General features: G+C 46.3%; 5 protein-coding genes and 1 long non-coding RNA gene across 15 annotated transcripts in view; 3 read left to right on the top strand and 3 right to left on the bottom strand.

Moving 5' to 3' along the window:
* The first annotated feature begins 3,373 nt into the window (after positions 1–3,373).
* Positions 3,374–47,223, top strand: zswim5 (zinc finger, SWIM-type containing 5). The gene is made up of 16 exons (XM_030363541.1): positions 3,374–4,031; positions 34,224–34,411; positions 34,762–34,930; positions 36,673–36,821; positions 37,279–37,429; positions 38,182–38,358; positions 38,791–38,970; positions 40,163–40,309; positions 40,696–40,833; positions 42,179–42,330; positions 42,653–42,755; positions 43,213–43,348; positions 44,161–44,318; positions 44,773–44,936; positions 45,898–45,979; positions 46,336–47,223. The coding sequence occupies exons 1-16, from the start codon at positions 3,497–3,499 to the stop codon at positions 47,196–47,198; spliced, it is 3,492 nt and encodes a 1,163-aa protein (XP_030219401.1). The 5' UTR covers positions 3,374–3,496; the 3' UTR covers positions 47,199–47,223.
* Positions 8,991–12,804, top strand: LOC115548730 (uncharacterized). Its single transcript, XR_003977634.1, has 2 exons — positions 8,991–9,257; positions 11,022–12,804. It is a non-coding gene; the product is annotated as an uncharacterized LOC115548730 (long non-coding RNA).
* A 12,549-nt stretch (positions 47,224–59,772) lies between the features above and the next one.
* On the bottom strand, positions 59,773–65,214 carry urod (uroporphyrinogen decarboxylase). The gene is made up of 10 exons (XM_030363457.1): positions 65,040–65,214; positions 63,676–63,788; positions 63,252–63,331; positions 62,845–62,907; positions 62,307–62,504; positions 61,920–62,081; positions 61,473–61,607; positions 61,178–61,278; positions 60,675–60,741; positions 59,773–60,282 (listed from the first exon to the last, which is right to left on the bottom strand). Exons 1-10 carry the CDS (start codon positions 65,060–65,062, stop codon positions 60,118–60,120), a joined length of 1,107 nt encoding a protein of 368 aa, XP_030219317.1. The 5' UTR covers positions 65,063–65,214; the 3' UTR covers positions 59,773–60,117.
* Positions 65,215–65,576: 362 nt separating this feature from the next.
* lyn (LYN proto-oncogene, Src family tyrosine kinase) lies at positions 65,577–82,896 on the bottom strand. 2 transcript variants are annotated; one of them, XM_030363455.1, is made up of 14 exons: positions 82,709–82,892; positions 81,366–81,455; positions 79,740–79,878; positions 79,393–79,438; positions 78,940–79,045; positions 77,692–77,790; positions 74,130–74,230; positions 73,762–73,911; positions 72,660–72,812; positions 70,383–70,565; positions 69,826–69,902; positions 67,626–67,779; positions 66,873–67,004; positions 65,577–66,557 (listed from the first exon to the last, which is right to left on the bottom strand). In XM_030363455.1, exons 3-14 carry the CDS (start codon positions 79,863–79,865, stop codon positions 66,355–66,357), a joined length of 1,530 nt encoding a protein of 509 aa, XP_030219315.1. In that variant the 5' UTR covers positions 79,866–79,878; positions 81,366–81,455; positions 82,709–82,892; the 3' UTR covers positions 65,577–66,354. The 2 variants fall into 2 exon arrangements, with proteins under 2 accessions (XP_030219315.1, XP_030219314.1); XM_030363454.1 differs by lacking the exon at positions 81,366–81,455 and having other exon boundaries at positions 82,709–82,896.
* Positions 82,897–88,034: 5,138 nt separating this feature from the next.
* On the bottom strand, positions 88,035–91,098 carry LOC115549135 (cAMP-dependent protein kinase inhibitor alpha). Of its 2 annotated transcripts, none has more exons than XM_030364152.1 (3): positions 90,805–91,098; positions 88,732–88,933; positions 88,035–88,213 (listed from the first exon to the last, which is right to left on the bottom strand). In XM_030364152.1, exons 2-3 carry the CDS (start codon positions 88,892–88,894, stop codon positions 88,140–88,142), a joined length of 237 nt encoding a protein of 78 aa, XP_030220012.1. In that variant the 5' UTR covers positions 88,895–88,933; positions 90,805–91,098; the 3' UTR covers positions 88,035–88,139. The 2 variants fall into 2 exon arrangements, with proteins under 2 accessions (XP_030220012.1, XP_030220013.1); XM_030364153.1 differs by having other exon boundaries at positions 90,809–91,098.
* A 1,626-nt stretch (positions 91,099–92,724) lies between these two features.
* The window catches only part of ctnnd2b (catenin (cadherin-associated protein), delta 2b), a 104,806-nt gene continuing 77,530 nt past the window's right edge, over positions 92,725–120,000 (top strand). For 3 of the 8 annotated variants that reach the window (XM_030364215.1, XM_030364213.1, XM_030364210.1), the window contains exons 1-2: positions 92,727–93,181; positions 115,791–115,919. In XM_030364215.1, coding sequence (XP_030220075.1) covers positions 115,833–115,919 — 87 coding nt within the window. In that variant the 5' untranslated portion in view covers positions 92,727–93,181; positions 115,791–115,832. Of the gene's footprint in view, positions 93,182–115,790; positions 115,920–120,000 lie in introns of all 8 variants that reach the window. The other 5 variants (XM_030364206.1, XM_030364208.1, XM_030364211.1 and 2 more) reach the window with 3 other exon arrangements.

Below are 120,000 nucleotides of genomic sequence, written 5' to 3'. Positions count from 1 at the left end.
TACTACAAGAAGGAGGATTATTTGGCCCAGAAAAGGAAGGAAACAAATCAAATCCTAGGCAACTGGATTCCCTCGAAGCAATGAATGTCCTATTTTAAGGAACATAACGTCACACACTTTAAACACTTACATTTGGAAGGGGAATATTGTACATCCAAAGGCATTACTAAATAAAATACTCGTTCACACTACGCCGAGGAAAATCGGGTGAAACCGATGGGACGTGTATTTCCTTGTTTACACCTGCAGTCGACACACAACACACACAACACAACATGGTTCCTTCTAACCTGTGACAGATTGAGGGGATCAGAGGGAAAAACAGAAGACCACTTCCAGAATCCAAGCCCATTCAATTTAATTCTGCTTGATATTCCCCATTCTTGTGCACAATAAGCGGGCTATGCCTGGAATGAGAAATGGCTAATAAAAGGTGGGGAAATTGAATTGATTTTCCCCATTAGGAAACCAGAGCGAAGGGCAGGGAGGGAGGGGGAGGGGGGCGCTGAAAGAGCGGAACGGAATTCAATAAAGTGGAATGGAACAGAGTGGAGCGGAGTGCTTATTTGGAGGGCACGACGTTCCTCCAGTTGCAGGCAGACTCCCCCTGGGGTTACCAGGATACTGTGAGACCAATGCAGTGTGTGTGTGTGTGTGTGTGTGTGTGTGTGTGCGTGTGCGTGCGTGCGTGCGTGCGTGCGTGCGTGCGTGCGTGCGTGCGTGCGTGCGTGCGTGCGTGCGTGCGTGCGTGCGTGTGTGTGTGTGCGTGCGTGCGTGCGTGTGTGGGGGTACTAATGCACACCCCTTTTTGTCAGGCAGTGTGTCATCCTCGCCTCAATGTCCCGGGACAGAGTGGATTTCTGTATCGTTCAGTCCTGCGTGTGACCTCACAGTGAGTGTGTGTGTCTGTGTGTGTGTGTGTGTGTGTGTGTGAGCTCACAGTGCGTGTGTGTGTGTGTGTGTGTGTGTGTGTGTGTGTGTGTGTGTGTGTGTGTGTGTGTGTGACCTCACAGTGCGTGTGTGTGTGTGTGTGTGTGTGTGTGTGTGTGTGACCTCACAGTGCGTGCGTGTGTGTCTGTGTGTGCATCTGTGTGCGTGTTAGTTAACGTGCTTTGATTATTTGCGGGTGCACACAGATGACTATAAATAGCCCACGACTGGGAAGTCCCCCCTGCTGCGCAGTGATGCAACAGACCAACTGATGTACAGAGAAGCAGGGGCGAGAGACCCTGACTCAAAGCCAGAGTGTTGGAGAGAGAGGGAGAGGGAGAGAGAGAGAGAGAGGCGGGGTTGGAGATAATCAGTTATATAATAAACATTTACAAACATTAACTTTGAAACTAAACTTATTTGGGCTAGTTCTTACTCGCGTAATAAGAGACATATAGAGGGAAGGCTGAAGAGGGTAGGAGAAGAGATGAGCATCTGAACGAAAAGCCGGGATGCATCAACATGTCATTTTTAATCCCAGATACACAGCACATGCTGTGTTCCACTGTCTGCCATGAATTAATCTCTCCTCCCTGGATCTCTCTCTCTCTCTCCCTTTGTCTCCCTCTCTCTTGCGCCGTCATCCTATCAATCTTTTTCCAATTACCTGCCCTGTCTATCTGCAAATCCATCATAATCATTTCCATGGCAACCGCTTGCATCCTTCACAAGACCACGGCCCCATTGTTCAATATAATTATGCACCAAAAGGAATCTTTCTTTATAGCGGGGAACACAAAGGGAGGAAAAAGAGTGACTTAACAGCTTGGGCAAATTTACCCCCGAACATCGTTTTAACATCCATAGCTGGCTGCCCCTCCCTGGGGACGGTCTGCTAGAGGAATGTGAACTACAGTTAGACTGATTGAGTGAACGTATCCACGCTGTGTGTTTGCTCTGAATACTCCGGCTACGACCGGGCTGCCAACAGGCTTGTGAAGCGGCTTGGCTCTAGACGGTATGATGTTCTGAATCAACCCCGACCGGCAGTGTGCACGAGGCTTTTGTTTTAATTGTCTCTGAGAACAAACCCAAACCTTGAGACGTCTGTCTCTCTGTAGTGTCGGATGGATGAATTCACTGCATGTGTTTCTCTTCTGTGAAGGCTTGCACCAATGGAATTTGAGGTATTATCTGAAGCTTGGGCGAGGCCTACTTTTATTTTGAACATTGAGACTTTACTGTAGCCTAACACGCATTAGGCCTATGGGCTAAACAAATACAATTGGCCTCAATAAAATATACTTTATTGTAGTTATTTTACAAGTCTGCTCTACATTCAATTGAAAATGTAACTTCAAGTCCATGAGCTTCTTCAATTTCTTTATTTCAAGAAAAAACAACCAAATCCTGCGTCCAATACTTCAGCGACATGTTTAATGGAAGACGTCTCACCATTCACCAAAGGGGATTTTTTAATATACGACGGCCTACTTTTTCCACTAGTCACACAGAAACAGACACACACGCATTCATGTGGGAGTCCCGCAATCACAGACATGTAAACACAAGCAGTGTGTGTCTTTACTTGTTGTGGATGACACAAACTTTCCCCTCTGCTCAATTTCTTGGTTTCAATTATGATCGCGTGTACAGAGCGATACAAAGACAGAGAGAGTGAGACACACACACAGTCGCACACGCACACACACACACGCGCACACACACACACACACACACACACACACACACACACACACACACACACACACACACACACACACACACACACACACACACACACACACACACACACACACACACACACACACAAGCAGACAGAGCAGGCAATGGAAAGTCAGGGGGAAAGAGAAAAATAAAGAGAGATAGAGGAGTCTTGATCATTGATAATGACCATGTCAGACGTTTGGTCTACCCGATGAGGGAGGAGACCATGGACGTTACTTTAAAAGGATGTGTATTTGCTAGCTGGGCGTAATTGACATGTATCGGCCACGTTATAGTGTGAATCTAATTTGCAATACAGTGGCTTTGTTATGCGCAATGATCGCCACAACCGCGATCATTATCTGCAAAGAAACGCACACATAAAGGAGTAGGAAGAATGAGAAAGAATAGGGTTCAAGATATGGCGTGTTCAAAGGAGGAATGACGTGTGTTATTGATCACTGCGAGTCGAGATGTATCCTTTTCCCATTTGAGAAGTTATCTTTGGCCGGATAATAATCAGCTTTATGAAAACAAAAAAACAAAAAAATGAAAACCTGAAGTCAAACCTGTCTAGGAAGACCTATCGGCCGCGGCTGATTGGGGAGTGTTCTGTTATTGTATGGTTTAGTGACGTAGTAACCCCCCCACCGTACACACACACACACACACACACACACACACACACACACAGGACACCCGCCGCCGCCGCCTCCTCCTCCTTCCCCCTCTCCGTGTGTGTGTGTGTGTATGTGTGAGAGAGCGCGAGTTGTGTGTGTGTTTCCTGTGGCTGCTCGGTTGCCCGTGCTTCGACACACTCAGTGTTTATCGGCTCGCCATGGCGGACGGACGCAGAGAGCTGCCGCCTCACCTCTCCCTACCCCCGGCTAGCAAGCGACCCTGCTTCCGCCCAGCACCCCGTGGTCCCGGGCCGGGGCCCGGCCATGGTAGCGGATTTGCGAACTCTCGGTACCGCTCACCGGAATCCCTTTTGGATTGCGCCGCGAAGGCAGTGGCGGAGAAATGGGCCTTTGAGAGAGTGGAGGAGCGCTTCGAACGGATCCCGGAGCCCGTTCAACGTCGTATCGTGTACTGGTCTTTTCCTCGCAACGAAAAGGAAATATGTATGTACTCTTCGTTTCAATGTCGAGTCGCCGGCGAGGAGGGGCCGTCGGCGGCTACAGGAGCTGGGGCCGCTGGGTCTGGATCTTCTACCAGCGCTGGTGGTGGTGGTGGCGGCGGCGGCGGAGCCTCTGCCGCTGGCACCACGTCTAGCGCCGTAGCCGGAGTGGTGGGGACGGGGGACGGACTCCCCTTCCGCCGGGGTATCAGGCTACTGGAGACAGGCTGTGTCGAGAACGTTTTGCAAGTCGGTAAGTAAAAATAGTTTGTGCCAAATGGCCGGATGAAGCGAATTGAGTCACACTTTGGATCGCATTCAACTGTCGGTGTGTTGGGGTTAGGGGGGTGGGGGGTGTGATTGATTGGAAGTTTTGTGCACCCGCGTGGAAAGTCTGCTTACCACGGTTTTTCTCAGTCTGAACTAAATATCGACCCATACATAGAGTTTATCAGCGCTATAGGGACAACGAAACATAACATTTTGTTTTTATTTTTTTTTCAGTTTTAGCTCTCAATTTCGGAGGTTGCCAGATTGGTAAAAAGGGAAGCGAGGATAACGCGTAGCTTTTAGCAGCAGCTGTTTAAAAATTAAAGGGCAGCCAGTCGGCTTGTGTATTGTGGCTGATCATTACAGCGTAGCCCTGTCCCAGTTAGCATTTTACCGAGCCTTTCTTTTGGGGTTGAAGTGTCACTTTATGGTCATAAGACGCAGTATGGAGTCGCTTAACATTGGGTTGTTAACCCCGGAGAAGGTGTGTGTGGGTTGGCAACTATCAGCACTTTTCCTCTTTCCATCGGCTGCTCGTCGATGACTGGAGCGGCGCTGGGAAGGGGGGATGGAGGGGTTGACAGACGCGTATACAATAGACCAAGCGGAATAGCGTCCGTTTTTCCTCAATTCCTCGTCGCAGAAGTCTGTTTTAATGAATTTTCCATCGGTTTATGTGGGTATAGATTAAGAACAAAGACTGTTATTGGTCATCTTATTACGATTAATCCCGATGTTAATCCGTCTTGATCCAAAAACCCCGTAGCTTTTGTTTATTTGATGCACTCGGACAGGACAAAGAACCCGGAGCCACCAGCGTGGAAAATAATGACTGGCGTGTATAATAAACCGCGCATGTGACGCCAGTGTTTTTTATGTTCTGGTCCACTACCCCCCCCCCCCCCCCAAAAAAATGCTACTTGTGATATGTACAAAGTGGTCGTATTTGTGCTCGGAAACGAAGTGTTTTACAGCCTCTCTTGTCTTTCGCAGTACAATAGCCTTCCAGTTCAAATGATCGATACGCGTCTCGCGTTTCCACCGAGGCAATCATCGGTGAAAAGGCACCACTGTGGTCTATTTTCAAACAAAGGACCATTTCGCAAAAAGCCCCGCATCCGTTCAAATTCTCCATTTCATCTGTGTTCATTCTAATGAAAACGAACCAGCACAATTAGGAAGGGGCTTATCTTCCACAAAAACACTTTTTGTCCGACAGCGCGTTGTTGTTTTTTTCACCGGGGCCATATGGTGAGATCGGTGGAGCTTGTCTGTGGTTTCAAGTTGCTCCAAGACGCACGAGAAACTGCACGTGATAGCCTCGCAGTTTATACTTTAAGTTTGCTTTGTGATTGGGAGAATTGTAATGTTAGATGAACTGGGGGTTTGAGGGGATGGTTGGGTTTGTCATCTGATAACTTTTACCACGTCCTACCCTTTATGGTTTCTGCAAATGCATCGGTGGATTTTTGGATGTCAGTAGGCCTGTTTGACAGATGAAAGTTTTGGAATGTACTCCAAATGGGTATTTTAATCTATATGAAAGTAGGCGCTGCCTACTCTCGGTAAAGTAATATAAACGAGATCACCAGGTGATATGGTTGTTAAAGTTACTATGAATTTCCCTTTTTATGGGCATGGCACAACTGGCCAGGTTAAGCTGCTTTGGGTGATAACAATGAACATGTATTCGAAGGCAACTTCTTTATCCTTCATCTTGTTTGCCTAGTTCAAATTACATTGATGTGGAGTGACTTTAGCACAGGGATATATGGTGATAGTAAAAGTAGATTGACAGAAGTAGGCCTGCTTCAACTTAAAGGTTATGCCCCCATAGCAGTTGCACCTGCACCCCCAGTCATACCTGCCTTGCCTGTGAACCCCCCCCCCCAAGGTCAGTCCAACACACAGGTTTGTCTGTCTGCCAAGAGACTACCAAATAGCCCAGAGCCAGAAACAAGATAGGGTTTTTAGTGCACCCTTGTGTGTGCCACAGGGGTTTTCACTGCAGACAACCTGAAGAAACCGGTTACGGTGAAAGACTCTGCTCGATGACTCACCGGTCACCAATCTCCAGTCGTAATTAATAAATGAATGGCTCGAGAATCCTGCACCTGCTAGCATTTTCACAAGGGGGTTACCAACTGTGTGCACAAAAATAGTCATCTACGTACACTTTGCCACCGACACTGTAATTTCACCACTGTTGACATTACCATTTACATACAATTACATAATCATAATCAGCCCTAAGTACATAGCGCTGTTATTTTTGTTTTTGGCTCTGGCTTATTTTGGGAGGGGTGGTCATACAACAGTGGCAAGGTAGATTATGGTCGACTCCGGCTAGCTTGCACATGTGGCCGACCCCAAAAAGGCACTGGCGGCGGTGGATTAGTGTTATTAGCATAGCGTGCTCTGTGATGGTGCCCATTTCTGTATTTTATTTTTTTACTTGACCGCATCAGTCACATTTCAATAGGGTTCTGGGCTAATGGAGGCGCAGCCGTGATGTCCGCCGTAAGCAACGGTTTCTGGAAGTAGCGACAGGGCTAAAGGTAGCATGGAAAGGTTTAATTAAAAGCCAGAAATAATAACGATTAATTAATAAACACCAGCATGCACACTTTCATTTGTCAAACTTCCAAAACATCGGACACAGATGGTATAGCAAATCTAACGTTGACTGGGTAATATCTGGATTTTAATCTTTGAGTTTACTCATAAACATTGAAGTTCTTATCTTCAGACTGCGCTGGCACCAAAACATTAGCCATTAGTTGGCTCAGGTGACTTGCTAATGGGGGGGATTTTCTACACGGCTGCCTTTGGTGAATTTGGAGTCCGGGGGTCAAGCAGAGTTTATGTCTGTGTAGACTTAGGCCTAAAAAAAAAAAAAGTTTGGTTCCTGTTGGTTGTCAGTTGAGGTCATGGGTAGGTAGGGAAATTATTTTATTTTTTTATTTTAATTTTCCCAGCGGCAGCGAATGATAGGTAGGTTGTTTTCATTTAAAAACGAGAAAATTCGCTCATCCTTGTACAGAATGAAGAGGTGCTGTACCAAAACGTAATTATAGAGGTGCTGTACCAAAACGTAATTACATCAAAAAAAATTTTTTTTTATTTTTTTATTATAAAACTCATAAAATAATTTGGGTCGCACATAAATTGACAGGGTCGGTCGGAAACCGGAACCAAACAATTTTTTTTTTTAGGCCTTAGCATAGCTAGACTTAAGGTTGCTCCCCCTAACCCCCACCGAATTGGGCATCATGTATCCATTAACTGTATGGTTCCGGCCCAATGTGGTGAATTCCACCCTGTTAATTAGTCAGCAATCCAGCTCTGTTTTACGACAACGTCCCCTACTAGTACATTCCCAAAGATCTGTGTGCGATGGTGAACCGCAAACGTTGCAATGCTAAATATTCTTATCCTCTCTGAGATTTTACACCCACAGAATAGAAAGTTGCTTTGTTTGTTTTTATACGAACAAACAAGCCGAAACCGAAAGCAACAAACTAGCGGTCTGGAACAGAGTTTGTTATGGAATGGACACAAGTATTCCTGGAAGTAGTCATCACACACACCACCCCACACACACACACGGTCACACACGGTCACACACACTGTGTGTGTGTGTGTGTGTGTGTGTGTGTGTGTGTGTGTGTGTGTGTGTGTGTGTGTGTGTGTGTGTGTGTGTGTGTGTGTGTGTGTGTGTGTGTGTGTGTGTGTGTGTGTGTGTGTGTGTGTGTGTGAGACTGTCAGGCCTGGTTAGCGCTAACGCGGCAGGACCTTGGCGTGACAGGCGCTCATCAGCAGCTCATTGGTCCGTGCGTTTATTCCTAATCTAGCCGGCGCTCCCAGTCATAATTAGAATAATCAACGCTAAGTGTGTCCTGGGTTCGTTTGTGGAGCCCCCAGCACACCCCTCCGCCCGTTCCCAAAACACACACACATGCCCGCACACACCCCCACATATAGCCCCACCCTTCCCCTGCCAAAGCTGAATAAAGTCTTCAGAAACAGGGTGGGGGAGGAGGGATTGTGTTTTAGCCTTGAGTCAAGCGTTGGGATTATGGAGACATGCTTTGTTACTCAGCTGTAGAAAACCCCCTGTGTGTGTGTGTGTGTGTGTGTGTGTGTGTGTGTGTGTGTGTGTGTGTGTGTGTGTGTGTGTGTGTGTGTGTGTGTGTGTGTGTGTGTGTGTGTGTGTGTGTGTGTGTGTGTGTGTGTCCAATAATCTGCAGACACAAGTGTCGTCTTGATTTAGCGTTTGCTTGAGCTCGCCTCCTCCTTCCCTCCCTTCTCCCCAACCTGGTGTTGGATGAAGCAATAATGGGCCCCTGATGTGAGGCCATTTTGAATATGGCCACTTGAAATTAATACTATATTAGCTATTCAGGCATAGAGTTGAGAGACTGGATTTTCACCTCCCTCCCCACTTTCAAATGAAAGAAAAAATCTTTCATTTGATATTTTCAAAGTAAAGGGGCCTCTTATGCCGCTTTTCCACCGCACATGTAGCTCGACTCGACACGACACGACTCGACACGACTCGACACGGTAGCAGCGCGGGTCCTTTTCCACCGCAAATAGTACCTCCGGGACGTGGGCGGGGTCGGCTGCGCGAAAGGGCCGTGACGTATTTTTGTATGCGACGCAAACAACACCTACGTAACCCACACATGGACAGAACCCACATAACAACAATGGAGAACATCGATGCGATGGTATTCGTGTTCGTATTATTAGCTGGCATGTTGAAGAAGTGGAATATGTTGGCTGCGGCGCTGCTATGGCTGTTACCAGCATGGTTGCCATGTCGCTCTCGTGACTTCGTCACACTCTCTGGCCAATCAGTGGCCGGCCGTCTGCCGACGTCACCTTTTAGCATCGGCTCAGCCGCTTGGAATCTAGAGCGAGGCGGTACTAGAAAAAGCAGCCACTTCAGGTACCAGATACCATGTTTTCGCGGTGGAAACGCAAAAAAGGCGAGCTGAGTCGAGTCGTGTCGAGCTGGTACCATGCAGTGGAAAAGCGGCATTAGTTTATGGGGGCCATTTCTAAGGTGAATGAAGCCTGGGGGGGCATGAGGGTGGAATCAATTTTTTGATTCAGTTTGGTTGACTGCACCGTCAAACGTGAATGTTATCTCATCAAGTGTGTGTGTGTGTGTGTGTGTGTGTGTGTGTGTGTGTGTGTGTGTGTCATACGGTTTCCTGGTACAATGTGTGTGCACGCAATCGATTACCCGTTCACCCCCCTCCTCGAAAGACAGGCAGTGGCTCGATAGGGAATTAGAGAGGGTGTTTTGCGGTGAGGCTGGTATGATGTCACATCACCGAGCAAGGGCTGAGGTGGTCATGTGACATCGGCTCCCACTCCACCTGCGTGCCAAAGAAGTGTCCGGCCATTCGCTCAAGTCCCGCTCAAGTCGCTCCTCAAGTTGTTGTCGTCTCTTCTTCCCGCTCTTTTGTTGGTCCGTCCCTTCCAGCTGTCTTGTCTGTCTGTTCCACCCTGTCCTTCTCTTTCCTCACTCGCTCACTCACTCACTCACTCTCTTGCTCACTCTCCGTCTCTCTTTCAATATCTGTCGGTCTCTCTCTTTCAATGTATGTCTATCTCTCTCTCTCTCTTTCAAGGTCTCTCTCGCTCTCTCTCTCTTTCAAGGTCTCTCGCTCTCTCTCATTATCTGTCTCTCTATGTGTCTCTATCTCTGTCTCTTCCCCAGCCCATTACCAGTAGAAACATTTGTAAAAGGATCACTGTTCGATTTGATTCCTGCCCCTCCCACGCCATTTTAGACCAAAAAGGATTTCTGCTGCGTGGAATCCTCCTTCTTGAGTCTGTGATCATGCCGTCCACGAACACCCGCAGCACACACTGAACATTTTCACCCCTGTGTGTGAGGGGTATTGATTGGACCTCTTAGGGCTGACCAACTTCTGAGTTTACACCAATCAGCGTCCGGTAAGCTGGGGGCGGACACTTTTTTCTGAAGGCTCGGTGGGGCCATTCTGGCTCGGCTGGTGTTTGACTTTGAATTAGTCGGTCGGTTTGTAGCGCCGGGCCTCATTAAAGTCTGCCTAATGTTGTGAATGCGACGTGTCAAGAGTCTGAATAGTTTGCACATTCTTTAGTCTTTTATGAGTGCAGCCCATGGCTTCAAGTTAAGTGAAACACTGTGGGCCTTCTCCAACTCCAGCGGCCATCTTGGTTCCAAACTTTAGCTGTGGAGGGGGGGGGGGGGGGGGGCACAGACACAGACACTAAAGCCAAGACACACGGCTAATGTTTAGAACCAGGATGGCCACTCTTGAGTCCCATTTTGGTAAATAATGCACAATGCATTAGGGTATGATTCTTAAAACCTGTGTTAATCCCTCCGATGAGTAGTGTCTGTCGTCCGTCCGCCTTTTACTCCCGCTGTCCGTCTGTCACTCTTCTCTCCAGCTTTCAGGGGGGGGGGGGGCAACACGCAGTACATTTATTTTGCCACCAGAACACACAGAAACACATGCTCCGTCTGTCTTCCACTTCCTTTTCGTGGCGCATCCAGACGGACAATATTTAATCAAGGTAATTAATTTCATGGCGGCTCCTCCACTCCAAACGCGGGAAATCAGGGGAAAGGATCATCAAGTGAGTCTTATGAGCTCTGACAACAGACGGGAGGGCGTGCGCTTTGTTGTCACGTTCATCAAAGGAACAGGCACCTGTGTGTGTGTGTGTGTGTGTGTGTGTGTGTGAGCGGTTTGCACGAAGAATTATGAATCAGACATGATGGTGTTACCGCTTTTGTTTGCCGGGCAGAGCACTAGGAACCCCTTATCTTCCAGAATCTTGTCTCTCTGTTTAATGCAGGAGCAAAAGCATAGTCTTCAACCACTGTCGCACAAGCTAGAGGACTAGCTAAGCGGCTAGTCGCTAGGCTAACGGCTACCCGTACACCCAGTCTCTCCCAAATGAGGTGTGTGTGTGTGTGTGTGTGTGTGTGTGTGTGTGTGTGTGTGTGTGTGTGTGTGTGTGTGTGTGTGTGTGTGTGTGTGTGTGTGTGTGTGTGTGTGTGTGTGTGTGTGTGTGTGTGTGTGTGTGTTTCACACATTTGTCCATGTCTATCCCTTGTGTATGTGTCAGAGGGAGAAAGGGAGAGGGATAAAGGGAGGGAGGGAGGGAGAGCCGGCCCACTTAAAAGAGAGAGCTTGGGCAGACAGCCCTATTATGTCCTCGTTTGGTTGTAATTGCCTAACAAATGTTGGATGAGTGGATAGGGAAAGGAGAAAGACAGGAAAAGAGGGAGAAAAGGGATAGGATTGGGAGGCAGGGGGAACGGGAGGGGGTGTGGGGTTGACATGCAAAATGGAGACAAATCATGCCATTTGTGTAGGTCAGAGCCATTTTCTAGCCTCATCACATGAAATGGAAAAGGCTTTTTGTGCCGCAGCCAGGCGTCCAGACCGGCCGTGCAGGAGAGTAATGACACCAGACGGATCTCTGATGCCAGCAGAGTCCTGTTTCACTGCTGCACACGGGCTGCAAATGGACGTTTGCTCTTACACTAAAACAGCATACTACTCTTCCCCCCCCCCCCCCCCCCCCCCACTGCTATAACATTCATGATTCGAGGAAAACGCACACTTATTATTTTGTTGAAGGCTGAATAAAATAATGGTTGTTCATTCGCCAGACAGCGAATGAACAACCCAATGTGTATGATTCCATTATTATTATTTTGTGTTGCTGTTCTCATTACAGCAGACCTCTGCTCATCCAATGAAATGGGATTATGTGATGACATCATTGTCTGATGACACACCTCAATCAGAGACCAGATCTCCCCCCCCCAATGGCCATGGCTACGATGGGGCCCAGCGGGGGGGTTGGCCACAACAAACGTGGTTAGACTAACTCATTTACAAAGAGGGAGAAAGACACAAACAAAAAAAGATGTTTTCTTAGGAAGAGAAGCGACGGTTGCTACAGTTTCACATCGACTCGGCCATCTTGCTTTGGGTTTTACAGTCGGCTTAGGCTATATTGTCTACATATTGGCAGATATTACACATGATGAGATGGGCAAGCCTATAGAAATGGAAGGACGTGTACGGCCCGATAATGATATAAAATATATAAATAGGGTCCAACCTTATTATTTTACATTGGTGAACATTTTTGGAGCTGAACCTGAAACCAGCCAATCACCTTCCTTGCCCCGCCGCCGGCTTCCTCCTACAGTGGAGGATGACGGAGACTCCTACAGCCCTCCCCACCCACCACCACAAAGAGGGAAACTTTTCCTTTGAGCGGCCTCTGAGAATAGCATTCTTCAAACGACCTGGCCCTCTGCTTTTAAACACGGCTCCTCTCCACCGGCCCATCGATCGCTCGCTGGCTTGAATAGAACTCACTCAAGCGCAGGCCTCTAGGTGTGTGTGTGTGTGTGTGTGTGTGTGTGTGTGTGTGTGTGTGTGTGTGTGTGTGTGTGTGTGTGTGTGTGTGTGTGTGTGTGTGTGTGTGTGTGTGTGTGTGTGTGTGTGTGTGTGTGTGTGTGTGTGTGTGTGTGTGTGTATCATCTCTACGATTTTTCTCTTCCCCCATAGGCTTCCTGATCCTTTGCTAATTCAACTTCTAATTGTCCCCGCCCCCTCCACCGTGGCAGCCTAGCGCTTCACGTATGGATCAGCTCGCGCTCACGTCCCAGAGGCAATGGAGCCAATTAACCATGAGAGAGGGGGGGGGGGGGGGGGGGAGGGGCTAAGAATAAATCAATCAATCAAGGGAATTAGAGTCCTGTGATTGTCTATGTGAGCTTAGAGAGAGAGGGACAGAGAGAGAGGATGAGGAAGGGAGAGAAGGGAAGTAAAGGAAAGGAGGGGATGAGGAAGGAAGTAAGGGAAGACGGGGGTAGGGAGGGAGAGGTAGAGAGGGATGGGAAAGAAAGAAGGAAGGAAGAGGGGAGAGAGGAAATAAAAGGAACTGGAAATGGGGAGATAAAAGGGAATAATTGAGAGGGGAGGATAAATAGGGAAATAGGGGGGATGGGAAAGAGCCGAACTATGAATCAGTGAGTGTTTCTATTGAAATCTCCTTGGCTGTTAGATCAGATTTGACCTTTAAATATTTCTACGCCGTTGGAGCCCAGCCCTGCGTTCTCATAAGTAGCCTCAGATCCGTGCTAGTATAAGCTAATGGCTGACGCGCACGCTTTTATATATGGCACCAGCATGTTGTTCGTTTCATGCATGTAAGTGGAACATCTTTGTTTGTAGTAAATAAATACAAAAGATTAGCGAGTAGGCTGATCCATTTTATATGGATCATTCCTGTGGTCTTGCAACACCTATACAGTTCCCTCTCCTCCAAGAGACGAGCGAGGCCTGATGGTACCCGGTTCAATCGTCCTCACTATCAGCCGTGAACGGGTCCTTGTTCTCCGTACCTTTTTGGTCCCGGCCCTGTTGGTCAGAACCCTGAGGGGGAGCAGAACCTGACGTTTTCACCGCAGGTCATTTGGATTTAAATAGCTGCTGTGGCCCATCTCCTTGGAGACACGAGGGTGCGCGCTGGCCTCTTGAGGGGTCCACTTGCAGGTGGGGGGGTAGTCCATGTATTGGAGTGTGATTGGTCAATTGGTCGGGAAATAAGCAATCTTCTCCCTCTGTTTTGCTTTATTTTGCTGCCCTCTGTGTTGAGAACCCACTTCAGATCCCCACTGACCCACTTGTTAACCTATTGTGCCATGTCACTCGGACAACCCCAATTTATCCACCCGCGTTAACACACAAACACACAATCTGATATACACACTTGCACAGGTTATACACGCCTGTGTCAACATCAGTGTGGGTGTATCACAAATGTGAATTCTTGTTTATGCGTGAAAGTCACGGGATTTTTATCCTTAACTTTTCTATCTCACTCACTAACTCATATATTTGACCCCCTGTTCCCTGTTCACGTTTACCCTACGCTGTGTTTCTGCTTAACTAAAGCTTCAAGGCCTGGAGTAAAGTTACGACGGGATGCTCATGAGGGCACAAATAGAGGAATGCAATTCAATTGATTGTAGTCAGTGCAGCATGCATTGTCACACGCATGGGGCAAAAGAGGACACTCACTCACTAACTCCACAAGATTAATGTGGTCATCGCTCAGTAAGCCATGGTGCACACACACACACACACACACACACACACACACACACACACACACACACACACACACACACACACACACACACACACACACACACACACACACACACACACACACACACACACACACACACCCCCCCCCCCCTATTAACATCGTCTCACTGGGTAACTGAGGACAGTCAACACACAGACACGCACACACACACTGCAGTTTATTCACAAACACAGTGTTGTGTGTTTGGGAATAAGCTAGAACTCGCTGACATCACCTCCAGCGTCCTCTTCCTCTGGATTGACTAAAAGAAAGGGGTGGGACTTGGGCCAGGTTGTCGAGTGATGGGTTCTTACCTACAGCCTAAACCCATTCTGGAGATACGGTTGTCCTATGCCTTATGCTGCATAAAGTGTGTGTGTGTGTGTGTGTGTGTGTGTGTGTGTGTGTGTGTGTGTGTGTGTGTGTGTGTGTGTGTGTGTGTGTGTGTGTGTGTGTGTGTGTGTGTGTGTGTGTGTGTGTGTGTGTGTGTGTGAATAGCGGGTGTCTAGTAGGTGACACGCTGTAACAGGATTAGCTGCCCTGTGGTGGCGTGGTCAATCTAGGACTAGTGGGGTGTGTGTACTTAAGGCTCACGGCCCATTGATGGAGTTTGGGGTCCAAGGAAGCACCAGCAGGAAGGACTTACCCGCACGTACACACCCGCAGGAGAGGAAAATTCAAAGTATAAGGGAGATTTAAACATGCTATAGTCTGCATTCTGAGGTCTGTCTTCAGAAAGACCAGTGACTGAGTATAGCTTCTTCATTATAGTCCAATAGATACAGCGCACTGTTTAAAATGCAGGAGTCCTACGCGCAAACTTTAGTATCAACAGCATTATCAAAGGCATACTTAATTGGGAAATCACATTGAAAGTGCAGAGTTCCAACCCCCCTCACTGGAAAAATCTCGACTATCAGCAATCTGCATATTTCCCAATATCGAGTGAATTTTTCCAGAGTTAAATTTTGTGTGTGTGTGTGTGTGTGTGTGTGTGTGTGTGTGTGTGTGTGTGTGTGTGTGTGTGTGTGTGTGTGTGTGTGTGTGTGTGTGTGTGTGTGTGTGTGTGTGTGTGTGTGTCACGATAAGCACTATTTTCTGCTACAACAGCAAGAAAGGAAACGTGAGTGTGTACGTCTGCGTGAAATCAGTGTTCAAAGTGTTGCTGTGTTATCGTTTGAGGTGGGGAGGGGGTGGGGGGGGGTGGGGAGGGGGTGGGGGGGCCGCCAGGGTAACAAAAGGATTAAAAGCAGCCAGGATAAAAAGAGCAATTATAAAGCCTTATCTTATCACATCTCTCCGCTGGCATGAACAGTACTGTCACCTCTCACCAGGCCCGCCCTCTCCACGCGTCCTCTCTCCTCATTGGTGGGCTTGGTATTTTAGTCTCATTGACACTTCTTATCTGTTTGTTTCACTTTGTCTCTGCTCCCCTTTCTCCTCTGTTCTCCTCGACGGTCGGCTCTTATTTTTTCTCTTGTCTCTCGTTTTCTCTCTGTCTTCCTCCCGTCCTCGTTACCCTTGTTAAAGAAAGTAATTCAGACTAATAGTACCTGCGGCCATCACCGCCTCTATTCTCTACGGAGACGGGAAGAGAACAAAAGACCCCTGCCCCCACCCCCTACCTCAACTAACCAAACACAAGGGAGCACTCGTCGGCCCTCAACCAATAGGGAGAGTTGGACGGAGGACTGGCTGGGAGAGGGAAGGGGTTTGGGCGAGGGGGGCTGTAATTGGGAGGCGGCCCGTCTAGATCATTTTCTTTGATTGGACTCATTCTCTCTCTCCTCCTCTCTCTCCCTCTAATGCATTGAAGACTGTTAGACTAAATTTGTCCTTTATGTCCTCTGTGTCTCTCTCTCAAGACCTGAGGTTGATATTAAAGAGCTAGTGTGTGTGTGTGTGTGTGTGTGTGTGGCGTTGACAGTGATGACCGAGGACTCAACATTGCCGGGGTTGACGCTGGACACATTTCTGTTCACCAAAGAGATTTCTACATAAAGGTGGCTTCTCCAACCTTATTTAATATCATGCCCTTCATTTCGGTCCACCTGGGACCAGCAAGCGCATTCATAGCGCGCAGCGATAAACTCCTAAAACACGCCGACCGCGACCCACACAGGGGGAGAGTGAGTGAGTGTGGTAACCGACCCACGGTGGGACGGCTCCAGGGGGTTCCCAGGGTATTTAACCACCGCACGTCCTGCCTCTCGCTACGGCGGAGAATGGCACAGCTTTTTCTTTTTTTTAACACTCACAAAGAGCATATCTGTTGGAAGCCAGTGGTTAGCAAGACCCTAAGGCGTGCTCGCGTGCGTGTGTGCGTGCCTGTGTGTCACGGTGGGGGGATACCTAATGACTATGATCAGTCCTTCCCCCCAATTGTCCGTCCCTCTCCCTCTGTCTCTCTTCTTTTTCCCTCCCTCTCTCGCCCCTTACCTATCCCTCCCCCTCTCCCATCCACTCCTGCTTGTGAGCCATTGTTTTGCCCGCCTCTGTCCAACAGGGTGTCTTTCATGGGGAATAAGTAAGGCGGCAGCTAGAATTACAGATCAACAAAGCACATAGACTAAGAAGAAAAGCGCATACTTTGCGATCATATGCGCAAGTATAATCACGTTCCTAAGCAGAACACACATTGTACCTGTGTGTAATGGCCCAACCCCTCAAATACTGTTCTTTTTTTCACTGTGTACTTTATAAGCACTGGGATCGCAGAGAAGTAAACTCCCTTGAGTGTTGGAGTTTTGTTTCTTCAAGTCAACGACATGTGAAACACTTTCTCGGTGTGCTCTTTATTATGGTTCCCGGGGCTGATTATTACTGAGCTGTTTTGGAGTGTAGAGTGCAGTTATTAAACGGCAAAACACCAACACTAAACCCCCCAAAAAACTGTCCGATGTCTCTTCTCAGAGGCAAGCAAAGAGCAGAGATAGCGTGTTGCTATGCATGCCACTTTGTGCTGCACTCACCCTAAGTGCTGACTCACCGTGTGTGTGTGTGTGTGTGTGTGTGTGTGTGTGTGTGTGTGTGTGTGTGTGTGTGTGTGTGTGTGTGTGTGTGTGTGTGTGTGTGTGTGTGTGTGTGTGTGTGTGTGTGTGTGTGTGTGGACAGCTGAATAGACAGCGCTTCAGAGGTACAGGCCCAGCAGTGAGCAGAGGCCTAAAGAATGTGTTTGATACCCAATACCGCTGCTAGCAAGAGAGAGAGAGTCATCTCTCCGGCGGACGCACAGGGCTAGCGCCGCGGCAACATTAAGCTAACATGTGTTTTCTCGTCAGGAACCTAAAAACTAGCGATGTCTGCAGTGCGTTTGTGTGTGAAGAGTTTGTCTGTGTTTGTGACGGTTGGAGTCTGTAGTGGGACGACCAGGACTATTGTCTTAAGGACAAATGTAACACCCAGTATAGCTTTATGTAAGGCGTACTATCTTTGTGTGCTAACAGGCTTAGCAAAGTGCTGAGCGATGATTTGCTGATGAAACTGGAGCGACGTGCCGTTTCGTGTGCAGTTCCCTGTCTTCTGCGTTTTAACTTTTTCCCCATTTATTGTTGTATATCTCTCTTAATGTCTATCTCTGTTTCTGTTTCTGTATCTTATCCATTCCCTCTCACTTGATCTTTGTATGTCTTCGTGTCACCCTCTTTGTCTTTATCTCTTTGTGTCTCTATGTCAATCAGAATTCTCAGTAAGGTTATATCATGACGCTTCTGGAGATAGAAGGGGGACTTCCCCCATATTCTTTGTCTGTTATCCCTCAGGTCCTCAGACTGAGATAGCCGTCTCCCCATTATTGTGTGTGTGTGTGTGTGTGTGTGTGTGTGTGTGTGTGTGTGTGTGTGTGTGTGTGTGTGTGTGTGTGTGTGTGTGTGTGTGTGTGTGTGTGTGTGTGTGTGTGTGTGTGTGTGTGTGTGTGTGTCAGACCTCCCTGACACATCCAGTGAGTTCAAAGCAGTGCTAGGGAGTGTTTGTGAGACAAGAAAGTGGCAAACTGGATCTTGATGTCATCAACATGCACATGCGGGTGAACGCTGGTGTGTGTATCAACCAGAGAATCCCAGATACGGCCAGTTCGCCTGTGTTCTGGCATCACCACAATAAATGTCCCTCGGGCAACAGAACCCAATATCCAAGCTCTTATTGTTGTAAGACAGTCAATGGGCTTTGTAATTGACACGCACATTGACACGCATGTCCAAGATGCAAGAACAGGTTTTATTTTTAAACACACTCATACATACATACATACATACATACATACATACATACATACATACATACATACATACATACATACATACATACATACATACATACATACATACATCATGCATTTCAATGGCTGGGCTGTGATATCAGCTAAATGTCTTTTCTTTACAAATCAAGCTATTATGGAATTTAAGTTTTGGCACAGCAGAGAAGTTTTCTCAGTGTGTTCCCTGCCCAAATCATAGTGTTCTCCCATGTGGCTTCTAAAGTAGGCCTGTGTATGTGTGCGTGTTTTCTTTGGTGTCAAAGAAGAAAGGTATTTTTATTCAGACAGGGTGTGAGTGTTCTAGAACAACACACACACACACACACACACACAGACACACACACACACACACACACACTCTAACATCGAAATGGGTCCACCGACTGATATGCTGCAGTGCACTTTGGGACTGTGTGTGTGTGTGTGCTCTGCTTTGATGAAACAGTAAAACAAGAGTCATCCTCTGTCCCCTCCTACTTTGTTCCCCATATAACTGCAGTGTTCTCTTTCTCTCGCTCCCCTGCTCTCCTGTTTTTTTTTCTTTCTTTCATATATTAACGAGCTCCCCTCCCAATTAGGAGTTAGCAGTCTCCCCTGGAGGCTGTTTGCTCAGGTAACGTACCTCATTAGCATATCTGATGGATCAACCTGCTGTGTGTGTGTGTGGGTGTGGGTGTGTGTGCGCCCGCTTGTGAAATGGGTTATCTGCAGAGGAAGGTGTATGAGAAGATGTGTGTTGTGGAAGGTTGTGTCTGGGTTGTTTGTGTGTCGGCATTAGTCATTGATTACGATAAATCCCCACCCCCCTGTCGCTAGAAGAGCTAAAACCTCCTCCCCCCTACCCCATTGGGGCTCTGAGGTGTCAATCAAACCAAGAGCGGGGGCGGAGCCTGCTGTATTTGTCTTGGCAGCATGCTGCCGGGTCAGACCACGGGAGTTAGCATGCAGGGCAGGTGCACTGTGTGTCCATGGCTGAGGAACAATGGTGGCTCTCTCTTCCTCTGCAGCTAAACTTGTTTGGAAACATTGTTGGACGACATTGCTAATATGTGTTCAGGCTGGGTGCACACGTGTTGGTAAAGAGTTTCAACGGTGGTGTAAGACTGGCGTTCAAAAATGCCCTCTATGATTTTAGATGTGTACGACGTACCTCACAACATACATATTAATAACTCGTACATTTGTATCCTCAAATCTTCTAAATGGATGTGGGGAAAGGCATTGGATCGATATACATGTGGGGTTGTCGTGTGAGTGGTGCAAGGGGACGTGCTTAACAAGAAGTGTCTCCTCTGCTGTCCTTGTGGAGCAGTTCTTCCTTCATTTATCCATTCACTCATTCATCTCTGTCTTCGGACCAAGATAACAGGATTACTTATCCATGCATCCACTAAAGGAGAAGGGGGAGATGGAAAGCGAGAGGGGGAGAGGCACTTAGAGAGGTGGAGGGACAACCAAGCCAGACGTGTGTGTGTGTGTGTGTGTGTGTGTGTGTGTGTGTGTGTGTGTGTGTGTGTGTGTGTGTGTGTGTGTGTGTGTGTGTGTGTGTGTGTGTGTGTGTGTGTGTGTGTGTGTGTGTGTGCACTACTTGCCACCATAGGGAAAAAAAAACGTCACAGATACACTAAGCAAAGACACTCTCTTGCTCTCTCTGTGTGTCTAGCTATCTCTCTCTATCAATTACAAACTCTGGCCCCTCCCTGGTATGAGCTGGCCTGGTCCTACTAAACTCTCGTACTTCATTTCATTTGTACAGAGAGTCTGGACCTACTAAATTGACAAACGTTAACTCACTTGAAGGCGGGTGTCTGTTGAAGTTTAAAGCTATTGGATCTGCCCAGTGCCACTCTGGATCTGCCATAACCAATTGCTAACATTTGGCCGGGAATCACTTTGCGCGCAGGCTGTAAACAAACCAAACACCGTGCGTGAAGATGTCTGTCAACGAGAGCTGACTTTAACGTCATTGTTTCCAGCCACTCCCTCTGTTCTCTGATTGGATGCAGAAAATTTGGAAGGAGAAAACCAAGCCTGCCACACACTTAAAGATTTTATAAATCTCAACCGATTTTTTTATCTGTGGAGACCCCACACATTAACATTAACATTAACAGTTTTGATCGTATTGTGTGTGGTGTCCTGCGATATTCCAAACACAGCACACCACACACATAAAGATTTGTCTTCAGACGCACTAGAATCTTGTCCCTCAAGCAAGAAATCTCGCGTGAACAAACGTGATCTGACGTATTACTCTGACAGACCTGTGGGGGCAGTCACACCAAAAATAGTCATTGAACTAACTACAAGAAGAAGTGAAGAAGAGCGAGTGTAAACCATGGACATATGTAAACCGGTGTAAACTCATGGAGGACCAGCTGGATACCGACTGCATGATGGTGGTTTTGGGATTAATCCTAACTGAAAAATCCCAAAGCAAATATTGTACAAACACTCGTGTGTTTTCCAATGTTCGACAAGTTTATCCTCCATATCGGAGGTCCATCTAACTTTAACTGTCTTCGCCATATTGGTGGTATTCAGGGATATCGTAGCCATGGAGATAGCTCGTTATAATTCCGTGTTCAGTCAGCTCGCTCTTTATTGGTTAAATTCAATATTACATCACGTTGGAGACTCCCGATTGTCGGCTTCCCCCCCACACAAGACGATTTGACACCACAACGTTCTCCGCCGATAATCGTAAATATTGAACATGTTTAATACTTACGATTATCGGCGCCGACTGATTTCGGAGCCGATTGTCGGCCGAATTTCACTCTTAACACACCACACACTACAAGAGAATCTTATAAAATAATCTTAAGAGCTTAAGATAATCGGGCGATGTCTGTCCGTGATCGGAAGGGGGAAAATCGGGGCAAAATCAGCCCGATTATCTTTATGTGTGTGGCAGGCTTAACATACCTCAGACCAAGACCAAGTAGGGAAATCAAAATTTAGCGGAGGTACTTAGGCGGGCGGAGCCAGGCTAGGTATGAGCAAGGGGGCTGATTTTATTGGTCCAAGGCAGCCCCATATTCCATGTCCCTCTCCAGCTGATTTCCATGATTCGGAAGCCTTGACGCCTGACATGTCGGTCAAAGAACTTGCCGTTGCTGCCGACTGAGATCACACGCTAACATTTCACCTTTCGGAATCTTACAAGACTCTTTTCGCGTTAAATTAACGGTTCAAAGTGTTGGAAGTTTACTTTTCCTGGCAATGGTGAAACGCTGCGGTAGCAGGGATTCCCAACGGTCACTGAATCAATATTAATAATATTTAAATATAGTTGTTGAGTGTAATGTCAAGGATCAGCCCGGTGATGTAATTCAGTTGAAATGGGCTCGCTCTCGGCCTGGCGCTCTCCATCCATCAGGAATTTTGTCTGTTGAAGACAGCATCAAATATGGCGTTTCTGTCTAAGAAGTTCTCTAAGTCCATCTTTTTTAAGTCGTCGTGTTTCTACTGACTTTACACTTGAGTTATTTTACTTTAGTTAACTCTTGGGACTTTGTGTCTCTACCTATCACTTTCTTTCTTTCTCTCCCTCTGCCCACATACTCTCGCTCTTTCTCCCTCCCCCTATTCTTCTCCCTTCTCTTTTCGATGAGGCCGGTATACTCCTCTGTTGTTGCCGTGGAGATGTGGGCAACATGCGTCCCTGGAATGTGACGACTAGCATTCCGACACACTCACACACACATGCACACACGCACGCACACACACACGCGCACACACGCACGCACACACACCCTGTGCCCTGCCAGCTCGGCGGGTCGTTGCATTTGGCACGTGGCCATGGTCTCCCCTACATTTTGAACACACACACACACACACACACACACACACACACACACACACACACACACACACACACACACACACACACACACACACACACACTCTCTACTCTAACAGACACACACTCTACTCTAACACACACAGACACACACGCTCGCCCCCTGACTGACTCTTGCCTTGGCAGACAGCTCCTGCTGAGTAAGGAGGCTCTCCCGCTCTCTCTCTCTCTCTCTCTCTCTCTCTCTCTCTCTCTCTCTCTCTCTCTCTCTCTCTCTCTCTCTCTCTCTCTCTCTCTCTCTCTCTCTCACTCCTTCGCTCTCTCGCTCAGTCACTCACTCACTCTCTCTCTGTCTCTGTGTCTCTCATTATCTGATGGGGCTGTGCACTTGTAAGTCAGACACACACACATTCAGACACACACACACGCAAACACGTCATCTCTCCTTACAGGATGTGAAGCCTTGGGGCCTTTAGTCATTCCTTTTGCACACACACACACACACACACACACACACACACACACACACACACACACACACACACACACACACACACACACACACACACACACACACACACACACACACACACACACACACACACACACACACACCCACCCCTACCTTCCGTCACCACAACCCCTTACATTTTCGACCAGTAGCCTGCTAAACCGTTGCACTAGGAAACTGCTTCCTATCTGAAGGTGTGGCGGTGGCTATCGGACTCAGCCAGCGTTTGTTCCTTCCCTTCATCCACAGGCTGATTTTGTATTTATTTTCAGCAACACCGTCGCGAGATTGTGATCTCTCTGGGCCTGACCCATCCATGCTAGCGGGGGTACTCTTCCTTCCGGGACTGAAACCCGCCCGACGACCAACGCCGCGGTACGGTGTGCCATACGCGGCGCCCACTTCAACACGCGCACACGCACATACACACACTGTTGCGTGGGATTGATAACCGACAGGGGATTAGTAATACTCATGATTCACCCGTTCAAACATGCATTCCTCCTCAGTACGTTTGTGTATTTGGCCGTAGCCTTACACTGTCCCAGCTTGCATAACCCAGAGGACTCACACACACACACTGTGTACATCACACAGATACGCACACACATACACATAGATACATTACACACACACACACACACACACACACACACACACACACACACACACACACACACACACACACACACACACACACACACACACACACACACACAGTACAATACATACGCCTACACCTCTAGGGCTCCGGCGAGCGATCTGTGCATCGAATGGGGAGCTGAGTCACTGGGACAGCCACTAAGCTGTTTGCATACAGTAACCATACAACGACTACTGTTGTGCAGGCTATAGGGATAATAACAGTATTCAGACGCAGCCATGGAGGAGAGCAGAGGGAGAGGGGGAGAGAAAAGACTCTGTCTCTTGTCTGAGCTGGTTGGACTTGCTCACCCCTGGGCACATTGTTCTGCTGCAGCTGGGGGCACAGATATGGTCCGCTCCTATTGAGGGGCTTTAGCAGATGCTTTTGTCCAGTATGGCTAACGATGAGCGCGTGGTGAGCGACGTGTGGCTAATGAGCAGGTAGTGGCTGAGGGGGCGTCCTGCTCACGGGAGCCTACAGGTGGGCGGTTTCAAACCCGACGCGATCATCTAACCTCTGAAACGGCCCATCCACCTGACCGCCCGTTTCCTTTACAGGCTGTGAATTCTGAGGCCAACGGGGTTGGTGGTTCACGGTTCGAGCTGACGGCAACACAGACACTGTTGTGCATCTGGTTTTTGGTGTTCCACCGCATTCGTCGGGCGGCCCCTGTGCTCTGCCTCGTGCCTGTTTTGCATCCCATTCTCTTGACGACCGGGTTCACAAGTGTCTGTGCTTAACAAAAGGCCTTGTTTTCACGTTGAAGTGTCGCCGGGGGCTCAGCTAAGTTAGCATAGCACGCACCTGCGGGGGATGGCTGTGACTTTTCTGTTTGTGTTTAGCTTGGCTTCTCAGCATGTTTAGCCCTTGTTTAGCCTGAGTGGCGTTTGCTGTTGGCTAGTTAAACATTGAAGGTGCCAGAGAGCCGCCTGAAGGGGCTTTAGGTGGAGACGTGACGGAGGCGTTCATAAGAGGCTTTTGGATACCTGCGTTAGCATGGCCCTCTTGCTCATAGTTAGCTTGATGTGAACCTTGTGTGTGGGAAACACTTGCTGCCTCATGTCGTGCCAAGGACATGCCAGTGTGGGACCAATCGGTGACCTCGCCCTGGGTTCCAAGTAAACGCTGTGCGTTTGTTGGTCACCCATCACCTTACCAATTGCTGTGTCCCACAACCACTAAGTAATGGAAGCACATGGAATTAAGTCTAAAATGTTTGAGAGACGGGGAGGGAGAGAGAAAGAGAGAGGGAGAATTTGTGTCACACATTGGTGTCTAGCACTAGAAGCCCCTGCCAGATAGCATTGTTGTTTACAAGCCTGTTTCTTTTGTGTGTGTGTACGTCTGAAACACCATTGGATCATCGCCTCGCCACTCATTGACTTCTGTGCTTGCCTGCGACACGCCTCTGTGTGCACACACCAGTTGACATCACAGCTGTGTGTGTGTGTGTGTGTGTGTGTGTGTGTGTGTGTCAGCAGAAAACAGTTGGGCTTATCTATGAGTTGAAGTTGTTAGGTGTGTGTGTTTTGCATTATGTGCAGTTTGTTTCCTTGTGTGACAGAGTTTGGTTAATCGTTGGTGTCCCAACAGGTTACCGTTCTGAGGTTAACCCTTGTCTGCCCCCAACAACGGGGCCTCCGGTTGGGCCATGTCTTGGGTCAAGGCAAAAGTTCTGCGTATTACTCAAAAGTCTCTGAATGACTTTTCATTATTTCGCTTTGACCTATTCTTTTTTTGCTCATCCTTTTATTTCTCTATCTTCCTATTTTATAAAGTATCTTCTCCCCCCCCCCCCCCCCCCCCCCATCACAAGGGTCCACCAGGCCTAGTCTGCACTGTGCCGCCAAGCTGCCGGCCTGCCCGCCCCCCGCTCACCCTTTGTGGGCTAACAATGGCAGGCGAGGCCCCTGCCTCAAGGCCCCTGGCAGTGGAAGAGGGTGGGGAAAGGGGATGTGTGTTTTGGGGGGGGCTGGGGGGGTTCCGGGGGAGAGGTAGGGGTGACAAGAAGCAGGTCACGCACAGATTAAGGCTTCCAACGCGCATCGTGTGTGTGTGTGTGTGTGTGTGTGTGTGTGTGTGTGTGTGTGTGTGTGTGTGTGTGTGTGTGTGTGTGTGTGTGTGTGTGTGTGTGTGTGTGTGTGTGTGTGTGTGTGTGTGTATGTGTGTCAGCAGTGTACTGTTGCTTGTGGGCGGAGTTAGTAAGTAATAGGAGCTCGAGAGAGAGAGAGAGAGAGAGAGAGAGAGAGAGAGAGAGAGAGAGAGAGAGAGAGAGAGAGAGAGAGAGAGAGAGAGAGAGAGAGAGAGAGAGAGAGAGAGAGAGAGAGAGAGAGAGAGAGAGAGAGAGAGAGAGAGAGAGAGAGAGAGAGAGAGAGAGAGAGAGAGAGAGAGAGAGAGAGAGAGAGAGAGAGAGAGACCCTTCAGCTGATCGGAGCTGAAGGCAGCTGAACACACCTTGGGGCGGTTTGTGTGTGTCTGTGCGTGTGTGTCATAATGCATGCAGCACAAAGCTGGCTTGGCCATGCATGCATCCTTTGTGCTAGTGTAGTATTACGGGAGGGGGTCTTATGCATACACTCACACAATCACACACAACCCCCCTCCTTCCCCCCTAGCATGTCCCCTGTCCCCATATGGCCGTCTGGCTTGATGAGAGCTAGATAGAGTCAACCAGAAGTGTGTGTGTGTGTGTGTGTGTGTGTGTGTGTGTACGTGTGTGTGTGTTCATTCTTGAGCAATATGTATAAAAAAAATAATCTAATCTACTATTGCTTTCCAGCTAATGGATAAATTGTGTGTGTGTGTGTGTGAGAAGAAAAATGTGTGTATTCTGTAGATTGGTGTTCAAGCTGTTTTCATTAGTACATTTCATTATTCATGTTTCATGCATGATTGGTCAGGGGGCGGGTTGGGATTTGGGTGTACTGGGGGAGGATCGGGGTTGCTTGGTGATTAACACGTTGTCGTGGCGATCATCTAACAAGAAGCTAAGGTTACCGCCCTCATAGTTCTCACACCTCCGGGTTTGCAACTAGCGGTGTTTTTTTTTTTTTTTTGTCGTTTTCAAGGATGATTGAAAACATTGCTTGTCACTTAAGAGCTGATCGTACTGGTTCAACTGACACACGCACCCACATTTTCAAGCTTCAACCGTTCTAATGGACACACCCACCAACCCAAGTTCTTTGTGTTAATTGTGTCGTTTCCTCCCGTTCACAAGTATCTATGAGGGCGACCGGCTCGTTACCATAGTAACCACTAATGGGCCAATCTTTGATATTGTCCAAACCGCCCATTTTGTAGCACAAGCCATGGTTTTATCGGTCCTTGGGTTAGTATTGGATCTGTTCTTCAAGGCCTTTTATTTAGCATTAACATTTGATTGTTGTGTTCATGGTCTTGTAGCTAGCATTAGCAATATTTGTCTGGGTCCTGTAACGTTAGCATTGGATCATGTGTTCAGGATCTTGGAGCTATCATTGGCTGTGGCCGTCTTATTAAGTTAGCATTTGAGATCAATCTGTTGTATTCAGCATTGGTATTGGGTGTGTTCAAGGGCTTGTAACTAGCATTAGAGTTGGTAATTTTGGTCAAATAAGGTTAGCCATGCTAACCTTATGAGCTATGCTCATTTGTTTAGCAATAGAGGCTAAAGCTAGCAAAACATCATATGTGAGGTAAATGCAAAAATGGTAATGGTAAAAACACACACACGCACGCACGCACGCGCGCGTACGTACGTAAACCTATTTATGTATTTTTCTACAAAATTTGATGTGCCCAGTCACCTTTGCAACGAGAGCGGCCATGTTACCTCAGCGCAGACGGTTGAGATCATTTTAAAGTGGGTTTTAAGATGCTCTGCTGTGGCTTTATTAAGCACCGATCACAGTCTCTCCCGCTTAAAGCTCTACAGTGAAATCGAAACAATCCTCAGATGCACAACTAACGCCGTCGTTTTCGTTGACATCCTGTGGTGTGTGTGTCTGAACGTTGCAGACAAAATACAAGTCGAAAACTGTGTGTGTTTGGAGGAGAATGATCAGTAGTTTTTCTTTTCCCACGCTCCTTTTATTCCTTCTCATCTACCTCCTTTCTGTTCACACACAGACTCCCACGCTACAAATGAAGCCATTTTATATTTGTCAGTTGTGAAATGCAATTTAATCCTCTTAAATGCATACTTATCTCGCCCTGCAGTCCACGGTGTAGTTGAAGAACAAACATTCACACACACAAGCTTGCGGACACACACATGGCCAAGCTTGCTGATGCACAAACAGACACGCTGACACACGCACAGAGGCACACACACACAGATGCAAACACACACAGACAAAAAGAGGAGCATGGGTTGCCGACCACGGCAGCGTGCTCAGGGGCAGATGGCTGATCCTATGAGTTCCACGACGACATTAGTAGATGAGATAACTGAAGCCCAAAGGCACTGTGGCAGAGGCCTGGCTGCTGTCTGGAGGGCCTTGGCTGGAGGGAGGGATGGACAATTGATGATTAATGGCAGTGGAGAAGACGGAGACGAAAGGGTAAACAAGACGCATGCAAACACACACACACAGACACGGACGGACAGACACACCTGGACGGACACACACACACACACACACACACACAGACGGACGGACACACACACGGACGCACACACAAACACACACACACACACACACACACACACACACACACACACACACACACACACACACACGGACGGACACACACACGGACGCACACACAAACACACCCGGATGATCTCCAGGTGTGTGTGTGTGTGTGTGTGTGTGTGTGTCTGCATGAGTTTGGACATCTCTTGGAGGTCCCTAATTCTCAAGGTTTGGTGACGCTCACATGGAGACGCATCTCTCGCTCTCTCGCTCTCTCTCTCTCTCTTCTCTTCCTCGATCCACAGATTAGTACGCCATCGCTCCACATTAATCTCTCAAAACAGCTTAGCCACCAGGAATACAGCTGCCAAAACTTTGGTGACACCTCTGCCATGTCGTCATGGAAACCTTACCCTGTCAACACTTAGCCACTGACGACAAAGACTTGAACGGAAATTACACTCTGTCCCCTCCGTTATTGCAATGCGTTTGTGATAGCAACCCCACGTTTCTAACCAGTTAGCATATGTTGCAAGCCAGTATGCAGGAAAATGCACTGTTTGCCTCTGTTGCTAGACAGATGGTGTACTTTGCTTTGCTATCCATTAATCACACAGTTTGCATACATTGCTAGTTGCTGTATATGTGCTTGGCGCTCATCGCTACCCAATAAGGAACCATTGCTAGATAGTTTGTCTATGTTGTTGGCCAGTTAGCATGCAGTGCTAGGGACTTGGAATACGTTGTATTGAAATGGCACCTCAGGATCCTCCAAACAAAGACAACAAAAACCATAAAACGACTTCAATATACAGAATACATTAGTTTTATATAATATTATACAATATTATCAAGGTTTGCAGTGATGGCTAACCGTGACACAATCTCATCCCAATGACAGAGTCGAAACTTCAGGGTTATACATTTTGCTTAAACGTTTTCTTTTTTTCTTTCTTGTTGCGTTTGTCTTTTGTGAGTCCTGGCCACATGCGGCTGCGCACAACACTTTCTGCCAACTGAAAACATCTTATCTCTAATATAGCCTTGGGTTTTTACATACAGCACGTTAGACAATGTGACACACACACACGAGCACACACAGAGGGCCGAACCAAGGCCTTTCCTGTATTTGCATTTTGCAGCTTTGTATTGCGCATAATGCCTTTCTTGCTTTTTTTGTTTAGTGGCCATTTGCAAGCTTTTTTTGCGAGCAAACACACACGTACACACTGAATAGCAGCGGGCCGTCCATCTGTGCCAGTGTGTGAACATAGGTGTGGGTGTGTGTGTTTTGTATACATCTATTCAACTTTTCATCCTACTGTTGAAGGCTTCCTTTTAATTTTGCGATTGGCCCTCACACACACTCTCTCACGCACACACATGCAAACAAACACACACACACATGGCAGGGAGCGTGTGCTCCACCTCATCACGCTCATGGTGACTGCCGCCTTGTGCTTTAATCCTGGGTGTGTGTGTGTATGAATTCAAATCTTAGCTAGGATGCCGCACTCATCTCCGTCATCATCCCTTCATCTTCTTCTCGTTGGTTTTATCTCCCCGTGGTCTGCAGGCTCTGGTTAGATGTCGGGACTAGCGCTTGGGGTCTGTGTAGGACTTGTCAGGACTTAATGGATGTGTCTTGTAACCAGGTGGAGAGAGTGAGAGAGACTGTTATTATTTCGGTCTCCGTCTTTCTCTGTCCCCCTCTCTGGTTCTCTCTCTTTCACTGTCTCTCTCCTTCCTTCTCCCTGGTGTCACAGAGCAAAATGGTCCAAATCATAGAATCAATTGAGTTTGATCAAGACAAATGACTCCCCACAGTCAACCAGGATGTGCACGTGCACATGGGATTGACACGTGTGTGTGTGTGTGTGTGTGTGTGTGTGTGTGTGTGTGTGTGTGTGTGTGTGTGTGTGTGTGTGTGTGTGTGTGTGTGTGTGTGTGTGTGTGTGTGTGTGTGTGTGTGTGTGTGTGTGCGCGCGCGCGCATCTCTATATTCGATCTAAATGGAATAGAATCAGGGTCCAGTGCTCTTAACACACACACACACACACACACACACACACACACACACACACACACACACACACACACACACACACACACACACACACACACACACACACACACACACACACACACACAGGGAGGTCTACTGGGAACTGGCAGATGAATTGATCACCTGTGATCAAATCAGCAGATCCTGGTTATCCCACACAGTGGGAGGGAGGGATTGAATGGCAGATTGATGGTCTATTAAGCTCCACTGCATCAGTGCATGTGCATGACGTCTGAAAATGGGGGAAGAGTGGGAGTGGGATGCATAAAGAGAGGGGAGGGAGGGAGACATAAAGAAAGAGAGGGGAGGGAGAGAAACATAAAGAGAGGGAGAGAGAGGGGGAGTAGGAAGGGAGTGGCCCAGTGTGTTAACCTTGGGAGATTTTCTGAGCAGATGGGAGATGAGAGAAGGCTTTTGAGATGAGCAGAATGGCTTTAGCTGTGGCCCACTCACACTTCTTGGTTCCGGAGCCAAAGGGGGCGGGGCCTCAATAGACTTGCTTCTGGAATGAGTGGGCGGAGCCTAGTGTGAGGACGTAGTGATTGGTCCTATTTTCTATTTGTTTTTGGAGAAGGCGGGGAGGATTATTTTTATTTATTTAATTTTTTATTAGAATTTGTGTGGATGAGGATGCCTGGCTTTATTGAATTTGTCTTGGTCTGAGATAGACTTCAGAACAGACTTGGATAATGCTTACTGGCAGGATTTATCCTAATAGTAAATCCTAAATTATTTATTTATAGAGAGTAATACATTTACTTAATGGCAAATATTGTTTGAGTAGTCTGTTAACTTTGAAAATAACATTCAGATGCATTTTATTTGTACCCAAAATATCAGATAAACAGGAGGGCAAAAGAGATTAAACAGTTGTGCAAAGCCGTACGCCAAAATCTGTTACTCTTTACTTAAAATGTCTTCAAGGCACACTGTTAATCAGCTCCAATCAAAGCTGGGTTTAGGTGCCAGTAGTTTTAAAGTAACCTCAGGGCATAGTCTGGAGGAAGCACCACATCAAGGTTACATTAAACTTGAAACACTGTTTCGTCCCTTGTTTTAACCCTTTTTCCTGCCAACATGGCTGCCAGCACAGGTTTCTTCTCCGACTAACCCATCAATCGATGTTTGTATTCAACTGCTCCCAGCATCACTCGACCCCCTACCGCAAGCCTTTCTTACTGTCGATTTGAAGCGGGATGTTAAAAAATGTTGTGTTTACATGCCCTGGAAGACTCCCGGTGGAGGAACTCAATAGCCAGTATAACTTCTTGTGGGGGTGGGATTCAAGAGTGGGATATCAAGGTTACCACGGTGACGGGACGGACCAGACTGAACATGACCCTGATGAACCCATTGTGATGGGGGCGGCAGCAGCAGCTGCCTAAGTGCGTGTGTGTGTGTGTGTGTGTTGTGAGGGTAATGGACCTTTTCAGCATCATTTTTGCACCAACATACACTTATGCATATATGTGTCGGGAAGGAAGACATACTTTAGTTTCTTTGTTCAGTGATGTTGGCAAATTGCCTGCAAGGAGAAGCTGTGGATGAGCCTGTGTGTGTGATGGTCTGCACGTCTGTCTGTCTTGTGTCTGAGCAGCAGAGCTCATCCCCCCCCCCGGCTGATTAGGGGTTAATGGCCTTACCGCACTGATCTCCCTGCGTTCTGATTGGACGACGGCAGTCTGTGTGGGCGGGGCTGACCGCGAGTGACAGATGGCATCCAAAGAGGGAGGCTCGAATGAGTGTACATGGGAGGGATGAGATTCAATAGATTTCTTCTCCTCTTCCCTCTCTCGTGTGTGTGTGTGTGTTTTAAGGCTAGAGCGACCTGATTGTATATCTGTCCTCAAATCGAATTTGTTGCAACAACATCTCTCTCTCTACCAATCTACCACTCTTTGCCCCCAGTTCTTTCTCTCCTTCTCTCCCCCCCCCCCATCTCTCTCTCACCCTTCATTCACCTTTGTGAGATATTCATCTGTTTAGCCGACTCACTCCTCCAGCTACCGTGTGTGTTTGTGTGTGCAGAATGGATTAGCATTCCGCAGTGATGAATATCGGTCTTGGTTGTGTTGTTTCATGGTGGCATTAAGAACAAAAGCAGTGACCTTTCTCTCTCACACACGCACACACAGCCACCATCTTTGATATGTGCGAGAGAGAGGGCGAGAGAGAGAGACACTTTAGGGTTGATTGAACGAGAAAAGAGCAACACACACACACACACACACACACACACACACACACACACACACACACACACACACACACACACACACACACACACACACACACACACACACACACACACACACACACACACACACACACACACACACAAAGGTAAATGAATGAATAGTTGGAGTGGAGAGACTGAATAAGGGAGGAGATAAGGGGAGAGGGGGTGTGTCTAGGGGGGAGTGTGTGGAGGGGGCAGGACACTAAAAGAGCAAAAGGGAAGACTGTTGACTGCTGGGGTCATTGAGTACACAGGAGAGAGGCAGAATCAATCTCTGTTTCTCTATCGCAGGTCTCTATCTCTCTCTCTCCGTCTATTGAAGGTCTCGATCTTTCATCCTGCAGTGGTTTGATCCACACACTATATATTACCTCTGATCTCCCTGCCCTTTAAAACATCTCCAAATGTGTGTGTGTGGGTTGAAGCAATACTTGTATGGAGCATCTGCTGTGTGTGTGTGAGGGGGACTGTGGGTGGGGGGGACGGCTATGTCTGTGTGACTAATATGCGTAATAAGACTTAAAGCCATCTTTTACAACGCACGCACAGGCTGGGAGTTGATGTGTGGGTTGATTTACGGATCAGCTGGTTTTATGTCTCGGTCAGAAGGTTTAGGTGGTTGAGTTATTGTTGGCGAGGCCAGACGAGACGTTTCATATCATTTAACAAGCTCGTTGGTTTAATCGGAGGACGACATCTTTATTGTTGAGGGTTAGGGGTTTAACGGCGCTGAAAGCACTTCCAAATATCATAGTTTTCTCCTCTTTCTCTGCGGCGGTGTTGCCAGCTGAGAGGCACTGGATTTGAACCCTATGGTCCCAAGCCTACCTGTAGGCCTGGATGAGACTGATGCCCTGGCTCCTCAATGACGTGTGTCGGAGTCCCCTGAGTGTCTATGGGTAACGGCGTCCTCTCAAGGAGGAGGATGTGAATACCTTCAAGATTATTATATACCTGGATAGGTGGATGTAAGCTCTGTGTCTCTGCCAAAGCTGGGGAAATATGTTTCAGTTTGATCCAGTCAACACACATACACCCCTTGCCTCATGAATAATTGACCCATCGCATTGAGACGAAAGGGCAAACTTTCCAGCCGATAAGCCCTCTCTCTGTCTCTAGTCCTCTCTTTCTGTCTCTCTCTTTCTCTCTGTTGGACTCTCTTTCTCTGTGTTCGGCTCTTTCTCCCTCTCCCTACTTTCCATCATGTCCTCCATCCATCCTGTCTCCAGTTGCTCCTCTGAGCTCTTCCCTCATCCCTCTGTTCTCCTATCGTTTGTATTCCCCCCCTCTCCCTTCCCTCTGTCTCTCTGCGCCTCCCCCTCTCCCGTCCCTCTGCCTCTCTCTGCCTCCCCCTCTCCCTTCCCTCTGTCTCTCTGCGCCTCCCCCTCTCCCGTCCCTCTGCCTCTCTCTGCCTCCCCCTCTCCCTTCCCTCTGTCTCTCTGCGCCTCCCCCTCTCCCGTCCCTCTGTCTCTCTGCGCCTCCCCCTCTCCCGTCCCTCTGCCTCTCTCTGCCTCCCCCTCTCCCTTCCCTCTGTCTCTCTGCGCCTCCCCCTCTCCCGTCCCTCTGCCTCTCTCTGCCTCCCCCTCTCCCTTCCCTCTGTCTCTCTCCGCCTCCCCCTCTCCCTTCCCTTTATGCCGTCACCTTGTCCTCAGATCTGATGGGACAGAGATCTATTGAGGACATGTATTTATTCTCCGGCAGTTCATCCTCACGATTCAACACTTCAAAGAATTCGAGACAAGGCTAGCTGTCCTCAGCTTTCACACACTTGCTTCCTCGAATGTACCAAACTAACCCCCCCCCCCCCCCCCCCCCCCCCCCCCTTCCCCTTGTGTTCTCTGTAGGGTTCCATCTGAGCGGGACCGTGACGGAGCCGGCCGCGGCCTCGGAACCCGAGGTCACCCACAAGGTGGCCATCAGCTTCGACCGCTGCAAGATCACCTCGGTGACATGTGGCTGTGGAAACCGCGACATCTTCTACTGCGCCCATGTGGTGGCGCTGTCGCTGTACCGCATACGCAAGCCCGAACAGGTCAGGAAATAGTGTGTGTGTGTGCGTGCGTGCGTGCGTGCGTGCGTGCGTGTGTGGTAATGAATTGACTTGTCTAACAGGATTTTCCATACAAACTATTCAAATTGTTAAAATGTAGGATGGTATGAATGTCATACACATTGAATCCCTGTTTCCGATTAAATGCTGAAATAATCGTAACTTTTGGTATTACTCAATTTTAGTTTACACCTTCCACTGCACGGAATACATAATATGAAATAAACCACTGTAGATGTTCATCATTCACAACGGCGAAACAAACAAAGTTTGGCAACAAGAATGTAGTAGAACGTCTTGACATCCTGCCACCCCGTGCGCGCCCCCTACAGGTGAAGCTGCGCCTGCCCATCTCGGAGACGCTGTTCCAGATGAACCGGGACCAGCTGCAGAAGCTGGTGCAGTACCTGATCACGGCCCACCACACAGAGGTGCTGCCCACCGCACAGAAGCTCGCCGACGAGATCCTCTCGTCCAACTCGGAGATCAACCAGGTCCACGGTGAGAGCCACCGGCCATAACGTTCTGGGTTTGAACCCCCACGACGGCCACAGTCGCACCTGTAGGCCTGCTGGCACGCAGGAGATGGATACGAATTAGAGAACAGATCGGAGGCATGGCCCTCTAGTGGTTAGGGTGTTGGACTCCATTGAAAACCTAATGCCTGCAGTCAACCTGCAGCTGTCCCTGAGCAAGATGTGTAACCCATATCTGCTCATTAAAGACATGTATGAAAAAAAACAGAATGGAAAAAGCTTAGGGAATAGACTGGGGAAGTCAGGGGGGGGGAGGAGAGAAAGGAAGGGGAGGAACGGTTCACAGAATGCGGGGAAGAGAGAATACTAGGAAAGGGTTTAGGAGGGATTAGGATCAGGGGAGCTTGTGTAGGGGGCTTGTGGGTTTCAAAGTGTCCAAGAGAAAGGTTACTCCTACTCCTCTTCATCATCCCGGGGTTGAAGTGTTGACATTCCCTCCATTAGCCTTCCTTTACACAGGAAGTCCTGGGCTGTGCTTCCTGTCTGCGGAATCCAGCCCCCACAATTCCGCCTTGTCAAACAGTCAGTCAAGAGTGCCGGTGTAAACTGGCGGAGGAACAAGGGTGGGGACATTTATTTCGACACACACACACACACAGACGGTCGGCACCGACCACTTTGCTAGGTTGTTTTGTCTGAGCCGGGCGTCCGGCTAGATCAAAGAGCGCTCCACGCTTTACGAGTGTGACGCCACTTCCTCCGTAGACTTCCATGGGAAAAGTCACAGAGACGCACCAAATAACCGAAACACTCACATGGGCGCTCGCATGATCGATACACTCGAACGCACAATGTACACACACACATATTCTGAGGCAGAAACCATGTGGGCCAATAAGCGAGGTGGAAGTTAGTTGTGGGCCGTGGGTGGTGATGGGGCGGTTGGAGAGGCGGTGGGTGGTTGTGGTGGTGGGGGGGGTGTTTAAGCTCTTAATGACGCCAGCGGGAGACTGAGGGGGCTTCTCAAAACGGCGGCCCATTTCCTACGTTCAGCGACTGTTTGTTTGCACAGGGGTTGGTTTCGAAACAGGAATAGGAAGTGACGGTTCTTCCCACTGTTTATCCAAACTTCAGAACGATCCCTTAGAATGGATGCCAAGTAAAAAAAGGAAGATTTGGCTTTTTGTCTACCTTCAATTAGTTTTTGTACTTTACATCGAGGGCTTCTTTAAAGGTTGTATCAGCGATTCTAGGCTGAAACGTAATTCTTCACGTTCATCTGATCTTTCCTCACGATCCGCTAGTGCCAGGCCCATAAGCAGGCCATCAAAGAAACGCATCTCTGTATGCGTCCTATGCTCTGAGATTGTACACCAGCATAAATGTTACTACCCACCACTCAAAACTCAACCCCACTCAATATAAATAGTATTCCAACCAATCATCGACAAGGGGTGGGTGTTGTGGGGGTTTGCGCTGCGTTCGTGATCGATTTTACTGGACGCACGAAACACGGAAGGGAGGGGCGAGCTGACTTTCTTGTTTTGGAATCTCGCTTCAAATACCAACAGAACGTCAACAGTGACGTCAACCACATCGCTGATACAACCTTTAAGCCATATGTGTGTTCCACTAAGATAAACTTGTATAATTAGTGTGTGTGTGTGTGTGTGTGTGTGTGTGTGTGTGTGTGTGTGTGTGTGTGTGTGTGTGTGTGTGTGTGTGTGTGTGTGTGTGTGTGTGTGTGTGTGTGTGTGTGTGCTACAGGTGCGCCGGACCCTACGGCGGGCGCCAGCATCGACGACGACAACTGCTGGCACCTGGACGAGGACCAGGTGAGGGAGCAGGTGAAGCAGTTCCTCTCCCAGGGAGGGTACTACGGCTCGGGCAAGCAGCTCAACTCCATGTTCGCCAAGGTAAGACCCCCCCCCCCCCCCCAGTCCACCACGGCCCCCTGGGGCGTCATACTCACAGTTGCCACGGGACATTGATGTCCAGTGGGATTTGTCACTCAAAAATGTCACGAACGTTGGCAACATTAGCAGAGATTGGAGATGAAACATAAGCAGGCATTTGCATCTGCTCAAATGTGAGACTTTAGTTAACACCGGTAAACATTTACTAATGAAGCAACAAGCAAAAATCACATTTTTATCGATATTACGATTTTTGGGTCAAACGGTCTCCAAACTAATATAATCGATTTGAAACGATTTTTTGGAGAGAAATTATGAATAAATGCATCATGTTTTCAAGCCCATTTTTTTTTTTCCATAATCGAGCAGACCTAGTAGCCACTATGGTGAATGTAAGCTAGCATCCTCGATTTTTAATCACGTTAACACCATGTTGATTGTCTCCCCCCTCCCACAGGTGCGCGAGATGCTGCGAATGCGAGACTCGAACGGCGCCAGGATGCTAACGCTGATCACAGAGCAGTTCATGGCTGACCCTCGCCTGTCGCTATGGAGACAGCAGGGCACGGGCATGACGGACAAGTGTCGACAGCTGTGGGACGAGCTGGGTAAGGATCCTCTCTCTCCAAGGACTTTCTCTCTTTAAAGAGCTTAGCCCTGTCCTCATGGGAGTTAGCCTTGCTGCTAGGATCTTTTTTTTTTTGCCAGCAATGGTTTCAATATATGTGGGCAGTTGGAACTTTGTCTTCCCTACAGCTGTTAACCAAGTCAGGTTATTTGATCAGTCAGACAGCTGGTAGATGATGGCTACTCCTTCCTCCTCTACTCTCCTCCTCTACTCTCCTCCTCCTCCACTCTCCTCCTCCTCCTCCACTCTCCTCTACTAGGAGGAGGGAATGATAAGGGCCTGGGATCAATAAGGCTGCCTGGTCTCTCTGTCCTCCAATCAATGTCAACGTTTAGAGGGTCCGTTTAGCTGCTAACTTCCTCAGGGATCGAGAGGGAATGGAAATGGGAGAGGAGAAGCAGACATGGAGAGGGAACGTGAGAGGACAGGAAATGGAAGTGGGAGAGGAAGACGGAGGAAGAGGGATAAAGGGAGAAGATAGGGAGGGAGGAAGGGATTAGAACTCTTTGTGTAGGAGTGTCATCCAGCCTCGGGTAGTATCACATGTATGTCTGTTCCTGATGTGTTGGATACACTTTGCATCATTTCATCCACATGAATCTACATAATAATGCTCTGTGTCTTAGGGATTTTTCATGATACCATGGCTGAATAGCTCTGAGATAAGAGTTAGGCATGCTCTACTTCCCAGTATGTTTGACCTCTGTCCCCCCCCCCCTCCCCTCTGTCCAGGTGCATTGTGGGTGTGCGTGGTGCTGAACCCCCACTGTAAGAGCGACGAGAAGAGCAGCTGGCTGCGGCAGCTGAAGAAGTGGGGCGACATGGACGTGTGCCCTCTGGAGGACGGCAACTACGGCAGCGAGCTCCCCAACATCACCAACGCCCTGCCGCAGAGCAACCTGGCACAGGGTGGGTTAGAGACACACGGACGCACGCACACGTGCATGCACACACACACACTGAGCACACGCACACACTCAGGAAAAGTGCTATATATAATGATAAAACGTCAAATATAAATGTTGTGCATTCTTTACTCCATCAAAAAAAACGGGAACTTTTTAATTACCGCACAATCTTCCTCGCACCGTACATACCGAGAGAAACTCCTAGCTTCGGTCACCGTCAATTATTCAGTTGCACACAAAAATGCACTCCCATATTCATCAACTAATCATCCCTGAAAAATGGATTTCAACTTTTGATGGCACTAAACTGTGTGTGTGTGTGTGTGTGTGTGTGTGTGTGTGTGTGTGTGTGTGTGTGTGTGTGTGTGTGTGTGTGTGTGTGTGTGTGTGTGTGTGTGTGTGTGTGTGTGTGTGTGTGTGTGTGTGTGTTCAGACTCCCTAGCGCGGCCTCGGCGCACGGTGTTCAGCCGGGCGATGGAGGCGTGCGAGCTGCACTGGCAGGACAGCCACCTCCAGAGGATCATCAGCAGCGACCTGTACATGTCCCCCGCCTACCAGAGGGACCAGGGGGACAGCCTGCTCTTCAACCCCCAGGGCCTGCCCCTCTGGCTGGGTACGCACACACCCGCGTGCATCGATTCATTCATTCACTACCGTTACAAAGTCTGGGCTCACCCGGACAATTTCATGTTTTTCATAAAAGCTCATTTTTATTCAACAGTTTTCAGCTTTGCTAACATATTTGCAGAAGGGTTTTCTAATCATCAATTAGCCTTTTAATACGATTAGCTTATAAATGGGGAACACAGGAGTGCTGGTTGCTTGAGCTGGGCCTCTGTACACCCATGTACATATTCCATTAGAAAGTCAGCCGTTTCTAGCTAGAACGGTCATTTAGCACATTAACATGTCTAGACTGTATTTCTGATTAATTAAACGTCACCTTCCTTGAAAAAAAATAAGGATATTTCTAAGAAACCCCAAACTTTTGAACAGTAGTGTACATTCGTACTCATTCATTCATAGTATACTCATTTGTTCATTTATTAATTAACACATGTATGAATTAATTCATGCATAAATACATAGATATGCCTTCTCAGATACACATACGGACAGACAAGCTTGATGCTGTTCACAAGATACTCACACACAGCCATAGATACAAATGCATAAACGCAATAGATTCATGGACGTGCGACATGCACACAAACGGACACACTGGTGTGCTAAGATATTTGAATACATACACATAGATGAATATTTATAGATACTATTAATACACATGCTTCATATATGCGCATAGCACACGCATAGATGCAGAAATTGATACACACACGCATGCACACACACATTTCTTTCTCCAAATCCATCAACCGATACTGAACTGATTCATTCCAGAATAGGATAACAGAATAGTTGGTCTGTGATGATTGCATGTAGTCTGTGATTCTACTTAAAGACAACTCAGACACACACACACGCAATTGGGCTGATACTGAGCCAGGCATCTGCAGTAAGCCGCTTTAAGCTAAGATCTGTCAGATTCGGCAACTTAAGCCGGCTATCACTCTTGAAAATGCGCGCACATGTGCACTGCTTTCTGCTGAGACTGCAGCGAGTGCGCACGTATGTGAACGTTCCAAATCTCCACCATCCTCCCTGAATGTGTATTCAGGTGCACGTCTATAAACCTAACATCAATATAAAACGTATGCTCCATGTATTTGTGTGTGTGTGTGTGTGTTCATGTCTATAAAGACATCGTCAATATAACCCTCTGCCCCCCCCCTCCCCCCCTATAGATCACGTGCCCACGGCGTGCGCCCGTGTGGACGCGCTGCGTTCCCATGGATACTCCAGGGAGGCGTTGCGGTTGGCTGTGGCCATCATCAACACGCTGCGGCTCCAGCAGCAGCGGCAGATGGACATCTACAAGCACCAGAAGAAGGGTACGCGTTCGCCCACACACACGCATGCATGTACATGCACGAGCACACACACATAGACATGCATGTATACACACGGCCACACACATTCACATGCATGTACACACACGCACACACATGCATGTACACATGCCCGCCCACACACACACATACACATGCATGTAAACACACACACGTACACACTGCGCATAAGGGTACATTGATTTACCACTAACCAAAAATTGGTTTATGCAGCAGTAAGCATTAATGAACAGTTAACTAACGTTCTAGTACTAATTGACTAATGGTGTTCATGTCAACTAACGTGTATTGTATGCATCATCTGGTATGGTAAGGGTTAATCCAGACACTCATCCAAGCCCTTCCGTGTGTCTCTTGTCTCCCTGCAGAGCTGCTCCACAGGGGTCTGACCTCCACCAGCACCCTGGAGGGCTGGGTGGGCCACCCGCTGGACCCCATCGGGTGCCTGTTCGCCACGCTGACGGAGACCTGCCGCATGGACGACGACAGCGGCATGGACACCGGAGGTACGCACGCAGCTCCGCCGCCACCGAGTAGTACCGCTTCCAGGCAGAATTGACCCTCCTGCTGTATCCGTTTGTCAGATGAAATGTCGTTTTTTTTTTTTATTGGTAGATACAATGCAGGTGGTCATTGGAATGGAGGTGGTTCAATATTTAGCAAAGAATATTAAGTGATTTCTGTAGCCGTCTCTTTATTTAGTGAAGATGATTCATTGATTCCCATAGTTGCCTCACTGTTTAGCAAAGATGATTTAATGATTCCTACCCCTGTCTCACTTTTTAGCAAAGATAATTCCTATGGAGAGGCTTCATCAGGCTACTCTGCACTATGCCACGTTGTGTTTTTTAGGAGCATTTTGCTGGCTTTAATGTCAACAATAGCGAGCACCATTTTATCTGTGCTGGGCCGTAGTAGTAGTAGTAGCAGCAGCAGCAGCAGCAGCAGCAGCAGCAGCAGCCAAGCACTAGTACAAAACTCCATGGCTGCACTGCAAAACTTTAAAAAAAACACACACACACAGACTGCCTTAAACAGCTCGTTGCGGCCACGGTCTAATTTCCCCCCGGTGGGATGGCTGGGGGGCTCGGGGGGTCATCAGATGGCTTGTCCCAGTCAATGGAGCCCTGGCTGGGCATTCTCCTGTCCAGACCGGCCCTATTGTACCCCAGACAGCCATAAAGTACCACACATGAATAGACTGAATGGAGCGCTATGGGGCTGTAGTCTGTCTCTGTGTGTGTGTGTGTGTGTGTGCGCGACCATGCATGAGTGACATCGTGTGAATCAGATCTAGGTGTGTGTGTGTGTGTGTGTGTGCGTGCGCGCGCGTGTGTGTGTGGTTTCCATCGCCGCTTGCCTTTTCACCTTAGCCGTGCTCTTTTCCAGCTGCAGTCAAGGCAACTAGAATAGAGTTATAGGACAGAAGAGAGAGGAGTAGAATAGGGGCTGGGTCGGCAATTGTTCTCCCGAGGCTGCAGGGAACTATTGTCAGAGTAAACAATGGTGTGTGTGTGTGTGTGTGTGTGTGTGTGTGTGAGAGTGAGAGACTGGGTCTTGTGCTCACGTTCTGACCAATCATCGACTCCCAATCACAGTGATCCGTTCAAACGGACCAATGGGGATGTGACTGTGATTAGAAAAACAGGACGTAAAACACAATCACACACATAGTGGAAGAGCCATTCAACAGCATATGTTTTGTGTGTTGGCAGAGTGATAGATGGACACATTAGACGGACACATTAGATAGATTGATGGATATGCGTGTGTATTACATGGATCGAAACTTCCCACTCTCTCTCCATTTATCCCTCTCCCTCTCCCTCTCTCTCTCTCTCTCCCTCCCAGAGGGGGAGCCACGGCCCCCGGTCTACCAGCATGTGTCGGTGTGGGGGTGCGGGGAGGGTGGGGAGTCCTACCTGGCGCTGGCCCTGGAGGTGGCCCTCATGGGGATGGGACAGCAGAGGATGATGCCCGAGGGCCTGTACGCCCAGGACAAGGTGTGCAGACACACACGCACGCACGCAGGCGCGCGTGCATGCACAAATCCACCAACACACGCATACATGTATAGACATACACGAATCCACACCCAATGAACACAATGAGACCAATGAACACACTCAGTAATCCTACATGCAAATTAATTGAAAACACAGACACAACCACCGGCCAAACACACACGCACACTCCAAACAGTAAGACGGTAAGAATGTAAGACTATAAGATGGCCCAACTACACACCAGGCCATCCGTGTACTAGTGTAGTTTTGTGTGTGTGTATGTATGTTGGTGTGTAACCGTTTGGGGGTGGTGGTGCAGGTTTGTCGGAACGAGGAGCAGATCGTGGCCAAGCTCCAGGAGCTGGAGCTGGACGATCTACTGGTCCAGACGCTACGGAAACAGGCCCTCCAGCTGCTGGAAGGTATGGAGAGCACCGCTGTTACTGCTGACATCCTTCTATCTCGCTCTCTCTCTCTCTCTCTCTCGCTACATCTCCTTCTGTCAATTCTGTATGAAAACAGAGAATTTCTTCCTGACCTTGAAGGAAGTAGCTATTGCTATTCATGGCTAATTATTCTTCCCTCTCAAACTTTGACGGCAACTATTTAACAATGAAGTTGTGAGCAATGTGGGACTTAAATCTCAAGTCATTGAAGCTATTAACTGAAAATGACCGTTCTCCCTCTCTCTCTCTCTCTCTCTCTCTCTGTCTCTGTCTCTGTCTCTGTCTCTGTCTCTCTCTCTTTCTCTCTTTCTGCCTCTCTCTGCCTCTCTCTGCCTCTCTCTGCCTCTCTCTGCCCCTCTCTGACTCTCTCTGCCCCTCTCTGCCTCTCTCTCTCTCTCTCCCTCTCTCTCTCTCTCTCTCTGCCTCTCTGCAGCGGGTCCGTTCAGCGGCCTGGGGGAGGTGATCCACCGGGAGAGCGTGCCGATGCATACCTACGCCAAGTACCTGTTCACCGCCCTCCTGCCGCACGACGCCGACCTCTCCTACAAGCTGGCCCTGCGCGCCATGAGGTAGGACTACAACCACTAGCCCCCTCTACGTTTTGAAGATCTATCCAGAACACATCGAGGTGGAAACTCCCACTTGTGATGTCAAAAGCGGCAGATTTTTTCTAAACGGCTTGTAGCGGCTAATCGTAATCATAATATGTCAACCTCTAAAGCGGCTGAAGAGGAAGGCTTGGCTAAGGGCTGGGGAGGCCACCAGCGGTTTTATTCCAGAGTGTTGGTGTGTTTTGCACCTCTCTCCTTAATGCTGGGTTGTCTCTGGGTTAGAGAAGGCTCTTTCATGTGTTTAGAGCTAGCCGGTTAGGGCCGGCCGAGAGCTAGGCTGTCTGCTGCTCAGCTCGTTAGTGGGTCGTGACTCGACACGCACGCTCTTGGAAATATGTCGAATATCTTTCTTTTTTTAATGATTGCCTTTTTAATGATTGCCTTTCTTTAAATGCAAGTTCTTCCTTTGAGAAGCACTATGAAATGGTATGTGTCTGAAGGCTGCCGTGTGAATAATGACCGGGTATGGCTGTGTTACGGTTTAGCTGTAGGTCCACTCGGCGGCTCGCTAACTGCTCTGCTGTGATGTTTCGAAGAGTAGTGCAGGCAGTACGTCTCCGGCCAACTGATTGGTCTTTCAACCAGCGCTTGGCGCTGTGACGTTTCATCCTTTAGTTTAGTTTCACTTTCATTTGGTTCGGTTCGGTTCCCACCAATGAAATGCTTTCATTAATGTGGAAAGACAAAACTGCTAAACCAGTAAGAGAGAAAGAGGCGTCAAAACCACACAGACGACGCTCACACGACACCCTCCTCCCCTCGACCAATAGGCTGCCGGTGCTGGAGTCGTCGGGCGGCTCAGGGGATGTGGGTCACCCCCACCACGGGATCTCCATGGTGCCCAGCCGGTACCCCCGCTGGTTCACCCTGGGACACCTGGAGTCCCAGCAGTGTGAGCTGGCCTCCACCATGCTCACCGCCGCTAAAGGTAGCGTCACACACACAAACGCGCGCCGCACGTACACACACACGCCGCACGTACACACACACACACACAACACGTGCACACGCAATGCGTACACGCATACTGTTTCAAAGATGTGCTTTGATACACAGCTGCACACAAGCTTGCGGACGTAGACACGGATGCATGCTTACGCACGCACGCACAGTCCACTGCTATTTGGAAGAAGCTTTTTTCTAAATCCGGCAGCTAAATTCACCCTCTCACTCTTTCACACCCACAGGAAAGCACATATGGACAATTTCACACATGGGCACACACACCAGCATGAGCCAATACTGCTGCTATTATTTGGTCATTTAGCAGATGCAGCAGACATGCACATGTGCCTGCTTTCACGCACGCACACACACAGACTGAAATCACAGGCAGTGTATGCTGATGCATGTGTGTGTGTGTCTCTCTGGCGCCCCCCCAGGTGACATGCTGCGGCTGCGCACGGTGCTGGAGGCGGTCCAGAAGAACATCCACTCGTCCTCCCTCATCTTCAAGCTGGCCCAGGACGCCTTCAAGATCGCCACGCCCGGCGACCACCCCCCCGACATCACCCTGCTCAACGTGGCGCTGGAGCTGGGACTGCAGGTGTGTGCGTGTGTCTGTGTCTGTCTGTGTGTTCTTCGTGTGATTTGAATGCTGATTTGCCGTAAACAAAAGAATCTCAGCATTGTACTTTCATGCAGAAGAATTTATACTGTGGCCCAATTCAAAGAGGAAGCCAATAAGGATGCACTCTAAAGACTCAAAGTTTGATCCTAAATATGTCTATTTCATTTTCTAAACAAATCTCAAAAGTGACACCATAGATGAAAATAATTGACAGCAAAAGTAAAACCAGCAGGCAGGGGAAAAAAAACCACACTGTAAATATTCACACTTTCTTATGCGTGTTTGTTTTAACGCATCCACCGAGAGACAGAAATGTGTGCTATTGCGAAGCGTTGATTACATATAATCCCACCGGCAATTCTCCGAAATCATGCCATCGCACCAAAGAAATCAGTTGTGATGTGCATCACTTAGCACATCACTAGCAACTGTGTCCCCAGTCTTTTAATTTCTCGCTAAGAGGTGGCCACAACATCCCTTTTAAATCCTGGGTGCAAATTTGCAGCCTTTCCTCACAGTTTGTTTAAACCGGCCACCACATAATTAAGGCTTTTGGGTCAGTGGGTACAACTCAAAGTATTTTTCGAGGCAGCATTTTGGCTTTTATGCGGTTTCACAAAGTACATATCCAAGGGCTTTTTTTCACAGCAGCGGCTAATTGAGATGGATGTATGTGGGGCACGCCTTGCACGGGCTAGAATGCTGTTGTTTTTCAACAAATACTTTGACAGAGGCTTTTAATTAAAGAAATACAATTTCTTTTGTATTTTATTATGGGCCTCTGAAGCCCTTTGAGGTTTGGGTCCAATTGGACCAGTGTCGCTTTAAATGTCTAGTTTTCTACAACTGCCCTTTAGAATAAATGTGTAACTCTTCCTCCTGTGTGTGTGTGTGTGTGTGTGTGTGTGTGTGTGTGTGTGTGTGTGTGTGTGTGTAGGTCATGAGGATGACCCTGTCCACCCTGAACTGGAGGAGAAGGGAGATGGTTCGCTGGTTAGTCACCTGTGCCACCGAAGTCGGTACGTACCAAACATAGCCACTTCCTGTCCACCTCCAGGCCGTGTCATCAAAGCCCTTCTCTCCTCTCTAATTCTTTTCAGTTATTTTCAGTCAATCTCTTCTCTGTCTCGTTTTTTGTCAGTAATGGTAGTTTTCTTTCTATTTGACTACTTTCTATTATTTTCTTCACTTATTCTGTCCTGTAATTTCCCCTCCTTTTATCTAAAATGTCTCCTCCCCTCCTTGTGTACGGTTCGTCCTACAAACCCAGCGTGCGGCGACAGTCTCCAACCAACCCCCCAACCCCACCACCACCACCGATGGCTCCCCTCTCTGACCTCTCTAATCCCCCCCTCTCCTCTTCCCCTTCCTCCAGGCCTGCGGGCGCTGATCAGCATCCTTCAGAGCTGGTACACGCTCTTCACACCCACAGAGGCCACCAGCATCGTGGCGGCCACCGTCATGTCCCACAACACCATCCTGCGGCTCAGCCTGGACTACCCCCAGCGGGAGGAGCTGGCCAGCTGCGCGCGCACGCTGGCGCTACAGTGCGCCATGAAGGACCCGCAGAACTGCGCCCTCTCGGCCCTCACGCTCTGCGAGAAGGACCACATCGCCTTCGAGACGGCGTACCAGATCGTGATCGACGCGGCCTCCACGGGCATGACGTACTCCCAGCTGTTCACCATCGCCCGCTACATGGAGCACCGCGGCTACCCGCTGCGCTCGTTCAAGCTGGCGTCGCTGGCCATGACGCACCTCAACCTGGCGTACAACCAGGACACGCACCCGGCCATCAACGACGTGCTGTGGGCGTGCGCACTCAGCCACTCGCTGGGCAAGAACGAGCTGGCGGCCATCATCCCCCTGGTGGTGAAGAGCGTGCACTGCGCCACGGTGCTGTCGGACATCCTGCGGCGGTGCACCATGACGGCGCCGGGCCTGGCGGGCATCCCCGGCCGCCGCAACTCGGGCAAGCTGATGTCGACGGACAAGGCGCCGCTGCGGCAGCTGCTGGACGCCACCATCTCGGCGTACATCAACACCACGCACTCGCGGCTCACGCACATCAGCCCGCGGCACTACGGCGAGTTCATCGAGTTCCTGAGCAAGGCGCGCGAGACGTTCCTGCTGGCGCAGGACGGGCACATCCAGTTCGCCCAGTTCATAGACAACCTCAAGCAGATCTACAAGGGCAAGAAAAAACTCATGATGCTGGTGCGCGAGCGCTTCGGTTGAGCTACACCCCCCCCCCCCCCCCCCCCCCCCCCCCCCCCTCCTCCCCCCGCGCTGTCTATGAGCTTTCTGTGACCTCTTCAGATATCCCCCCACCAAACCCTCCTCACCCCACGCCCCCCCCCTTGACAACCTGGGACCTTTTCGTCGAAATTTGGTTTCTATTTAAGTTTTTCAGTTTGGTTTTATTTCAGATTCTCCCCGGGACGTCAAGCCCTCCGGTCCGGTGGGTCGGTCGTTGGTCCAGTGTGGGGGAGTGTGGGGGGGAGACGAGAGGCCCTGGGAGGGAGGCTTTTTTCAAAGAAACCAAACAATTCCCCCCCCCTCCTTTTATTGAATGAAACCAAGGTTGGGTTCGGAGGGAGGACGTGAACACCAAATGCTTTTTAGTCCAGCGGGGAACGCTCTCTCACTGGGGGCCGGGAAACGTGGAAAAGATGGGAGGCTTTTATCAAGACCAAGATCAAGATCACGCACCAACATGGATGCCGCAAACACAAACCCAGTGTTATCATACTTAAACACACCTGTGTGTGTGTGTGTTTGTGTATGTGTTTGTGTCTGAGTGCTCACAGTAGAATCCGGTACCAACGGGTGTGTGTAGACTGAACTTAAGCCGCCTGCTACTACCCCTGTGAGTGGGCACACACGCAGGGCGGGGCATGAGTGTGAGTCGCCTTGTGGGCCAAGGAAAGCCCTCTTCTGGGGGGCTTTTCCTGTCAGGCATCTGCAGAGCACAGAATTTAAGGCGAGGTGTATGAAATATGTACCTTATGATAACGAAAGGCATCTTTACCTAGCCTTTTCCCCACTGATGATGTTTGACACGTGTGTGTGTGTGTGTTTGTGTGTGTGTGTGGGGGGGGGGGGGGAACCGTGAGTCACATGACAACAATCCCCATCCCCAGATCACCACTATCGCTATATAGTTGCCTGTGGCCAAAGCCTTATTTTCATCTTCTTCTGTTTAAGCCTCCAGTGATTCAGCTCCAACCTTCTTGAACAAGATTTAGTCTCTTAGCAATATTAGCCAGATTGCTTACTGGCGGGAATCGCTGTGGTTGCCTGGCAACGTGAAGCTTTGGGAACCGCAGGAGGCCTGCCAGGGTACAGTGACAAGAGTCCTGGGAGGGGACCAAACCTCTGCTGTGATTGGTTGGTTTTGGTGAATGCTTCTGCTCTCTTAACACACGTTAACGCAAAAAAACGCATACTGGACGGACACACTCACCCTTTGTGCATCACGTTTGTTTTTCCCCGGTGGAGGACGAGATTCCCCTTTTTCAGTTCCTTTGTTATATATTTTAGCTAACAGCAGTGTAAAGTACAGCAAAAGCTTGGATTTTTTTAGCGGTAGGATTGCATGTCGATGCGCGAGCACTTCACACATATACCTCTCCTCCCGAGTTCGCTCTGTCCGTTCCTTTAACATTTACTTCCAGAAACAGCTGAGCGGAACACCGCAGAACCAACGGGGTTAGCGTTCAACGGGAAAAGCGTTACAGATAAAGTGTAACAATCTCTCGATTGATTGCTTTATTTTCGTTTGTTTGCGGGGTTTTTTGGAGGAAAATGAATATGGAAATGAAGGTCAGAGAAAGGGAATTTTATAGAAAGGGTAACTTTTTTTTTTTTTTACATTCCATGGGAATTACCTTCACCCGCCCCTCGGGTTCAAGGTCACCGCTTTTTTTTTTTATGGAAAGAAGGACGAAAAAAATAATGAGGGAAGAGGAACCAAGCAAAGGACAATAGTAAACAAAGAGAGAGAGAGAGACTAAACTCAGTTCTCAGGGAAAATCACTTAAAGAAACAAAATGAAAAAAAAATGTAGTAGCATTAAGCATTTAAAAAATATTGTAAATACTGAAAGTGTCAATTCAAAAAATTGTAAAGTTATAATTATTTATGATCAGTACGTTATTATTTTGGCTTTGTGTTTTGTCTGTATCCTGAGGGGGACGGGGAGGGATTACTTGAATTTGTTTTATTCTTTATTTTTCTGTTGAATTATGGCGGGAATGTGGCGATGTTTTTTGTATTGCGCAAAGGCTTCAATGCATTTCTCAGGTGCTTCTGTGTACATTTCTCCTGTGTTCTGTTTTTCTCTACTATTATTATTATTAGTATTATTATTATTATAACTACTATTTACTGGTTAACTAACCGTTAACTACTATTATTTGTACCGTTTTGTTTTTTTGCAATTTCAGTTTTGGTAAAAAATAGAAAAGTCAACGTTTTCTAAGGAGGGAACTTGTTATTTGTGGAGTTTACGGTTTGACTGAGACAGTGTTTATTTTTTAACCATACAGAAAACCTTTTTACTATGCAGAATCACTCCAATATGGCCGTTGTCCCCCTTAAACACAAACACTCACATACACATCGACTGGAAAATGGGAAGAGACTAAAACATACAACCACTACTTAAAAAGATGGACACACAAGTCTCTGAAATAATGTGCTGTAGCTAGTTAGCTTAACGCTATAACCCTTCAACAATGGGGAGGGGTGGGGTTTGAAAACTGTGGAAAAAGCCTTTTTGACCGATCAATGTACAAAGTTGTGTTTTTTGTTCAAATTCGTTTTATACGATATTATTATTACAATTATAATTTGTTTTCAATCAGGATTCAAGCCTCCAGTGTCTTCTCTAGCTCAATCGTGTCTTGCTCTGACACGGTGTTAAGAAAAAAATGATAAAACAGGAAGAAAGAGAATATTGAAAAGGAGAACATTGCATTGTGCAGAAGGAACAGTCAGAACAGTCTCCTCCCTAACAGCCATCACAATCTGTTAAGTTTGGTTGTCGTCTGCTTGCGAGGCAAGCAAATGATTGTATTCCGTCGTCTTATATTCTTCCGCCTCATTTTTGATACATATATCCCCTCTTCACGTGCGCTCGCATTTAGCTTGTTAGGACGCTACCCCATTAACGCTGGTGCTTGCGTGTAAGGGTCAGCAGATGCTACGCGGTTATGCTATACAACATCATGCTATAGCATGCCAGCTCTCATGCTTGTTGCTAGGTTGGGGTGCTACTGGGCCCACGTATTTTCTTAAGCCGCGTTCATTCTTTTTTATTTTAAAGTCCAGTTCCACTGCTTTTCTCCCCTTCCCCATGAATTCCCCCAAAAGCGCAAAGGTCCAATGTTGGGTTTTATTTATTGATCTGCTTAATAATGATCGAAGAATTATAAAAATCTATAATTTCACTTTTTTCACCGGTTTAATTCTTACCCAGTCCCTTCAAACAGCCTCTTCTGTATTTGACAGCCACCGATTCAAATACGGAATCACATAAAGAAAGGACTTCACCCCCTTCTCCCTACTGCCTTAAACTCTCTCTCTCTATTCCACTTCTCAATCCTTCCCCCTTCCCTCCAGCGCTCCGTGTATTACCATGTACCAGTTGTTTCGCTTTGGTTTCTAATTTAAGTTCTAATTCGTTTTTTAGGAAAATTGTATAAAACCTGCGCTCGTTCACCAACTGTTCTCCATCTCTGTTCCAATACCCCATTTTCTCCGTTTGTATTTTGTCTTAACTTAAGGGAAAAGTTGAAAGTGTTTGTTGCCTCTTTGTGCTACTGATTATATAAAATAAGGTATTTCCAGTATTTGTTGCCACAAGTATGAAAGCTCACCATCAACGCGTTTGTTTTCTTTTTTTTATTCCCAATTTTGTTCTTGAGCGACTCTTCTTGCGACTCCTTTGAGCAACACTGTCTATAAAGCGAGAATTTATTACTATTTATGTAACGCTACTACCATTTTATATTGATTTGTGTTGAAATCTCAGTGCTTTTCTATGAATAAAGTGTGAAACACGTAATATACTTTTGTATCTTCTTATTCTTAGTAGTAATGTCCTAAGAATGAAACAGGAAAATGCTCCCGCAGGGAAAGAGCGGAAAAGGTATTCCGACACATTGTTCCGCTAGCAACAAAGATTTACTGCGGGAAATATTCCTTCTCAAAAAATAACTTTGAATCCCATCTACTTTTCGTCACAAACGATGAATAATTCAAATCGCATCTTAAAGAAATTGTCATTATTTCAATGTTGGAGCAGGCAGGCTGGCTTCATGATTAGTAGATGAATGCGCACAAAGCAGAGCTGGACGTGGATGAAACCCTCACTAATCCAGGTCCCTGATGACATATTTCATCACGCTGCCTCAGCACATCTCTGTTCTCCTTAATTAGTGTATTAACAGAACTGTAGCCACACAGCAAGGAATGGACTGGTTGGTTGATTGTGTGTATGTCTTTGTGTGTATCGGTTTGTGTGGGTTTGTGGTAAATGCGCTTATTCGTGTTATCTGACCAGATTGAAAAGTAAAAGCTCATGTTGCAAATCGTTACCTCCTACGTGTGTGTGTGTGTGTGTGTGTGTGTGTGTGTGTGTGTGTGTGTGTGTGTGTGTGTGTGTGTGTGTGTGTGTGTGTGTGTGTGTGTGTGTGTGGGGCTACGGTTGGACTGCATAAGTAGGCCCATAGACTCATATGATACCTTTTACAAGTATAAAGGAGAACACACACGCATAGATACACACTTAGGGGAATTGGCCTGCTCCCTATCCCTAACAAAATGACACGGGCCATCTGTGATTTATATCCCATAAGATCCTCATTCTCTCTCTCGCTCTGTGTGTGTTTGTAGAGGCCGTCCCCTGGTGCATTGCGTCTGTAGACAGAAGCCATGACCTGTTGTTCGTGGTTGTGTTAATACGCTGTAACTGATTGGACCCGTGTGTGTAGGTTGTTGTGTGTATGCACTTCTTCACTGTGCTATCCTCAAAGTACCAGCCTTCCCTTTGCTAAGAGTAACTAATGCCTGAATCCAGGATTTGATCCACGAATGACAGGAACTGGGGTTGAAGAACACATGGCTAGATAAAGAGGAACATTAATTAGGGGTACATTAATTAACCATTAATTAACATTATTCAATGTAGCAATAATCATTGCATACCAGAAAGTCAACAGTTAACTCATGGTCTAGCAATCCATTACTAATGGTGTGCATGTTGTTGTACGTTGCTATGGTTTCTTGTGTTCAAGCTGCTTGTAACTAGTCTGAGTGGTATTAATAAAGTTGTTTAGAATTGAAGTTAACAAAGATACTGGCATTGACTAAGGTTTTCATTCATCTCATCTCATCTCATCTTCATCCGCTTATCCGGGGTCAGGTCGCGGGGGGAGCAGCTCAAGCAGGGGGCCCCAGACTTCCCTTTCCCGGGCCACATTGACCAGCTCTGACGGGGGGATCCCGAGGCGTTCCCAGGCCAGTGTTGAGATATAATCTCTCCACCTAGTCCTGGGTCTTCCCCGAGGTCTCCTCCCCACTGGACGTGCCTGAAACACCTCTCAAGGGAGGCGCCCAGTGGGCATCCTTACCAGATGCCCGAACCACCTCAGCTGACTCCTTTCTAAGTAAAGGAGCAGCGGCTCTAATCCGAGTTCCTCACGGATGGCTGAGCTTCTCACCCTATCCCTAAGGGAGACACCAACCACCCTTCCGAGAAAACTCATCTTGGCCGCTTGTACCCGCAATCTCGTCCTTTCGGTCATCACCCAGCCCTCATGACCATAGGTGAGGATAGGAACGAAGATCGACCGGTAGATCGAGAGCTTTGCCTTGCGGCTGAGCTCTCTTTTCGTAACAACGGTGCAGTAAAGCGAACGCAATACCGCCCCCGCTGCTCCGATTCTCCGGCCAATCTCACGCTCCATCGTAACCTCACTCGAACAAGACCCCGAACAAGGTACTTGAACTCCTTACTTGGGCTAAGGACTCATTTCCTACCCGGAGTAAGCAATCCACCGGTTTCCTGCTAAGAGTCATGGCCTCAGATTTAGCGGTGCTGATCCTCACCCCAGCCGCTTCACACTCGGCCGCCAGCCGATCCAGTGAGTGCTGAAGGTCACAGGCCGATGATTCAATGAGGACCACATCATCTGCAAAGAGCAGTGACGAGATCCTCAGACCACCGAACTGCAACCCCTCCCCACCACGACTACGCCTCGATATCCTGTCCATGTATATCACAAACAAGATTGCCGACAAGCGCAGTCCTGGGGAAACCAACACCCACTGAGAACGAAACTGACTGGCTGCCGAGGACGCGAACACAGCTCTCGCTTTGGGAGTACAGAGATTGGATGGCCCTGAGGAGAGACCCCCTTACCCCATACTCCCGCGGCACCTCCCACAGTTTCTCCCGGGGGACCCGGTCACATGCCTTCTCCAGATCCACAAAACACATGTAGACCGGATGGGCATACTCCCAGGTCCCCTCCAGGATCCTTGCGAGAGTGAAGAGCTGGTCCGTAGTTCCACGTCCGGGGCGAAAACCGCATTGTTCCTCTTCAATCTGAGGTTCGACGATCGGCCGAACCCTCCTTTCCAGCACCTTGGAGTAGACTTTACCAGGGAGGCTGAGAAGTGTGATACCCCGGTAATTGCCACACACTCTCTGGTCCCCCTTTTTGAACAGGGGAACCACCACCCCGGTTTGCCACTCCTTGGGCGCTGTACCCGACTCCCACGCAATGTTGAATAGGCGCGTCAACCATGACACCCCCTCAACACCCAGAGCCTTTAGCATTTCTGGCTGGATCTCATCAATCCCTGGGGCTTTGCCACTGCGGAGATGTTTGACTACCTCAGTGACCTCCACCAGGGAAATTGACGACAAAACACCGTCAACCTCGAGCTCTGCCTCCAACATAGAGGGCGTGTTATTCGGATTCAGGAGTTCCTCAAAGTGTTCCTTCCAACTTCCGACGACCTCCTCAGTTGAGGTCAACAGAGTCCCATCCTTACTGTACACAGCTTGGATGGTTCCCTGTTTCCCCCTCCTGAGGTGCCGGATAGTTTTCCAGAAACACTTTGGTGTCGACCGAAAGTCCTTCTCCATGGCCTCTCCAAACTCCCACACCCGCTTCTTAGCCTCCGACACGGCAGCAGCTGCAGCCCTTCGAGCCTGTCGGTACCCTGCAACTGAGTCAGGAGTCCTCCAGGATATCATATCCCGGAAGGCCTCCTTCTTCAATCGGACGGCTTCCCTGACCACCAGTGTCCACCACGGTGTCCGAGGGTTACCGCCCCTTGAGGAGCCTAAGACCCTGAGGCCACAGCTAGCCGCCGCAGCTTCAGCAATGGAGGCTTTGAACACCGCCCACTCCGGCTCAATGCCCCCAACCTCCACAGGAATGCCAGAAAAACTCTGCCGGAGGTGTGAGTTGAAGATACCTAGGACGGGGGCCTACTCCAGACGTTCCCAATTCACTCGCACTACTCGTTTGGGCTTACCAGGTCTATCCGGAAATTTCCCCCATTCCCTGATCCAACTCACCACCAGATGGTGGTCGGTTGACAGTTCCGCCCCTCTCTTAACCCGAGTGTCCAAAACATGCGGCCTCAGATCAGATGACACGATCACGAAATCGATCATCGATCTTCGGCCTAGGGTACTCTGGTACCAGGTACACTTATGAGCACCCTTATGTTCGAACATGGTGTTCGTTATGGATAATCCATGACTAGCACAGAAGTCCAATAACAATAGATCAGGGAGGCCATTCCTCCCCACCACGCCTCTCCAGGTGTCTCCATCTTTGCGCACATTTGCGTTGAAGTCTCCCAGCAGAACTACGGAGTCCCCTACTGGAGCCCCATTCAGGACTCCATTCAGGGTCTCCAAGAAGGCCGAGTACTCTGAACTGCTGTTTGGTGCATACGCACAAACAACAGTCAGAGTTTTCCCCCTTACAACCCTCTCGTCTACCGGGGTAAACTCCAACACTGCGGTGCTCAGCCGGGGATTTATGAGTATCCCCACACCCGCCCGGCGCCTCACGCCCTCGGCAACTCCAGAGAAGAATAGAGTCCAACCCCTATCCAGGAGTACGGTACGAGAGCTGAGACTAACTGATAGCGTTCCACCTCCCTCACAAGCTCCGGTTCCTTTCCCCACAACAAGGTGACGTTCCACGTCCCCAGAGCCAGCTTCTGCCGTCCGGGTCTGGTCCGTCGAGACCCCTGACCTTCGCTGCCACCCATGTGGCTGCGCACCCGACCCCAACGGGTCTTCCCACAGGTGGTGGGCCCATGGAATGAAGAGAGGGGGGGTGCCACGTAGTTTGTTCGGGCTGTGCCCGACCAGGCTCCGTGGCATACCCGGCCACCAGGCGCTCGCTATCGAGCTCTCCGTCTCGGCCTGGCTCCAGACGTGGGCCCCGGGCTTCCTCCGGGCGGGGTCACATCCCCTCTTCTTTCGTTATTCATTGGAGTTTTTGGTTTTCATTCATACATTATTAAATAGTGGTAGGGTTATAGTCACAATATGTAAGATTGGTTAATTGACCCTAACCCATATGCTATAAAATAATTACTAATTACTAAATGATCTGGTAACTAATGTGTTACCAGTTTGTGCTCCTCCACCACCTTTCTGCTCTCCTCACCTTGCAATTCTCTTTAGCGACATGACCTGTGGTGTTTCACAAGGGTCATACCTTGTCCCACTCCTTTTTCAACTCTTGTCTGCTGTAGACACTTACCAATGCATGGGCTATCATTCAACCCTATGCTGATGACACTCACCTGTACATTCAAACTGCCCTTAATCCCTCTGTGCCTTGTCACCTACCCTGCATAGCAAGTGAAGGATTTTGAGATCGTCAGCAGAGTCTCTCCTGGCAATAGATGCTGCACTTCATCAGCTAGTGATTGATGTCCGAAGTGTTTCAATATCTGGTTGATAGTACGCACTCAATCAGCTGGGAATGGACACTTGACTCAATAATCAAGGGTTGAATGTTACCCCATTCGTGGTCCACCAACGTCAGCCCATGACGGATGATTTGCTACTGATGATAGTGATTTATGCGACTTCAGTTTTGTTTTTCGTTTTTTGTGCCGACAAGTCATTGGACGATCATTCTCTGTCAGCGTGGATGCCTTTTAAACAAGTTAAAATGAACACGGTTGATACACTCATGTCACTCGTCACATTAACCGGGCAATGTAAACGGCTAACATCTACGGCCTGGGTCCATTTGGAAGTGATTTCCTTAAATCGTGAAATAGTCCTTATATTCCTGAAATAGTGAAATGGTTACCGTATACACTGTTAAACATGGTGAAGTGTTGCAAGATTTCAGAAGAGGTCTTTATCGAATATCCCAACCTTTGAGTTGTCGACTTGAAGCATTGGAAAAGCTTTAAACAGATCAACAACTTGATACAAATTAATAAATAGAAAAAATTCCACACTGTTGGTGGTGAGGGAAGCATGGCATTCTGAAATGTGACGGAACAAGTAGCTTTTCCAAAACAACATGCTATGTAACAGCTGCTGGCATCTGTTAGCATGTTTTAAGCATGTTGCCTCCCCCCCAGGACCACTAGCATAATGATGACCATCATTCACTGTCACCGAACAGAGACCGTTTGTGTGTGTGTGTGTGTGTGTGTGTGTGTGTGTGTGTGTGTGTGTGTGTGTGTGTGTGTGTGTGTGTGTGTGTGTGTGTGTGTGTGTGTGTGTGTGTGTGTGTGTGTGTGTGTGTGTGTGTGTCTATTCATGCATGAAGTCATTGATAGATAATAGTGTGTGTGTGTGTGTGTGTGTGTGTGTGTGTGTGTGTGTGTGTGTGTGTGTGTGTGTGTGTGTGTGTGTGTGTGTCTATTCATGCATGAAGTCATTGATAGATAATATTGTGTGCACATGTGTGAGAGAGAGAGTGAATGTGCATGCCTGTCTCTATTCACGCATGCAGTCATTGTTAGATAATATCCTGTGCAGACGTGTGGGGGTGCGTCCTTGTGCGCATATTTGTGCAAATGTTTTGTGTGTGTGTGTGTGTTTGTTTGTGTGGTCTCTGATAAAGCGCTGATAGTGTCCACCTCTGTCAGATGATGTACAGCCTGCTCGCTCTGACCAGATTGGATTCTCAGGCCGGCAGATCGGCTACGAGATAAAACCTGGACACACACACACACACACACACACACACACACACACACACACACACACACACACACACACACACACACACAAACATTATCTCTCACACACGCATACATGCACGCCAGCACACACTCACACACTTAGAATTCTATACCGTGCCAGGCACAAGGGCATCATGAGAAAATAGATCTTCTATATATCTTAAGAGTGTTTATTGTTCCCCTTACACACACACACACACACACACACACACACACACACACACACACACACACACACACACACACACACACCCACCCCCCCCCCCCCCCACCCCCCGTGGAGCCCTGTGCTCTGAAGCCCAGATGGGCCAGCCTCTTCACTCCTGCAGGGTAAATGTCTCCAATCAACCGCCATTGATTTCTGTCTCTCCGCTCTTAATTTCTTCTTCTGTTCGCCTAGCCACAAAAGATTTACCCACAATGCACAGGTTCTCTTTCTCTCTTGTCTGTTATTTCGCTTGTTCCGTCGCTTTCTCTTTCTGGATTTCATCTTTCTGTGAGATTGTGTATTTGTTTGTGTTGTGTGTATTTGGGCATCTGTGCACCAAGGTTAGGGATCAACATGCCATGACATGCTGTCAAAAATGCATTTTGTTGTTCTCCTGACCTTTCCTAATGCCTTCCTGATATTTCAATACTTGTGTGTCTGATTACAAGCACTCTAATCAGAATGGAACAGTTGTGTCACAGACCCTCCCAAAACTCTGGGCCTGCCTCCTCGATTGGTCCTCATTTCCTAAAGCCACTGTTCATTGGACGACACACATCCGGCAGTACAGGCGGGCAGAGTAAGCCTAATCTTTAAAGGCTTGAATGTCATGCTTTTTCATCGGGCATACGTGGGTTTAGAATTCCATATTTGTTGCCTTGCTCAAATGCACTTTAATGATCGAACCCCGATGCATCCACCAACATACCTTGGTGTATACAGTTTTACATTGAGATTTTGTCTTTTAGCAGACACGTTTGTCCAAAGTGACTTACAGTGAATTCAGATATATGGTAGTGGTTAGGGCATCGCATGCAACAATGCTTACAGGTAGGCTTTAGACAGTGGGGAGCGAACTCAGTACCTTTGGTGTCATGTTACTAATAAAAAACGGCCTCAGAATAGCATTAGCAGACTTGACTCTCCATTTAAATCACAAACACGATTGTGTCACGTGATGTTATGCTTTTTTTCTTTGTGTTTGTGTGTGTCGGACCTTCGAACAAAAACAACAACATCAACAGGATTTACTGCAGTCTCCTAATCTTCTGCTGAGCTCGCTCGAACATCAAAACACCATTCGGGATTAACCGATTTTTTGCACCATAATTTGTGTGGGATCTCCTTTTGAAGGAAGTAATAGCGCAGTGGTTTTATTTTAATCCAAATTATCTCTTGTATCATGGAAGTAGTTTTCACATAGAATTTTCCTAATGTGTCCGTTGACATAGTAACAAGGTCTTGGCTGGATGTTGCGCGAGAGGCGGGAAAATGTATTCACTAATCCAGCATCCCATTGGTAGTAAATGACCAAGCAGCCCTACTCCCTCAGTTCAAATGGAGAATAGGCCTATTGGTGCAGTCAAGTCTAGTTTATGCTTGTCAGTATTTTGCACAATGTTAACTTTTGTGCTAAACTTAACTGCACACTTCTGCCTTTGTTGAATTTATTGAACCAGATATATTAATTTTTGTACATGCGCGTCATCCCTGGTCCAACATAATTAACTATGCTTAGAGCACACACACACACACACACACACACACACACACACACACACACACACACACACACACACACACACACACACACACACACACACACACACACACACACACACACACACACACACACACTTCAATTCTATAATGAAAAAAAAAAGCAAAGTTGCTTTAAAATGCAATCGATCTATTGACCAAATAGAAAAATTGGCTGAATGAACAGGGCTTTAACATGTTTATTTTTAGTAATATTCCTCTGGATTTATAGTGCAGCATGACACCTCCCACCCCATTCTAATCAACTCATTCACGCACATACACACACACAACAACAACGTAATACGAATCATAAACCATATTCTTACCATTTGGACAGATGTCAAATCAGAAAAAAAATGACTTCAAAACAAAATTTCTTTCCCAGCTCTTGGTAAAATTGTCCAACTGTTCTCCTTAAAAACAATGAGGACCAAAACAATGGTGTCTTTAAGAAGCAGTAAACCTGCCAGATGTTAAATAATTAGTGCTCACATAGGCCGCACCGCCCCCCCCCCCTCAACTAATCTTCAAACTAAACCCTTCTTATGGATTATCAGTAAACTAAATTGTCCTTAAAGAAATCCTGTGATACTCCAACACAGGGCTGGAACTTGTGTGTTGTAACAAGACGACGGTGTTGGTGATCCATGGGTTACATGCTCCGCATCATGGCTGCGTTCCTTCTGGCTTGTTGGCCATTGTGAGCCGCGGCCTCGTCTCTGAATGCCGTCTTTGTTGTTTGGTTGGAAAAGAGAACATTGGTGGCCGACCAAAGGCCGAGACGAAACAATGAAAGACGCACTCAGGTGTTCTGAATCAGTGTATTTTATTTTATTAGAGCTGGGTCACACAAAGTGCGAGTTTCCCGTCTGTGGAACAACAGGCTGGATTACAATCCCGGTGTCCATGATCTGTTTGACCTTTTATCTTGACAATACGAAAAAACGCGATCTAAGCCATAGCCTCAAACTATTGCAAGTATATCACATGTTAGTCGCATTCGGTGTTTTTTACTGATACAATATACGCCCTGTGGTATAAACATCACAGCTTCTTGCAATCCTTCCGCTCCCTTTGCAGTAGCGACACACGCGCTTCCTCCATGTGACCCGCAGTCGTTACGTCCACATGTGAACATCACATCCAACGCCGTCACTGCTGCTTGTTCATCTGCCGCGAGTGCTTGTGCACGGCCTCCACGAAGGCGGCCACGCTCTCGGGGTCCATGTCCGGGTACATGCCGTGGCCCAGGTTGGCGATGTACCGCTGGGTCCCGAAGCCCTCCAGCATCGTCTTGACGATCTCAGAGATACGCTCCTGGAGGTGTGGTGGGGGGGAGAGGCGGTAACACATTCAGAATAACGATAATCACAACCGTTAGGGGGGCAGTGGTAGAGTAGTTGGCGTGGTTAAGGTGTTTGAATCCCGGCCCGGTAGGTTCTGGGTTTGTTAGCATATATAAAAATATATGCTGATCAATAATAATAATAACAATAAATAAATGATCAAAACAGTAAATCGTAAATACTGTAATGCCGGTTAAGTTAACTATCACTGCAATAAACCAACAACAAACAAGTGTTCCTGTGCTGTAAACTATAATCCTGTGTCTAAATTATAGTGTGTATATCTTGGGATTGTCAATTGTGTTGTAACAGCAGGTCTATTTTGGGGTCTTTCATTGTTAGAGAGTTATCTCTTGTGTTTACCTTGGGAGCATAGAGCGCACAGGGATCCATGTTGCCCTGTAGGCTAACCTTTCCTCCGGTCTGCTCGCTGAAAACACAAGGACCACTGACAGTTGGTGGTGAAACTGGAATGTGTGTTTCAAGGATAAGCCAAATGGGAACAATGCTAGCTGTTCATTACGAGGTTAGCAGGGAGGGTTAGTATTGACCTGTTTGAGCGAAACGGTCTCGTTACTAACGGTCCGAAAAACGTATGTTTGCTTTTTTTTCTTACATGTTTGTTCACAATCTTGGAAAAAAAAGTTGAATTGTTCAATTGTCAGTTTCAGACACTGATAAGTATGTTTGTGTATTCATTGTAATCATCTGCACAAATTACAAGAAAGGAAGACGCTTTTAGCAAGCAAGGATAAGCAAGTCATGTGTAGATATGATAATGAGTCATATTACTACACACAGACAATATGTGGAGACAGTTGGGCATTATTGCCGATTGACTTCCAGTGTATGTGTGCATTTGTTACCGTGCCAACCGCGGGTCAATGGTCCAGTCCAGACTAACGACGTCATAGTAGGACTGGGACAAGTCCTCCAGGCCGTAGTGAGCATCTTTAGCAAACACAATCTGAGACACACGCAAACGTTATAGGGGCAACAAAAGTCATCTTTCATAAAATGGCTCCCTCTGCTGGTGGACAGATAGTATTACAACAGTATCCTACACGAACATGTGTTCATGAATTTAGCAGATACTTTTTTTCAATACAACATACCATGTGAGGGACAATGCCCTGTGGGCTATGAGTGAGTGGGTCTCACCATGGGTACGTCCTGCCCCGTCTCCTTCAGCTGGTCCTTCACCCTGCGGGCGATGTCCCTCAGGTAGGGCAGGCAGAAAGCCTTGAACTCCACGGGCCCCAGGATCCCAGCGTGGCTCTCAAACACCTGCAGGGCCTGGTGCGTGAGGAGAAATGGTAACAATATTACTGCTGGTAGGGGTCACGCATCTGGCTAAGGAGGCCTGAGGTTCTGAGGTTCATTACTTACGTTTCCATAACGGTACTACTGACTAACCTACTACTGATCAATCTCGTTTTACACTAGGTTGTTACGGCTTGCAGTGTGAGCCTGTACCAAATTGCAATACAGAGATTATATACATTTATACAAAATAAGGACGTTTTTCGTATTTCACACACTTTGATTTTTTCGCCCTTGATAAACAAGATTACACTTGAAATTCAAGTGTAATCTTGTTCGACTCACCTGTGCGCCCGCGGCCACCTGGCCCAGCAGGTAGTCCACGATGACGTCGGTGAGCCTCTTGAGCAGCATGTGGCTGACCTCTGGGTAGCGGTAGAGCCAGCTTTTGACCTTGGAGAAGGTCTTTGAGCCCGAGCCTTCGATCATGTAGGACATCAGGGTCCACTGGAGAGAGGGGGGGAGGAGGTGAGAGGCAATGTTGGAGAAAGAGCAAGAGAGCGATTAGGATAAAAGAGTTGGCTCCTGAGTGGTCAGTACAAGGTGCATCATGTCAGCCGGATACCATCTGGTCTTAAAACCTATCGGACCGTTTTTAATAAGCTTCCTGTAATTCACGGATTCATGAGTTCCTCTGTCTGTCTGTCTGACTGTCTCTCAGGCGAGTCTCACCGGTGCTCCAGTGAATCCGATGAGCGGCACCTTCCCCTCGATCTTGTGTCGGGTCAGGGTGATGGCCTTGAAGACGTAGTCCAGCTCCTTCTGGACGTCCACCTTGGTCTTCAGCCGCTGGAGGTCCTCTGGGTCTTTCAGGGGATCCGGGAAGGTGGGGCCCTTCCCGGGCACCATCTGCACCTCCATCCCCATGGCCTGGTGGAGCACCGTGGATGGAGGGAAAATAAACAAACAAACAGGAGCAAACAGAACGGTAAACAAAAGGAAACCAAAAGTATGTACATCACATGTACAAACATTTCTATAATATCTGGCATTTCTGCTGATGAAATAAGTCTATATCTAGGATATACTTTAGCCTTGGAAAGGAAGATATTGAATGCAAAAATAGTGCGGCAATTTGAAGAAATTAAGGGACTCCAAGACAGAACCCTGAGTGACCCCAGATTCAATCTTGTGCCATAACAATGAGATAGCACTTTTATGAAAACACATTGTACTGACTAACAAATGGATGTTTTAGTATTTACGTCACCTGCGGTACAACCAGGATGTCTGAGAAGATGATGGACGCATCAAAGTCAAAACGTCTGAGAGGCTACATTAAGAAAGAAAACACTACAGTAAGAATTAAGTATGATGTACAAAGCAACAGTGAGAATTAAGTATGAAGTACGAACTTACAGTAAGAATTGAGTACTAAGTATGACGCCACAGTAAGAATTTAGAACAAAATACCAATCCACAATAATAAATTAGGTAATTAAGTATGAATACACAGAGCCATGGATGTTCATGAAGGAAGGTAAACATTATGATGAGAGGATTTCAATGTATTGAACGATTGAATGAAAAGGTTGTTTTGGGTAAAGGGATTTCTAAATTAAAAATAATAAACATCATTAATATATTCAAGAAAGACTAGAGAAATGGCGGTGGAACCTGAAGAGTGAGTTCACAGCAGGCCTCTGGTGAGCGGCACGTATCGAAGAAGTCCTTCCCTGCCCGGAACTCCCGGAACTCTACACATGCACACACATAAAAGTAGATACATTAACACATGTGGGAGTATCACGCTATGATGAGGGAAATCTTTTACATGAATTGCTACTATTTTTTGCAGACTGGCTGATCTCTGTTGTAACTGCATTGCTTCAATACTCACTTTTCCATAACGCTTACTATTGACCTCCGTGAGCTTGATTTAAAATGTATGGGCCACCGTTTGTCTGTCTGTGTGTTATGGGAGAATTTTACTATACCCTTTAAAATCAATATCTTGCCTTGTTTGCCAGCCAGCCAGCCAGCCAGCCAGCCAGCCTGCCTGTCTGTCTGTCTGTCTGTCAGTCTCTCAGTGTGTCTGTACCTGGAAGGTAGCGGCCAGCCTGTCTCATGCACCACACAGGGACATGCTGGGTCTGTTCTCCCCGTGCTGCCCGCAGGAACGTGTCGTTCTTCAGCTGCGGGAAGTCTTTGGGTCTGGAAGAGGGACAGAGCCATGCAATGCAGCATGTTGATCATCAACTAGAACTGGAGTAGGTGGGAACCCAGGAGCATACAACAGCACCAAGGTATACGCTGCCCTCATATGTTGAAGAACTTGAAGGACATTTTTAAATAAACTACAGATGGAGACACTTTTCGGTTGCTTGAGTTTTTTTTGATATTTTTGATAGTTCAAATCATCAAAAATATCTATAATTTAACAATTTGTATTTTCAGATATTCAAATATGATACACCCTTCTCTTATCTTACTGCCTTATTTTCCCGCCCATCACACCAACTGAATAGAAAAGATAGCCCTCCCTCTCTTATCTCTTACTGGCAGCGCTACAACCGTTGAGTAACCCAGAAACACGCAGCAGGAGAAACATGTTTCCTCACATTTTTCCTGCTATTTCAACTACAGTTACGTTAAGGGCCCCCAACAGAATGGAAGTCATGTATGATTTCGATCATATAGGCCTTACTTAGCGCATTTTTTTCATTCAACCATGAGCAATAAACTCAACAATAATGTGTTGCAATGCATATTTGATTCATTATTATCCTATCGATATGTGAAGAACAACATATTGCCACCCATCACGGCTGCAGTGATTGGGCAAGGTTAATTGATGGGAACACCTGGCCAGGTGTTTCGACGTTTACATGCCGAGGGGCGAGGATAAGCAGGGAATCTCCCTATGTGAAGTTTAATTTTGAGCAAAATATTGACACGGACGTGCTTCAAGGTGAATTAAATCGTTTGATCGTAACATCCCTCCAATGACGAGCTACGAACCAGGAAATAAAAAGGTAAAACATGAAGTTGGAATGCGGTCGACCTTTAAATGGGATCCCTATGTAGCCCAGTACAGCAATGGGCTGGTCCACCGATGGAGCTATGGGAACCAGTACCGTAGTGCACTGGGTCACCCGTGGAGCTATGAGAACCAGTACCCTAGTGTGCTGGGTCACCAATGGTGATATGACAACCAGTACCATGCTTACAAAAAGCAGAGATGCTAAAACACCTGCAGAAGTTGAGAAGTAGTCTATCTAATTTGTACTTTAAAACCAAAATAACATTTCGAATTACACGCCCAACCGAAGTGGATACTTTTGAGTCCAGAGAACGATCAGGGTTACGTGTTTTTATAATGTCCTCATATTGTGCTCGTCAGTCTCTTTATCCTGTTGAAACAGTATTAAATAACATGCGTGGCTCAGCGTTAAACATACTCACAGAATAAGCTCGTCCTTGCTCATGGTGAAAAAGATAAGTTAACAGTCTTCTTGCTCGGGATGTCGCTCGCAGCCTGCTGTCATTCAGACTCACTTACAAAACACTCGAGTCGCTACTACAGCACTGCGCTACAGGCCGCGGCCATGTTGGCAAAAGTCATGTGACATGTGGTGGATGCGCGGAATGGATTTCAAAATAAAATATTGTCTAAAGAAGTTAAAGCTCGATGATTTTCAATCGTTTCAGAACGGTCAATTAAACTAAGACTAAGCCATGTGTAAGGGCATAAATAAAGATAAACGGCACATTCAGTTTAAAAGGGCAGTGTAGCGTCTATGTTTTCCAACGTTTAACCTACAGGTTCTGGTTTACGAGACCCAATGCCCATAAATAGGGCCCTTGGCTATATGCCAAACCCAACCTGCCCGTTATGACATAAAACAGAATCAATTGTTTCTTTGGATACATAAACAGCTAAATGTTTTGTAGTTAGATAGGATCTAAATACTACATGGTAACAGAAAAATACAAGCTTAATAACAAATACCGCCATATATTTATTCATATGTACATAGTAGTTCAATGTAACAGATAGATAGATAGATATATAGCCTACTTTATTAATCCCGAGGGAAATTCAAGAAGAATTCAAAACGCATCATAAAAACAATACCGGTATTTCATGTTCTGTCACAACGATTTCTTGATTAGTAAACACTTTCCCTTTTGTACTAAAAAAATTAAGGAAACATGATTGGCATTAATTCATCAAACTGATACAAAATAATTCAAACTGATAAAATCTAATAGCAAAACCATGACAATATTTAACAATCTCCATGCAACACTATATACATACTTCAATATGAAGGGATCATAACAGGAGCCCAACCACGTTTTAAATACAGCACATGAAAACAAGATTACTTTACCATTTACATAATATTATTATTGCAATGCAGTAAATCATAGTATATATAGAACACCAAGTAAGGTATTCCCATATGTATTTTTCGTGTTCCACCAACGGTGTCAACTTTGCACTGTAAATAAGTCTGTCTCTATCCTGACATTAAAGAATCTGAACTTTTTATCCTGACCACCTATCGAGTTCTACCCTGTTTCTAGTGCTACAATTATTCGCTGCGTATTCACTCACTCACTTTCACTCTAATTTCAAAGTAGCTTTATTAGCGATATTAATTGCCAAAGCAGTTTAAAAACTCTCTCTCTCATCCTATTCCCACCCCAGACTCTCACTCCCCTTTTCTTTCTTTCTCTCTGTCTTTGGCTCTCTCCGTCTCCCTGCCGCCCCCTAAGGCTGATGTTGGTACTGCGCCTCGGTGGCAGTGTAGAAGTCATCCAGAACACTCTGCATGTAGTCAAAGGTGGGTCGGTCGTCGGGCTTGTTCTTCCAGCATGACATCATGATGTCGTAGAGTTCGGTAGGGCAGTCTGCAGGCTGGGGCATCCGGTAGCCCCGCTGTATAGATGACATCACCTCGCTCTTGTTCATGCCTTTTTTGAAAGGATATAAGAAGAAAAAATATCAAAATTGTACTTGAAATTGGGATGCCTTAGTTAATGTTAAAATCAAGGAAGAATCCACATAAACAAAGTTTGAACCTTTCTTTTTATCGCCACCTTTTACTACTTCTAAATATTGTCTCTACACCCAGCAGAACTATTAGGCCTTATCTTCATTCAAAAAACTAGACTACAACTTTAGTGTACTTTGGACTCGGTTTTTATTAGGCCAACTACTCAAGCAAATTGTGGGATTCTGGTAGTTGTGGTTTTATAGGATTTTGGGCGATGTAACGTGGTACAAACCTGGATAGGGGATCTTTCCTAAGGTGATGATCTCGTACAGCAGAACTCCGAAGGACCACATGTCTGACTTGATGGTAAAGCAGCCGTAGTTGATGGCTTCCGGAGCGGTCCACTTGATGGGAAACTTAGCCCCTGTAACACACACACACACACACACACACACACACACACACACACACACACACACACACACACACACACACACACACACACACACACACACACACACACACACACACACACACACACGCGCATTTAATTCTTTATTTGAATCCACCAATCACATGACAAGATTCAAATATTTCAGAGATAAGATAAGTCATTGTTCAAGGGTACAAAAAACATCTCCTGCGCCACACTGCCAGGCTGCCTATCACTGCTGATATGGAGCAGAACTTTGCTAATTGTTTAGATTTTCTGCTGGAGAGCCCAGCCAGCCTTAACCCACTGAAAACACGGTTGTGGACATGCCCCAAGCTTCCAAAAATAAACACACACACACACACACACACACACACACACACACACACACACACACACACACACACACACACACACACACACACACACACACACACACACACACACGCGATTGTGGCGCAAACATAAAGAAAAATAATTTTTTGAGGAAGTAAAATAAAATTTTACGCAGCGTCAGTTTCAGGGAAATTACATTGCTAAAAATACAATGGCATTCATCATGAAACATATTAACTCCCACCCCTCCCTCACCCTCCCCCTAACCCCCCCTACCTTCTCTGGCAGTGTACTGGTCGTCCTCGATGACCCGGGCCAGGCCGAAGTCGGCGATCTTGCAGAGCAGACTGTCAGAGACCAGGACGTTAGCCGCTCTCAGGTCCCGGTGGATGTAGTTCATCTTCTCGATGTACGCCATGCCCTCTGCGATCTTCAAACCGTAACACACGCGTCAGTCTCAAAGGGCTTCGCAGGCCCCCAAAACCCCACCCCAATTGTTAGGGGTGATAAAACTATGAAAGTGAAGCATATCTACCTCTCTCATCTTACTCACAGAAAACACAGGAAAAAACATGTTCAGAGGCTGTGCGAATAAGGGGCGACCAGAGACTAAAGTTTATCATTTTTATGTTCAGTGTCTGATTCATGAAGTTGATGCATTTCAGCTGAAAACAGGAGTGTTCCCTGTCCGTTGTCCAAAGTCGATCATATTTAAAACATCACAACACATTTAAAACATCTTGAGATAATCGTGATCGATTCTAAGAAAATAATATTGGGATCTTCATTTGATCAAGAATCGTGAAGCACTAACGTGGCGTCTATTTTATTCAAATCAAAAACGTATTCTCAATCCGTTGCCCCAATGTAGCAGTGGGGTGATAGCAGGTGTACTGTGAAGAGGTGGCAGGTGACATAGAGGTATGTTGTAGTGCTATTATTTTTGGTTTGTTCTCCACAAATAATTGTGTGCACTACAACAATCAAAACGATATTTTGGTTATGTACCTTTACTGTGTTTTAACATAGATTCAGTGGGAAGAAAATTGCTTGCTACATGCATGCTTCAGTTGGGAATCAAACCTGGGTCTCACAGATGGTAGGTAGAAATGATATTCAACCTCTCACCCTACAATGATTGCTAACCTTGCATTGGCACATGACTCAGTGGTCATGAAAATGTATTCAGATTTAGTGTTTTTGAAGATGCATTCACCTCATGAATAAGGACAAACTGCTCTTTACTGCATGAAAATACACATGGCGCTTTGAATTTTAGTAACAGGGATTCTTGTCGTGTATTACTTGGTATCGGATCGAAATAAACTTTTGCAGTATCGCCGACCCCCTAATGAATATGCATGAGGACATTTTCTAACTCAGATAAAAAAATACAATAGCACGCCTACAATTTAATGAATGTACTGCCATGAAAAAATGTGTCTTCTTATTTGCCAAGAGATTTAAATTACTAGACGATATGATCAAATGATGATGACGTCCTCTATTGACTCTTATTCCCCTTTACACTGTCCAAGCTCAATTGTGCCATTGCTTGTTCGCATACATATTCTGCCTAGTGGCATATCTTTTCGTTAGAACGTCTTTGTTGCTTCCCATCCCGTAACTTTCTTGATTGGTGACCTATTTGTAAAAATTGTGGCCTAGGTTTATAAGATAAAATCAAGTGACTTGTGAACACAGCCAGAGAGACGTCTTGCTGGTGTTAGTGGTTCTAGAGTGTGAACCTTTGATGAGGAAGTATGAACCAATGTAGGACACGTTTGGTTCCTGCTAGTGACGTAGACAGGGGAACTTCATTGCCCTGTCTACGTCACTAGCACATTGCCGAAGTAAATCATTTTCAATTTAAGGGAAATGTTGTTCCTATGTTATTTTCTACCATGTTCAGTTCCTGGGAAAAATAAGTGACTTAACTGTTTCCCAACAATGCGGGAAAACCCAAACAAGTGATGTAATTTATTTATTTTATTTTTATGGAAATTATAAAATGGATAGTTCTGGTCCTTAGTTCTAATAGCTCGAAGCCGTTGTAAAATAGCCTACTCTACAGACACACACCTGTGACTGAATTACAATTCATTATTAGTGTCGATGCACCACCAATCTGAAAGTATACCATCCTTTGTTGCTTGGCAAAATTTTGTGTCTTGATTTACTACATTGCTTGACGGATAAATTATGATTTCTTTACAATTGTATGTTGCTGTGTGTAATACCTGATTGGTCCAAAACGTACCAAGGTTGGCATTATTTTTCATTAAAATCATTAAAACATTAAAAACCAGGGTGATAGATTAAAGATGAAAGTGACTACTATCTCTGCATTGGAGGATACTGTGGTATATATCCCCCCCCCCCCCCTCCCTGACCGTGTGGTAAATTATTATGCAACAATGGGACACCCCGTGGTTATCCTCATGTAGGCCTGTTGGACGGTAAGTGTGGAAATCACCTGTGCAGAGAAGTCGATGAGTTTGGGAAGTTGCAGTTTAGCTCCTGCGCTGCTCTTCAGGAAGTCAAGGAGACTGCCTGAAGAAGAGAGACGATGGGCAGAGGGAAAATGAAAACTAAGGTTTTTGGCCTATTCTACCCTATTCTTTAACTAACTTAGTTTGGGTTTAAATGATTGTGCAAATGGGAATGTACAGTTCTCTTACTAGCTGCTATCAGAATTTAGAGCAGACTGTGTACTCAGACCACTGACAATTTTAACAGTGTTAACCACCAATCACTCCGAAATGACGGAGGGATGATGTAAGTCCACAGCTGTGTGTGTGTGTGCAAGCGGGTTTGTGTGGGTGTGCGTGAGCAGCACACACTGCTTTTTGTCTGTGTGTGCTTGTGTGTGTTTGCAGTTGCGTGTGTGCGCTTGTGAGTGTGCATTCACATGTGCGAATATGGGAAGGCACCCACTCTGACGGACTGAGTGCAACTGTGCGCGTGGGTGTGTGTGTGCACCTATCTCTCGCATATATGGTCATATCCTGTCCGTCCCTTCTGCTTGCTCACCGTTGGCCATGTACTCGGTGATGATGTAGATGGGCGGGGTCTTGGTGACCACGGCGTGCAGCCGCACCAGCCGGTCGTGCTGCAGGGTCTTCATCATGTTGGCCTCGTCCATGAAGGCCTCCGGCGACATGGTCCCCGGCTTCAAGGTCTTCACCGCCACCTTGGTCACGTTGTTGTAGTAGGCTGGAGGGGGGTGGGGGAGAGGGGTGGAGGGATGGGGGGGGTTAGATGGATGAGGGGTGAGGGTTGGATGAATGGATGGATGGAGGAATCAGCGTCAGCCTATTGGATGTAAAAGGAGGATGGTTGGATGGATGGGTGAGTGGGTATATGAAAGGGCGGTTGGAAATTGGTTGAGGGAGAGGTCGAAGGGATGGATGGGTGGGTGGTTGGGTGTATGGATTGATAGAAATATAGATATAAGAGTTGCCAGCTGAATGGAATAGCAGAGGAACGTTGGGGTGGAATGGTTGTCAGATGAATGGATGAACGCACGATTGGGTGCATGATGGCTAAACGGGGGGTTTGTCAGGTGGATTGCGGGACTGGGGGTTTGAATGGCTGGATGATTTGAGTGGATGGATGAGTGGGCATTTGGGCAGATGAATGGATGGCTTCAGTAGATTTGAATGGCAGCAGTCGTAGCACTACGCACAAGGTGGAGCAAGCCTTGGGCTAGCCAGGCAGAACAGAACAGCAGGAAGTAACAATGTGTTTGTTGTTTAAGCTTGAGAGGACACAAAACCAACACCAACTCTCATTCACATCTCTGGGGATGAGCGGCCACTAAGAAACACACTTTAGGATATTAGTGGCTCATGGTGAACCGCGATGTGGGCGAATGTATTCATTATTATCACAGGACCTTTTCGGCTAATCGCTGAACTAACAGTAGAAGCATACAAACAAAAGACATTGTGTTTTTGTTTCAAGTACTATCTACAGTATCACTGCTGTACATTTAAAACAACACAGAGATAGCTGTCAATGATGTGAGATATGGAGAGAGGTTGCATGAGGAAGAAAAGAGAACAAAAAGCAAACAGAGATTAGAGGTTGCCGATGGCAACTGTTTGGCATAGAGCCTATAGTATGGGGATACAGTCTTCTCATTGGTAAGTCCTAACAAGGCGTGGGTGTGGGTGTGTGTGTGTGTGTGAGTGTGTGTGTGTGTGTGTGTGTGTGTGTGTGTGTGTGTGTGTGTGTGTGTGTGTGTGTGTGTTTATTTGTGTCCATATGTGTCTTTTCTTGTCTGCCATGTTTGTGTGTGTGTGTGGATTGTGTGTTGAGTATGCTTGAGTTAGTACTGGTAACTCAGAATGCAAATCTCATGGTCACATTTGTCTCATTTCCTCTCCATCAAAACAAGGGAAGCCTGTGACCTGACTCCACCCAATCACTCTTCCACGTTAAACACACACAACAATACACTGTGTTACGTTAAACACACACAACAATACACTGTGTTACGTTAAACACACACAACCATACACTGTGTTACGGTAAACACACACAACAATACACTGTGTAACGTTAAACAGACACAACAATACACTGTGTAACGTTAAACACACACAACAATACACTGTGTTACGTTAAACACACACAACCATACACTGTGTTACGGTAAACACACACAACAATACACTGTGTAACGTTAAACAGACACAACAATACACTGTGTAACGTTAAACACACACAACAATACACTGTGTTACGTTAAACACACACAACAATACACTGTGTAACGTTAAACAGACACAACAATACACTGTGTAACGTTAAACACACACAACAATACACTGTGTTACGTTAAACACACACAACAATACACTGTGTTGCGTTCACAGCTCATGTATTCCCCTCCGTCTCAGAGTGTTGCGGATGCACTGTTTGTGGTTTTCATTTTTTATGTCCTTTTTGTGTTTCCGTTCTGCCACTGCACACACTTAAGTCAGAAGATATAATAACACAGCAGGACATTCCTCATAAGTGCCTCCTAACTACACATGTCATGGATTCAGATCACAAGACTATTGTCCGGAGTCTTTCCAAGACTGTGTTTTTCAAGCCCTGACATGTATATTAATGCACTTTTTGAAACCTAAGGTATTCGATAGGTGTGGTCTGGCTCCATCCCTCTGTGATATGTTCAGGTTATTTGATGTCTCTAAATCCTGTTGTCCATCACTTCAACGTTATATGTACCAGATGAGGTAGTATATGTATACAATGGTATGTGACATCGTTGTACGACGTGTGTGCTTGCTTCCTCACCCATCCAGACTTCTCCAAACTGTCCGGCTCCCAGCTTCTTCACCATCTTGATGGAGGTCTTGGAGATCTCCCAGGCGTCCTTGTCCCACGGCTTCTGGGCTCGGGGCTTCTTGCAGGGATGCAGCGGGCGCCCGCACAGCCCCTCCGGTTGTTCTGGGGGAAGCAGCGGAGAGGAGGTGAGGACCTGCACACGCACCCACGCACGCACGCACCCATGCAACCACACACGCACACAACAACGCAACCCGCACGCACGCAAAAACCATACCGCACGCATGCAAAGACACAAGCACGCACGCATGCAAAAACACAAGCACGCAAACACACACACACCCATGGATGCATGCATGCACACATGCATGCACAATTCTTTTTTCTGTCTATAAATGTCAATAAATAAATAATCATGATGATTATGATAAATAATATCAAATGCACATCATAAGTTCCGAGAGCGTTAAGGGAAGTTGTGAATGTGCTTGCTTTCTCTGACAAGCAGCCAAGAAAAAGTATCTATAAAAAAAGAAAAAAAAAGAGGATCCATGAAACAAATTATTTGAATGTTCATTTATGTAAGCAAATCATTGGTAATTGTACTCTGTATTTGTATTCGATTTAACTAACTTGAAAAAGCTAAATTGTCTTAATTTGATGATATGAATTTCGTACAGACTAATCGCTCGCAGTCCTAAAGCCTCACTGCCAATGTCTTATTTAGAAGGCAATCACACATCGACTCAGGTTGGCAAATTTGCAAAGTTTGCTTATAATCCTTTGGTTGCCAGTTTGAAAACTCTGCTGAGCTGGTGTGATGTCAGAGTAATGGTGATAGGCAGGTTGATGCTTACACGCACACAAGACATTGAAATGATTACTCCAAACACAAGGGTATAGAAGCACCCGCAAGTCACCTGGGTTATAGACAAGGTGATATACAGATATAATGTGTATTTAAGTACACACAAATAAAAATATGTAGGAGAAATATGCATGTAGAAGGTTAAACAAGGTGGGTTGAAAATGTACAAATTGTACACATTATATCTATATTATGTGTGTGTGTGTATATACAGTATATATACACACATGACCTTCTACCCACCCTCGTAATATCGGACCATGCTGCCGATGTCGGGGAAGGTGATCTTGGGTGAGATGTAGCAGCCACCGTTGTCCAGCGCTCTTATTTTGAAGTGCTTCACTATGTCGCTACCCTGGGGGTCGACATCCCTGACGGAGAGTGAGTAACTTCCTGTTTCAGAGAAAGAGAGTTAAAAACACACATGCTGGCATGCACACAAACATGCACAAACGCACATACACACAGTGTTTTGGTCTTTTAGTCCAATATCTCTCCGTCTGTATATCTGTCTGTCTCTCTCTCCCGCCCTCTGTCGCTCTCTCTTTCTTCCTCCCTATCTGTCCCTCCCTCCCTTCTATCTCTCTTAAATGTGATTGCTATCGCCCCACCTTTTACGGTACTCTCCCGGATGAGATACGAGCCCGGTCGGTTGGCAGGACTCAGCAGCTGTCTCTCTGCGTCCTTTCGATTGATGTCCTTGAAGAACCACCTGTAGGAGACAATCATCAGCACCCTGATCAGTTCCATCAGCACCCTGTTCACCAGCAGCCTGTTCACCAGCAGCCTGTTTACTACTATCAACACCCTATTGACTACCATCAGCACCAGGCGCGTCAATATGGGCAGGTGGCACAGCGAACTACTTGCAAAAGCATTCTCCCAAAAAAGTAAATCATTAAATCAGTAAATCATTGCTCCAAGTCTATTTTTAATAATGTGATTGTCCCATTAACTATCTATAGTTTCTGTATTCTTCTGACAATTATTGGTCTGTTGACATCAAATGTTGGATGATGGTGGCGAATCTACTTGAGTTTAACGTGTCATGCAATGTTGGGGCAGGTTAGCTCAGTGACTATGTTCCTCCGTATGTTTATCGCATAACCCTACAGGGTGCAATAAGAATTGTAATCCGCGCTAAAAGACGCATATATGGTCACAAAGTAGTCTGCCTCATGGTCATATTCTAGAACTGTTGTTTTAACTCAAATTATACCGCTAGTATCTTTTTTCGTTTCTACATCAGATGCAGATATGGCGAGTGGTGTTGCACCTGTAATTAACAGTGTTGAGTTTCTGTTAAAAAATCAATTTGAGAGGTTAAAATTGGAAGAGAAGTTAGCCATCATACAACCTGGCCCAGACAGACCAGACATAAACAGTATCCAACAAACAAAGGATAGGGGGAATACTTACAACAGAACTTTCTCCCAAGCATGGTATGAAAAGAATTAATGGCTATGTGGTTGCTCAAAGAGAAACAGTTTTTTTCCCATGTCTACTTTTTTGAGCAAGTGTGTGCACAGGACAAGGGGATATATGGACCACAGGTGTGAGTGATGTGAAGCATATAATAATATCTAATACAATATTCTATGTATATAATATATGCATATGAAAAAAACTTAAATTGCGGGTGTTGTCAACCCCAGTATTTTCTGCCCCACTTAGATTTAGGGTCACTGATCAGCACCCTGGTCACTACCACTAGCACCCTGTTCACTACCACTAGCAGCCTGTTCACTACCACTAGCACCCTGTTCACTACCACTAGCACCCTGTTCACTACCACTAGCACCCTGTTCACTACCACTAGCACCCTGTTCACTACCACTAGCAGCCTGTTCACTACCACTAGCACCCTGTTCACTACCACTAGCACCCTGTTCACTACCACTAGCACCCTGTTCACTACCACTAGCAGCCTGTTCACTACCACTAGCACCCTGTTCACTACCACTAGCACCCTGTTCACTACCAACAGCACCCTGTTCACCACCATCAGCACCCTGTTCACCACCACTAGCACCCTGTTCACTACAAACAGCACCCTGTTCACTACCACTAGCACCCTGTTCACTACCACTAGCACCCTGTTCACTACCACTAGCACCCTGTTCACTACCACTAGCACCCTGTTCACTATCACTAGCACCCTGTTCACTACCACTAGCACCCTGTTCACTACCACTAGCACCCTGTTCACCACCATCAGCACCCTGTTCACCACCACTAGCACCCTGTTCAGTACCAACAGCACCCTGATTACAAACAGCACCCTGTTCACTACCACTAGCACCCTGTTCACTACCACTAGCACCCTGTTCACTACCACTAGCACCCTGTTCACTACCACTAGCAGCCTGTTCACTACCACTAGCACCCTGTTCACTACCACTAGCACCCTGTTCACTACCAACAGCACCCTGTTCACCACCATCAGCACCCTGTTCACCACCACTAGCACCCTGTTCACTACAAACAGCACCCTGTTCACTACCACTAGCACCCTGTTCACTACCACTAGCACCCTGTTCACTACCACTAGCACCCTGTTCACTACCACTAGCACCCTGTTCACTATCACTAGCACCCTGTTCACTACCACTAGCACCCTGTTCACTACCATCAGCACCCTGTTCACCACCACTAGCACCCTGTTCACTACCAACAGCACCCTGATTACAAACAGCACCCTGTTCACTACCACTAGCACCCTGTTCACTACCACTAGCACCCTGTTCACTACCACTAGCACCCTGTTCACTACCACTAGCACCCTGTTCACTACCACTAGCACCCTGTTCACTACCACTAGCACCCTTTTCACTAACACTAGCACCCTGTTCACTACCACTAGCACCCTGTTCACTACCACTAGCACCCTGTTCACTACCACTAGCACCCTGTTCACTACCACTAGCACCCTGTTCACTACCACTAGCACCCTGTTCACTACCATTAGCACCCTGTTCACTACCACTAGCACCCTTTTCACTAACACTAGCACCCTGTTCACTACCACTAGCACCCTGTTCACTACCATCAGCACCCTGTTCACTACCAACAGCACCCTGTTCACCACCAACAGCACCCTGTTCACTACCAACAGCACCCTGTTCACTACCACTAGCACCCTGTTCACTACCACTAGCACCCTGTTCACTACCACTAGCACCCTGTTCACTACCAACAGCACCCTGTTCACTACCACTAGCACCCTGTTCACTACCACTAGCACCCTGTTCACTACCACTAGCACCCTGTTCACTACCACTAGCACCCTGTTCACTATCACTAGCACCCTGTTCACTACCACTAGCACCCTGTTCACTACCAACAGCACCCTGTTCACCACCACTAGCACCCTGTTCACTACCACTAGCACCCTGTTCACTACCAACAGCACCCTGTTCACTACCAACAGCACCCTGTTCACTACCAACAGCACCCTGTTCACCACCACTAGCACCCTGTTCACTACCACTAGCACCCTGTTCACTACCAACAGCACCCTGTTCACTACCAACAGCACCCTGTTCACCACCACTAGCACCCTGTTCACTACCAACAGCACCCTGTTCACTACCAACAGCACCCTGTTCACTACCACTAGCACCCTGTTCACTACCAACATCACCCTGTTCACTACCAACAGCACCCTGTTCACTACCAACAGCACCCTGTTCACTACCACTAGCACCCTGTTCACTACCAACATCACCCTGTTCACCACCAACAGCCCCCAACGGGTGCAGCCCTCCAACCCAATGCTGTGGCCGGTGTTTTGTTGAGGCAAGCACCGTAACAGGTTGTTTTATTCACTTTCCAGTCAATCACTGAATACTTATCCCACTACTGATACTGAAATCCAAATCTGACAGTGAATGATGATTATAAATGTTTTTAGATGCGTCTGATTAAGAAGTAAGTAGGGTCGAGGGTGGCCTACTCATGGCTGCTTACAAACAAACTGCAGATTTATGGGGGGGCTTTAATAAATACAAACTTTGAAAAGTCTTTCAAAATGAAAGTTGAATGTTAACAAGAACATTCTCAGAAGAGCTGTTGGATCTCAAATAGTCCCTGACGTTAACAGACCAGACTCCTTCAAAACAAAATTGTTGTACGCCCAAGTATTTCCCAACAAAACCGTAGATAGGCTCTTACTCCTCCGTCTCCATGGTGTTGTCCTGCGCCACGTAGTTGGAAGGGATGAACCCTTCTCTATTGCTGCTTATGGATTTGGCCCTCCACCATTCTCCACACCTGGAACAACAAAGTGGTCAGCTACATCTCTCGTTCCCATCGCTCGCGGTTAAACATAATCTTTAGGGCACGTACATCGCGACGTCACATCGCAATGACCACAGCCATTTGAAGAGAATTGGAATGTTAGTTATTATGTTGGTAGTAACAGATGCAAGGAATATACGGAGACAGATGGACTGAAGTGAGGTGTGATTACAATGGATTTCATGGAACACCATTTTCTGATGCTTAATGCACATCGGGATATCCCTTCATAACATACTGAGAAGAACGTGATGCAATTCAATAGAACATATTTTATCTTTTGTTTTGTTTCATTTGCTTGTTTGTTTGTGTCAGCATACCCCTGACGCTTGTTTGGCATATGGCGTTGGATTATAAAGAACATCATTCATTTTAGCATACATAATGCACCTAGTCCACCTCTGCTGTGTTTTAAATACAGGTGTGGCTGAAAATGCTACTTATTGGTATAGTATATTCCATTTTATGAGAGGGGAAATGGAAGAGCTTCATTATCTATAAATATTTTTTTTAGATAGTTATAATGAATAAATTAAATACGAATTATATGAATTATGGATACATATAACATAAGTAATTATAACTCATTAATTATACATTAGACCTTTATTAGGTTATTGATGTTTGACTTCTCTCCCTGCTGTGACGGTAGGTTGTCAATCCATTTAGTATATGTTCCCCCTGCTGACTCTCTGCTTGAGGTCTCAAGCAGAGAGTCGAGTTTCTGTTCCCGTTTCTCATTCTCCTGGTATTTCTTATGTTGAGGTTGTATGGAAAAGCTAGCTGGTCATTATTAAGAAATAAACCCAGATAGGGTGATGCAGGACTTCCGCTATTACACGGCTACCTAAAAAAAAGGAAAGGAACTAAAGGAACTAAAGGAACTAAACATTTGACCCAAAATATAACAATACAATTATTCTATTGATTTTGAAAATTACGAGCGGATCGAAATGGTTACATCCGTTACATTCTATGGTTGGAGAACTGCTTCCATAATTACAGTTTCTTATTCATTGCAGAGTTCTGCTTTCAGGAGATACCGAAGATATACAATTCTAGTACTTTGTGAGAAAAAGTGTGAGAAAATAAGAGTGTAATAAGGGTTCAGTTGGGACTCACTCCTCCAGCACCATCATGGTCTCTCCCTTTTTGAAGCCCAGGTCTTCTGGGTGGATGGCCTCATAGGGGTAGAGCGCCACCACCACCTTACTGCTGTTTCCCTGCTCTGAGATACAGAACAAACATGGATCACAGGGATAACAGATCGGACAAAATGAAACTACTGATTTATGTATTCATGTTCTTACATTGTATTGGCACATTATTTTCCAACAAAAGAGTCTATTAATAATAGTTGTATTTATAAAGTGCTTTTGTAATTATTCAAAGACATTTGAGAGACAATAACCATTAAACCTACAAGTCTAAAAATAATATCTATTAATGTCAACTTGAAACATTTCAAAGCAAGCAGTTCCTGAACAGAAAGGTGAGGAGAGTTTGATATTAAAAGCAATATAAAAGGTGTTATGAGTGATGCTTGACATTATATAATCTGCGTCGACGCCATACCTTCCAACTTCTGAAAAATCTGCCCGGGAAGAAGCTCTGATGGCTTCTAAACGTAGGAAGATCAAGAGTATGCAATTAGAAAGTGTATGAGCACGCTCTCACTCACTCATCACTCACTCACACACACACACAGTCCAACTTTGTCTTGCTGTTGCCTTGGAAATTAAAAAACAAACTTCTTATAGTGTAGCAGTGTAATTCAGTGATGTAATCCAACTGAATGTCCCTGAATCACCAATCTCTGATTTCATTGTAAGGCACTATAGAAAAAAACAGACTGTAATACTGACTGTCTGTAATAGAAGCTTGAGTAGCTTGTAACCTTCTGGTGCGTTGTTGCTACTTACTCCAGGTTTATTTCTGTTTAAGGTTGGGTCGCGGACGTAGACAGTGTCGGAGCTGCGGTCGGGTGGTGGAGGATCACACTTCCCCTGGCTAAGTCCCTCGCTTAGCTTAGACTTCATACAACCCATCCTCCTCCTTCTCCTGGTGGAGGGGGGGGGGGGATCAGAGAGGGGAAGGAGGAGAGGGGACGAGGAGGTGGAGGCGAGAAGAGGGGGAGGAGGAGGAGGAGGAGGAGGGGAGAGGTGGGAGAGGGGGAGGAGATGTGGAGGAGAGAGGTGGAGGAACAGGGGAGAGAGAGGGAGAGAGGAGATAGAATGAGGAAGGAGTTTGGTAGAGGTGGTATGGGGGAGGGCAGAGAGCACAATAGTGGAGAGGAGAGAGCAAGGGAGAGGGGAAAAGGAGGGGAGAAAGGTAGATAAGGTGAGGAGGGACAGGGGAGGAGACAGAGGAGAGGAGGAGGGGTGGTGGAAATGAAGATAGAAAAGGAGAGAGATTGAGGTGAAGGCAGACAATGCCTGATACACAAAGTTCAAAGTAACATCACAACAATATGTTATGGTGGTTGTATTATCAGCATGATTGGAAATAGCATTTGACTTTAGGAACAAAAAGAAATGCAGGTGCAGTCACGAACGGTTCAAGAATGGTTTCATTTCTGCGCCCACTTCTCTTCTCGGTTTGGTTTGTAATGTGGTTGGTATTCTTCATCTGAATTTCTTTAAGTTTAACACCAGACAGCAGCTGTTCTGGCCACTGATAACATAAAAGAAGCCTACTTTACTAATTTACTTCAGTCATTTTCTTTGTGTTCTGTTTCTTTTGTGTTTAGAGCTGTTCTCTTAACCAGCAGGCAGCTTTGCGTTGCACTGACGCACACACAAAGACAAGGACACACACACACACACACACGCGCACAGCGAGACAAGGGCATTCAGCCACACACACACACACGCGCACAGCGAGACAAGGGCATTCAGCCACATACACAAACACACACACACGAAACTCGAGACAAGGTCTAAAGACACACACACACACACACACACACACACACACACACACACACACACACACACACACACACACACACACACACACACACACACACACACACACACACACACACACACCACAAAAATCACACATTGAGATAAGAACATAAAGTCACACGCATACTGTCTTACACACACGCTGACGCCCAGACGCAGAAACACACGATCTATGGAACTTGTGACCAGTTTCCTTTTTTAGAGCTTTACAAAATCTAAACATTTCCGCTCATTAGAAGTACGGTAATATGGTTCTAAATAAAGAAGGGAACGTGCTTAATGTCATATAGCCTCTCCTTACAAGTACTGTGGCTCTAAATAAACCAGGGACAGTGAATGCCATCTAGCACTCATTAAAAGCAGGCTACAGTGGTTCTGAACACACCAGGGACCGTGCTTAATTTCATCTAGCCAATCACAATACTCAAGTATTGTGGTTCTAAATACACCAGGGACCGTGCTTAAGGTCGTGTTTCTTAAGTCCAGAAAAGGGACGTAGAAGTGTTTTTTTTCGGGCCTCATTGTATTCTGGCAGTATGAAGTCACGCTGGGAAGGTTACTGATGGCTAGTGGACAAACCTGTTCTCATGTTCATGGATCTCATTTGGGTGAATTGAAAGGAGAGATGAAGAGGGAGGTGGGGAGATGGTGGGAGAGGGAATCAAAGAGCTGAAAAAAGTGTGAGAGGGAGGGAGAGAGATAAAGAGAGGGAGAGAGAGCGAGAATGGCAGGAAGAAAGAGGGGAGGGTGAAGAGTTGGAATATTGGAATACAATATTGAAAAATGTATTTTAATTACTTTGGATATTTTGTTTTTCCAGTGGGTATGTGTCACGTGACTGGACGTATCGGGGCCGGCGAGCGTTTGTGGTCGCCGCTGTCGGGGCCTGAAGTCTAGCTAGCTATAGTCAACTGTTTTCCCTAGTTCTGAATTTAACAGGGCAGCAGCCTTCTAGAATTAATCATTAGCCTTCGTATTTGGACTAATGTTTAACAGTAGCAGTGCGATATTGACCCAGGTCACTGTGAAGGTTGGTTTACTTCCACCTTCGTCTCAGCTTACCGCTTGCCTCGCCGCGATGACACCACGGCTGAGCAGGTCGATCGGAGACTCGTGGGTGGCGGAGATCCACACACATTTGCTTTCGTGCAAGACAATAAATATATCCAGATTTGACTGGATGTGGGGACCTTTTGCAACTTTTGGTGGAATGCGCTCAGAGTCACTGACATAATGTATGGACGGATGGGAGGATGATGGATGTTGAAAGGATAGATCGTTGCGTTTAAGGTAGAAACAGTAGCTGTTTATACTAGTGTTCAAGTGATCAACCAACAAGAACCAAAGTCATTGGCACCTAAAATATTGTTCACGTCACATTTCGTTCACAACACGTATAACCACCACACATTGTGGAATGGTTGCAGTACTGTGTAGGCATGCTGATGACTAGTAAATGGCCAGAGTGCAAAGACAATATATGAGCTGTCACTCATCAGAGCCGGCATCAGTTCACTAAGACAGAACAACAGTGCACGCTCACTGCCTGGAGGAAGGAGAGGGAGATTATGTTAAAACAAGGGAATGGAGGAGAGGAGTGGAGACGGCAGTGTGTTGAAGTGTAATAATTCGCTATAAAAGTCCAAATGTCTTTCTTTGGGGTTTTTTTCAACTGAAAGTGCACTATTCCGTTTGCTGTGACGCAGCTTGTGCAGTGGATACACGTTTTTACCTCACTATAGAAATACTGACTCACTTTTAATCTGAATTTCCAAACGATAACCTCTGACGTTTCCACAAACACATTTCGGCTACAACATGTACCGATGACACATGAACAATTTATGAACAATTTATACAATAATACAATACAATAATACAATAATATACAATAAAAAGTTAAATGTTATAATGCCACTTACCTTCCTTTGATTATAAATATTCCTAATATTTGACCAGTTGTTTATCTTGATATATTTCGTCCGTACGTTTTTTTGTGGTCTTCTGATTTCATAGGACTTGATAAAAGAGACACATCGAGCGAATGACGAGCTGGCGGAGTCGTGCAGTGGCCAGCTCTGCCGCAAGCTTTGAGCCAAAGAAATGAGGAACCACAGGGGACTTTTTTTTTTTTATTAAACCGACACTTCCTGGTACAGCTGTCTGATGGTGATTTACATCTTCAGCACAGACACACGAACACAGGCCCGGAATGGCTAATCGGGAGGACCGTGACAATTCCCGGTGGGCCGGTCTGACTTTATTTTGGGCCACGTTGCGGGGGACACCCCCTAGTGGTAGGAGCCTCACTGCGCCCATTGCCCACTCGCCGTTGCATTAAGGTCCCGCGATGAGCAAAGAGGAGAGGGGACTTGCACATCTTTAAACGATATTTACATATCGAAGAGGGGACTCCATTCACTGCAGCAGGGGAGCTGTCTGTGCCTGTGGTTTCACTCAATGAGTGTTTGCCAACTGCAACTCAACAAAAACAAATTATTTAACTTTAACTTTAGCAATATTTAAACATTTCTCTGTGATTCAAATATTATGAACATAATCATGGCCACATATTGCCACTTCACTGCATTATATCAAGGACTGCCCTAATTTACTTTAGACTTAAAATAAATAAGTTCTTCGAGATAGATTACACTACACTACATTCCTTTCAGTATTTACTTCTTTTATTTTCTGCTTTGAAAATTTGTCTTCTCTGAAAGAAAACATGCAATTGAATATCACTGTTGCTTATGTCGGTTTGAACTGTACAAGAGGGGACCTTCTAGTGAAATTTAATTTAACTTCATAAATATAATTGCTCTGGAATCTATCTTGAAGAGAAATAATATCCTATTGATGTGAATCACAGATCCCACAATTGTTCGAAATGTTTCCTCAACCTCTTTTTTTTTTCTTTTCTTTTTTTTGGATTTTGTCTTTAACAGAGCCATCAGCATATCCGACCACTCAGCAGTGCTCCACTAGAGCTCCATTCCAGGAGTTGTTGTTCTCGCAAGAGTAGCCCTTGACAGGTGGCATGTCGGGCATTTTGGAGAGGAAGTCCTTATTGAGCTCGATTTTGAAGACTTCGAGGTCCTTCTCCGAGGATACATTGGCTGGGATGAGGTTCCACAGCATGGGCCCGAGTACTGCGAAAGATGTATCGTGCATCGTCTGATGTTTCGCCTTTCCCGACTTCGAGAGTTTCGGGAGCTTTGCGGTGATCCCGTTGCGTTTAGAGCTTTGAAACTCGATCCCCATGTTGTTAGGATGGTGTCCGTTGAGAATCTTCCACATAGTCATGATGACATAGCGCTCCCTTCGCCTTTTGGAGTGACAGGAGTTTCAGGCTTTTGAGTCTCTCCCAGTAATTAATGTCTTGGCATTGTGCAAGTCTAGCAGTGAAGGTTCGTTGAAGGGCCTCGATCTTCTGGGTGAGACCAACCTTTGACGGGTGCCACAATGGGCAGCAGTACTCAACTGCGCTCCTGACCATGCTCTTGTAGAGTGTCATCATTGTGGTTGTATCTCTGCATTTGAGTACATTAAACACCCAGGCAGACATTCTTTTAGCCTTCTTTATCATGGCATTGATCTGTATTTCCCACTTGAGAACAGCTGATACGATTACACCCAGATCTTTGACAGAGTCAGATGGACGGAGTGTGATGCCACTTGATGTGTCGTACCAGAACTGCTCCTTGAAGAAGGGGAGTTCTTTGAAGGCGTTGTTTCTGTCGCAACTGTGGTAGAGGTACTCGAACATGTCCTCGTGCAGCTGCATGTTGTTCCGCTAAACCTGTACAGTTTATTTCTTTATGAAGCATTTTGCCCACTCCCATGTTTATAAGAACATTACCAACTTGAAATACATCCTTTTAAGATACATTTAGACTAGTGAAAATGGTGCGTTAATTTGCAATTTGCAAGTTAATTATGGACACTCATGCAAATTAATCATGATAAAATATTTGAATTGATTGACAGCCCTAGTTAAGTTAAGTATTTTTTTCTCATGACAAAATTTCCCTTATGAACTATGGAAGAACTGTGAAGGCTCTATGGCAAATTATTTATTTTCTTCTATAGAGACAGCAGTAACCATTATTTTTCTAAGCCAATGAATACATGAATGTTAGAGTATAAGTGTCGCTCCATTACATTTAACAGGGGACCAGTGTCATTTTGTGGAGGCAAAGAGGGGACTTCTGTCATTCTGTACAATCCAAGTGGGAACCATCTTTTCTGTTTAACAGCACAAACAAATTCTACACATTAAACCTTCTTGAAGGTCTGTGTTTTTGCAGGTTCTGACATATGCTGTAGGTAACGACATAAAAATAACAGATGATAGCTTAAAAGCTGTTCAAGTGCAGGGAAAAGTGATTGTTGCTTGATTGAACAGTGATCAATTGTGGTAATTAAAACTGAAGTCATGTTATTTTGGAAAAACATCATTTAGAAAAAAACTGTCTCTTGCGTAAGTTCATATTCAAAGAACAGAAAAAGATGTGCTCTAAAATATAAAAGATGGTCCCCACTTGGATTAGATGTTAGAAGCAGTGAGAAAGCTACAGAGACAGTGCGTGGTTGTGGTCTAAAGGGCAGAAATGTAATTTCATACTGCAATACTCAAGCTAAACCTCTATTTGCGGTTTTCTTTCTGATTATCACACAATTTACCAAGTAATGAGTGCACGTAGGCCTACTGGTGAATAACGACGTAAAACAATTTCAAGGCTGTCAAAAATGCAGAATCGCAGAAATGTATGTGAGAGTTTGCAATTGTTTTAACATTGTAGGTATTATAGTCATAGTTCTTCTTTAGTGCTAGCTCAGCTCTTTGTTCAACAGGGTTGACTATGAACAAAGGTAGTGGTTGGATGATTCAATGATTAAAGTGGATCTCTTCGTGGACAGATTATAATCATGCATGTGCACACACACACACACACACACACACACACACACACACACACACACACACACACACACACACACACACACACACACACACACACACACACACACACACACATATGTAAGCACAGCATATGTAAAAACAAACAAACACATGGCCAAACATGCATAAATTCATGAATTCAAGAGCAAAATAGCAGTAAAACACACTCTCTCACACACACACACACACACACACACACACACACACACACACACACACACACACACACACACACACACACACACACACACACACACACACACGTATACACACTTTATATCCTTTGGCAACCTGTTCCGAGTTATTCCTCTGTAATTTAAGCTTAGACTGTATCATTCGGGAGACCAATTTTAACAATGACCATTTGAAACAATCCATGGTTTGTATAGTCTTCGACAGCGACATCTGTTGGAAAAAATATCATAAAGGTAGAAAAATAACAAGCATGATCAAATATTCTCCTTTAACAGTCCTCCACCTTTTATTCAATGTTTTTTTTTTAACACAATAAATAGAAAAGTGAATGAAACCCGGGAAAGCTCAGACAAACACAAGGACAGATTGATAAAAAAGCATGCAGTCATTTTGTACATGCATCATTGTTAATAGCTTAAATATGTAGTACATAAGCAACAAGTCCAAAAGCGGAAATATTTTAATTGACATTTGAAATGTATTGTTTACTATGAACACAAAGAAAATGTGTTACGTGTGACAATTTCACTTTTTAAGGAAGACGGTAAATTCTAAGGCAAGAAAGAAAGCGCAAAAATGTCACAGTACATCAGAAATAACAATGTCCATAAGGTTACACTCGCGGTTCAACAAGGCTTTTGTGAACCAATCACAAACGTTGAAACACATTGAAACAACAAGTGTACCCGGGGCCCATGATACAGTGGAGAATAATATTAAGAGTATGGTAATTATGGCATGCGTGGTGAAAACTGTGTTTTTACATTTATTCAGCGTTGTGTGGAAAGGGCAACAGACCTAAAATGGCCTTCCTTCGCTGGGTAGTTTCAGGGACAAATGACGTAAACATAAAAAAAACTGTTGAAGATATTTAGATATTTTCCCCTTTTTCTGTTTTGTAAAGTGTACCGTGCCCCGGGAAAAGGTGCTCAAAAAGATATCCATAGATACTATCATCATCATCATCATCATCATCATCATCGTCATCATCGTCATCAAATTATCATTATTAATATCATTATTATTAATGTGACACAACCACAGGCAGGTCCAGGGAAGTCTTTCAGTTCAACCGGATATTGCGTTGCTACATACTCTTTTGGAGAAAGATTGATACATAAAAAAATAAGTAACTCTTAAAAAGCAATCTCTCTTGCAGTCTTTCAGTTCAAAGTTAAAGCACGGCCCCTTCAAGAACATCAGTCGCTTGCTCGTGTCACATAATATAGATTAATTGTTACACGAGATGTGTAGCTAAATGACTCCTATGTCTACGATATGATGCTTGCAGTTGAGAAACGGTATTGTTACAGTTCTGCCTTTTACAGAATAAGCCTATGCATATTATTGTTGAATAATTAACAGTACATTTAAGCACTTCCTGTTTTTCAGATATTCTCAATTGCCATGTTTGGTGTGATTATTTGTGGTGGGGTATATTTGAGTGTGAGATGATGACTGAGTGTGTGTGTGTGTGTGTGTGTGTGTGTGTGTGTGTGTGTGTGTGTGTGTGTGTGTGTGTGTGTGTGTGTGTGTGTGTGTGTGTGTGTGTGTGTGTTTGTGTGTCTGAGGGGGTGGTGGGGGGGGGGGGGGGGGGTGAAGTTTATTTTGATTATAAGTGTGTGTGTTTGTGTATTGTTATTATTAAGCAATGAAAAGCTATTTATCCCATGTTTCTACCTCTTTATCCATGTTGCATCGGAGAAAAATCAGTTAGTGAGTTCAAACGTTGCATGAACCTCCCTGGTCCTTCGCTGGAGTTCAGAGAATCTTCCAGACATAAACATCCTCAGGGTGCTCTCCGTTACACTAGACGGGCAGAGACGCTCAGCAGGTCATATCCTGGGACATTAAGGTCCTTCTCATGGGCACATGGGTAAGGGCGGTGAGGCTAACCTTACTGCCGGCCTAGGCTAGCCTTACTTGGCTAGCCTCAAGTCCTTTCACTGCCTCCCACACATCCACACTAACACACACACACACACACACACGCACCCACACACACACACACACACACATATCATCGCACACACACACACACACACACACACACACACACACACACACACACACACACACACACACACACACACACACACACACACACACACACACACACACACACACACACACACACACACACACACACACAGCAGCCACCATGCATACAGCAGTGGAGAGGGAGGTGTGTGTTAGCTGTTCCTCTGGGCCATCTCTCTCTGGACCGACGTTGAGGAGCCCTGGCTGTCCTCAGCATCTCCCCCATCTATAGGGAGGGAAGGGGAGAGAGAGGGCGAGAAGAAGGCAGGGAGGGAGAAGAGATGACAACGATGATTTAACATGATGTAATCTAGCAGAATAGCAGTTGGGGGAACACAATAATAAATTAATATTTAAATGCCAGGAAATAAAAGTCATGAATTCCAACAAACAATCAAACTTCCAAGCTTGTTGAAATAAATAAAGAATAGTCAAATATTTAAATGTATTTAGAATCGCAAAAGTCATGTTTTGTACCTTTTGAAAATTTAAACCTATTTAACTTTTCCACTGTAGCTATTTAATAGTTAAACAATATCTTATATACTTCAATAGATAAATAAGATAAACAATAAGACATAGGTATATATATATCTATAACCGTAGCTACAACTCTAGCCACTAGAGGCCGCTAACTGTAAAACGTACATAGTGCAGCTTTAAAGCGGCCTGACAAGCCAGATAACTATGCACTTCTGGTGTTAGCTTAGCGTCCCGTGCTCCCGTCTCCTCCCCCTTGCTCACCTCTGCGGGCAGTGTGTATGTGCAGCTGGGACAGGGACAGGCTGAGGGGCAGCTGGCCCCCCTGCGGGTCGCTGGGGCTCTGCAGGATGTCGTGCATGGCGTTCCTCCGGCCTGTGCGCCCCGATGCGATGAAGTCGGCGTACGTAGCCTCGACCTCTGCCATCCCTCAGCCCTCCAGCATCCTCCGGTACTCAGCCAGCGGCTGAATGTGTGATTGGGGGGAGAGGGGGAGGAGGGGGGGGGGGGGAAGAGAGAGCAGGGGAAGGGCAGAGATGGATAGAGAGGGAGGAAGAGGAGAGAGAATGAGAAAGAGAAAAGACAAAGGGAGTGATGGGGGGGGAAAGATACAGAGGTAGAGAAACAGAGAGAGAGATACATGGAGAGCAAGAGGGATAGGAGACAAAGTGAGAGAATCATATTTTAACAAAGAGATGGGGAGAGACAAAGAGTGAAAGATAGACACAAAATTAGAGAAATGGAGAGAGGGAGAGACGACAAAGAGAGAAATAATATTTGTTAAACAACGAGACAGATAGGGAGGGAACAGAGGCAACAGAGAGGAGGAGGAGACAAAGAAAAGTAGAGAGACACAAAAAAGCAAGAGAAAGCGACCAAGAGGAAGAGACAAAGACAAAGAAAGAGAAAGGGAGAGAAATACAAAAAAAGAGAGACAAAGACAAAGAGAGGAAGATTTTAGTTGAGCTTATTGGTCGTACAATGACCTTTTCTCAAGTTAAACTATTTTCCTACTGTAACCTCTAATATTTTATAATCTCTCTGCGCTCCTTTGTGACTTTAACCACACTCCATTTTGTTTTATAGCATCAGTACAAGGGGGTTTTGCTGACTGATGGCATTCTGCTGACTAGCCCACTTCGAATGTCCGCTGTAAAGTAAATCTCTTTCTGACCGCTTAATTACCATGCGTCCCTTCCTGCCTGTAATATTTAGATCCTAAACGCTTTCTGTGCCGCACCCCCCCCAGAGCTTTTAAAAAGAAAAGGTCCTTGGGTTTCACCTTGGGTTCATTTAGCTTGCCGGGTCTGGTTCCCTTAACACTCTATGGTATTTATGATGTCACCACCAAAAAGTTCTCACATGTAGATCTGCACACACTTTTAAAATGTGAACCACATATACCAAGCTCACGTCAATAGAGTTCAGCAGAAATTTGAGGTCACTGTTTCAGCACCAAAAAGACCTGTCTGTGCCACACACGCACGTACGCACGCACGCACGTGCGCGCGCACACACACACACACACACACACACACACACACACACACACACACACACACACACACACACACACACACACACACACACACACACACACACCTGCATATTCTGCCTAAAACATATCACAAGCTCATATAGTTTTGTTTTAGTTTGGCACAAGTGTATATTAAAGAGGTGAATATTTAACACTGAAAGTCCCTCTCATGTAGGTCTTAAAATCAAACAAATTTAACAACATATTCAAATGTTGAAACATACATTTGAATCATGCAGTAAAGGTTTGTTGTGTCTTATGCTGTACAGGGACATGTGTGGTGTATTTGACTAGAGAGAGAAGATTTAAGAAACGACTTATACATCTCAGAATAAACAAAATACTTCACAATATTCCCTCAAAACACAGAGGGTAGAATTAACAGGGTGTAACTATCAAGATGCCCTAACCAGAGATTAGCCGTATGCCAATAATTTACAACCCTGGGCAATTGCCATTACTATGGAGAACTAGTAACAATGGAGAACCACTGAAGGTAGGCCTACAAAGGAATGTGCAGGTAGGCCTGATTGAGAAAACACACCTTGCCTTGTTGTCACACACAGACATTATCCCCATTCCCTGTAAAGCTCAACTCAAAAAAACGCATTGTAGACATCTGGCATGTTAGCATTTTAATTTTCTGTGTTATCGTTTCCTTTCACTGCTTTTGGTTTTCCAAGAGGATGCATGCAGAATCTTCTTCATGATAATTGCGCCAGCATGCCAAAAAAACACCGAATATTTTCTACATAGTACCGGTATTATACTTGGTGGGGTAGTTCTGCGTGTGCTCTTACCTACTATGACAGTTGCTCCGGTGTTGCAAGCCGAAGCTACATCTCCACCACCGAGGGAGTGACTCGTAGGAACGGTGACCGTGGGCCCGAAATCACAGCAGACGGTTTAAGAAGGGTCTAGAAATGGTCGTTCCAATAACGTAATCCAAATATCTTGACGCGTCAGCTACGATTGAAAACACGCAACCCAAGCGAATGACAGCTGGGTTATTTAATAGGGCACACCGCTCAGTGTTTAAACATCACCTAGACATCATCAATTTGGCTCAGCCTCGTATCCATGGCGGTAGCATCTTCCTAGTTCGCAACCAATAAGCAACCAGCAAACTCGTATCTGAACGGTGATTGGTCAGGACACACAAAGGATGAGAGTAGAGAGACGTGGTCCTTCCTCTGCTACATCACCTAATTTACAGTATTTGGATTCAATTCCCTAAAAACGTTGTTAGTTTCGCATTTTTACTTAGCGGTTTAGTTTATAGTACCTCGCCACGAAAGATAACCATTACAAAAATATCATACCCTCAAATAGTTTTGAATTTCAAGAGAAGTTAGTTATTAGTTGTAAAATATTGTGGGCGTGTTCTTCCAACAAATATTTCCATAACAGAAGTGATGATACAAGATTCTTGATGAGGTAATGCAAAGGAACAGTGTGCAGTACTACCTTATACCACTGGGAGGTGCTGCTATACCAGGGAGTCACTACCTTGGCGACACAAATTAGGTGATGCGCTGATTTGATCATCTGACCAAACGATTTGTTACCGTTGCTCGAACAACGTGGCACATCAAATACCATGTGGAAGCTGGCCTCGATTGATCCTCCGAATGTTAAATTTAGACATTACTCATGCATGGAATGATGGAACAATGTATTAATTAGCCTCATGGTGCAATTAGCCTGTAATCTGAGGTTTCACACTCTTCTGACATGTTAGCAGATATATACATCAATGCATGGCTCAATTACATCAACATTCATGACGTTTCACACACGTTAAATACCAATAAAAACGATATAACAGAAATATGTCAGCAAATTCAACGACATCCAATGTCAAAACGAAATTACACCAAGACAAAATATGCCAATACACACTCAAACTTAAAACAGAGAATAAAGATCCTGCAAAATCAGGCCTTTTTTCAATGAAAGTAAAATGCTGACATCAAGACAGCAATGATCTCGGTTCCCCTGAGAACCCGTCAAAGAACAGGTACAGGAAGTTGCTTACGAAAGGATGATGCAGGACACTTCAGTCACTTCCATCATCGCAACTTAAAGATCCCTACGTAGTTTATCTCTAAGCTATGTCCTAATTAATCTTGGTTAGGATGAGTAGATGGATGGGGGAGTGGGTGGATGGATGGATGAGTGTACTGATGGATGGAAGGATGTGTGTGTGGATGGAGGAACATTTTTAATGGGTGGATGGAAAGATGTGTGTATGTATGGATAGATAAATGGACGTGTGAAAGGATGATGGATGGATGAATTAATATATGGATGAGTGGGTGGATCGATGCATGTGGGACTAAAGCATGGATGGATGTGGATGGTGCATATGGATGGATGGGTGCACAATTGGACACACACACACACACACACACACACACACACACACACACACACACACACACACACACACACGCACACATGCACACACACACACACACACACACACACACACACACACACACACACACACACACACACACACACACACTGGCGGAAGAGTAGACCTTGCAGAATGTCGGAGTCAAAAGTGTTTAGATTAAAAGTTGGAATTGTAAATATGCATTGTCGTGACGTCACCTAAAAGGCACATACAAACGACAAGTTCCTTCCCAATCGTGGCAATTGGTCAGTCGTTATCGGGATCCGGTGCGTAGCTGTTGTTACTCTGGACGCCGAAAGAGGGCGCGGCTGAGAGTGGTACCCATGCCGTCTGTCCGTCTGGCTGGATGGGGGATGTTGGATTGTGAATCAGGGGAGCGTTGGAGAGTGAGTGAGAGCGAGTGAGTGAGGGAGGGAGGGGAGAGAGGAGAGAGAACCTCTGTGGCTGCTACTGCTGCTGCCGCTTCGCCAGCCTTCTCCTGTGCGCAGTGCACTGCCTGCACCGACCGCTCCTTCCAGTTCCATCCCGAGCCGCGTCTCTCCTACGGCGGATTGGCGGATGCCGGCTACCCCCCTGTTTTCTCTCATCGCGTAGCCTACTTGCGACGATGCGAAGAGCCTTTTAACACTTCTTCCAGACGACTATTCTCGAGGAGGGGGAGGTTGGAATGAGAGCGTTCCTGTCTAACGTGCTTTGATGATACGGGATTCGCAGATTCAACGGGGGAGTCGAGAGGATCGGGGATATTTTATACAGTAAGCGGCTGGCGCAATGTCATCTCTATGTGCTCACTCCGCCGTGAGCTGTCACTCATTTGCATCCGCTGGCCCACCATCCATCCAGGATGACTATAGATGGTTCATCACGTTTGTTTGTGTATCCCGTAGTCCCTGCCTCATTTGCTGCAGCGTTTTCTCCCCCAGATGTTTCGGCGTCGGAGGGAGAGGTTATGAATTGTGTTTTTCCGCTGAAAGGGGGCTGTGGTGGTGGCGAGGCTCCATTGATTGTAAACTGAACATGGAGCCTCATCATTTCAGCTGGATGCTCGATCCGAAGGAGGAGGGGAGGGGAGAGGCGATATAGGGAGGAAGAGGAGGGGGGGGATGGATGGGAGAATTGCATTCTCCGTTTGACCTAATTTCAGTGATATAAGTGTACGATTATGAAGGTAGTCGACAGCGGCTTATCGCTGGCCAAACCGTCCATTTAATAGTCTTTGAATGGGGGCGATATAGCCCGTTTTTGGAGGCATGCATGAGGTGTTTATGGTGCGAGCCGTCGGCCAGAGCTCCGTCTGATGCATCTTAAACGCCTGATCATCTGACGGTCTGTCCACTTAAGCGACCCGTGGTTATAATAAAGTCCCCAGCCTGTTTGCTTTTGTGTTTCGTTCGGTCTCAAGGCGGTTAGAATCAACCTTATTCATCAGATCAACGCGTTTCTACACTGCATGCGATCTCACTGGATTGTGTTTTATTCCCCCCCACAACAAGCAACAGCATTGCACGGACGGATCTTGCAGGAGCGTGTTGTTGCGTATGTGAACGGCCCCTGGTGCTGCTCTGTGACCTGGCAACACGTCGGGGTTGGTTCATGCTGAATTACTCATACTGGCTGTGTATCTGGCAAGAAGTTAATGACTAATGTCTAATTTAATGTAATCACATATTCCCTTCTCCTCGAGGCGAGCAGGGCATGGTGCTTGCTGTTCAAATACACTAGCTGTCTTTCATTGATGTAAGGGGTGAGTCTGACGGAGGAAGCCAAAGGACCTGGTCCCCTGAAGTATACAGCCTGGATCTGTCGCCTGTGGATATACATCCAACACGGCAATTGGTGATTAAAGTGGCGTAGAGCCTATCGCGTTTCCAGAAAACGTATAGTCACGTTGCCAGATTCGTTTATTTAGAATTTTATGAATTGTTGTTTGCCAGGGTTTCCGGGAATAGGGTCCCCATTCACCAAACAATCCCAAATGCAGAGGCGCTGTCTCCCTCTTTATCTAGGCTATATCAAATTAAAATAGCACTAGATCAAATCGTTGCCTCCATGACTCCTCCCGGTCCAAGACGAAATTCCACTGAGCCGGAAGACTCAATTAATGACTTAATTGGCTTGTACTTAACTCAATCCAACTGTTGTTGAAAAGGGGACTGTTGTCCATGTCTTCCCAAAATTTGTGAAACCAGAGAGTACATATTTTCAATTATTAAAGGAGAATTTGAATGTTGAGCGTTGGAATTCAAGGGATAGCTGAAATTAATTTGCCATTGCCTTTGCCCTTGATCCCTCAACGCCAGGTTCTGTCCCTTTTCACATCTTATCTTGACCGTTCAAATCACAATGCATTAACATTTTGCCACAGAAAAAGCTGTTTATCTCTTCCTGCTCTGAGGCGCTATCACAAGAGCATTAGCATATTTACAGTCTGATCCCTGTATGCTAACACATTAGCGCTGCGCTAGCACATTAGACGCACGCCGTGTGTTCAGTGAACAGATCAGAAAATGGTTGAACTATTTTTATATATAGAAATATATATTTATTTACATCATCCCAGAGGCAATCGATCGCATCAAATACTGGAAACTTGTTTTACAGTTGAAACGTCTGCCCATTTTCTCATTGCGCCCCGTTAAGCTAATTAAATTGCTTCAAAAGTTTGCCTGTAATATTTCAATTTCTTTATCTGTAGTGTACACAGATTACAAGGAGAAAAAACTTTATTTTAAAAACAACGGGAAATTATATAATTACATATGCAGAGGATCCGAGAGAGACATAATTCAACAAGTAATGGTGATTTTTTTGGTTTATTGATATGAAATCTGCATGGGCCTCTGGTTCGCAGCCTTTTTTGTACAAAAATCCTTGCGACCCCAACTTCTAATATTGATGTGCATCTGTTTCCCCACTTATTGTTTTGGCCCTCTCTCTCCCAGAGAGAGAGAGAGAGAGAGAGAGAGAGAGAGAGAGAGAGAGAGAGAGAGAGAGAGAGAGAGAGAGAGAGAGAGAGAGAGAGAGAGAGAGAGAGAGAGAGAGAGAGAGAGAGAGAGAGAGAGAGAGAGAGAGAGAGAGAGAGAGAGAGAGAGAGAGAGAGAGAGAGAGAGAGAGAGAGAGAGAGAGAGAGAGAGAGAGAGAGAGAGGATTGACACAGAGAGTGAGTGGCATGTAGACAGAGACACAGAGAAATGGACACAGAAACAGTAGATAGACAGGAAGGGCAGGGATGGTCACACACACACACACACACACACACACACACACACACACACACACACACACACACACACACACACACACACACACACACACACACACACACACACACACAATGATATTTGGATGGTCAAACTCTCACCCACACCTACCCACACACACTCTCCAGGTAAACTTGACTTGTAATTCCCGGTGGCTCTACCCCAGTAAAACCAGCACTCTGTGGCTCTCTGGCTCCTGTCAATAATACATGGCTGTGAAGCAGCAGCGCTCCCCGCTTAGAGCCGCCATGACTGGTGGAGTGGCTTCTGGAGGAGAGGAGGGACACGGGGGAGGGGGCAGGGATACAGGGAGGTAGAGGTACAGGGATAGATAGATGAATAGGTAATAAAGTGGGCTCTACTCAAGGCCTGAAGAGAGGAAAGAGGAATGACAAGAGAGAGAGAATTCAACCCCAGGTTGTTGGGTTTGTCTGGACCTTTCCGGGTTAGAGTGCACCTTCCCCCCACTGGGGTATCTCTCTGGCTTCTGTGAGGGCTGCGCTCAGCAGACATCTTCACCAAGGTCATGGCCATGAGTTGCTAAGCACAGAACCATTACTTCCCCCAAAGAAAGGGGGCTCTGGTGGGCTTTATGTGAAATTCCACATGTACTCCAGTAGTCCACGTCCGTTTGCAGGTTGTTTGTCTTTTTCTTTTGGGTGGGGCACAAATTCTTTTCGCAGGAGAAAATAAGGATTTAAAAATTGCAAGTTCAGTGATTGGGTATAAAGTGAGAGAGAGTGAAGCGAGTGAAATGGAGTGAGAGAGCGATAAACGCTTGTGACTCATAGGGACTTGTGTTACACACCGGTGACTCTGCCGCAAAGGGCTTTCAGAACCTTCCTTATCATGTCAATAAGTGGCGATATCAAATTAAACTCGCTCTTCAACATGTATCTGCCTCCCTTCTTGCTTTCCCAGCCGAAACCAGAATGCCACCATTGTCCGATGGAAGTAATGCTACGCAGAAGTGGCCAAATGTATGCAGCATTTCGGTGACACCTTATGAATGCATAATGGCGCGAGGACGCATATGAGGTTATTTGTGGCCCCTCGCTCCTGAGTCACTCAGAAGTGGGCCTTGTGGGGAATGAACCAGCTGATCCCAAGAAGAGCGGGGATGTATTTTCTGAAGTATCGCCCACAACGTGCCCGTATACCAAATAGGAGTAGTGAAAGTGAAAGTGAAAGTTGAGGTGAGGGGAAAGTGTAATCTTTGATCTCGGCTCCGAGCCAGGAATTCAATCCCCTCCCCCACTCTGTATTTCTCCCAGCATCCCCTTCACAGAGGAATCCCCGCCTATACTCACCTATACCCCCCAACCTACACCCCCACCCTTCCACAGTCTCCCCCTGAAAGACCTCCCGATCTAGCACCATCCATTTTCCCACAGAGCAGGATGTTGTCATGTGGTTGCCAAGGGAACCATGGTTGCCACACACATGATACGCGTGTGTGCGCGTGTGTCCTCTCAGCCAAGGAGAGGTTTCCGGCATTTTTCGACTCTCACCCCAATCAAGGGGAGAGATCTTGTAAGCAATAACCAGAGCAGGTTCTACGCTGTCATGACGACCGCATCCAAGACTTTGAACGGTTACAAAGATTTTGGAAGCGCAGAGGACCGCCTCGCACTGATTGGCCGCGGCTCGTGTTTTGTCCTGATAGGGCGCGTCGACAGCACCTCCTTACCAGCAAACCGTTATGATGACATTATGATTTTATTTTTCCTTGCATATAGTTTAAGGGGCCTTTATGAAACTGGACAGTGGAGAGAGACAGAAAAGTGGGGGGCAAAGAGAGAGGGAAGGACATGTACCTTAGGACAGCAAGTGGGAATCGAACCCGGGTCGCTAAGAGGCGCCTGGACAACACGGTTAGCACACTAGAGTAGGCTGAGCTCGCAATATGTTTGCAAGGCACAGCGCAATGCCGGTGAGATAAGTATTGTGTTGTGTCATACAGCAAATATTGTGATAGTGTGTAGTGACACATATAACATATAACCACAATATGATGTAGTGATTAGGCAGACAGATTGTTTCGCTCTGGTGTCCTATCATATCATATACATCCTATAAATTACTGAGACGCAGTTCGAACTGACGGGCCCTCGCTACGTTGTCCTTTTTATATTTAAATGTGTAATCACATGGTCACAACATTCCCTATTGACTTCTAAAGGTTCTAGAAATACTATTCGTGACTCATTGTTGTATTGATATGACTGGATGTAAGTGTGTGATATCTTAAAGGTGTTCTGGCATTGGTCATGTAAGCAATGTGAGCAATGAGATTGTATCTAGGATAAACTCTGAATTGGATTTGGCATCAGCTCGTCGATTACAATTTGCATAAATTGAATGCATTTGTTTGTGTGTGTGTGTGTGTGTGTGTGTGTGTGTGTGTGTGTGTGTGTGTGTGTGTGTGTGTGTGTGTGTGTGTGTGTGTGTGTGTGTGTGTGTGTGTGTGTGTGTACGTGTAGGTGTGTGTACGTGTAGGTGTAGGTGTGTGTGCGTGTAGGTGTATGTGTGTGCACGTTTGCAAGTGTGTGTGTGTGTCACATGCCAATGTGTTTGTTCCAGTGCACGGTGGGAAGCGTTGTCTGGCCAGTGAAGTCTGGCTATTGTCTGGTCCTAAAGCCTTCCCTGTGTTGGTCCTGATTCGCTCTTTGTCATAACAGCCCACTCAGCAGTTTGCTGGTTGACACCACCACCACCACCACCACCACCACCACTTACACCACCACCACCACCACCCTGCTAGAAGATAAGGATTTTGACGCACAAGTCCAGACACGGTCCTGCTCGAAGGCCAAGCCGACCGCACACTGCCATCGTTCTGCCCTGCCTCCGCTCTGGCTTTCACTTGGACTTTTTGATCAACTGTGTGACGGGGGATTTAGCGCCGCTGACGTCTGAGCTCAAACGAGATGTAAGATTCAGTGCGTCGCGGTAGATTACAGGAAAATCCATGCTGGGAATGTAATTTCAGAATCTGCTGAATAATCAGAGGTAGTTGTTCATATTGATTGGTGGAATATTCATTTGCAGGAGGAATCTCTTTGGTGTCTGCGGTTTGGAATAGAGTTTGTGTCTGAAGCGAAACGATCATATCTTCCTACTTCAGTTCATCTCCATCGTTTTTTTCAAGTTTTACAAAATAGCAAGACTCTGATTCTATAAACAACACTTCACAACAACATCAAAAGAACCGTTGGTGGAATAATAATATAATTGACCAACCGACAAGCCAAAGACAAAGTATTGTTGTTTTGCATCCTTTTGTAGCACGGCCAGACATTTGAACTAATGATCAGCCCGAAATCCCCCTTTCCCTCTCTATCCCCTCTCCCTCCTCACCTCCTTCTCCTCTCTCCTCCTCCTCCCCATCTCTTCTCTGCTCCTCCTCCTTATCTTCTCTCTCCTCCTCCTCCTTATCTCCCTTCTCCTCCCCACCTCCTCCCCTCTCCTCCCTACCCCCTACACCTCCGCTCTCCTGCAGCAATAAGAGTCTCACAGGCTGCGGTACCCTTGCCTACCCATGTCTTTGCTTGTGGTGTGTGTATGTGTGTGTGTTTGTGTGTGTGTACCTGCAGAGTGTCAGATAGACAGCTGTTCAACTCACACGTCGATAAGTCTAACGTGGTGGGGATGATTCCTGTCCCACTAGGTTTTGAGAGATGGGGATTCGGATCGCTGATTACAGTTTGTTTCGGTTCCTTAAAAAAGGGGCCAAAAGTTAAACTCGTAATAGAATTGCAGTTCACTTCCTTTGTGTCGCATACCTTTTGCCTCCCCACTACGCGACACCATCTCTGCATTTTAAACAAGACGAGACAGCGAGACAGCGAGAGAGAGAGAGAGAGAGAGAGAGAAAAAGTGAGAGAGCTAATAACAAAGAATAAAGCGACGTACGAGTTAGCGATTACGTTACTCTCCGATCTCCGGAGTGCTGAGGAAAATCATTAGCGCACCTCGAGCCCCGGTGGTGAATATAGATTGAACTTTATGAATACGACATGCAGTGAGAACGTTGTTTGCTCTTTTTCGGTCAATCCACCAGGGGATGTGAGGAGATTGAGTTATTTTAATCATCTTTGATGTCAGGCAGAGAAAGAAAAGGGAGGAAGAAACTGTGCGTTGAAACCATACACGTGGGAAAACCGGTTAAAAATGGAAAATTGAATCAAGAGTTTACAGCTTGTTGTTTTCATCAATCGAAGCATATCAACCGGAAAAATACACGCGTTTTATCAGTGGTGCGAACTGAACGCCGGTGCGTGTGTACGCTTCGTCTTCTGCGGAGCGGAGAGCCACCACATGTAGTGGAACAGTGGGGGACGTGTTGCGGGCTTTTGAACAAATTATGCATGGAGAATAACCATAGGAGAATCCTGAACCAGAGACACAGAACTCATTCGACACAAACCTCACTACACAGGATTGTGTACTGATAGGGAGTTCCACTCCCAGCTATAAGTTACTGGGTTCGATACCCAGTATCCCTAGAGCCTACCTGTAGGCTCCCTTGAGCACGATGCCTCACACCCACCTTCTCATTGATGACATTTGAGGTGTACCGGAAGTAGGCACCACCGGCTAAATTACTGTGAATGTGAATTCTAGGGAATAGTTAATGTAAGTCATTATATTAATCTTCTCTACAGCAATGCACAGTTTCATATTTTATGCATGTTTAAATATGCCTGCAGCATCGATGTGAATCAGATTAATAACAAACTAGCTGGAGGTGATAAACCATTCCAGGGATGTTAACATGGCTAACAACATGGGGGGTCATCCCTATGTTCCCCAGGTCCTATGTTCCCCGGGTGCAAAGGGTTAGGGTCAGGTTTAGGGTTAGGGTAAGGGTTAGGGTGAGGTCGAGGGTTAACCCTAAACCTAAACCTAACCATAACCTATACGGAGGAGAGCCATTCTAACCAATCACAGGCGAATCAGAGGCGAAAAAGGCGGTACTTGCCCCTACCATCCTACGAAAAAAGATTTGCTCACAGGGACCTATGTTTCCACATACAAAGCGGGGAACATAGGACCCGGGGAACATAGGACCTGGGGAACATAGGTACGCTCCCACAACATGGCTAACAGACTGGCTAACAACTGGCAGGGCTTGTTGGGCAATATTCATTTAATTACCACAGGCTGGCCATTGCTTTCACTCTTCACCGGGAATGTGACGTCTGTTCTGATTGCTGTTGGACCGGTCGAGCCAAATTGAGGTCCCTGATTGTAAACCAATGATATTCTAATGTTGATGCTTCACAGATGCATAGTCTGTGTATATTGTTCCTTTGTTGCTCTGTGCAGACCAGGGTAGTAAACAAGAGGTTTATGTGCCCCATGTAATAGGATTTGGGAGCCTTTTGGATAATTTCCCGGGCAATTTTATAAAATATTGGGAAACACCAATCTTTTCTAAATTGTATGACTGACCAATATTCAATGTTCCTATCAAAAAAATCGGGACCGGCTTTGCAAACACATTTTATTAACGTTTTTTTTATGGACAGATTTGAAAGCTCTCGTCTTCCCAATTTCCAGGGCAATGACATTCTGTCAGGGGCAGAATGCCCCCATGCCCCCATTCATTTCTGCCCCTAGCGCAGACCCAGGTCTAGCCAAAGCAAGATTTACACTTGAATAACATCAAAAGGCCTGCAGCAGGGGACTCACACCTGGAGTAGCCCACCGAGGGCCGGCCTCGGAGCCCATCGGCTCCTCTCCAAAGGTGTAAGACGTCAGGGCGACTGACGTCCCACCTCATCTCTGCTGCTACGCTTTCCGGTTAATTTCCACCGACGTGGGGCAGATCAGAGATCAGATGAGACAAGGATGTTTGGAGATTTATTCATTTGAAAGACACATCGTCTCCACATTACACAGATCACCCGATGTCACTGGATTTGCACAGAATCGCAGACGCAGAACCATGGAAAAGACAGGCAGCCGTGTAGCCGACCACCTACCATACTGCAGGTACGCCGTCTATTGGGCGCAGGAGTATAACTCAGACTTCGGCCTGGATCGGTAATGCAGCTCGGTTGAGATCAGGAACATCCGGGATACGGTTCAGTGATTATCCAGCGATCAATAAGCTCTCCGGTCGATCGTGATAATAAATCCTGATGTTGTATTGCACTGGAAGTGGGCGATGTAAATTTTTCTCTCATCCCGGGTTGCCTGTAAAATACGCAGAATACATTACCTTATTAAACTCCTATATATTGGCATGGTTAGTGTTTCATGGTTCCAACAGGCCAAGGGTTCCCATGCAGGAATTCAGCGCATATTTCAAATCAAGCATCGATTAAATGAGGTAGAAATAAGACGAAAGAAAAAGAGCAGAGAAAGAGCGAGCAGGCAGAATACTAAATTAAATATGATTGAATAAAGGAGAAAAGGAGAAATGAGAGGACGGGGAGCTGAAGTAGGGGCAAGAGAGTGATAAAGTGTAGAGAGCATGCCAATAGAGAAGGCTGGATGGGAAAATGTGTTGCCACAAATTGTATTCCATTCCAATGCATCTCGATTTCGCTTATGACTTTAAAACATCATTCTAGTTAAGTGGAGGCAATTACTTAGAAGTAAATGCACAGATATATTTGGGGTATGGGATCAGATGTAAACAGTTTTTGTTCATTCTCTCCCACGTGCCACGTATAAACAGGGGGTTAAAAAGCGTGATTGATCACTTGAGGGGCTTGTCTTTTCATCATAATTCACATACTCTACGCGACGCGCTCACCACGCCATGTCGATATCTTTACTTCTGCACCATACAATACCACTCGACAAAGACAATAAGTGATAACGTAGCAAGTCAATTAATTACAGAGCGGACGGAGGAAGGGAGGGAGCGATGGGTGGGTGGAGGGAGGGTGGGAGGGGTGGATGGGTGGATGGATGGATGGATGGATGGATGGATGGATGGATGGATGGAGCGAGAGAGGGAAGACAGGACACAGGAAAAGTGAGGATGAGTGACAGACAAACAGGTAATTAAGGGGCGGGAGGGGGGGAGAGAAGGACAGGAAGAGATACGGGAGGGGAGGAGAGGCAGGGTGAGTAGAAGGGTGGGTGGAGGAGAGGAGAGATACAATGGAGATGGAGAGAAGAGGGTTTAATGCACACAGAGAACATTCTTCAGCAGTCACCGAGAGCCACTGACACGCAAACTACGAGAGACAGAAGCACTCCGCCCTATTTATAGCACCGCCTGAGAAGAAGAGCGAGAGATGGGGAGATGGTCTGTACGTGAGAGGGAACGAGGGAGATGGAGAGAGAGAGAGAGAGAGAGAGAGAGAGAGAGAGAGAGAGAGAGAGAGAGAGAGAGAGAGAGAGAGAGAGAGAGAGAGAGAGAGAGAGAGAGAGAGAGAGAGAGAGAGAGAGAGAGAGAGAGAGAGAGGGGGGCCAATGCCACAAAATCTCCGGGGCGAGGTTGGCATACATTTTTCATTGGCTAAAGGGGAATAGCACCCCATTTTAGATGCCAACGCAAATCTTACTCCCGGCGTCGGACAGCCCAATCGACGATCATGAATACAGCGAGGGGTCCTTTGAGAAGCCCCCTCTTGTCATGTCCATCGTGCCCGTTTCAGACAGACTCATCTCAACACGGCGCCACCGTGTGAATGACAACTTGGAACGCTTCAAATTGAAATATTTGATCTTCGCTGCACCTAGCATGCTAATGTGGTTGCAGCAGTGGACACCGCGCTGCGCGGGCATCCTGGTTGACAGGTCCCATCTGTGATGTCACAGCTGGGACTATAGCCTGCAGGTGGCTCCTTACACAGTCTATATGGAGTAGAAGGATTGCACGTTAGTAACATCAAATTATTGAAACCTTCCATGAAACCCATAAGCATGTGGAAAACCACTAGATACATTATCGGCATCTAAATAAAATTGCTATGTGAACATAGCAATTTAGCAGAATAGCAGAATATAGGCTACATTATATATATATATATATATATAGATATAGATATAGATATATATTTATATATATATATATAGATATATAGATATAGATATAGATATAGATATATACACATTATTTTATCATATAGCAAGTTTTATCATCCCGGCTGGTTGCACTATTCATCGTTCCCTGTGCTAACGTTTACCTGCTTGAATTGCCAGGCTTAAAGAAGAGCTTCAGAACCCATGGGAGGAGGAAAGTACTGAGGGTGTGTTGATATGCTTCTTTTCAAGTTGCTCGGTAGGAGGGCATCTTTAATGATGCCCCTTTCACTGAGGAAAGCCCTTTTACGGTCAGTCTAATGCATTATGTAAAGCGCTACTGTAGCTAGCGCTAGTGTGCTAGCAAAGATGTTAGCTTGTAATGGCTGCCGCCAAGGCTTTCTGGGCCCAGAATAGCAACAGTGGAGAATTATCTATTTACAGTTAACTGACCCTTCCACGCTATGTATGCTAAATACTGCATGAGGTTGGATGCAATATTACTGTGCTATACCGTCGTGATCAGACATGTATGTAATTCAGCAAGGATCACAATATTTCTTTGTATTTAGGTTTGAATCATAAATTAATGCTAGCTATACGAAGAACAATTTAAGATACTTAAGAAAGTCAATATTACACTTATTATTTGTCAATATTTGCCATTAAGATAGCTATAACCTTTTTTTCTTTTGAGTGAGAGCCAAGATAACAGCAGAGGATTAAGAGTGGAAACTCAGTGCTGCTAAGTGAAGCATATTTTCTTTGTTTGAAGATAAATATTTGCTTGTACCAATTCCAGACAAATACTGGTAATCTCCTAGCATCTTCTTTTTATTTATCCCTATCTTCCTCTCATTTTTATCTATTTTTTTAACTTTTGTTGAACCAGATTGATATCTTGAGGTTAGAACTCTATTTTGCCAGAGAGACCAGGCCAAAAACAAGCAAAATTCACATTTTAAACGGTGTTAAAATGTATAACAGAAACTGGAAGATACAAGTTTTAAAATCATTTTGATTCCACGTTAACTTTAGAACGATTGAAAGTTTCTATCATGTAAAATGTATCCGGAATCTGTCCCATGATAAGGGAGGCCAAAATTTAAAAGCCTTCTTCACTAACACTGTGGACTAATTAACACTCTGCTCTGATCGAGTCATTCATTATGTCTCACAACGAACTGTCTGTCACACTCACACCCTATGGTAACACAAACAATCCAGCAATACTTGAAATAATAGAACAGTAAATACTACACTCTACCCCGAAGAAATCTTTCTGAATACCAAACATTCTATCGCCCACTATGTCCTGAATATGCTTTGTGAGCGGTTTCAAAAGATTTCCACTGAGGGCAGTTTGATTCATCTCTCCACACATTCTGCTACCACACTAGCTGGATGTCGTTATACCCAAAGGACATAGCATACAGCTCGGTGTGTCGGTGGAGACCTTTAATAATTTCATAAAAGTCTAACTGTGACTTTACACAAGGCACTGCAGAAGTAGTTGAAGCAGTAGTGGTAGACCTTTTACCATTTAAATGATCTCCTGCGGAAGTCACAGCGGCAAGTATTATCATCTTTGCCCTCACAGGGAAAGTGGTGTTCGCCTGGGTTAGCATAGCTATGGTTTAGCTGGTCACTCACAGAGGGTGCGGAATGCATAAGGATAAAGAATGCATGCGTGTGCAAGAGATCGGAGTGTAAAATTAAATGAAGCCAAAAGCATTAAACGTTAGTGCTCAAAAACGACACATAATACAGTAGGATGACAAATATGCAAACTCCATGGTGACCATATGTAACACCCTGACATCCATTCACAGCGCATTCTGTTTTCTGCTGTTTTGATTTCAGATTCTATGTCGGTCAGCCCACATTTAATTAGCATGCACTGTGTTTACTTCTAGCTTGATTGTGTGTGCGTGTCTCTGTAATTAAACCCTGCAATGCCTCAGCCGCGTAGCGTAGCCGCGGTAGGAGCAAATGGAGAAAAAAAACAACATGTATAATTCATGTTGTTGATTTTATTTTTATTTTTAGCCTCCCCTCCTCTGTGTGCTGAATACATAGCTGTATCATTAGGTGGTAGGGGAGGAGGGGTCATTTATAGAGATGTGTCCACACGTTGAGCGCGTGCACATGATCCTCTTTCTCCCTTTTAAGGGTTAAAGTCAACATGAAGTGGAAGTTTCATTTTTTGACTCTGGATATTAGCTTTAGATAAGGACCTCTTTAACAAGACATTACAATTTTTTGGTGGGAACCCAGGAAGTCAAATGACATGCAGACGATTGGACAAACCCAAACCAATAGATATACACTCTAAACATTATGTTTGTGTGTAGGAATGTTTGTCAGTATGTCAGTGTGTGGGTGTGTTAGTGTCGGTGTTTGTGTGTTTGTGTGTGTATGTGTGTGTGTGTGTGTTATAAATAAAATCTCATTGCTCTGACCCTTGGCAACAATGATGGGATTGTAGCGTTACGTGGTGATAATATGGTCGCTGTTGTGTGCCTTGCGTGTCTGAGAGCAACAGAAGTTTGTTTCATTTGTTTATGTTGATTCACATTGTGTTGCGTCATGTGGTCGTGTTGCTGTGTTGTCGTGTTGTCATGTTGGTGTGTAATGTGTTGTCGTGTTGCTGTGTTGTCGTGTTGTCGTGTTGGTGTGTAAAGTGTGCGAAGTGGCCGGCCATGTTCCCCGCTTTTGCCATTTGTTTACTGTCGGTGTCGCAAAAACGTTTTTAATTAGCCGCCTTTGTCTGGCCCGTTGCACTCTACCTCACTCTCTTGTTGGTTCATAATTAACAAGAAAAACAAACACACACACACACACACACACACACACACACACACACACACACACACACATACACACATACACTCTTGTCTACACACCTTCCAGTCAGCCATAGCAGATCATTGTATAACCAATAAGAGGAAATGCGTGTTTGTGTGTGTCTGTCTGTATGCTGCGTGTGGACGTGTGCGTGTGTTGGTCTTTTCTGGTAGTGAATGCATCAAAAGACTTCATATCGGTTGAATCGGAAAAACTGTCAGGAAGAACATTATTTCAGCCATGTTTCCGGTGAGCTGCCCTAACAAAGCTGCTTCATATATAAATCAATATTGGCAGTTGGAAGCTAAAGCTAAAAAAAAAAATTCTTGACATTGTCTACTGAATATTGACAGTGTAAGGAGGTGGCCAGGAGCACCATAGCCACTATAATATTGTATTTTTTTGTTGTTGACACAAATGTCCTTGTTGGCAGGCGTCCAATGATGAATAATATCGATTTATATTGATTACCCTGTTGGCACGTACTCTTTAGTACTGGCACTATTGTCAATTTGCCAGATCCAAGCATTCTCCGTCCCCTAACCTTCTTCCTGCATGTGTTCAATCCGATTCATAATATCCCTTTATTGACCAGGAGATGAGTATCTTCTCCATGTGTCAACTCAAGCTATCACACAAGTACTGCTGACTCTCTGTACTGTCCAACCCCTACCTGCTCCTTGATGACCAGTCTCTGGACTGTCTAACCCCTGCCTGCTCCTGAATGACCCGTCTCTATATTCACTGTGTAACCCCTACCTGCTCCTTGATGACGAGTCTCTGGACTGTCTAACCCCGACCTGCTCCTTAATGACCTTTCTCTATATTCACTCTATAACCCCTACCTGCTCCTTGTTGAAATGTCTTTAGACTGTCCAACGTCTACGTAGACCTTAAGGGCTGTCTCTGTACTGTCTAACCCCTACCTGCTCCTTGTCGACATGTCTCTGGACTGTCCAACGTCTATGTAGACCTTAATGGCCTGTCTCTGTGTTCTCTGTGTAACCGCTACATGCTGCTCAATGACCAGTCTCTGTTGTGTTTAACCCCTACCTGCTCCTTACTGACATGTATCTGAATCCCCTCTGAATAACTTTGGATAAATATGTCTGCAAAGTAACTTATAACAGTGAATAAATACAAATACATCCGATCCTACTCATGACAGAGCGTCTGACTCTTCTACAAGATTATAAATTCTAGCACATTATCACTCACCTGTTGTTTCAGTTACTATTGCCACCGAAAACCGCAGACAAAATGCTAATGCTAATCAACCCAAGGTGTCGCTGTAATGCAATACAGAGATGCATTAGCGCAGCGTGATGTAATAGTTATGTGATCCGCATCAGCCAGACCGCATCAGGAGTTAGTCTGGCCCCGGTGCCATCTCAGACAGATCCAGCCAGGTGTAAGTACGCTCCGTGGTCACAATTGAATCAGGTTAATGGAAGCCTTAATGTACTCTGACCTGCTCTGGGCACACCCGGCTGCCTATTGATTGAAAGGTGAAAGAGATTATTCAGCCCTTCCTTGTTCTGTCTCTCTCTCTCTCTTCCGCTCTGTCCCCTCTCTCTCGCTTTCTTTCTCGCTCTCTCTCCATCTCTATTCTTTTCACGGTCCTCCCTCCCTGCTTTGTTTTTACTCTCGCACTTCTGTCCTCTCTCTCTCTCTCTCTCTCTCTCTCTCTCTCTCCCTCTCTCTCTCTCTCTCTCTCTCTCTCTCTCTCTCTCTCTCTCTCTCTCTCTCTCTCTCTCTCTATCCATCTCCTATTTTACATCGCTCTCTCCTCTTGCTGTTTTTACTTGTCACTGTCTTCTTTTCTCGCCTTCTCTCTCTCACTCTTTCTCTCTCTTTCTCTCTCTGTCTCTCTCTCTTTCTCTGTGTGTGTGTCTCTCCTCTCTCTCTCTCTCTCTCTCTCTCTCTCTCTCTCTCTCTCTCTCTCTCTCTCTCTCTCTCTCTCTCTCTCTCTCTCTCTCTCTCTCTATCCATCTCCTATTTTACATCGCTCTCTCCTCTTGCTGTTTTTACTTGTCACTGTCTTCTTTTCTCGCCTTCTCTCTCTCACTCTTTCTCTCTCTTTCTCTCTCTGTCTCTCTCTCTTTCTCTGTGTGTGTGTCTCTCCTTCTCTCTCTCTCTCTCTCTCTCTCTCTCTCTCTCTCTCTCTCTCTCTCTCTCTCTCTCTCTCTCTCTCTCTCTCTCTCTCTCTCTCTCTCTCTCTCTCTCTCTGTCTTTCATCCTGATTTAATTATGTTAATGAAGGTTCGGTGGTCCAAAGCTCTCTTTAGCTGTAGCCCTTCTGAGAGCGCCGCCCTGTGTGTGTCTAACACAGCGTTGGCCGTGGTGCTGGCGTTCACAGCGCTCGCTGTCCACGGGCCTCCTTTGTGCTTCTGGACTTAATTGAGGCTGCGGGCTGGGGCTCCCGCCAATCTGCTGAGCGTCCCGACGGTGCTGACCTGCTTCATTAGGGAGAACAAACAACAACAAAAGACAAACAGCAACAGCGTAAACCCAGCATCGGAAAGTCATTTGAATTTTTGTGTGTGTGTAAAATCGGGACGCGCGCGCACTGTTACGTAACAGAAGCATGGTGTGTTTGTGTGTGTGTATATGTGTGTGTGGAGAGGGTTTACATGCGTGTGTCTGTATGTGTTTGTGTGTGTGTGGGTGGGGGGGTGTTTGTGAGTGTATGTGTGGGTGATTGTGGGTTTGTGTGTGTGTGTTTGTGTGTGTGTGTGGGGTGTTTGTGTGTGTGTGGTGTGTGTGTGTGTGTGTGTGTGTGTGTGTGTGTGTGTGTGTGTGTGTGTGTGTGTGTGTGCGTGTGTGTGTGTGTGTGTGGGAAGAGGGTTTGCGTGTGTGTGTGTGTGTGTGTATATATATGTATGCATTTGTGTGTGGTGTGTGTTTGTGTGTGAGTGTGTGTGTAACCACACGGCCACCAGCTGCGAGGTTAACCACATTGGGCCGTTAATGATCTATAACACGCTGAACACTGTGATGGTTTGAACAGCAGGCCGGCGGGCCGAGGGGAGTCTGACAGAGTTGTATCTAAGGCTGCGTCGCCTTTCTCCTCTGCTTGGGGCTTTCTGTCCACACTGGAGCCCAACGCAGGTGGCGGTGTCGTGGGAGGCTACAAAATAACGTTAGACCTGTAAGCCCTGCACGACGCAAGGGGAAAAAACACAGGACCGCTGGGGTCGTGGTCCACGTTCTTCGGGCTAAAGTCAGCGTTTTCCAACCACTGTTACCGAGCGGTGTGAAAATAGGCCGGCTCAGTGAATGGATGTGATAACGCAGACCTTGTGTTGCTGTTTGGTAGAACAAACTGTATATTTGTGAATGCAACATATAATTGTGACGAGATCCAGGCATCAGCGTGAGTGAAGGCATGGACTCAGTCTTATTTTATGCCCCTTAATAATGTCAGATACCATATCAAATCTCATCAAGTTATTGCGAATGGATGTGCTTCAGCATGCCCTGGCTTTAACAAGGCACACACACACGCACACACAAACACACACGCACACACGTACACACGCACACACACACACACACACACACACACACACACACACACACACACACACACACACACACACACTTAAACCCTCTCCCCCCCACACACATACAGTTGTGTATTGGGATCAGATGTTCCCCACCCAAGTGTTCGAGTGTTTTAACAAGTGAAGTGCTGTTGTTTAAGGTCAGTGCCTCAGGCTTTGACAGAGTACTAGTGTGTCTTGGAATACGTTCTGTTTTAAATGAAATACTACTCCATTGGGACACGCTGTTATCTTAAAGCGAGACAGCAGCATCTTTGAGGGAAAACCCAAGGATAGTGGAGGCCTTATACTCTAGTGGCTTGAGTGACATGTCCTTGGATCCATACCCTGATACATCCTACTCTCTGCCTTAGTGATATGTCTCACACTCACTATCGCCCATGTGGAGCGTTTGCCAATGGTTCTAAACACATACACAAACACACACTAAATTTATGTTTGTCCCTTCGCCCATCTGATGAGAAGAGAGAGCCCTCTCGTCAAATCTACGACGTTGCCAAGGTAATGAACAAGGCTGCGACCCCGAACAACCCCCCCCCCCCCCCCCCCCGCCCCCCCCCCCCCTAACTTTGAACCTCTATTGGTGTCCGGAAGGAAGTCCCCACAGGTACAATGTCCCCAAAAGTCAGTGAAATCACCCCAAAAAATAACGGTGAAATGCGGTCAGGGTCAAACATCAAGCAGAAGGCCCCCGGTAATTGACCCAAGTGTTGCCATGGTTACCGACAACCAACCAGTCATCCAGTGGGGATTCAGGGTATGTTGCATAGGCTAACAAGGGATATTTGTTGCTGTGCAGCAGTGTTAAAAAACTGCTGTTGGTGTTAAATTGGCGTGGAAACAACTGTTGTTGTAATAGTATTTAAAAGTTATGGATGGCAAGGACAATAAAGGCGGAAGCAGTTGGTGAGGCTGACACAGAATGCCGTCGCCAGTTTTAATGAGACAACTGGGGATCACCCTTCACAAAGTTAACAACCCATCCCCGCCCCTGAAGGGACACGCATGTACACACACGCGCTATCATGTGTGTGTGTGCATGTGTGTCAATGTGCATGTGTATCACACATACACACACACACACACACACACACACACACACACACACACACACAAACACACACACACACACACACACACACACACACACACACACACACACACACACACACACACACACAAATTTGCATATTGCTTTTGCCTGTCTTGTCCCTATATGTTTTTATTATTATGTACCACCAAATTTTTTTGGATGGGAAAACCTTCTGGTGTAAAACTGGTTTCTGATTCAGATTCAGATTCAGACGTGTACTGATTGTAGGACACTAACGTCTCCTTTAATAATTTGCTGTAAAATCGGGTCCTAAAAGTCGTCTGTCCGGGCCTTTAGCACAGGGGGTCAAAACGATTAAAGCCAGCTCGCTCCTCGTGTCACAAGCCCACGCCTGGCCGTCGCCGACCAGTTGCCATGGAGACGCCACTCGGTCTGCCACAGATTACCGTTTTTAAAACCACAGGCCCAAATATCCCAGCATTACTCCCCACACATGCACACATAAACCCCCCGCACATACAGGATTATGTTTATTAGAAGTAAAGCTCTCTGTTATGATCCATAGCATAGCCGCCCTCCCTTCTGACTGTATATCTGTAGCTATATCTTTGCATCTCTCTCTCTCTCTCTCTCTCTCTCTCTCTCTCTCTCTCTCTCTCCTCTCTCTCTCTCTCTCTCTCTCTCTCTCTCTCTCTCTCTCTCTCTCTCTCTCTCTCTCTCTCTCTCTCTCTCTCTCCCTCTCTCTCTCTCTCTCTCTCTCTCTCTCTCTCTCTCCCTCTCTCTCTCTCTCTCTCTCTCTCTCTCTCTCCGTCCAGCTGGACCAGGGGGGTGCGGGAGTGTCAGTAACCTAGATCCAGCGGGATGGGGGGGGGGGGTCTGTTGAGCCTGTACGGCCCAGGCTACAGCTTTGGAGTCAGGCAGTGGTGTGCCGCAGGCAGGGGGTGGTGGTGCTGCTGGTGGTGGCGCTGGATGGCTATAGTGAGATGACCTATATCTGAGTCTGCGTTTGGCCATCACCTGCTCTGCTCTATCTGAGTGGTTTCACCCACAACCTGGAACACTAGAGAGTGCAATTAAAAGCTGGTCGTTCATGAACGTCGTTTTTAGTTTTTTAACCTTCCAATATACCCAAATGCCAAAATGCAGTAACCGAGAAGATGGGATGGTTTGCCTTTATCTCATCTGACGCTTAATTTTACACTGTTATGTCCCTGCACTGTTTTTCTTCATTGCTTCATTGCATTGAATTTTATTGGATCCAATTTAATCTAAGTATAACAGAACCTGTTTTACTGTTAACACTGTTTGGTACTATTCACTAATGGGGACGAAGCCAATGCTTTAATCCAGAGCAACTTGCAAATTCTCATTCCTTTTACTTACATTGAACTCAGGATCTCTCAGCTCATTCAATAGACAGCCAGATACCCTGGCCCCCGAAGAAAAGCAGAGGGACATAGAGAGCCATGAAGTGATGGGGAACGAGGGAAGGAAAGAGCGAGAGAGACGGACTGGTGGAAAGATGACGTAAGGGGGCGCAGAGCAAATTAGTGTGTGTGTGTGTGTGTGTGTGTGTGTGTGTGTGTGTGTGTGTGTGTGTGTGTGTGTGTGTGTGTGTGTGTGTGTGTGTGTGTGTGTGTGTGTGTGTGTGTGTGTGTGTGGGGGGGGGGGGGGGGGGGTGTCTGTGTGTGGAAGTGGGGGTGCAGATGGAGAGAGAGAGAGAGAGAGAGAGAGAGAGAGAGAGAGAGAGAGAGAGAGAGAGAGACAGAGAGAGAGAGACAGAGAGAGAGAGACAGAGAGAGAGAGAGAGAAGAGAGAGCTGGGTTTGGTACTTCACGCTGGGATGGAGACAAAGGCAGATCATAGACGAGGAGTTTGTCGGAACCATGTGAATGATGTCACCATGGCAACAAGGCCTGATGCTGTTGCCAGTCGACAGCCGACAAGCTGCAGCGGTTAATCTCGTGATGAGGTCAGGGGTCAAAACTCACATTATGTGACCTTGGACCCTGAACTTCTCTCTCTTTATGTCTCTCTCTCTGTATCTATCGGTTTCCATCTCTCGGCCGTGTGCGTTTGTGTACCTTATTTTTTATTTGTTTCTCTCACTGTCTCTCACCCTCTGTCTCTCTCTCTATCTGTCTCTGTCTCTCTCTCTATCGGTCTCTGTCTCTCTCTGTCTCTCTCTCTCACCCTCTCTCTGTTTATCTCTTTTTATCTAAATCTCACCATGTGCTGTCCAAGTGGGACCGAGCGGAACAGTGCTGAACAGTGGATCAGTGGAGGTCAAGGGAAAAGGATAGAGAGATGGAGGAGGGAAGGAGAAGAAGCAGAAGCCAAAGATAGACGTCATTGTGATAACGACGGACATGATAATTACTGTAATTATGACAATAATGATGATGGCTTGGATTTCTGTGCACCTACCAATCAAAACAAAACAAAACAAAGTAATGGACGTACAAAAAAATTCAATAGATGAATACAGAGAGAGAGAGAGAGAGAGAGAGAGAGAGAGAGAGAGAGAGAGAGAGAGAGAGAGAGATGTGGGGTGGGAGGGAGAGAAGAGGATGATGATATAATTTGGACAAATAGAGAAAGAGACGGGACAAACAGAAGAATTCTGGACTAATGATGATCGATGAAGGGCTGGGAAGGGGAGAGGGTAGTGTTTAGGTACGTCTCTGATCCCCAGGAAGCGGTTATAGGAGGAAGTGGAACCTGATTGGCTCAAGCATCACATGACACCAACCGCGCAGGCGTAGCTTCCGCACAGGTGTCAAGTGACTGCCGGAAGAATCTCTCCCCCAACCTGTAGGTCAGGGTACTAACTCCAGCTGGACTGGCTATTCTGCATGTCTGTATGTGACCATATATTCACTGTACATATATAATGCATTATATATTATGTTTATAGGTCTGTTTTTTCTTTTATGAAAATTGAACTCCATAATCAAGTTTTATTGGTGTTGATTTTTACCTATTTTTTATCAATGCTGTGGTAATGATCAATCAATAAATAATGTGTTGTTCAACTTTAAGGGACAAGTCTGGTGTTCTTCAAAGCTGCTTTAAAATGCGCCATCAGATAATTGTGCACATCAGCGATGGTGTGAACCTTGCGGGGTGTTCATGTAAAACCGTCTTGCATAGCTTCTTCGACTCCAGCAGAAATTCAGCTGAAATTTCCGAGCTGGTCATAAACGTTTCGCACCCTGCTATAGTTTGTCACACATAGTTATTTTTCGCCCTCACATTGTCCGCCAAGTGACATTAAAATGTCTCATTCAAATTCCCGGCCAAAATTGAAAAAGATAAAGGCGACAACATGAAAGGATTGTAGTGCGTGTTTGGTGCCATGCAGGCAGGCTTTGCTTGATGTACATAATGTTCAGAGACCAGTTGGAGAAGCTCTGGTATCTTCTGGGGGCCGGCGTTCGTTTCAAACATTGTGTAATTCCGCAGAACAGATCATCTTTAGTTTGTGGAGCTTTTTAAAAATATAATTTTATATCATATTTCTCGCTACCCCATAATATACTTCTCGTCCCTTCTCTCTTCTTCTTGCTCTCCATTCCCCTTTTCTCCTTTCCTCTTGTATAAGTTCCTCTGCCCTCCTCTATTTCATGTTCTCCTCCCTTCCTCCACCCTTTCATCCTCTCTGCTCCCTTGTCCCCTCTCCTTCCTCCTCCTCTCCCCTCTTTCACCTCTCCCCTCCCCTGGCCACCCTCCTTTCAGCTTTCCCCTTTCGTCATCTTTTCCCGTCATGTCCCCTATCTCTTTTATCTTCTCCTAATCTCCCCTCCTCTCATATTCTCTCTCCTTGTCCCCCTATCACCACTCCTTTCTCCTCCTCTCATTTCTCCCCGTTTCTTCTCTCCCTGTCTCTGCTCTCAGGCGTCGCTTGACTCCAGCTCTTAACTCGGCACTGGTTGTAGCGAGGAGAGAGCGAGCTGGAGAGAGGATGTGTGAAAGAGAGCGAGGGATAAAGAGGGCATTTAGCACAACTTGCTTTTTATCTGGGTGTCAAAGATGGCTGGAATGGATGATTGAGAGCCTTGTACATGTCCAAAGCGAGAGAGAGAGGGAAGGGAGGGAGAGAGGGGGAGAGGGAGGGAGGAGGAGGAGGAGAGGAGAAAATGAGAAAATGGAGAGAAATGAAAGGGGCATTTGAGATGAAACACACACACACACAGACACACATGCGTGCACACACACCTACATCCACACACACACACACGCACACACACACACACACACACACACACACACACACACACACACACACACACACACACACACACACACACACACACACACACACACACACACACACACACACACAGACACACATTGAATAGATTCACACAATCTGTTAGTGTCTGTGTGTCTTGTTGTGATGTGCAAATCAATTTAAATGCTGTTAGTATATGTTTTGTGGTTTCTTGCACCTCCAATTCCCACAACTGCTTTTGGCATGTAGAATATTTCCTGCAAATAATAACTATTCATTTATAATTGACATGCTTTATTTGAAATGTGTTATTGTGTGTCTTTCGGGAGGGGGGACGGGGCAACTGTTGATGGGAAAATTTCAACTCATAGCTAATCTCCCCCTGTGTGTTTTGTGTTTGGCTGTGTGCACCAGGAGGCCTACCAGTGACAGAGGGAGTGTGTGAACGCGGTCGCCATGTTGAGTCCCGTCCTCAACGCGTCCAACGGCGACGGCTCCGAGTCTGAAACCACCTCTGCCATCCTCGCCTCGGTCAAGGAGCAGGTGAGCGCCCTGTCCCTGTGTGTCTGTCTGTCTGTCTGCCTGTTTGTCGGTCTGTCTGTCTGCCTGTTTGTCTGTCTGTCTGTCTGTCTGCCTGTTTGTCTGTCTGTCTGCCTGTCTGTGTGTCTGCCTGTCTGTCTGTCTGTCTGTCTGTCTGTCTGTCTGTCTGTCTGTCTGTCTGTCTGTCTGTCTGTCTGTCTGTCTGTCTGTCTGTCTGCCTGTTTGTCTGTCTGTCTGCCTGTCTGTGTGTGTTTGAAGATTTACTATTCACCCATTTAGCTTTAAGTGAAAGAGATTTACAGTTGCATTCAGGTATCAGATGTCGTGAAAGAAGAGGTAGGGGTTGGAGAGCATCTCGCTCAAGGATGGCATACAGGTAGTCTGCAGACTTAGGGGGTCGGACCTAGAACCTTTTGCGCTGGGAGGTCAAACATTCTAACTACGACACTACTGCCCTCATTTGTCTGAATATAGTTAAATATAATAGCTCCTGAATACAGAACCGCTCATAAAGAGAGAATAAATCCCAGCACGCTCTTGGGTGGAGTGTGGATAGGGGCCTGGAGCGGTATCTTTAATGCATGAAGGTCCAGGTTGCCTGTAGCCCCACTTGTCTCTTGGCTCTATGTTCTGGGCAGTGTATCCAGCTGAGTGGGCTTGGGGAGTGTGTCTGTGTGGAGGGGATACTGGGAGCTGCATGGGAGTAGAAACACCTGACAGCAGACACTGCTTCAGCAAGCCTGATTTAGCTCTCCAGGTCACACACACACATGGAGACACACACACGCAGTACATACTAAGACACACACGCACACACACACACACACACACACACACACAAACAATTGAAGACACATCCGCAGCATGCACCAAGACACACATACATAAACACACACATGTACACACACACACACACGCACACACACACACACACACACACACACACACACACACACACACACACACACACACACACACACACACACACACACACACACACACACACACACACACACACACAACACAAACAAACTCTTAGATGTTTTGCTTTTAGTCGGATAAAATGTGTGTGTGACAGTGAGAGGAAAAGTGTGAGTGTATGTCTGTGTCCATGCAGAAAGAGAGACAGAGAAGGAGGGAGAGAGAGAGGCAGAGAGATAGTGGGAGAGATTACATCTTCATCATTTCAACCTTTCATAAGCGAAAAAGCCAGTAGTGAAAAGTGACATTCTGGCAGGCCATTCCGAAGTAGGTCAAACACACACACACACACACACACACACGGACACATGCACGCATGTGCGTGGTCAAACACATGCACACGCACACATACACACACTCCATGGAGGAGAATAGGACGCCAGCTGGACGATGGCCAACTAGCGAAACGACTTTTTACTATTTTGTAGCTCTTCAATATTCTTTCTTTATCTTTTCTCCCTCTATCCCTCTCTCTCCCCCTCTTTCTCTCCTCTATGTCACTTTCAATCTACCTCCCGTGGTCTGCGGCTCTTCATCCATCTCTCCCCCCATCTGTTTCCCTCTCTCAAATTCTTATTTTCCTGCTATTTTTATCCCTCCCTCTAAATCACTCTCTGTATTTCTTCCTCCTTTCTCTCCCTCTCTCACCCTGTCTCTCCCTGTCTCTCCCTCTCTCTCTCTCTCTCTCTCTCTCTCTCTCTCTCTCTCTCTCTCTCTCTCTCTCTCTCTCTCTCTCTCTCTCTCTCTCTCTCTCTCTCTCTCTCTCTCTCTCTCTCTCTCTCTCTCTCTCTCTCTTCTCTCTCTCTCTCTCTCTCTCTCTCTCTCTCTCTCTCTCTCTCTCTCTCTCTCTCTCTCTCTCTCTCTCTCTCTCTCTCTCTCTCGCAGTGCTCGCTCTCTCGAAGCTTTGCCATTGTCTGCACACACCGCACTACAGTGATGTCATTGTTTTCCTCTCACCTCATTGGCTCAGATAGTATTCCCTGCGTTGTGTTTGTACTACTATTCCGTGGACCGGGGGGGTGGGGGCTGTGGCCAGTGTGGGAGGTCACCTAAATAGATTACTCAGTTGGAGTTGCTCGAGCAGTCAGGGTCAGCCGGCATGACGGACATAGAAGACCAACATCTCCACACACACACACGCACACACACACACGCACACACACACACACACACGCACGCACGCACGCAGGCACACACACACACACACACACACACACACACACACACACACACACACACACACACACACACACACACACACACACACACACACACACACACACACACACACACACACAAAAACACACAAACAACAAGCCATATATACTGTATACAGACGTACACACACACACACACACACACACACACACAGACACACAGACACACACACACACACACACACACACACACACACACACACACACACACACACACACACACACACACACACACACACAACACAACACAACACACCCCAGTGCACAATCCCCACCAGGCCACATGTTCCTTGGCCTTCCTGCCAATCACATTGTGTGGTTCTACGTCCGGTCACACCGGGAGACCGCTTGTTCTGACCCCTCGGGCCCCCTGTGCCCGAGGGCCCTCAGGAGCCCCGGGGCCCCTCAGTGGATTGATCAGCCGTTAGCCGTCTTATTCAACACATCTGTCAGCTCTGGGACCCGCCTCATCCATCATCTCACCCGACAGACACTGGCAGAAGCTGTGTGTGTGTGTTTGTGTGTGTGTGTGTGTGTGTGTGTGTGTGTGTGTGTGTGTGTGTGTGTGTGTGTGTGTGTGTGTGTGTGTGTGTGTGTGTGTGTGTGTGTGCGTGTGTGTGTGTGTGTGTGTGTGTGTCAGCAGGTCTGTCCTTAATACGTTGCATAAATGTAGTCTGAGTAGGAGAACCGTCTACCTGTCTTGAGATATACAGTTATTTATAGAACAAAATGGTTCTATCGGTTTCTCAACTGATGGTAAGGATGAATATGGCAACAATAGGTTCATGGTTAGCTCTGTTAACTGGTCTGTTAAGCAATTCTTCCAGGATTCTTTACTGTTTTCATCTGTCTCTTTGAATCTGATATTAAGCAGGTTACATTAGACATAACATTTTTAGATTTTGTTGCTGTTGGTCAGAGCAGTACAGCTGAGTGCACGTTGAAAGGTGACATATTGTACCACCAGGTGTGAGTGTGATTAGCCGTTATAAGCCGTTTTGAAAATCTGCCTCTTCTGAAATCACAAGTGGGCATGTCCACCTAGATGTATGAAGGATAGATGAGCAACATTTGCTACAGTCCACTGGGTAGGCTGGTAGACTGATCTATCCAGCACACATCTAGGTGGACAGGCACACTTGTGATGTCAGAAGTGGCTGATTTTCAAAACAGAAAATACAGGAAATAGGCTGATAGTATGAAGGAGAGAAGAGGCTGCTAGCTAAATATAAAACCATATCTATTAAATCTCTAGCTAAATATGTCCTGCATGGCACTATGCCCATGCAGATAGCTTGTTAGCGAGGGAGTAACAGTGAAAGGTAGGCTGACACAGTTTTAATATTTTACATTTGGAAGGAGTAAGGAGAGTGTCAAAGCATTACTCTAGGCTTAACATCAGCCAATGCTAATCGCTAAATATCTCACTCTCAGCGTAGAAACAGGAAATATTATCTTGAAATATTTCAAGGTAAGCAAGGTGAAATACAAATCATTTAGAATAGAACGTTTGAAAAGTAACCAGAGCCTTTCGGACAGTTAAAGGCTCCGGTGCTAATTAAACTCTTCAGAGAGCTCCGGCCTCACCTGTCATCACCTCATTATAGGCGGACTAAACGGCTACGGTGAGGGAAATGTTGGCCATCTCCAACTTTGACTTTATTACAGACTATTGTCTCGGACACTTACTAACCGACACAAGCGGCAGTTAAGGAATATTTCTGAAGCTCTAAATACGAAAGACTTTTTCCATTTGTATATAATATTTTTTTTGCTTTGTTATTCTTACAACGATGCCATTAACAAGATTTAATTGTAAGCATGAACGATCTTCGCGTTGAATAGCTTTTCTTTCTTTCTTTAGTTCGGGTTGCCCTGGCAACTAT

The sequence above is a fragment of the Gadus morhua genome, chromosome 8 (genome assembly GCF_902167405.1).
Source record: "Gadus morhua chromosome 8, gadMor3.0, whole genome shotgun sequence".
In the NCBI taxonomy this organism is placed as follows: Eukaryota; Metazoa; Chordata; class Actinopteri; order Gadiformes; family Gadidae; genus Gadus; species Gadus morhua.
The sequence above is the reverse complement of the archived record's forward strand: the minus strand, read 5'-3'. Positions and strand labels throughout refer to the sequence as shown.

Excerpts from the sequence above, each read along its gene's own strand:
- lyn (XM_030363454.1), bottom strand. The coding sequence starts at position 79,865 with ATGGGTTGTATGAAGTCTAAGCTAAGCGAGGGACTTAGCCAGGGGAAG. Across the intron at positions 79,046-79,392 it reads GATTTTTCAGAAGTTGGAAG|AGCAGGGAAACAGCAGTAAG; the intron begins GTATGGCGTCGA and ends TCTGTATCTCAG. Across the intron at positions 72,813-73,761 it reads CATGGTCCGATATTACGAGG|AACAACCGGAGGGGCTGTGC; the intron begins GTGGGTAGAAGG and ends TGCTTCCCCCAG.
- LOC115549135 (XM_030364152.1), bottom strand. The coding sequence starts at position 88,894 with ATGGCAGAGGTCGAGGCTACGTACGCCGACTTCATCGCATCGGGGCGC. Across the intron at positions 88,214-88,731 it reads CATACACACTGCCCGCAGAG|ATGGGGGAGATGCTGAGGAC; the intron begins GTGAGCAAGGGG and ends CCCTCCCTATAG.
- zswim5 (XM_030363541.1), top strand. The coding sequence starts at position 3,497 with ATGGCGGACGGACGCAGAGAGCTGCCGCCTCACCTCTCCCTACCCCCG. Across the intron at positions 42,756-43,212 it reads GGCCCTCCAGCTGCTGGAAG|CGGGTCCGTTCAGCGGCCTG; the intron begins GTATGGAGAGCA and ends GCCTCTCTGCAG. Across the intron at positions 44,937-45,897 it reads CGCTGGAGCTGGGACTGCAG|GTCATGAGGATGACCCTGTC; the intron begins GTGTGTGCGTGT and ends GTGTGTGTGTAG.
- urod (XM_030363457.1), bottom strand. The coding sequence starts at position 65,062 with ATGAGCAAGGACGAGCTTATTCT. Across the intron at positions 62,082-62,306 it reads TCGGATTCACTGGAGCACCG|TGGACCCTGATGTCCTACAT; the intron begins GTGAGACTCGCC and ends CCCTCTCTCCAG. Across the intron at positions 60,742-61,177 it reads ATTGACCCGCGGTTGGCACG|CGAGCAGACCGGAGGAAAGG; the intron begins GTAACAAATGCA and ends TTGTGTTTTCAG.